This window comes from Heterodontus francisci, chromosome 1 (genome assembly GCF_036365525.1).
Source record: "Heterodontus francisci isolate sHetFra1 chromosome 1, sHetFra1.hap1, whole genome shotgun sequence".
Lineage (NCBI taxonomy): Eukaryota > Metazoa > Chordata > Chondrichthyes > Heterodontiformes > Heterodontidae > Heterodontus > Heterodontus francisci.
The window spans coordinates 234,278,085-234,414,767 of record NC_090371.1 but is presented as its reverse complement, the minus strand read 5'-3'; positions in this window follow the sequence as shown (position 1 = coordinate 234,414,767).

Here is a 136,683-nt window from a genome sequence, read left to right as displayed (position 1 = left end):
ATAATGCGGTGACCAGAACTGCACGCAATACTCAAGGTGCGGCCTCACCAGAGTTTTGGACAGCTGCATCATGACCTCGTGGCTCCGAAACTCGATCCCCCTACTTACTAATAAAAGCTAACACACCATATGCCTTCTTAACAGCCCTATTAACCTGGGTAGCAACTTTCAGGGATTTATGTACCTGGACACCAAGATCTCTCTGCTCATCTACACTACCAAGAATCTTCCCATTAGCCCAGTACTCTGCATTGCTGTTACTCCTTCCAAAGTGAATCACCTCACACAAATGGTGACCCATTTCCAATTTTACTGGATCCATGAACCAATGTAAAATAAACAGGTATACTTCTGCAGTGAAATAGCAGAGAGAGGGATGTCAGTGGGACACATTCAGTGTCTGTCCCTTAATATCACCCACAGTCATTTAGTTTAGAGATACAGCACTGAAACAGGCCCTTCGGCCCACCGAGTCTGTGCCGACCACCAACCACCCATGTATACTGATCCTACACTAATCCCACATCCCTACCACGTCCCCACCTGTCCCTATATTTCCCTACCACCAACCTATACTGAGGGCAATTGCTAATGGCCAATTTACCTATCAACCAGCAAGTCTTTGGCATGTGGGAGGAAACCGGAGCACCCGGAGGAAACCCATGCAGACACAGGGAGAACTTGCAAACTCCACACAGGCAGAACCCAGAATTGAACCCGGGTTGCTGGAGCTGTGAGTCTGCGGAGCTAACCACTGCACCACTGTGCCGCCCTGTCGTGGGATGTTGTACTGAGCGTGTTCTCAGTGATTGATAATGGGACAGATCACAGTCTGTGTTACCAGAAGGCAGTGCAATGTCCTCCCTTCCCAGTAACATGGTTCAGTTTAACTGGGATGTCACTGGAATCATTGGTTATCACTGTTATTGAATATGATTCCATTCATTGTGTGTCTGACGCTGCTTCAGAGGTCTGGCTGATGAACTGAGTTTACTGCTGACTCACATCTCCATCTCTGCTTCACTGTGGATGAATTCCCTGTCACTGGGTTACTTTGTAAACTGAAATGTGAAATTTTATAAGTTTACACTGTATCTCTTGGAATCATGAGTCCATCTTTGTATCTGTCGATTATAAGTCTTCTTCTTTGGCCTCCTTGTCTCGTGAGACAATGGGTAAGCGCCTGGAGGTGGTCAGTCGTTTGTGCAGCAGCGCATGGAGTGGCTATAAAGGCCAATTCTAGAGTGACAGGCTCTTCCACAGGTGCTGCAGATAAAATTGGTTGTTGGGGCTGTTACACAGTTGGTTCTGTCCTTGCGCTTCTTTCTTTATTCCTGCCAACTGCTAAGTCTCTTCGACTTGCCACGCTTTCGCCCCACCTTTATGGTTGCCCGCCAGCTCTGGCGATCGCTGGCTACTGACTCCCTGGACTTGTGATCAATGTCACAGGGCTTCATGTCGCGTTTGCAGACCTGTTTAAAGCGGAGACATGGACGGCTGGTGGGTCTGATACCAGAGACAAGGTCGATGTACAATTTCTCCTTGGGAATCCTTCCATATTCCATGCGGCTCACATGGCCAAGGCATCTCAAGCGCTGCTGGCTCAGTCGGGTGTATATGCTGGTGATGTTGGCCGCCTCGAGGACTTCTGTGTTGGAGATATGGTCCTGCCACCTGATGCCAAGGATTCTCCGGAGGCAGCGAAGATGAAATGAATTGAGATGTCGCTCTTGGTTGACGTATATTGCCCAGGCCTCGCTGCCATAGAGCAAGGTACTGAGGACACAGGCTTGATACACTTGGACGTTTGTGTTCCATGTCAGTGCATCATTTTCCCACACTCTCTTGGCCAGTCTGGACATAGCAGAGGAAGCCATTCCCATGCGCCTGTTTAATTCTGCATCGAGAGACAGGTTATTGGTGATTGTTGAGCCGAGGTTGGTGAACTCTCAAACCACTTCGAGAGTCCGATCGCCGATATTGATAGATGGGGCATTTCTGACGTCCTGTCCCATGATGTTCGTTTTCTTGAGGCTGATGGTTAGGCCAAATTTGTGTCTGTAGATTATAAGTAGTAACATTGATTCTAGTGTTTTATGAGATAATGAATCCCACCAACTAAGCATGTACTTTATAAATCAAGGAGAAGGAATTTCAATGATTGGGAGGTATGCCTGGAAGAGGCTTTCAATTTTGTTTATTTCTTGCATTGTAGATGTAGTGAACAGTGTAGGTGAACAGGTGGAGACTTGTGTGAAATGTAGAAACTTCAAACTATCCACAGAGGCTTCACCATTGAATAGACTGACTCTTTGAATAGAATCATTGAACACGGGGCTGGTAAACAGAATGCAGGCTCAGGGTATTAGGATTGAAAGGGATGGGAAAACGATCATTGGGATAGAGAGCATGAGAGTGCGGAGAGATAGACAGAGGAGTGATAGAGAAAGAGACTGAGGTGGAATATTAGAGGGAGGGGGAGGAAACATTCAAGAAGAGAGAGAGAGAGTGTGTGGTAACAGTGTGAATAATTCATCAAAAGGAAGTGATAATCTTACAGTACAATCCTGATGAGAAAATGTGAGTTGAAGGTGTTATTAGGATGTTGTCAGACCATAAGAGTTTCATTGTACTGACAGAGTGCGTTTATCACTATCCCCTCAGACTGTTTTGCTGAATCTTACTTTTTTGTTATATACTGACTAAATAAATGAACCCTGGTTAAATCAAGAGTGCAGGAGGGAATGCCAGGAGCAGCACATGGCATACTTCAAAATGAGGTGTCAACCTGGTGAAGCTACAACCCAGGACTGTCTGTGTGCCAAAATGCATAAGCATCATACGATAGACAGAGCTGAGCGATCCCATAACCAATGGATCAGATCGGAGCTCTGCAGTCCTGCAACATCCAGTCGTGAATGGTGGTGGACAATTAAATAACTAACTGGAGGAGGTGACTCCACAACTATCCCCGTCCTCAAGGATGGGAGAGCCCAGTACATCAGTGCGAAAGATAAGGCTGAAGCATTTGCAACAATCTTCAGCCAGAAGTGCTGAGTTGTTGATCCATTACGGCCTCCTCCTGAAGTTCCCAGCATTACAGATGCCAGACTTCAGCCAATTCGATTCACTCCTCATGATATCAAGAAACGACTGAAGGCACTGGATACTGCAAAGGCGACGGGCCTGACTATATTCCAGCAATAGTACTAAAGACCTGTTCTCCAGAACTAGCTGCGCCCCTAGCCAAGCTGATTCAGTGTGGCTTGGGCAATTTGTGGCCCACATGGGATTCCAGCGGCAAAGGTTTCCCCCGTGGCAACATCCAAACACCATCCGACCACTTTCCCCCGCCCACCACAACCCATCTACCACCACCCCCCCCCCCCACACCCCCCCCCCACGAGTGGACCCGGAGATCCCAGTCCCACGACCCTGCAGTCCTAGGTTCCAGTGTTGCTCCTGGTTCTAGGCCTCTTGCAATTGCAGCTGTGGGCACCGCTCCTGGTGGCACTGCTGGACTGCTCTTGGAGGCGATATTCATGTCCTTAAAGGGACAGAGAACCCGGCAGCAAGCAGTTAATTGCCTGTGCGATGTTAACTACAGCCAATGTTTACCAAAATGGCTGAGGCGGGTTCCCTTATCTTCCTGGTCCAGGAGTCAGCAAAGTGTCTGCACATGGACACCAGTGTCTGTAGTAATAAATGTTGAGGTCCGTCGTTTCCAACCGGCCGCCAATACTCTGTGACTAACAGTGGGCTTCCCAGTGCTCCGCTTTGATTGACGGGTCTCCTATTAAAGTTAAAGCAAAATACTGCAGATTCTGGAAATCAGAAATAAAAGCAGGAAATGCTGGACATAGTCAGCAGGTCTGGCAGCATCTGTGGAGAGAGAAGAAGAGTTAACATTTCAGGACAGTGACCTTTCCACAGAACTGACAAATGTGTTTGATGGGGCCTGCAACAGTGTCAGGCCCATTTACGGCATCGCTACCCTCACCCCTCCCCCTCCCTCCCAGAACCGTGACAGGGACCCCCTTGTCCTCACTTTCCACCTCACCAACTTCCACATCCAAAGGATCATCTTCCACGATTTCCACCACCTCCAGCGTGATGCCACGACTAAATGCATTTTCTCCTCCCTTCCCCTGACAGCATTCCAAAGAGATCATTCCCTTCCTGACACCCTGGTCCACTGCTCCATTACCCCCACCACCTCATCCCCTTCCCACGGCACATTCCCCTCAATCGCAGGAGGTGTAATACCTGCCCATTTACCTCCTCTCTCCTCACTATGCCAGGCCCCAAACACTCCTTTCAGGTGAAGCAGAGATTTACTTGTACTTCTTTCAATGTAGTATACTGTATTCGCTGCTCATAATGTGGTCTCCACTACATTGGGGAGACCAAACGCAGACTGGGTGACCACTTTGCAGAATACCTCCTCTCAGTCTGAAAGCAGGACCCCGAGCTTCCGGTTGCTGCCCATTTCAACACTCCCCCCTGCTCTCATGCTCACATCTCTGTCCTGGGATTGCTGCAGTATTCCAGTGAACATCAACTCAAGCTCGAGGAACAGAATCTCATTTACCGATTCGGCACACTACAGCCCGCCGGACTGAACATTGAGTTCAATCATTTCAGAGCATGAAGGGCCCCGCTTTTTATTTTTCGTTATTTTTTCATTGTTTATTTTACTTTAGTTTGTTTCTGCTGTTCTGAATCACTGTTTAGTTTTTCCATGCTTGTTCTTGGGGCCAGGGATGTTCATTTTTCTGTCCATTAACACCCTCTCTGAACTAACAGTGTCAGGGTGGCACAGTGGCGCAGTGGTTAGCACCGCAGCCTCACAGCTCCAGTGACCCGGGTTCGATTCCGGGTACTGCCTGTGTGGAGTTTGCAAGTTCTCCCTGTGTCTGCGTGGGTTTTCTCCGGGTGCTCCGGTTTCCTCCCACAAGCCAAAAGACTTGCAGGTTGATAGGTAAATTGGCCATTATAAATTGTCACTAGTATAGGTAGGTGGTAGGGAAATATAAGGACAGGTGGGGATGTTTGGTAGGAATATGGGATTAGTGTAGGATTAGTATAAATGGGTGGTTGATGTTCGGCACAGACTCGGTGGGCCGAAGGGCCTGTTTCAGTGCTGTATCTCTAATCTAACGCTTTGTCTTTCAGCAAACCATTAACATATCATTTGCCTTTGCTCCATGATCTTCTGGTCAGTTATTCTCTGTGACCTTGTCCTATCAACACCTTCTCTTTTGTTATCTCTTGCCCCAGCCCCACTTTACTTGCTTATAACCTTTTACATTTCTAATATTTGTAAGTTTTGATGAAAGGTCACTGACCTGAAATGTTAACTTTGCTTCTCTCTGCACAGATGCTGCCAGACCTGCTGAGCATTTACAGCATTTCCTGGCTTTTTAATCTCCTATTAAAGTGTAGCTCAGGCAGAGGCCGGACCTGTGTTTGATGGACGGTGGATGTCTGTCCGTGATTGGTCAGTGTCTGCGTCTGACAGTGGGTTGCCTGGGCAAAATGGGCGCTGACTGGTTGTTCACGGTGCAGGCGTGCCAGCATTGGCCATCTCTGCTGTTTTCACAGCTCAGGGATTGACTGGGAATGGCTGATGCGGTGATGAGGGGAGAGCGGAAGTGAGTCAGTACACAGTCAGAGGCAGAGGGGCAGAGTGGCACGGATGGGAAACGCTGAAAGTCATGCAACCCTTTAAACAAGCATTAGCTCAGAGAGCAGAGGTGGAGGGTAGAGTGAGATTTACATAGAAGGGGGATGGACACAGAGGGGAAGAGATGAGGATGGACATTGGAGGGGAGGGAAGGGATGGAGGGGGATGGACGCAGACTGCGGAGAGGGGGATAGGAGAGGGGGATGGACAGAGAGGTGGGAGCGAGTCATGGACACAGAGGGGGAGAGAGGTGGATGAACACAAAGGGGGAGAGCAGGGATCTGGACACAGAGGTGGAGAGAGGTAGATGGACACAGAAGGGGACAGAGGGGGATGAACAAAGAACAAAGAAAATTACAGCACAGGAACTGGCTAATCAAATTGGCTGCTTTGTCCTGGATAGTGTCGAGATTCTTTAGTGTTGTTGGAGCTGCACCCATCCAGGCAAGTCGAGCATATTACATCACACTCCTGACTTCTGCCTTGTTGATGGTGGACAGACTTTGAGGAGTCAGGAGGTGAGTTACTCGCTGCAGGATTCCTAGCCTCTGATCTGGAGGAAAATGTAGCTGGTCTGATTAGTAACTTTGTGGATGACAGAAAGGTTGGTGGAGTTGCAGATAATGATGAGGATTGTCAGAATATACAGAAGGATACAGATCGGCTGGAGATTTGGGCAGAGAAATGGCAGATGGAGTTTAATCTGGACAAATGTGATGTAATGCATTTAGCAAGGTCTAATACAAGTGGGAAGTATACAGTAAATGGCAGAACCCTTCGGAGTGTTGACAGATAGAGAGATCTGGGCATACAGGTCCACAGATCACTGAAAGTGGCAACGCAGGTGGATAAGGTTCTCAAGAAGGTACACAACATGCTTGTCTTCATAGGTCGGGGCACTGAGTATAAAAAAAATGGCAATGTATGCTGCAGCTGTACAGAACCTTAGTTAGGCCACACTTGGAATATTGCGTACAATTCTGGACTCCACGCTACCAGAAGGATGTGGAGGCTTTGGAGAGGATACAGAAGAGGTTTACCAGGCTGTTGCCTGGTCTGGAGGGCATTACCGATGAGGAGATGTTGGGGATAAACTCAGATTGTTTTCACTGGAACGACGGAGGTGGAGGAGCGACCTGATGGAGGTTTACAAAGTTATTAGTGGCATGGCCACGCTGTGGAAGAGGTTCAAGAGATCACCTCACTAGGTTCCACTATCACCAGTAACCTGTCTCTCGATGCAGAAATAAGCAAGCGCATGGAAAAGGCTTCCACTGCTATGTCCAGACTGGCTAAGAGAGTGTGCAACATCGAGGGCCGAAGGGCCTGTACTGCGCTGTAATGTTCTAATTCTAATTTACTATCTGCTCCAGTTCAGTTTCTGGTCAATGGTACCAAGTTGGATGTTGCTGGTCCATAGACAGATTGTAGTGCTTCTTAGAAACATCTTATGTCGCCAGTGTCAGCACACAGTTGAGTTTTATTTTTAACTGCAAGTGCAATCAACCAGTTATTTGAATGTTCCTCAGTTTAGAATGATGTGTGCTGCATGCTTGACGGTGGGCTGTCTTTTTCTCTTGGCTGGACGTCTATTCTTTCCATCAATTAATTTAATCAAGGACTCTTGTTATGGATCTCGCTTATCAGGAAATTACTTTCTTCCTGTCCGCTTAATCCAGGGAAATCATAGTGGCATCCTGCTCCAACACACCTCCTGTCATTATATTCTGTTCCAAAGAGAGCACATCTAGTCTATCTAAACTTTCGTATTGGTTAATATTCTCTAGACCTGGCCGTTTCTTCTGTAAATTACCTTTTCTACAGTCTCTAGTCTGATCACATTCTCCCTTTATTATGGTGACAAGAAAAGTGTACAGTTCTCTGGCTGTGTTTCAGAGTGTTCAGCATGGATTTGCTAGAAATGGAGAGCACCACAAAGTGTAAAAGTTGCGGATTCAGTGTGTGGAGATTCGTTGCAGCAGGGAAAGTTAGTCGCTTTGCCTACAACACTGTAGCAGTTCATGCTATAGACATATATTTCAGTTATTTTACGCACAACTTAAACTGCATCGAATAATTAGTTAAAACAACTTTTTCTGTTATTTTCTACTCACTATTGTATATATGCATTGAGGAAGTAATTATGAGATAACAATATAGAAAGGCTGCATTTCTATAGCGCCTTTCACAATACACCAAAGGCCATAACAGTCAATGGACTACTAATTTGAAGTTAAGTCACTATGGCAAGGTATGAAATGCAGAGCTGAATATGCACATTGCAAGTTCCAACTAACGGCAATGTGATAATGACTGATACAGCTGAAGAATGTTACAGTGACAGAAGGGTCGTAGGGTGGAGAAGGTTGCATTGATAGGTTTGGTAGTAGGGTTGGAGGTGCTTACCGGAATAAGGAGTGCTGTAGGGGCAGGAGGTAGTTACAGAGCCAGGAAGGGTTGTCAGGCTGGAGGAAGTTACAGAAAGAGGGAGGGGACGTAGTCTCTGAGCAGGTTGGAGTGATAGAAAGGGCTGCAGAGCACGGGCTGGTTGCAGAGATAGGGACCTTTGCTGTTTGCAGTATATATAAATGATTTGGAGGAAAATGTAGCTGGTCTGATTAGTAACTTTGTGGATGACAGAAAGGTTGGTGGAGTTGCAGATAATGATGAGGATTGTCAGCATATACAAAAGGATACAGATCGGTTGGAGATTTGGGCAGAGAAATGGCAGATGGAGTTTAATCTGGAGAAATGTGATGTAATGCATTTAGCAAGGTCTAATACAAGTGGGAAGTATACAGTAAATGGCAGAACCCTTCGGAGTGTTGACAGACAGAGACATCTGGGCATACAGGTCCACAGATCACTGGAAGTGGCAACGCAGGTGGATAAGGTTCTCAAGAAGGTACACAACATGCTTGCCTTCATAGGTCGGGGCACTGAGTATAAAAAAATGGCAATTCATGCTGCAGCTGTACAGAACCTTAGTTAGGCCACACTTGGAATATTGCGTACAATTCTGGACTCCACGCTACCAGAAGGATGTGGAGGCTTTGGAGAGGGTACAGAAGAGGTTTACCAGGCTGTTGCCTGGTCTGGAGGGCATTAGCTATGAGGAGATGTTGGGGATAAACTCAGATTGTTTTCACTGGAACGACGGAGGTGGAGGAGCGTCCTGATGGAGGTTTACAAAGTTATTAGTGGCATGACCACGCTGTGGAAGAGGTTCAAGAGATCACCTCACTAGGTTCCACTATCACCAGTAACCTGTCTCTCGATGCAGAAATAAGCAAGCGCATGGAAAAGGCTTCCACTGCTATGTCCAGACTGGCTAAGAGAGTGTGGGAAAATGTTGCACTGACGCGGAACACAAAAGTCCGAGTGTATCAATCCTGTGTCCTCAGTACCTTGCACTACGGCAGCGAGGCCTCGAAAACGTATGACAGCCAAGAACAACGTCTCAATTCATTCCATCTTCGCTGCCTCCAGAAAATCCTTGGCATCAGGTGGCAGGACCGTATCTCCAACACAGAAGTCCTCGAGGCGGCCAACATTCCCAGCATATACACCCTACTGAGCAAGCAGCGCTGGTGATGGCTTGGCCATGTGAGCCACATGGAAGATAGCAGGATCCCCAAGGCTCCATTGTACAGTGAACTTGTCACTGTTATCAGACCCACCGGTCGTCCATGTCTCTGCTTTAAAGACGTCTGCAAACGTGACATGAAGTCCTGTGACATCGATCACAAGTCGTGGGAGTCAGTTGCCAGCGTTCGCCAGAGCTGGTGTGCAGCCATAAAGGCGGGGTTAAAGTGTGATGAGCCAAAGATACTTTGCAGTTGGCAGGAAAAAAGACAGAAACGCAAGGGGAGAGCCAACTGTGTAACAGTCCCGACAACCAATTTTATCTGCAGCACCTGTGGAAGAGTCTGTCACTCTAGAAGTGGCCTTTATAGCCACTCCAGGCGCTGCTTCGCAAACCACTGACCACCTCTAGGCGCTTACCCATTGTCTCTCTGGTGGTCAAAGAAGAAGAGAAAGTGACATGGACTGTGTGGATAGTCAGAGGCTTTTTCCCAAGGTGGAAGAGTCAGTTCCTAGGGGACATAGGTTTAAGGTGCTAGGGGAAAGGTTTAGAGGGGATGTGCGAGGCAGACCTTTTACCCAGAGGGCGGTGAGTACCTGCAACATGCTACCGAAGGAGGTGTTGGAAGCAGGTATGATAGCGACGTTTAAGAGACATCTTGACAAATGCGTGAATAGGATGGGAATAGAGGGATAGAGACCCCGGAAATGCAGAAGGTTTTAGTTAGACAGACATCATGATCGGCGCAGGCTTGGGGGACCTAATTGCCTGTTCCTGTGCTGTACTGTTCTTTGTTCTTTGTTTTAACCCCATTTCTTCCATTCATTTTAAAATAGATTTATTTAATAAACAACAGATTCAATAAAGATAGGGACAGTAACAGAGGTGAGGGAACAGTTAACAATATCAGCTAACATGGTAACCATGAAGGGACTCATCCCTGTCATCCAAGCAGTCATCAAGATGAGGCACCTGGAGTGCCGGCTCCTGTGCTGATCACGGCCCTGTTCCCTTGACCCAGTTCTCCCTACTCAAGCCCCTTTGCTGGACATGTCCAGACTGGTGTCCAACCCTCCCATTCGTCACCCTCTGACTGTGGGAGGGAGAATGGTAGACAGGCAGCGACTAGACCTAGATGGTGAAGGCTGGAGGGACAGTCGAAGGAGATGAACAGCATAAAGTGGAAAAGTGGAACGAGAGAAAGACAGTCCATTTCTCCAACCTTGCTCGTAATACCTTATAATTTCCACATTATACTCCATCTGCCAGGCTTTTTCCCATTCAGGAAACTGATCTGTATCCATTTGTATCCTCCTGAAAACTTGCTGTCCCATATATTTTTATATCATCACCAAATTAGGTTGTGGTATTTCCGGTCCATTCATCTAAAGCATTAATAACAGTTGTGAACATTTCAGGTTCCAGCACTTATCCCTTGACTACGTACTCGTTACCTTTGCCTTCCTGAAAATGATGCATTTATCCTGACTCACTGTTTCTTGTTACTTAGCCAATTTTCTGTCCATGCTAATATATTACCCACAGCACGATAAGCTCTTACCTTGTGTATTAACCTATTATGTGGCTCGTTAACAAATGCCTTTTTGCAATCCAAATTCACGACATCTACTGGTCCCCATTTATTCACCATAATCAGTACATCCTCTAGTAACTCTAATGAATTTGTCAAACAGGGTTTTTTTTCATTAATCCAGGTTGACTCTGCCTGATCGTACTCTGATTTTCCAAAAGTCCTTCTCAAAACGACTTCCTCAATAATGAATTCCAGCATTTTCCCAATGACAGACATATCACTATCTGGCCTACAGTTTCTTGCTTTCTGACATCTCCTTTTGTTTCTTGAACAAGGATTTAATGACCCAAAACGTTTTGTTAGTGGTACTGTTCACCAAAAATACACCACTTTGGACTCTGGCAGAAGTTGTTTCACAAGTGTGTTTGCCATTATAAAAGATAACAGTTCTTGTTACGAGAGACTACATACTGAATGATACTTAAAGTTGTCAACAGGAATGTCTGGTCTCTTGAGATGTCCCCAGGAATGTGGTGATAACTGGTGATGTTTGCTGCAACATATTGGATTATAATCCTTTTTTTATATTATTCACCCAAAAACTTTGCACGATTCTAATTTAGTATTAAAATTAATAGTCTACAGTTTCATCAATTTATTTTTATTTCGCCTCTTTTAAAATTAGGCAAACTTTGTTTTCATTACAGTTCGAACTCTTGCTAGTTTCATGTTGTAAGAGTCACAGAACCAACTGTGAAATCAGAAAAAAGGTGGAGTGCGAAGTGGTCAAACAGTTAAGAAACGCCCAAGGCCTGTGCCTGTGCACAGAACTTACCATGCCGATGGTTGGATAGATATTTATATAGTTCCTGCTTTCGTGCTATTTTGTATGCATGTGTTGTGTCATTCTCAGAGTGGAGTGGTGAAAAGGACACCAAACAAAGGCGCTTTGGGGTTATTCAGCAATTAGCGATGCCTTCTTCAAAATGGACAGTAATGGGTAATATAAATATGAATTGCTCTTTGTAAACTGCTTCTCGAAAACTGTGATGTATTAATTAACTATTTTATACAGAGTCACAGCATCATTACAGTGCAGAAGGATTCTATTCAGTCCATCGTGTCTGCACTGGATCTCTGAAAGTGCAATTCCCTCAGTTGCATTGCCTTGCCTTCGCCCCATTCCCCAGCACATTCTTCCTTTTTCATATAACTGCATAATTTCATTTTGAATGCTTCAATTCAACCTGCCTCCATCACGTTCTCAGGCAGCGCATTCCAAAGCTTTACCACTTGCTTCTTGAAAACGATTTTCCTCATGTCATGTATGCTTCTCTTACCAAATAATTTAAATCTGTGAAACTCGATCTCAATCCTTTCAAGAGTGGGAACAATTTATCCCTATCTACTCTGTCCAGGCCCCTTCTGATTTTGAATACATCTATCAACCTTCTTTTCGCCAAGGAAAACAACCCTAACTTCTCCAATCTATCTTCATAACTGATATTCCACGTCCCTGGAATCATTCATGTGAATCTTGTCTTTACTCTCACCAATGCTCTCATGTGTTTCCTAAAGTGTGGCTTCCAGAACTGGATGCAATTCTCCATCTGAGGCCGAACAGGCATCTTATACACGTTCAGCATAACTGCATTTCTCTTGTACTCTATGCCTTTATTAACAAAGCCCAGGATACTGTATACTTAATTAACTGCCCTCTCAGCCTGTCCTGCCACCTTCAGTGACTTATGTACATATGCACCAGCATGCTCTTCACTATTGTACCCCTGCTTCCACATTGTCTCTCCATGTTCTTTCTAGCAAATTGAATCTCTTCACATTTATCTTCATTTACTTCATCCGTAACCTGTCTGCCCATTCGACCAACTTGTCTATTTCCTTTTGAAGTTCTACACTATCCATTGCTAATTGCTACACCGTTCACAATGCTTCCAAGTTTCGTATCATCTGCAACCTTTGAAATTGCGCCCTGTACACAAAGAGTTCCATCATCAATATATATCAGGACAGGCAAAGGTCCAACATTGATCCCTGGGGAACTCCACTACAAACCTTCCTCCAGGCCAAACAAATATCCAATAACCACTACTCTTTGTGTCCTGTCACTCAGCCAATACTGTATTCATGTTTCTTCCATCCATTTTATTCCACGAGCTACACGTCAGCTCAGAAGTCTATTTTGTGGCACTGTATTAAATGCCTAAGTACGAATGAAAGCTGTTACCAATATCGAGTCAATATGGACTAAGTTACAGATGGTTTTAAAAGCCCAGCGTTATTACAGGTGTTGAATGACACAGCATAAAACAATCAAAGGAACAAGGCATTCGGCCCAACCAGTCCATCATGGTGATCATGCTCCAGTTAATCCTCCTCGTCTCGTTCCTCATCTCACTCTATCATCAACGCTCTCTATTCCCTTCTCATTCATAGGCACATTGTGCCTCCCTTTAAATGCATCCATAATACTCCCATCAACCATTCCCTGTTGTCGCTCGTTCCACCTTCCTTCCATCTCCAGTGCAAAAAGATTCTGCAGAGCTCTCTATTTGATTTCTTGCAGACAATCTTATATGGATACCCTCGGGTTTTGCACTTACCCACAAGTAGCTACATTCTGGGTTAGAACTTGTTGTCCTGCCACTGCAGAAAAATGTGGCCATCCAGTGCGGGATCCATGCCAATTCCCCATTGCAATTATGTGGAGGGTGGCCAATTAGTATATTAATGGCAGCTGTCCCCAATTACATGGCGGGGGTGGCATTGACAACACAGCTCATCGTGTCACTTGATGCAGGAGCAGGTAATGGCGCTATTTGTAAAAAGCTGCCAGCCCAGCAAGTGGTTGAACAAAATGCAAAGTTGACCTCTTCCCCCTTCCCTTTTAAAGCACTGCAGTGTTCACACCTGATTCCCTTCCCTGAACGAATAATGCGGAGCTGAGCCCTTCCGCACCTCAGTGGTGTCAGCCTTCCCTGGACGTGAAAAGGAAGGCATGTGAGTGCCGCAAAGTGCACTGAGGTTCGGGTACTGAAGGTATGATCGGTATGGGTTTCCATCTAAATTAAAACAAAGTCCCATCGCAGAGCACTGGAGGGCCACCAGGGCAATCCCGGTGACGGATTCCTTGGTGGCCGCTTCTATTCCAATTCTTTTTTGCACCCCACCACGGAAGCCGACGGTCGACTGGGTGCAAAATAGAGCCATCTGTCCACATATATTCCAGACAAAAATTCCACAATTTGAAAGACCTCTATTAGATCAATACTCCCAACCTTTTCTTATTCTTTTCAAGGGAAACATCCGCATCCTGTTCATCCTCTTGGTATAGGGTACGCCCACACGTTTGTATTACAGCTCGTGACTGTTTTTTTCTACCCTCTCAATAACGTCTATTTCCTTCCATTAATATTCCAACTAGAATTCCACACAGTACTCCAGGTCTGGCATAGCCAGCATTTGATGAAACTTCAGCATAAATCATTATGCATACATATCATGTACCTCAAGCAATATATTTCAGACCATCGTTTGTTTTTTTTAAGGATTGTTATGCTGTGTTGATACATTTAGAGTTTCCTGTATGAGTTCTGCAAGGTCCCTTTAACCTCTACAACATCTATTTTCGTATTTTCCTACTTTGGTTTATTCGTTCTTGGCATGTGAGCGTGGCTGCAAGGCCAGAATTTATCCTCAAATACTAATTGCCCATGGGAAGGTTATGGCGAACTTCCGAGGAGAACCGCTGCCATCCCTGCGTTGTAGGATTACACATCGTGCTGTTTTGAGGTGGTTTCAAGGATTTTGACCCACCAACAGTGAAAAGAAACGGTGCTAGAGTTCCAGATCAGGATGGTGCGTGGCTTGGAGTGAAAAATGCAGGAGGTGGTGTTTACATGCACTTGAGGTGTTACATTATATTTAGCTGCTATATTAGTTTGGTACCGTGGATTTGCTTGACGGACTGTATTAGCTTAAGGGGCTGTATTGGTTTGACAGGCTGTATTTGTTTTAGAGGCTGCATTGGTTTGAGGGGCAGTATTCGTGTGAAGCACTTTATTTGTATCAGGGGCTGTTTGTGTTTGAGGTACCGTATTAATTTAAGAAACAGTCTTAGTTTGAGAGCTTGTAATTAGTTTGATGGACTGGATAATTTTGCAGAACGGTATTGGTATGAGGTGCTGAAATATTCTGAGCATCTGTATTAGTTTGACGATGCATGGACAGTTTTTTTCTAATTAATTGTCGACTTGAATTGGCACATCTGAACGATAAGGCCATATCCCAGAGTTCAGAGGACCAGCCCTGAGTGAGCAGAGTAACTTTCCGGATTCAATTAGTGAATGGACACAGCAGAATAAATGAAGCAAATAAAAAACGTTTTTGAGATGGGACTGATGTGTTTAAAGAAACGTCATTGCTGAATTAATGCAGCTTCCAATTATCATTAGTTATCTGATATGATAAGACTTGTCTGGACTTTGGGGTTTTCAAGTTCAGTCTCCACGCTAAATACATTCCCTCCTAACAGGAGGTGAACACAGCTGTCGTAATTTGGTTGCTCAAAATAAAACTTAAAAAAAGACAGAGAAAAGCGTTGCAACATCAATGCCCTGTGAAGATTCCTGCAGTTCATAAATTAAAGACTGGGAATGCAAGGTCTCAGAGCTTAATTAAGTGGGATTGCTTGCAACACGACAGAATAGGTTGCTTTACACAGAAAATGCATCTTTCAATTGATATTTATCCTAAAAATATACTACACAATCCTTGCCGACATTGGTGTTTCTGGTAAATGATTGTAACGATTGCAGTGGTGTAAATCTGTGCTAGGCTTCATCTCTGTTTAGTACTGTGAATGATAATGGTACATTTTGATCTAGGTTTAACCAGTATGCATATCATTGACATATCAGTGACATCATCTTGTTAAGGTGAATGTTTTGAATTACCTCTGTGGGGTCATGATAATGCCTCAATTTAGAACAAACCTGTTTGCAGTTCATGGGCTCTCTGAAATGTCAAGTCATTCTCTTTGCTGAAATGTTCTGGACTGTTGAATCAAACTTCAGTGCAGGCATCTGTCCGAACAAAGATATTTCTGGCACTGTCAGACATTGTACAATAGCACTGAGTGTGCTTAACCAACCGTAATTGAACAGCTGACAGCGGTGGCCATGTATGACTGTGAGTATAAGTCATTTCAGAATTTTACTGTGTGTGTGCCATTTACCAGAAATAATAACGTGATCCCAGTGACCATGGCTTACTGGGAGTATCTATCACTGCAGAATTCTACTGAGTGGGTGACACAAAATTGAATGCAACACTTCACCTCAGTGGCCATGCATTACTGGAACTATGTCACTGTAGAATTGCACAGTGTGTTTCAAATGAATAATATCTCTGTATGATGAAACCGCTTTCCTGTTTTATGATGGTACGTGGCAGAAAGAGAAAGTTTTTTGCTGTTGGTTGAAGTTATTGGGTAATAAGTTGTAAAGTGATTGATTTTGCTTTGGTTTCGATTGAACAGAAACGGATGTTAATTACTTACTAACAGGTAAACATCAGTGCAAAACAGTCGTCGGATTCTAGTCCTCTGTGGAATGACTTATCTGAACCAGAAATAGAGTTGCTGGTAACACTTTCTAATGTTGATTATTTCCTTCCTCCAGCACGGTCCTGAAAACATTTGTGGATCGTTGGTGCTCAATTTTATTATCTTGTTGCTACTCAGGATGAATATTGGACCGTGCTATTTGCAGTTCTGTTAAAAATGTGCAGAAGTTTGGTTCGATCTCAACGTGATTGCTGTGTCCCTTTCTATGTGGCACAGTGTAGGAAAATTGTGAAGACATTGGAAAGTGTGTAGGAAAGATTCACGAGAATGCTTCCAGTGATGAGGAACTTTAGATACGTAGACAGATTGGAACAGTTGCGACTATTTCCCTGCAGAAGAGAAGGGTGAGCAGAGATTTGATAGTGGTGTTCAAAATCATGAATCGACTGGACAAAGCATAAAGGGAAAGTACCATTCTCATCAGTGGAAGGATCGGGAACTAGAGGGGACATAATTAAGGTAATTGGAAAAAGGAACAATGGTGTCATAAGGAGAATGTTTTTCGTGCAGCAGGTGGTTCACATCTGGAAGGCACTACCTGAGAGTGCGTTGGAGGCATTTTAAATAGGGGCATTCTAGAGGAATTGGTTTGTTATCAGAAAAGGATGAATGAAGGCTATGGGGAGAAGCTGTGGAAATGGTACTAGGTAAAGTGTCTTTTTAACAACAATTCAAATGACCACCATCTGTCATTCTGCGACTACGTTCCTGATGTAACTGGCTGAAATTTGGCAGACCAGTTCTTACCAATGATGCAGAATCTCGACACATATAAACTGCAACATCTCTGCCTATAGCTCAGTGGGGAGGATCTCTGCGAGGAAAGCCATTTACAGCTCAGAAACATACATGGCAGACTTTTACAGTAAAAACATCAAAACGAGAGGCAGTCAATAAAAACATTTGTAAGCTGCGAATATAAATTCAATAGATCATTTCTTTCCGTTCTGGTGTTCTCATCGTTAAAATAATTGCACCTGTGCGCCAATATCCCTTTCCATTAAATGGAGACCTGACTAGAATACAGCACACTCAGTGTTGGAGAAACTAAGGGCAAATATTACTGTAATATCAGTGCTTTGCTTTTGCCATTGGATTCCTCTGTAAATTAAATGTAAATAATTGGTGAACCTGTGTCTGTGAATCCTGTTGCAAGTCTACCACATTAATGTTAATTTTGCAAGGAATTTTTGGGAGTCCTATTTTTCTGATTATAATGCAGCATCTCACACTTAGCTATATGGTAATTAATTTTTCATTGTGCACGTTTATTAGTTATTTGTATAATATATTCGGTTAGCTTACTGCACTCTTCCCCTGTATTGTGGATTTCCCTTCAATTTTTTCAAGTGTGTTTCGGCTGCCTCATGAATTTAAGGCACACATGCACTCACTTAATTTGGTTCTGGTCAAGACTTCACCCATTAAAGCAATAGTACACTTGGATAGTAATTGCAGGATGTTCATTGTAAGCGAAATAATGATGGAAAGACTAAGGAAGCTAAATTTACAGCTGTTGCAGGAGCACACCCTGGGCAAATAATTTTCATTGAAAGAAGCAAAGGTCCCCTCCCTTTTTGGTTTTCATCCCTCATTTTACGAGAAGAAAGTTTTATCCATCAGTCTGTGGCTTAACCTCTGAAGACTTCCATTGTTCTGCACATCAGCACCTTACAAGACTCCTGATTGTAACCCTTTCCCGACCATCACGCAACATGTCAGTCAGCCTGATTAGACTGGTTTTATTTACTACTTCAATTTGAGATAAGACACCTGGGAACCATGGATAAAGAAGTACTCATGTTGTTCAAGGTCCCAGACATTTGGTCTTAAGTACTGTCTCTTCTGCACAGAATTTCAGTCATTCTCAAGAGATCCAATCTGATACATTTTGCCTGGACAGGCTTCCCAGCAATAAAATAACAAAGGCTTATCTGAACCTCGTAATGCCTCATATAATGCAATAACCCAAATTGTCTGGCATGTTGGCCACAGCAGATAACAAACGAACTAAATGCTTTAATATATACATTAGTGTCTCCGATCGTGTTTTTGGGATCCTTAAGGGGGAGGGGGAGCACCCCCAAGTCGTGGTCCACATAGGCACCAACGACATAGGTAGGAAGAGAGATGGGGATTTAAGGCAGAAATTCAGGGAGCTAGGGTGGAAGCTTAGAGCGAGAACAACCAGAGTTGTTATCTCTGGGTTGTTGCCTGTGCCACGTGCTAGCGAAGAGAGGAATAGGGAGAGAGAGGAGTTGAACACGTGGCTGCAGGGATGGTGTAGGAGGGAGGGTTTTGGTTTCCTGGATAATTGGGGCTCTTTCTGGGGTAGGTGGGACCTCTACAAACAGGATGGTCTTCACCTGAACCAGAGGGGTACCAATATCCTGGGGGGGAGATTTGTTAGTGCTCTTCGGGGGGGGTTTAAACTAAATCAGCAGGGGAATGGGAACCTAAATTGCAGTGCCAGTGTACAGGCTGTTGAGAGTAGTGAGGTAGGGGATAAGGTTACAGGGACGCAAGAGGGCACTGGCAAGCAAGAACTTGGTTTAAAGTGTGTCTACTTCAACGCCAGGAGCATCCGGAATAAGGTGGGTGAGCTTGCAGCATGGGTTGGTACCTGGGATCCTGATGTTGTGGCCATTTCGGAGACATGGGTAGAGCAGGGGCAGGAATGGATGTTGCAGGTTCCGGGATTTAGATGTTTCAGAAAGAACAGAGAAGAGGGTAAAAGAGGGGGGGGTGTGGCATTGTTAATCAAGGAAAGTATTACAGCGGCAGAAAGGACGTTTGAGGACTCGTCTACTGAGGTAGTATGGGCCGAGGTTAGAAACAGGAGAGGAGAGGTCACCCTGTTGGGAGTTTTCTATAGACCTCCGAATAGTTCCAGAGATGTAGAGGAAAGGATAGCGAAGATGATTCTCGACAGGAGCGAGAGTAACAGGGTAGTGGTTATGGGGGGCTTTAACTTTCCAAATATTGACTGGAAATACTATAGTTCGAGTACTTTAGATGGGTCTGTTCTTGTCCAGTGTGTGCAGGAGGGTTTTCTGACACAGTATGTGGACAGGCCAACCAGGGGCGATGCCACATTGGATTTGGTACTGGGTAATGAACACGGCCAGGTGTTCGATTTAGATGTAGGTGAGCACTTTGGCGATAGTGATCACAATTCGGTTAGGTTTACCTTAGCGATGGGCAGGGACAGGTATATACCGCAGGGCAAGAATTATAGCTGGGGGAAAGGAAATTATGACGCGATTAGGCAAGATTTAGGATGTGTAGGATGGGGAAGGAAACTGCAGGGGATGGGCACAAACGAAATGTGGAGCTTATTCAAGGAGCAGTTAATGCGTGTCCTTGATAAGTATGTACCTGTCAGGCAGGGAGGAAGTTGTCGAGCAAGGGAGCCGTGGTTTACTCAAGAAGTTGAAGCGCTTGTCAAGAGGAAGAGGGCGGCTTATGTTAGGATGAGACGTGAAGGCTCAGTTAGGGCGCTTGAGAGTTACAAGCTAGCCAGGAAGGATCTAAAGGGAGGGCTAAGAAGAGCAAGGAGAGGACACGAGAAGTCATTGGCGGATAGGATCAAAGAAAACCCTAAGGCTTTCTATAGGTATATCAGGAATAAACGAATGATATGAGTTAGAACAGGGCCAATCAAGGATAGTAGTGGGAAGTTGTGTGTGGAATCAGAGGAGATAGGGGAAGCGTTAAATGAATATTTTTCGTCAGTATTTACAGTAGAGAAAGAAAATGTTGCCGAGGAGATTACTGAGATACAGCCTACTAGGCTAGATGGGATTGAGATTCACAAGGAGGAGGTGTTAGCAATTTTGGAAAGAGTGAAAATAGATAAGTCCCCTGGGCCAGATGGGATTTATCCTAGGATTCTCTGGGAAGCCAGGGAGGAGATTGCAGAGCCGTTGTTGTTGATCTTCAAGTCGTCATTGTCGACAGGAGTAGTGCCGGAGGACTGGAGGATAGCAAATGTTGTCCCCTTGTTCAAGAAGGGGAGTAGAGACAGCCCTGGTAATTATAGACCTGTGAGCCTTACTTCGGTTGTGGGTAAAATGTTGGAAAAGGTTATAAGAGACAGGATTTATAATCATCTTGAAAAGAATAAGTTCATTTGCGATAGTCAGCACGGTTTTGTGAAAGGTAGGTCGTGCCTCACAAACCTTATTGAGTTTTTCGAGAAGGTGACCAAACAGGTGGATGAGGGTAAAGCCGTGGATGTGGTGTATATGGATTTCAGTAAGGCGTTTGATAAGGTTCCCCACGGTAGGCTATTGCAGAAAATACGCAAGTATGGGGTTGAAGGTGATTTAGAGCTTTGGATCAGAAATTGGCTAGCTGAAAGAAGACAGAGGGTGGTGGTTGATGGCAAATGTTCATCCTGGAGTTTAGTTACTAGTGGTGTACCGCAAGGTTCTGTTTTGGGGCCACTGCTGTTTGTCATTTTTATAAACGACCTGGATGAGGGTGTAGAAGGGTGGGTTAGTAAATTTGCGGTTGACACGAAGGTCGGTGGAGTTGTGGATAGTGTCGAAGTGTGTTGTAGGGTACAGAGGGACATAGATAGGCTGCAGAGCTGGGCTGAGAGATGGCAAATGGAGTTTAATGCGGAGAAGTGTGAGGTGATTCACTTTGGAAGGAGTAACAGCAATGCAGAGTACTGGGCTAATGGGAAGATTCTTGGTAGTGTAGATGAACAGAGAGATCTTGGTATCCAGGTACATAAATCCCTGAAAGTTGTTACCCAGGTTAATAGGGCTGTTAAGAAGGCATATGGTGTGTTAGCCTTTATTAGTAGGGGGATCGAGTTTCAGAGCCACGGGGTCATGATGCAACTGTACAAAACTCTGGTGAGGCCGCACCTGGAGTATTGCGTGCAGTTCTGGTCACCGCATTATAGGAAGGATGTCGAAGCTTTGGAAAGGGTGCAGAGGAGATTTACTAGGATGCTGCCTGGTATGGAAGGAAGGTCTTACGAGGAAAGGCTGAGGGACTTGGGGTTGTTTTCGTTAGAGAGAAGGAGGAGGAGAGGTGACTTAATAGAGACATACAAGATAATCAGAGGGTTAGATAGGGTGGATAGTGAGAGTCTTTTTCCTCGGATGAGGATGGCAAACACGAGGGGACATAGCTTTAAGTTGAGGGGTGAAAGATATTGGACAGATGTCAGAGGTAGTTTCTTTACGCAGAGAGTAGTAGGGGCGTGGAACGCCCTGCCTGCAACAGTAGTAGACTCGCCAACTTTAAGGGCATTTAAGTGGTCATTGGATAGACAGATGGATGTAAATGGAATAGTGTCGGTCAGATGATCGGCGCAACATCGAGGGCCGAAGGGCCTGTACTGCGCTGTAATATTCTAAAAAAAAAAGTTGTTTAATCATACAGTTACGTAATCACTACATTAATAAATAACTTACTCGAGGTTATGGGATTGAGTGTGATTAATGCTGTACATCCAAACCAGATTATCTACCCTTTCGTTGATCACTTTATCATCTCCCCAAAACTAAATAAAATCCCTTGACGCTGGTTTATTCAATTTATTCAATAATTATATGACAGTTTTTTCCCTTGCCTCGCAGATCTCGCTCCCTTCTGCAGCTGCTGAAACAAGACCAACTGCTCATTATGCCCCGTCTATCCCGGTGACATGACTTCCTTCCTTTGGACCTCGGAACTGCGCTCCGGATACCCATTATCGTTCCAAAGCCCGGACAATCCTCGCTGTCATTAAAGTCACAACGAATGGAGTTGCCTTCCCCCACACACTATGATCTCCAGCACTCTTCCACAGATGCAGGTCTGTAATTTCCATGCGGGTACTTTATTGTATGTCAGATGCAACACCGAGATGAAACGCTTCCGATCATAACCACCATTTCATTCGCTCAGATGGCCTTTGCTGCTAATTCATGATGGCAAATGCCAAAGACCCTGTGAGTAGAGGGGCTGCGAGCTTGTGATTGGCATGGGGATCCCACGGCCTATTGGTTGCTCCTCACCCTTTGGGTCTATCCACATGTTTCCATCATATTCTCTAACCACTGGCGTCTTTTTCCCTTGGCCAGATTTTCCATGCTTTCTGCCTGCTGTGTTATTCTGTTGTAAACATTTGCAAGTCCGCTAGAGCTAACCTTTGTTTCTTTCATTATTCCATTATCCTTGCACAATGATCCCTTTTGGCATTGAATCACACCTGACCTCCATCCATTACAGAGCTTCGGTGCTGTTTTTTTCCCTCCACTATATCCCACTTTTCTCTTCTCCACAATCCCTTAATATTGTTAATCTCGAATATCTACCAGTTCAAATGAAGTGTTATTGAGAAACGCGGTTTATCCCTCTACGGATGCAGCCATACCTACTGGGTGTTTTCAGACTTTCTGTCATTATGGAACGATACTGGATGGACCACGTGGCATCGAACGAAGCACTGGAAATGATAACAGCAAACCCAGCCCTGTCGACCCTGCAAAGAACCCCTTACTAACATCTAGGGGCTTGTGCCAAAGTTGGGAGATCTGTTCCACAGACTAGTCAAGCTACAGCCTGACATAGTCAGACACACGGAATCATCCCTGACCGAAAATGCCCCAGGCACTGCCCTCACCATCCCTGGGTATGTCCTGTCTCACTGGCAGGACAAACGCAGCAGAATTGGCGGTACAGTGGTATACATTCGGGAGAGAATTGCCCTGGGAGTCCTCAACATCGACTCTGGACCCCAGGAAGTCACATAGCACCAGGTCAAACATGGGCAAGGAAATCTCCTGCTGATTACCACCTACCGCCCTCCCTCAGCTGATGAGTCAGTATTCCTCCATGTTGAACAGCACCTGGAGGAAGCATTGAGGGTGTCAAGGGCATAGAATGTAATCTGGGTGAGGGAATTCAATGTCCATCACCAAAAGTGGCTCGGTCGCACCACTACTGATCGAGCTGGCCGAGTCCTAAAAGACATATCTGCTAGAATGGGTATGCAGCAGGGGGTGAGGGAGCCAACAAGAGGGGAAAACATACTTGACCTCGTCCTCACCAATCTGCCTGCGGCAGATGCATCTCTCCATGGCAGTATTGGTAGGAGTGACCGCCTCACACTCGTTGTGAAGACGAAGTCCCGCCTTCATATTGAGGATACCCTCCTTCGTGCTGTGTGGCACAAACACCGTCCTAAATGGGATAGATTTCGAAAAGATCTAGCAATGGAAAACTGGGCAACCATGAGGTGCTGTGGGTCATCAGCAGCAGCAGAATTGTACTCAACCACAATCTCTAACCTCATGGCCCAGCATTTCCCCAACTCTATCATTACTATCAAGCCAGAAGACCAACCCTGTTTCAATGAAGAGTGCAGGAGGGCATACCAGGAGCAGCACCAGGCATATCTCAAAATGAGGAGTCAACCAGGTGAAGCTACAACAAAGGACTATCTGCATGCAAAACTGTGTAAGCAGCATGCGATAGACAGAACTAAGAGACCCCATAACCAAAGGATCAGATCTAAGCTTTGAAGTCCTGCCACATCGAGCCATGAATGGTGGTGGACAATTAAACAACTAACTGGAGGAGGTGGCTCCACAAATATCCCCATCCTTAATGAAGGGGAGCCCAGCACATCAGCCAGAAGTGCCCAGTTGATCATCCATATCGGCCTCCTCCTGAAGGCCCCAGCAACATAGATGCCAGACTTCAGCCAATTCGGTTCACTCCACGTGAGATCAAGAAACGACTGAAGACACTAGATACTGAAAAGGCTACGAGCACTGACAACATTCCAGCAATAGCACTGAAGATCTGTTCTCCAGAATTTTCCACGCCCCTAGCCAAATTTTTCCAGTATTGCTACAACACTTGCATCTACCCTGCAATGTGGAAAATTGCCCAGGTATGGCCTGTACACAAAAAGCAGGACAAGTCCAACACAGCCAATTACCGCCCCATCAACTGACTCTCAATCATGAGTAAAGTGATGGAAGGTGTCATCAACAGTGCCATCAAGTGGCACTTGCTTAGCAATAACCTGCTCAGTGACGCTCAGGTTGGGTTCTGCCAGTGCCACCCAGCTCCTGACCTCATTACAGACTTGATTCAAACATGGACAAAAGAGCTGAACTCAAGAGGTGAGGGGAGAGTGACTGCCCTTGACATAAAGGCAGAATTTGATCGATTATAGCAGCAAGGATCCCTAGCAAAACTGAGGTCAATGGGAATAGGGGGAAAACATTCCGCTAGCTGGAGTCATACCAAGTGCAAAGAAAGATGGTTGTGGTTGTTGGAGGTCAATCATCTCAGCTCCAGGACATCCCTGCAGGAGTGCCTCAGCGTAATGTCCTAGGCCCAACCATCTTCAGCTGCTTCATCCATGACCTTCCTTCAATCATAAGGTCAGAAGTAGGGATGTTCGCAAATGATTGCACAATGTTCAGCATTCGTGACTCGTCAGATATTGAAGCAGTCCGTGTAGAAATGCAGCAAGACCTGGACAATATCCAGGTTTGGACTGACAAGTGCCAAGTAGCATTCACGCCACAGAAATGCCAGGCAATTACCATCTCTAACAAGAGAGAATCTAACCATCTCCCCTTGACATTCAATGGCATTACTATCGCTGAATCCCCAAACTATCAACATCCTAGGGGCAACCATAGACCAGAAACTGAACTGGAGCAGTCATATAAATGCCATGGCTACAACAGCAGGTCAGAGGCTAGGAATCTTACGGTGAGTAACTCACCTCCTGACTCCCCAAAGCCTGTCCACCATCTACAAGGCACAAGTCAGGAGCATAATGAAATACTGTCCACTTGCCTGGATGGTGCAGCTCCAATAATGCTCAAGAAGCTCGACACCATCAGGAACAAAGCAGCCCGCTTGATTGGTACCCCATCGACAAACATTCACTCCCTCCACCACCGACACACAGTGCCAGCAGTATGTACCATCTACAAGATGCACTGTAGCAACGCACCAAGGCTCCTTACACAACACCTTCCAAACCCGCGACCCCCATCAACTAGTAGGACAAGGGCAGCAAATGCATGGGAACGCCACCACCTGCAAGTTCCCCTCCAAGTCTCACACCATCCTGACTTGGAACTATTTCGATTAGAGATACAGCACTGAAACAGGCCCTTCAGCCCACCGAGTCTGTGCCGACCATCAACCACCCATTTATACTAATCCTACACTAATCCCATATTCCTACCAAACATCCCCACCTGTCCCTATATTGCCCTACCACCTACCTATACTAGTGACAATTTATAATGGCCAATTTACCTATCAACCTGCAAGTCTTTTGGCTTGTGGGAGGAAACCGGAGCACCCGGAGAAAACCCACGCAGACACAGGGAGAACTTGCAAACTCCACACAGGCAGTACCCAGAAACCCACTATATTGTCGTTCCTTCACTGTCGCTGCGTCAAAATTCTGGAACTCCCTTCCTAACAGCACTGTGGGTGTACTTACCCCACATGGACATCAGTGGTTCAAAAAATAAGCTCACCACCACCTTCTAAAGGGCAATTAGGGATGGGCAATAAATGCTGGCCTGGCTTGCGACGCCCACATCGCATGAATGAATAAAAAACTGACCCGTTTTTGGTGCTAAACTTCAATCCTTATTGACTGAGCTCTGACATGGAGCATATTTGATCAGTAATTTCCAGTCTCTCACCCTTTTCTCTCAGAGTTAATTTAACGGCGATTGTGATCCTGTCCAGGGGAACGTGCGGCCTCTCCACTTGCACCACTTGCCATGGCAACGGCCGATCTACTGCTCATAATGACTGACGAAATACTGAGGAAAATTAGTCATTATTACTCCCCATTATCTTTCCTGGTCATTACCCCTGTCTGTCGTGTGATCATTACCCTGGTTCGTACAGCAAGAGACGTCTGTGTGGTTCATGGTCACTTTCTCCTCTGATCTATTTGTGGTCACTTGTTGCCAAAAGCTGAAAACTAAATATTGCACCAAGAGAACTGCAGCTGTGATTTTATCAATAACCTGCATTCTGCTCTGTTTAAAAAAAATATTCCGTTTGCTTTTCGTATGACCCTGTATTGATAGTCTCCAATGTACCGTTGTTCTGCTAACCAAAGTCAAAAAATTACACTGAACCTCGTTGGGTGGGATATCACTGGTTTAATAAAGTTTTAATCTCATTGCTTCCATTCACTTTAATTCTGTGCTCAACTCCCTGATAATCAGACACATTTCCGTGACCAGTCGAGTCCATAAAAGACTGAGAGGTCACAACAAGGGAGAGAATCGCAGTGACCCAGAGATGAAAAGCAGAAGGAAGTCAGTGATTTTACTCTTCGCCATATCAGGCAGGTTCATCCTTCTCTGGTTGACATATGTTATAGAAATCTTTAGCTATAGCAGTGCAGGAAGAACTCCCAAGTGTCTCAATGATTCTGTATTGATATTTCGAAATATCGGATTCATGCTGCAGCATTTAAATAGCTGCACAAATGCATTTATTTATATGGTGACTCAGTCTAAGTTCAGAAGCAGTTCATTCTTGCTGTGAAATATCCGGTTGTATCAATTATTCAATTAAAGTGTAAATAAAAATGCTGAGAACAGCCCAAAAAGCGCGGTGGGGGTTGGGGAAGCTCCAGTGTTTCCAGTGCATTAAGGTTATATTTATCTCTAGAATTTTCAAGGGCAGGAGGTGACCTTCGGAGGGTATAAAGTATTCAGGAGAATAGTCACAGCTCTGTCTGCACAGGAGAAGAAGGAAACACAACCACAGTCGTTCCTCCATTACCACTGGTTTTATGTTCAGCTCTTGACATCTGCTTATAAAGAAATAAACGTGTGTATATCAAAACAAAATGCTGTAGATGCTGGCAATAGTATTGTGTGTATTGATAATTGATGTTATGTAATTTTGAGGCACATTACTGAGACTGTCTCCATGCCATTCCACAGCTGCTGCTGCACTTTCTCTATTTCTCTCTGCAAGTCAGAGGATTAGTTTCCATTGGACAAGCCTAGCTGAAGGGCTTGGGTGGGCAGAAGAAGATGATGTGAGTAGTGGGGCCTGGTTCGCTTCAGCAGCTGACAGATCTGACTTCAGATTAGCAGTTGCTCAGAAGGCCTTCTGGCTGAACAAAGCTTTCCTCGAAATACGCATTGGGAAGAGCATAGCCATAGTCTTGACTCCTTGCTCCAAACTACGATCTGTAGCCATTGACTCCATCCTTCGCCGTGCTCTCTGTCTGGGATTAAATTAGTACACAAACGTGGTGTGAGGTTTGACCCCGAGATGTGCTTCCAACCACATCACAGAATCACAGGATCGCTTAAGAGCAGAAGGAGGCCATTCAGCCCATTGTGTCTGCCTCGGTTCTCGGAAAGAGCAATTTCCTCAGTTTCATTACCCCATAAGCATGGACATTCTTCCTTTTCATATAACTATCTAATTCCCTTTTGAATGCTTCTATTTAACATGCCTCCACCACATACTCAGGCAACACATTCCAGACTTTACCCACTCACTGCATGACAATGTTTTTCCTCATGTCACTTTTGCTTCTCTTACTAAATACTTTAAATCTGTGCATTTTCGTTATCGATCCTGTCATGAGTGGCAACAGGTTCTCTCCATCTAATCTGTCTAGACCCATCATGATGATGAATACATCTATGAAATCACCTCTCAGATTTATCTTCCAAAAGTAGAACAGACCTAACTTCTCCAATGTATCTCTGGAACTGAAGTTCCACAACACTGGCGCCAATTCTTTGAATCTTCTCAGTACTCGTTCCAATGCCCTCACTTCTCTCCTAAAGTGTGGCACCCAGAACTGGACGCAATAATATAGCTGAGACCAATCTAGCGTCTTATAGAAATTCAACATAAATTCCTATTTCTTGGACTCCATTCCCTTATTAATATAAGCCCAAAATACTTGGCACTCTGTGCCCATCTCCACAGATTCTGCTGCTGAAAAAGAAGCTAATCCATTCCTTTTGTACCGTAGACTGCCTGCGCTCCAACATCAAACCTCTATAAACCTGAGGTCATACCAATACTGCAGCTACTTCGTAACTCAGAGCGAGACTCTTTCACCTATCACCACAATGCTCGCTGCCCTACGTTGGTGTCCATTCAACCAACATCTTAATATTAAAATGTTCGTTCAATTTTTCAAATCGCTCCAATGCCTCGCCGCTCCCTATCTCTGTAATCTGCTCGGGTCCACAAACCGACTAGTTATCGCCACTCATATAATTTTGGCTACGTGAGAATTTCTGATTGTAATTGGTCTATAATTGATGGCCACACGTTTAGCAGCTTCGGCACGAAGACCTGGAATTCCGTCCTTTTACCTCTATAACTCTCTAAATGACTTACCACCATTAAGACATGTTTTAATACACATCTGAGCAAGCTTGTGGTCATCTGGCCTAATATTTCCTTATGTCGGTGTGCCATGGTTTGTCTTTTCAGTGTTCACGTGAAGTGTCTTGGAAATATTAATTACATAAACGGCTCCATCTAAACAGAAGTGAGGTTGTTTTTTAGATGGGCAGTTACAGTACAAGTGAGGCCAATGATATATGTAGCTGTCGAGATGCAGTAAAATTAAAGCCAGCTGGTTACCGTCCAACTAAGGTCAGTGGCATATCCGGATGGTTACGTACAGAAAGATTATGTCAGTACTATATCTGGATGGTTAGCTATAGCTGATGTCACTGAAAAGTCTGCATGGGTAGTTATAGAAGAATTGAGGTGAGTGATATGTCTGATAGGTAGATATGCTGCTAATAAGTTCAGTGATGTATCTGGATGAGTAAATATATAACAATTGCGTTCATTTATGCATCTGGATGTGGAGTCAAAGTAATGGTGAGGTCAGTGCTATGCCTGGATGTGTAGTTAGAGTACAATTGAAATCATTGACGCATCACATGGCACAGTGGCACAGTGGTTAGCACTGCAGCCTCACAGCTCCAGCGACCTGGGTTCAATTCTGAGTACTGCCTGTGTGGAGTCTGTAAGTTCTCCTTGTGTCAGCATGGGTTTTCTCCGGGTGCTCTGGTTTCCTCCCACAACCCATTATTGTATATTGTCTCTCCATGTTCTTCCTACAAAAATGAATCATGGCACATTTCTCTGCATTGAACTTCATTGTCCACCAACTTGTCCATGTACTTTACAACTTTTTATACACCTTTTTATACACCTCACCTATATATATATATATATATATATATATATCAGGAAAATCAAGCGTCCCAATACTGATCCACTGCAAACCTTCCTCCAGCCCGAAAAACATCCATTAACCACTACTCGTTGCTGTCACTCAGCCTCTTTCATTTTCATGTTGCTGCCATCCCTTTTATTCCCTGAGCTTCAAGTTTGCTCACAAGACTGCTGTCTGGCACTGTATCAAATGCCTTTTGAAAGTCCATGTACACCTCATCAATCTCATTGTCCTCATCAACCCGGTCTGTTACCTCCACGAAAAACTGCAGCAAGTACTTTAAACATGATTTTCCCTTAGGAAAGCCGTCCTGGCTTTCCTTAATTAACTCACATTTGTCCATGTGACTATTTATTTTCTCCCAAATTATTTTTTCTAGAAATTCTTCCACTATGGAAATCAACTTGTGGCCAGTAGTCTGGTCTTATCTTTACACCCATTTTTGAACAAGGGCGTAACGTTTGCAATTCTCCAGTCCTCAGGAACCACACCAGAATCTAAGGAAGACTGCAAATTATGGGTAATGCCGCTGAGATTTCCACCATCACTTCCCTCAGTACCCTTGGATGTCTCTCCTCCGATCCTGGTCCTTTATCCACTTTAAGTTCAGACAGCTATCTAATATTGTCTTTACCAATTTTAAACCCCTCTAGTGTCTGACCGACCTCCTTTTTCAACAGTGACTGGGTTCATATTCTTCCTTGGTAAAGATAGATACAAAGTATTTATTTCATATATCAGCTAAGATAAGACAGAGATTATCTATATGGTTAGATCCAGTGCAGTTGAGGGTAGTGATACGCCTGGTGCTACGACCAGGTGGGAACGAGGTCTCGGGTCCTTTTCAGCCTGCACCTGGTCTTACGTTTACACAGTTTAATTTTAAACACAGCATGTTTTTAGCTCCCCCTTGGTGAATCCTTCTTCACCGCTTTCCAATTATGAGGCACAGAAACCAGCACAGACAGACTTTCCTAGGTTTAACCAAGAAAAGTGATTTTTTAATTAAACTTAACTTAAACTCTAATTCAGATAATGCCTATCGATACACGACATGCCAAGGCTAGCACTTGCATGTGATACACACACGCAGATAGGGTCAGAAAAGATCAGAAGGCAAAAAATAAAGTGGTAAAATTTGAGGCAATATTTGAAGAGAGTTGTTGTTAGGTCTTTGAGCACACTATAGAGTCCTTGGTTGTAGGTAGATTTTGCTTTTCGTTGGGGCCCAGAATTCTTCTTAAACTTTGTTCACTATAGCTGACGTTTCTCTCTTGGGGTTCATTTGTCTACAGTAGATTTGGAGTTCCGTGAGAAAGAGATGGGAACAGGCAGACAGGAGAGGCTTTGGGGAGCCAGCCAGGAGAGATCTTCTCAGTCCAAGAGCAAACAGCTTTCTGCCGGCTTTCAGTTCAAAACCTCTTTCGACAATTTAAAACTCCCCAAGTTGTCCCAGGTTAGTCAAGTGACAAACTGGGTTGACCACCTTTGTTGGTGTATTGGGCCGTCTTAGCAGTCATGCTGGAATATGTGCTCCTCCACCCTGAACGTCCGGTAATCAAAAGTTCATAGTGGGTTGAATGTGTCAGGAACTGGTCTTTTGCCCCTTTTAAGCCTGTAAATATGCAAATATCTTTCAGGCCAAGGGTCTTTTTTTTTAATAATGAAAGTAAGTTCCTTCTTTAGTCCAATAAAAGTTTAATTTCAATGTTTATGTGGCGAAATTAATATGCCTCATTCTTGGCAGGTGGGGGCCTGCATGCTTGCATGATACTACATGAGTAGTTACTGTACATGTCAGTTTAATGGTACACCTGGATGGGTTGTTACAGTACTAGTGAGATCAGAGAGATATCTGGATGAGTAGTTACAGTAGAGGTAAATTTAGAGTCATGTCCTGATGCTTAGTTATACAATAACACTTGTTGGAATTTACCACAGAAATTATACGAACCAAACTGCTGGTCTCAGACTGTACACCGAATCCTTCGTGAAACGATACTCAGCTCCTTGGGGAGTCCGCCTCAGTGTTGTGTGTTCTATGACATTACTTTCTGTTATATATATAAAGTGCTGGCGTGAAAACAGTTAATTTCAATTGTTCAATGTGTGCAATTAATGTCAGTCTCCATGGGAACTAATTCATTTTGCTTGTTATTTGTCCTAATCTGATGAACAGCACAGGTTCACACAGTATTCTTTCCAATATTTAATATGAAGCAGTACATTTAACATATGTTACTGGTTTGGATTTGCTGACATAAATAATTCAATTCATGTAATTTAATTTTTAAAAACTCAGTACAAAATAACGTATGTTCCTCTCATACTGTGGGGTTTAACTACGTCAGTCAGCTTGATGATGCTGGATTGAGAATGCAGTCGTTTTTGGTGTGACAGCTCTAGCTTAATATCAGAGCTGACAAAATGTGATTACACATTTTCACCATTGTAAGCAATAATTGTCACGGAGTTTCTGTTCCTGTTTTCAAATAGCAGTTGTTATAAAATCATAATGGAAATGCACAGGCCTCCTATTAATGAAAAAGCCATGAACATGAACGGTCCGCAGTTGAGGTGGGGTGTGGTTGAAGGCGGAGGGAGAATTCCCTGAAAGTTTGGTCCGCACTTCTGAAAATGTGCTCATATTTGGCTTTACACTGCCCAATGCAAAGTATTTCCTCCCGTAACAAGAAACCTGAATCTTAGCGGTAAACAAGGTAGGTTACAATCAGAACCATGGTTACAACTGGCAGATGAAATTTAATGCAGCAAGGGTGAGGTGATATATTTCGACATACGTGCTAGGAAGAGACAGGAATGGCATAATTCTGAAAATGTGCAGCAACAGTGGGATGTGGATGTGCATGTGCGCCAATCTTTAAAGGTGGCAGGACATATTGCGGGAGTGGTAAGTGTAAGAAACGTGGATGTGGTTTGTATTTCTGTTATGTTGCAAGAATTTTTTATTATATTTTACATTTATGTTTATAACTAAAATGTATCCAGTTGTGGTGTGAACCAGCGTGAGTGGCTCGCCAGGTGGTAACAACATGGAGGTGAAGGACATCTGGACGAAGGATGAGGAATTCTGACCGACGACATCATCACTGGGGCTCATATGTAACAGAATGTGGATTTACGCACATACACAAAACCACACACACAGACACACAAATAGACAAGTCAGTACGTGTCACTAAGATGATATCCGCTGGTTATTCCAATATTCAGGCACTCTGTCCACTACAGCGCTCATGAATAATCGCCTCTTGGGATATTTGTGAATGATTTCCTTCTTTCCTATCAAGAAGCAGCTATCACATCCATTGCTGGTATACACCTAAGTAATACCCCCCGCTTCCCCACCCCCTCCGCCCCCCAGGACATGCGCACATGCAGGTGGTCTTGCCGGGGCATGATGGGACTGAACCACAATTGAATGGCCCAGTTGGACAGGCTGCCTGATATGTCAAAAGACCTGGGTCAGAAAGAGGTATAACTCAACAGCCTTCGTTGCTGCAGCCAGGAATTGTGCTTGGTCAGCCACAAGAAGTCATGCATGAGAATTTGTTCAGCCGATATATCCATCCAGGCATGAGTGCCTGTGCGTGGGTCTAACTAAACAACTGGTGTTGTAACGATATACTATTGTTTAGTGGGTTATGAAAGGTGTTCCACGTAAAGTTGACATTGTATCGAAACTTTGTTTCGTGTCACTCATATTCAGTACGAGGTCAGGACCTCAGACAGAAGTGAGACCCTCTGTTTAAGAGTCTTACACAGGAGATTTCAGCAAAGACCGAGCATCTCCAGAACATTTTGTGTCTCCCTTCAGCCTTCAGGGATGAATCCTTGGAGACTTCTGCTTCTCATCGAGCACAGGGTTACTGACTCCTCTAAGTAACCATACACGGATGCACATGATTGGTACAATGTTTGCGACGGGACAATGCAACTTACCATTGAGCAGGCCATTGTTGTGCTGAAATTGAGATGTAGGGGCCTGGATCAGTCCGTTGAAACCCTCCAATATGCCCGGTGATATTATCATGTCTGTTCGGGGTTTGCTGTGCACTGCACAATCTTGGCCTGCAGCGGAAGGAGCCAATGAGCAACGTGGATAATGTCTCCTCAGGCAATGATGATGTGGAGCAGAGTGATTGGCATGCTTTTCCAGATGAATCACCCCAGGGCAGCACGATGTTAGATATGAGAGACGCCCAAAACAGGCTTAAAAATCCCTTCAACGTTCAGATTAGATTAGAGATACAGCACTGAAACAGGCCCTTCGGCCCACCGAGTCTGTGCCGAACATCAACCACCCATTTATACTAATCCTACATTCCTACCAAACATCCCCACCTGTCCCTATATTTCCCTACCACCTACCTATACTAGTGACAATTTATAATGGCCAATTTACCTATCAACCTGCAAGTCTTTTGGCTTGTGGGAGGAAACCGGAGCACCCGGAGAAAACCCACGCAGACACAGGGAGAACTTGCAAACTCCACACAGGCAGTATCCGGAATCGAACCCGGGTCCCTGGAGCTGTGAAACTGTGGTGCTAACCACTGCGCCACTGCACCGCCCTATCAGTTTAGGTATCAGTTTATACTTTGTGGCCCTTGAATCTTTTCCAATAAAGCCCTTCCTTGAAGCAGCCGTTGTTCAACTTTCCTTCCTTAACGATGAAACTCCTTACTGACGATTCGTGCAAGGCAGATCTGGCGAGCCTCCAGAGTTGATTCCTCATAGCACCTTCATTCTACTCTAGCCTCTTTATCGAGTCTGTGATGCAGCCAAGAGCCAAGTCTATGATGCAGCAAAAATGAAGGAAGTCATGTTTATCATCACACATTTATTTACATGTGTTATATGGATTTGCAGTGTATTCGAAGCCAAGGAACCCCGTAAAGAGACAATGATTCTGTGTGAACTTCTTTATTATATTACTCTTACACTGTGCTGCCCTTGCACTGTCAGCTGAGTCGGAGGTAGTCTGTTGACCTTTTTCCCCTTGGCTGGGGATATCTTGGCTGTCACTCTGGGGCCTGGAGAGGCCCTTCATGCAGTGGTTCTTGCACAGAAGCAGTATCACGTTATTTAAGTCGGGTTGGTGACAATGACAATGGGCCGCCGAGCTGGTGCCCACACCAAGAGCACCTTGAAAGGAGCAGCCAGCTACTCATTCTCAAGGCAGACATGAGAGGCCAGGGGACTCGGAAATGATTGGTGGACACCTTTTCCCCTCCCATCATTCCACTGCCACTTTGCATCCATTGTGGAGAAGAGGTTCTCGCGGTCTGCAGGAATGTTTTGCAGGCAGTGAGTGTTTTGCCGGATGTCCATCATCGCTGTCAATCTGTCTTGAAGAAGGTCTCCCCTGCACCAGCCAGAGGGAATGTCGAGCTGAAGTTTCGTATAGACTCCTTTATCTTTCAAACTATGGCATGGATAACGTTTGGCATCTACACCAACTTTTACGATACCTCTCTCTGCAGCTACAGCATTTTCCTTGCCACTGCCAATACCTGAGGCACATCATGAGCCCAATGTCAGCAAAAAACTGCCCTCCATCTGGCCTCTGACTGCAAGAGCCAGAGGTCTGCCACAAGCTGCATCAACTGCTTGAACATGCATGTTCGGGATCCACCAATTTCTGCGCCCACAACTATGGTGGTGAGAAACACACCCACGTGTATGCATCAGCACTTGTGGAGAGTGCAGGGCTATGAGGTGACGCGGGGCTCACGAGGGATCTTTCCTCCCCCTCAGAAGTGGCAGTAAAAGATGTGGATTTCATAGTTCTCTCTGGTGCCCCAGCTTCCTGCATGATGGAACGAATGCATGTGCGGGTCAAAGGCATGACCTCCCTCTATCGGAAGCACCCCGACTATGCAGACCTATGTGCATTAGCACTGTATGCCTCATGAACAGCGTGGCTCAACGGGGTTGATGCTTCATTGCACACCATGGATAATTGACTTATTGTCTTGGGAAGGTACTCCTCCCTGCAGGTCTGCAATGTTCCCCCCTTCATTTGGGCCAGCAAGTTCTCTGGCCCCCTCCTCCTTTCTCTTGAGCTGCTGAAGTAAGGATACCCCATCTCTTGTGTTTGCAAGATTCCTATGACTATGTACCACCTTCAACTGTAGTCTGAGGAAAATGAGATTTTGGACACTTAGCAATATAAATCTAACAATATCGGCTTCTAGCAATCTAATTGGCACCATTGGGGGCAAATAGGTGCCTCCTGCATGTGGCCCCCAAGCAGCGAGCTCGTGATGTTGCTCTAAAGTAGGGTGCCTCATTTAATTGCCGCAATTACACTGCACAGAATGTCATGTTGCATCCCTTCGCCTTTTGCCAACAGCTGTGCTGGTGGTGGGGGTGCGTGGGGGAGTGGCGGGGTGGTACTGGGGTGCGGGTATCGGGACATCTGACAGCTTTCCTCCCAAAGCACCCTCTTTCTTCGCCAGGTGCAAGGGCCCGGAGGACAAAGGCATTAAATAATTCTCATCTCCACAGCCCAGATTAGGTAATTGAGTTGCTTGTCCGATGTTATGCATGAGTGCGGAGTAACACTAGCTTAGTTTAGTTTAGAGATACAGCACTGAAACAGGCCCTTCGGCCCACCGAGTCTGTGCCGACCATTAACAACCCATTTATACTAATCCTACACTAATCCCATATTCCTACCACATCCTCACCTGTCCCTATATTCCCCTCACACCTACACATAGTGGCAGTTTTTATAATGGCCAATTTACCTATCAGCCTGCAAGTCTTTTGGCTTGTGGGAGGAAACCGGAGCACCCAGAGGAAACCCACGCAGACACAGGGAGAACTTGCAAACTCCACACAGGCAGTACCCAGAATTGAACCCGGGTCGCTCGCTGGAGCTGTGAGGCTGCGGTGCTAACCACTGCGCCACTGTGCCGCCCTATGGTTGATGACGTCCTCAACTATCTGCAGCTATGCCTTATTGGTTTGAGTGGCAGGTTTCCTCCTTCGGTCACTCGGAAATACAATGTGCATCCAACCCCTAATATTCTGAGGAAGAACCTGAAGGTGGTCATCAGTAAAGTATCTGGCAGTACGGGTCCCCCGTTTGCCATTTAAGGAGAATTGCTTCTACCTCTTCCTCTTGAAGGCCTTGCGAGAGCAGAGTGCATTGCAGGCCTGGAAGCACTTTCGGAATGGCTGATTTTACTGCAGAGCTGTCTGCGGATGCCTTGATCCTCGCCTCCAGCCCTTATCCACATAACATGATTCCACACAGTGGCATTCTGATTCGGTCAAATTGGCAGTCTGCCGTTGAATTGTGCATGGTCAACCGCTAATGCCCGCTGCATTGTTTGCATTTAGCTCCGGCCGGGAAGGCAGGACTGGCGTCTCAAAAATTAGATCCAGCCTTGGGTGTTTTATTAGTCACTTTCCGGTCCTCTGGAACCTCCCTCGTATCTAGAGGAGATTGAAAGATTATGCCAAGCCGTTCTACTTTCTCCTCACCAACTTCCCTTATTAATCTAGGATATAATAGAACGATAGAGCCATAAAAAAATTACGGAACAGAAGGAGGACATTCAGCCTGTCGTGTCCGTGCTGGCCGAATAAAATTAGCCACCCAATCTAATCCCATCTTCCAGCAGCTGGTCCGTAGCCTTGCCGCTTGCAGCACTTCAGTTGCATGTCCAGGAACATTTTTTAAAAATTGAGGGCTTCTATCTCCAGCACCGTTGCAGTGAATGCCAGACAACCACCAACCTCTGGCTGAAAAAGTCATTCCTCATGTCCCCTTCAATCCTTCTAATAATCACATTAAATCGGTACCCCCGATAATTGACCGCATTGCTGGGGGAAACAGCTCCCTCCTGTGTGCTATATCTTGGCCGCTCATAATTTTCTACAGCTCAATTAAGTCACCCCACAGCCTCCTCTGTTCGAAGGAAAACGGCCTAGCCTATCCATTATGTCCTCATAGCTGCAACTTCCGAGCCCTGACAACATTCTTGTAAATCTCCTCTGCATCTCGCCATAGCAATTATGTCCTTTCTTTAACGTGGTGCCCAGAATTGTGCGCAATACTCCAACTGTGACCTAACAAGCGTTATGTACACTTCCAGCATCACATCCCTGCTTTAGAATTCTACACTTCGGCCAATATACTTCACGGGGTGGCACAGTGGCGCAGTGTTTACCATTGCAGCCTCACAGCTCCAGCGACCCGGGTTCAATTCTGGGTACTGTCTGTGTGGAGTTTGCAGATTTCTCCCTGTGTCTGCGTGGGTTTTCTCTGGGTGCTCCGGTTTCCTCCCACATGCCAAAGACTTGCAGGTGATAGGTAAATTGGCCATTATAAATTGCCCCTAGTATCAGTAGGTGGTAGGGAAGTATAGGGACAGGTGGGGATGTGATTGGAATGTGGGTTAGTGTAGGATTAGTATAAATGGGTGGTTGATGGTTGGCACAGACTCGGTGGGCCGAAGGGCCTGTTTCAGTGCTGTATCTCTAAACTAAACTAAAGGAAAATGTTCTAAGGTCTCTTGCTTTGTCTACCCCTCTCAGTATCCTCCAGTTTATTGTGTATTCCCTCTCTTTATTTGTCCTTCCCTATACATTTTGATCAGGCGACCTATCCACTCTAACCAAGCCTTTCCAATAAATCCTGCTTATCAATTTTCATCCCTGATTCTCCCGATATATTGGCAGCTTCCTCTTCCATTGTAAACACCGTTACAATTTCATCATGGAGAACTCCAGCCTTGTCCTGCACCTGTAAGTATATATCAGCCTCTCAGTCCCTGACAGGCCTCAACCCACCCACTCACCACTTACAAGCTAGTATAAATGTAGTTCGAGGCTGAATTAATTTGAGGAGCTGTATTAATTTGAGGTGATGTGTTAGTTTCAGGGACTGCATTGGTTTGAGAGGCAGTTATAGTTGAAGATGCTGTATTAGTTGGAGAGTATGTATTAGTTGGAGATACTGTTGCCTATTGAGGGACTGCCTTATTTTGTGGCGCTGTATTAGTTTGAGAGACACTATTAATTTCGGGTACTTCATTTGTTTGAGGGTCTGTATTAGATTTAAGGGCTGTATTAATTTGAGTGGCTGTGTTAAGTTAAGGTCCATATTAATTTGTAGTAACGTATTAATTTGAGGAGCTATATTGATATGGGGTTCTGTATTATTATGAGAGACTGTAATCGTTTGAGGTGATGTATGAGTATGAGGGGGTGTATTGCTTTGAGAAGCTGTATGAGTTTGTGGGTCTGTATTGGAGTGAGATCCTGTATTAGTTTGGGAGGGTTGTATTCGTTAGAGGAGCTGTCGTATTTTGAGGGTCTATGTTAATTTTGTGGCCTGTATTTGCTTGAAGTGCTGTATTATTTTGAGGGACTGCATTACTTAGAGCATCTGCATCAGTTTGAGGGTCTAAATTATTTGGAGGAAATTTATTAATTTGATGGTCTGCATTAGTTTCAGGGGCTGTGTTTGTTTGGGGTGATGTATTAGTCTGAGGGTTTGTAAGTCTTGAAGGACCGTGTTAGATTTATTTGCTACATTCGTTTGAGCGACTGCATTAGTTGCAGGGATAGTGTTAGTTTCAAGTGCGGTAGCAGTTGAGAAGCTGTATTAGTTTGAGATGTGGTATTAGGCTGAGGTGTTGCAATAATTTGTGGTGTGTATTCGTTTGAGGAACTTTATTATTTTGAGGTGCTGTATTAGTTTGAGGCAGGGTATTAGTTTGAGGGTTGGTATGAATTTGAGATGGTTTATGAGTTTGAGCTGCTGCATTAATTTGCGGGACTGTATTATTTTGTGAAATGTTTTTGTTTGATAGGGTGAATCAAGGTTGATATAGTGCATTTTGATTTTCAAAAGGCATTCGATAAGGTGCCATATATATAGATGCTGCACAAGGTAAGAGGGTATTACGTTAGTATAGATAGAGGGCTAGTTAATAAATGGGAAATAGAGAGTCAGTCTAAATGAGTAATTTACAGGATGGCAAACTGTAACTAGTGGCGTCCCACTGAGCTGGGGACTCAACTATTTACAGTCTGTATCAACGACTTGGATGAAGGGACGGACTACATTGTATGGATGCTACAAAGATAGTTAGGAAAGCAAGTTGTGAGGAGGATACAATGGTCCTGCAGCAGCTTTTTCGGGAGCAGAGAGTGCGAGTGGGTGAGCAGCTGGGAAGGTCAGTTTAAAGTAAATTTAATTTCCTTTTGTTTTCGGCGGAGACCAGGGTGCTGCTGGGTAAGTAAAACCCGATATATTTGGGCCATTTCTGAACCCGAGACACTACACCTGTAGTGTCTCCCACCCGCCCTCCTCCTCTAACCAAAAAAATTGACTCGGTGGTGTGCAGATAAGGGAAGGCTTTTTTCTATTTCTCTGTTTTTTTATCGTGTGATTGGTAAAAAAACTTTTCGTTCCTTTTTCATTTAACTAAGTTTAAGCTTAAGATTAAAAATGGCAGGAGATTTCAGACCCGTGACATGCTCCTCTTGCACAATGTGGGAGCTCAGGGACATGGCTGATGTCCCCGACTCCTTCACGTGCAGGAAGTGTGTCCAGCTGCAGCTCTTGTTAGACCGCATGATGGCTCTGGAGCTGCGGATGGACTCACTTTGGAGCATCCGCGATGCTGAGGAGGTCGTGGATAGCACGTTTAGTGAATTGGTCACACCGCAGATTAGGATTGCTGAGGGAAAAAGGAAATGGGTGACCAAAAGGCAGAGAAAGAGCAGGAAGGCAGCGCAGGTGTCCCCTGCGGTCATCTCCCTCCACAAAAGGTATACCGTTTTGGATACTGTTGAGGGAGATGGATCACCAGGGGAAGGCAGCAGTAGCCAGATTCATGGCACCGTGGCTGGTTCTGCTGTTCAGAAGGGCGGGATAAAGAGTGCAAGGGCGATAGTCATAGGGGATTCGATTGTAAGGGGAGTAGATAGGCGGTTCTGTGGTCGAAAACGAGGCTCCCGAATGGGATGTTGCCTCCCTGGTGCACGGGTCAGGGATGTCTCAGATCGGCTGCAGAACATTCTGAAGGGGCAGGGTGAACAGCCAGTTGTCGTTGTGCACATAGGCACCAATGATATAGGTAAAAAACGGGATGAGGTCCTACAAGCAGAATTTAGGGAGTTAGGAGCCAAGTTAAAAAGTAGGTCCTCAGAGGTAGTAATCTCAGGATTGCTACCAGTGCCACGTGATAGTCAGAGTAGAAATGAAAGAATAGTCAGGATGAATGCGTGGCTTGAGAGAAGGTGCAGGAGGGAGGGGTTCAGATTTTTGGGACATTGGGACGGGTTCTGGGGGAGGTGGGAGTGTCAGAGAGTGTCACAGAGCGTCAGAGAGTGTCTGCGAGTGTCTGCGAGTGCCAGAGACTGATAGAGTGCTGAGAGTGTCAGAGAGTGTCAGAGAGTGCCAGAGAGTGCCAGACAGTGTCAGAGAGTGTCAGAGAGTGCCAGAGAGTGTCAGAGAGTGTCTGAGAGTGTCTGAGAGTGTCTGAGAGTGTCTGAGAGTGTCACAGTGTCACAGAGTGTCACAGAGTGTCTGAGAGTGTCTGAGAGTGTCAGAGTGTCTGAGAGTGCCAGAGAGTTTCAGAGAGTGTCAGAGAGTGATCGAGAGTGCTGAGATTGTCAGAGAGTGTCAGAGAGTGATAGAGAGTGTCAGAGAGTGTCTGAGAGTGTCAGTGTGTGTCAGAGAGCGACAGAGAATGCTGAGAGTGTCAGAGAGTTTCAGAGAGTGTCAGAGAGTGTCAGAGTGTCTGAGAGTGCCAGAGAGTTTCAGAGAGTGTCAGAGAGTGATCGAGAGTGCTGAGATTGTCAGAGAGTGATCGAGAGTGCTGAGATTGTCAGAGAGTGTCAGAGAGTGTCAGAGAGTGTCAGAGAGTGTCAGAGAGGGTCAGGAAGTGTCTGAGAGTTTCAGAGAGTGCCAGTGAGTGTCAGAGAGTGTCAGAGAGTGCTGAGATTGTCTGAGAGTGTCTGAGAGTGTCTGAGAGTGTCAGAGAGTGATAGAGAGTGCTGAGATTGTCTGCGTTTGTCAGAGAGTGTCAGAGAGTGCCAGTGAGTGATAGAGAGTGAAAGAGAGCGTCAGAAAGTGTCCGAGAGTGTCCGAGAGTGTCCGAGAGTGTCCGAGAGTGTCTGAGAGTGTCTGAGAGTGCCAGAGAGTGTCAGAGAGTGTCAGAGAGCGATAGAGAGTGCTGAGAGTGTCAGAGAGTGTCAGAGAGTGTCTGAGAGTGTCAGTGTGTGTCTGAGAGTGTCAGTGTGTATCAGAGAGTGATCGAGAGTGCTGAGATTGTCAGAGAGTTTCAGAGAGTTTCAGAGAGTTTCAGAGAGTTTCAGAGAGTGTCAGAGAGTGTCAGAGAGTGTCAGAGAGTGATAGAGAGTGTCAGAGAGTGTCTGAGAGTGTCAGAGAGCGACAGAGAGCGACAGAGAATGCTGAGAGTGTCAGAGAGTTTCAGAGAGTGTCAGAGAGTGTCAGAGAGTGTCTGAGAGTTTCAGAGAGTGTCTGAGAGTGTCAGAGAGTGTCAGAGAGTGATAGAGATTGCTGAGAGTGTCAGAGAGTGTCAGAGAGTGTCAGAGAGTGATAGAGAGTGTCAGAGAGTGTCTGAGAGTGTCAGAGAGCGACAGAGAGCGACAGAGAATGCAGAGAGTGTCAGAGAGTTTCAGAGAGTGTCAGAGAGTGTCTGAGAGTTTCAGAGAGTGTCAGAGAGTGTCAGAGAGTGTCAGAGAGTGTCTGAGAGTGTCTGAGAGTATCAGAGAGTGTCAGAGAGTGTCAGAGAGTGATAGAGAGTGTCAGAGAGTGATAGAGAGTGTCAGAGAGTGTCTGAGAGTGTCAGAGAGCGACAGAGAGCGACAGAGAATGCTGAGAGTGTCAGAGAGTTTCAGAGAGTGCCAGAGAGTGTCAGAGAGTGTCAGAGAGTGTCAGTGAGTGTCAGAGAGTGATAGAGGGTGCTGAGAGTGTCAGAGAGTGTCAGACAGTGTCAGAGAGTGTCTGAGATTGTCTGAGTTTGTCAGAGAGTGTCAGAGAGTGCCAGTGAGTGATAGAGAGTGTCCGAGAGTGTCTGAGAGTGTCTGAGAGTGTCAGAGAGTTTCAGAGAGTTTCAGAGAGTGTCAGAGAGTGTCAGAGAGTGTCAGAGAGTGATAGAGATTGCTGAGAGTGTCAGAGAGTGTCAGAGAGTGTCAGAGAGTGATAGAGAGTGTCAGAGAGTGTCTGAGAGTGTCAGAGAGCGACAGAGAGCGACAGAGAATGCTGAGAGTGTCAGAGAGTTTCAGAGAGTGTCAGAGAGTGTCTGAGAGTTTCAGAGAGTTTCAGAGAGTTTCAGAGAGTGTCAGAGAGTGTCAGAGAGTGTCAGAGAGTGTCAGAGAGTGTCTGAGAGTGTCTGAGAGTATCAGAGAGTGATAGAGAGTGTCAGAGAGTGATAGAGAGTGTCAGAGAGTGTCTGAGAGTGTCAGAGAGTGTCTGAGAGTGTCAGAGAGCGACAGAGAGCGACAGAGAATGCTGAGAGTGTCAGAGAGTTTCAGAGAGTGTCAGAGAGTGTCTGAGAGTGTCAGAGAGTGTCAGACAGTGTCAGAGAGTGTCTGAGAGTGTCTGAGAGTGCCAGAGAGTGTCAGAGAGTGTCAGAGAGTGTCAGTGAGTGTCAGAGAGTGATAGAGGGTGCTGAGAGTGTCTGAGAGTGTCTGAGAGTGTCTGAGAGTGTCTGAGAGTTTTGAAGAGTGTCAGAGAGTGTCAGAGAGTGTCAGAGAGTGTCAGAGAGTGTCAGAGAGTGATAGTGAGCGCTGAGATTGTCAGAGAGTTTCAGAGAGTGTCAGAGTGCGATAGAGAGTGCTGAGAGTGTCAGAGAGTGATAGAGAGTGATAGAGAGTGTCAGAGAGTGTCAGAGAGTGTCTGAGAGCGTCAGAGAGCGACAGAGAGCGACAGAGAGCGACAGAGAATGCTGAGAGTGTCAGAGAGTGTCAGAGAGTTTCAGAGAGTGTCAGAGAGTGTCAGAGAGTGTCAGAGAGTGTCAGAGAGTGTCAGAGAGTGTCAGACAGTGTCAGACAGTGTCAGACAGTGTCAGAGAGTGTCAGAGAGTGTCAGACAGTGTCAGACAGTGTCAGAGAGTGTCTGAGAGTGTCTGAGAGTGTCAGAGAGTGTCAGAGAGTGTCAGAGAGTGACAGAGAGTGAAAGAGAGTGAAAGAGAGTGATAGAGGGTGCTGAGAGAGTCTGAGAGTGTCAGACTGTGATAGAGAGTGCTGAGATTGTCTGAGTTTGTCAGAGAGTGTCAGAGAGTGCCAGTGAGTGATAGAGAGTGATAGAGAGTGTCCGAGAGTGCTAGAGAGTGTCAGAGAGTGTCAGAGAGTGTCAGAGAGTGTCAGAGAGTGTCAGAGAGTGTCAGAGAGTGTCAGAGAGTATCTGAGAGTATCTGAGAGTATCTGAGAGTGCCAGAGAGTGTCTGAGATTTTCTAAGAATGTCAGTGAGTGTCAGAGAGTGTCAGAGAGTGATAGTGAGCGCTGAGATTGTCAGAGAGTTTCAGAGAGTGTCAGAGTGCGATAGAGAGTGCTGAGAGTGTCAGAGAGTGTCAGAGAGTGTCAGAGAGTGTCAGAGAGTGTCAGTGTGTGTCAGAGAGTGTCAGAGAGTGTCAGAGAGTGTCAGAGAGTGATAGTGAGCGCTGAGATTGTCAGAGAGTTTCAGAGAGTGTCAGAGTGCTGAGAGTGTCTGAGAGTTTCAGAGAGTGCTAGAGAGTTTCAGAGAGTTTCAGAGAGTGTCAGAGAGTGTCAGAGAGTTTCAGAGAGTGTCAGAGAGTGTCAGAGAGTGCCAGAGAGTGTCTGAGAATTTCGAAGAGTGTCTGAGAGTGTCTGAGAGTGTCAGTGTGTGTCTGAGAGTGTCAGTGTGTGTCAGAGAGCGACAGAGAATGCTGAGAGTGTCAGAGAGTTTCAGAGATTGTCAGAGAGTGTCTGAGAGTGTCTGAGAGTGATCGAGAGTGCTGAGATTGTCAGAGAGTGTCAGAGAGTGTCAGAGAGTGTCAGAGAGTGTCAGAGAGTGTCAGAGAGTGTCAGAGAGTGTCTGAGAGTGTCAGAGAGCGACAGAGAACGACAGAGAACGACAGAGAACGACAGAGAATGCTGAGAGTGATCGAGAGTGCTGAGATTGTCAGAGAGTGTCAGAGAGTGTCGGAGAGTGTCAGAGAGTGTCAGTGAGTGTCAGAGAGTGTCAGAGAGTGTCAGAGAGTGTCAGTGAGTGTCAGAGAGTGATAGAGGGTGCTGAGAGAGTCTGAGAGTGTCAGACTGTGATAGTGAGCGCTGAGATTGTCAGAGAGTTTCAGAGAGTGTCAGAGTGCGATAGAGAGCGCTGAGAGTGTCAGAGAGTGATAGAGAGTGCTGAGAGTGTCAGAGAGTGATAGAGAGTGCTGAGAGTGTCTGAGAGTGTCTGAGAGTGTCTGAGAGTGTCTGAGAGTGTCTGAGAGTGTCTGAGAGTGTCTGAGAGTGTCAGAGAGTGTCTGAGAGTGTCTGAGAGTGTCTGAGAGTGTCTGAGAGTGTCTGAGAGTGTCTGAGAGCGACAGAGAATGCTGAGAGTGTCAGAGAGAGTCTGACAGTGTCAGAGAGTGTCAGAGAGTGTCAGAGAGTGTCAGAGAGTGTCTGAGAGTGTCTGAGAGTGTCTGAGAGTGTCAGAGAGCGACAGAGAGCGACAGAGAATGCTGAGAGTGTCAGAGAGTTTCAGAGAGTGTCAGAGAGTGTCAGAGAGTGTCTGAGAGTATCAGAGAGTGTCAGAGAGTGTCAGAGAGTGTCAGAGAGTGTCTGAGAGTATCAGAGAGTGTCAGAGAGTGTCAGAGAGTGTCAGAGAGTGCCAGTGAGTGATAGAGAGTGATAGAGAGTGATAGAGAGTGATAGAGAGTGATAGAGAGTGTCCGAGAGTGCTAGAGAGTGTCAGAGAGTGTCAGAGAGTGTCAGAGAGTGTCAGAGAGTGTCTGAGAGTGCCAGAGAGTGCCAGAGAGTGTCTGAGATTTTCGAAGAATGTCAGAGAGTGTCAGAGAGTGTCAGAGAGTGTCAGAGAGTGATTGTGAGCGCTGAGATTGTCAGAGAGTTTCAGAGAGTGTCAGAGTGCGATAGAGAGTGTCAGAGAGTGCTGAGAGTGCTGAGAGTGTCAGAGAGTGTCAGAGAGTGTCAGAGAGTGTCAGAGAGTGTCTGAGAGTGTCTGAGAGTGTCTGAGAGTGTCTGAGAGTGTCTGAGAGTGTCAGAGAGTGTCAGAGAGTGTCTGAGAGTGTCTGAGAGTTTCAGAGAGTGTCAGAGAGTGCTGAGAGTGTCTGAGAGTGTCTGAGAGTGTCTGAGAGTGTCTGAGAGTGCCAGAGAGTGTCTGAGAGTTTCGAAGAGTGTCTGAGAGTGTCTGAGAGTGTCAGTGTGTGTCTGAGAGTGTCAGTGTGTGTCAGAGAGCGACAGAGAATGCTGAGAGTGTCAGAGAGTTTCAGAGAGTGCTGAGATTGTCAGAGAGTTTCAGAGAGTGTCAGAGAGTGTCAGAGAGTGTCAGAGAGTGTCTGAGAGTGTCTGAGAGTGTCTGAGAGTGTCAGAGAGTGTCAGAGAGCGACAGAGAATGACAGAGAACGACAGAGAACGACAGTGAATGCTGAGAGTGTCAGAGAGTTTCAGAGAGTGTCTGAGAGTGTCTGAGAGTGTCTGAGAGTGTCTGAGAGTGTCTGAGAGTGTCTGAGAGTGCCAGAGAGTGTCAGAGAGTGTCAGTGAGTGTCAGAGAGTGTCAGAGAGTGTCAGAGAGTGTCAGAGAGTGTCAGAGAGTGATAGAGGGTGATAGAGGGTGATAGAGGGTGCTGAGAGAGTCTGAGAGTGTCAGACTGTGATAGAGAGTGCTGAGATTGTCTGAGTTTGTCAGAGAGTGTCAGAGAGTGCCAGTGAGTGATAGAGAGTGTCCGAGAGTGTCCGAGAGTGTCCGAGAGTGTCCGAGAGTGTCAGAGAGTGTCAGAGAGTGTCAGAGAGTGTCAGAGAGTGTCAGAGAGTGTCAGAGAGTGTCTGAGAGTGATAGTGAGCGCTGAGATTGTCAGAGAGTTTCAGAGAGTGTCAGAGTGCGATAGAGAGCGCTGAGAGTGTCAGAGAGTGATAGAGAGCGCTGAGAGTGTCAGAGAGTGTCAGAGAGTAATAGAGAGTGCTAGAGAGTGTCAGAGAGTGCTAGAGAGTGCTAGAGAGTGTCAGAGAGTGTCAGAGAGTGTTAGAGAGTGTCAGAGAGTGTCAGAGAGTGTCAGAGAGTGTCAGAGAGTGTCTGAGAGTGTCTGAGAGTGTCTGAGAGTGTCTGAGAGTTTCGAAGAGTGTCAGAGAGTGTCAGAGAGTGTCAGAGAGTGATAGTGAGCGCTGAGATTGTCAGAGAGTTTCAGAGAGTGTCAGAGTGCGATAGAGAGTGCTGAGAGTGTCTGAGAGTGTCTGAGAGTGTCTGAGAGTGTCTGAGAGTGTCAGTGTGTGTCAGAGAGCGACAGAGAATGCTGAGAGTGTCAGAGAGTGTCAGAGAGTGTCAGAGAGTGTCAGAGAGTGTCAGAGAGTGTCAGAGAGTGTCAGAGAGTTTCAGAGAGTGTCAGAGAGTGTCTGAGAGTATCAGAGAGTATCAGAGAGTGTCAGAGTGCGATAGAGAGTGCTGAGAGTGTCTGAGAGTGTCTGAGAGTGTCTGAGAGTGTCTGAGAGTGTCAGTGTGTGTCAGAGAGCGACAGAGAATGCTGAGAGTGTCAGAGAGTGTCAGAGAGTGTCAGAGAGTGTCGAGAGTGTCAGAGAGTGTCAGAGAGTGTCAGAGAGTGTCAGTGTGTGTCTGAGAGTGTCAGAGAGTGTCTGAGAGTGTCTGAGAGTGTCTGAGAGTGTCTGAGAGTGTCAGAGAGTGTCAGAGAGTGCCAGAGAGTGTCAGAGAGTGTCAGAGAGTGTCAGAGAGTGTCAGAGAGTGTCAGAGAGTGTCAGAGAGTGATAGAGGGTGCTGAGAGAGTCTGAGAGTGTCAGACTGTGATAGAGAGTGTGAGATTGTCTGAGTTTGTCAGAGAGTGTCAGAGAGTGCCAGTGAGTGATAGAGAGTGATAGAGAGTGTCCGAGAGTGCTGAGAGTGTCAGAGAGTGTCAGAGAGCGTCAGAGAGCGTCTGAGAGTGTCTGAGAGTGTCTGAGAGTGTCTGAGAGTGTCTGAGAGTGTCTGAGAGTGCCAGAGAGTGTCTGAGATTTTCGAAGTATGTCAGAGAGTGTCAGAGAGTGTCAGAGAGTGTCAGAGAGTGATAGTGAGCGCTGAGATTGTCAGAGAGTTTCAGAGAGTGTCAGAGTGCGATAGAGAGTGTCAGAGAGTGTCAGAGAGTGTCTGAGAGTGTCAGTGTGTGTCAGAGAGCGACAGAGAATGCTGAGAGTGTCAGAGAGTGTCAGAGAGTTTCAGAGAGTGTCAGAGAGTGTCTGAGAGTGTCTGAGAGTGTCTGAGAGTGTCTGAGAGTGTCTGAGAGTGTCTGAGAGTGTCAGTGTGTGTCAGAGATCGACAGAGAATGCTGAGAGTGTCAGAGAGTGTCAGAGAGTGTCAGAGAGTGTCAGAGAGTGTCAGAGAGTGTCAGAGAGTGATAGTGAGCGCTGAGATTGTCAGAGAGTTTCAGAGAGTGTCAGAGTGCGATAGAGAGTGCTGAGAGTGTCAGAGAGTGATAGAGAGTGATAGAGAGTGCTGAGAGTGCTGAGAGTGCTAGAGAGTGTCAGAGAGTGTCTGAGAGTGTCTGAGAGTGTCTGAGAGTGTCTGAGAGTGTCTGAGAGTGTCTGAGAGTGTCAGAGAGTGTCAGAGAGTGATAGTGAGCGCTGAGATTGTCAGAGAGTTTCAGAGAGTGTCAGAGTGCGATAGAGAGTGCTGAGAGTGTCAGAGAGTGATAGTGAGCGCTGAGATTGTCAGAGAGTTTCAGAGAGTGTCAGAGTGCGATAGAGAGTGCTGAGAGTGTCAGTGTGTGTCAGAGAGCGACAGAGAATGCTGAGAGTGTCAGAGAGTGTCAGAGAGTGTCTGAGAGTGTCAGAGAGCGACAGAGAGCGACAGAGAGCGACAGAGAGCGACAGAGAGCGACAGAGAATGCTGAGAGTGTCAGAGAGTGTCTGAGAGTGCCAGAGAGTGCCAGAGAGTGTCAGAGAGTGTCAGAGAGTGTCAGAGAGTGTCAGAGAGTGATAGTGAGTGATAGAGAGTGATAGAGAGTGTCCGAGAGTGTCCGAGAGTGCTAGAGAGTGTCAGAGAGTGTCAGAGAGTGTCAGAGAGTGTCAGAGAGTGTCAGAGAGTGTCTGAGAGTGCTGAGAGTATCTGAGAGTGCCAGAGAGTGTCTGAGATTTTCTAAGAATGTCAGAGAGTGTCAGAGAGTGTCAGAGAGTGTCAGAGAGTGTCAGAGAGTGTCAGAGTGCGACAGAGAGTGCTGAGAGTGTCAGAGAGTGATAGAGAGTGTCAGAGAGTGTCAGAGAGTGATAGAGAGTGTCAGAGAGTGTCAGAGAGTGTCAGAGAGTGTCAGTGTGTGTCAGTGAGCGACAGAGAATGCTGAGAGTGTCAGAAAGTTTCAGAGAGTGTGAGACAGTGTCAGACAGTGTCAGACAGTGTCAGACAGTGTCAGACAGTGTCTGAGAGTGTCTGAGAGTGTCTGAGAGTGCTGAGAGTGTCTGAGAGTGTCTGAGAGTGTCAGAGAGTGTCTGAGAGTTTCAGAGAGTGTCAGAGAGTGTCAGAGAGTGTCAGAGAGTGCTGAGAGTGTCTGAGAGTGTATGAGAGTGTCTGAGAGTGTCTGAGAGTGTCTGAGAGTTTCGAGGAGTGTCTGAGAGTGTCTGAGAGTGTCAGTGTGTGTCTGAGAGTGTCAGTGTGTGTCAGAGAGCGACAGAGAATGCTGAGAGTGTCAGAGAGTTTCAGAGAGTGTCAGAGAGAGTCAGAGAGTGTCAGAGAGTGTCAGAGAGTGTCAGAGAGTGTCTGAGAGTGTCTGAGAGTGTCTGAGAGTGTCAGAGAGCGACAGAGAACGACAGAGAACGACAGAGAATTCTGAGAGTGTCAGAGAGTGTCAGAGAGTGTCAGAGAGTGTCTGAGAGTGTCAGAGAGTGTCAGAGAGTGTCAGAGAGTGTCTGAGAGTGTCTGAGAGTGTCTGAGAGTGTCAGAGAGTGTCAGAGAGTGTCAGAGAGTGTCTGAGAGTGTCAGAGAGTGATAGAGAGTGTCAGAGAGTGTCAGAGAGTGTCAGAGAGTGTCAGAGAGTGTCTGAGAGTGTCTGAGAGTGTCTGAGAGTGTCAGAGAGTGCCAGAGAGTGCCAGAGAGTGTCAGAGAGTGTCAGAGAGTGATAGAGGGTGCTGAGAGAGTCTGAGAGTGTCAGACTGTGATAGAGAGTGCTGAGATTGTCTGAGTTTGTCAGAGAGTGTCAGAGAGTGTCAGAGAGTGCCAGTGAGTGATAGAGAGTGATAGAGAGTGTCCGAGAGTGCTGAGAGTGTCAGAGAGTGTCAGAGAGTGTCAGAGAGTGTCAGAGAGTGTCAGAGAGTGTCAGAGAGTGTCAGAGAGTGTCTGAGAGTGTCTGAGAGTGCTGAGAGTGTCTGAGAGTGTCTGAGAGTGCCAGAGAGTGTCTGAGATTTTCGAAGAATGTCAGAGAGTGTCAGAGAGTGCTAGAGAGTGTCAGAGAGTGTCAGAGAGTGTCAGAGAGTGTCAGAGAGTGTCAGAGAGTGTCAGAGAGTGTCAGAGAGTGTCTGAGAGTGTCAGAGAGTGTCTGAGAGTGTCTGAGAGTTTCATAGAGTGTCAGAGAGTGTCAGAGAGTGTCAGTGTGTGTCTGAGAGTGTCAGTGTGTGTCAGAGAGCGACAGAGAATGCTGAGAATGTCAGAGAGTTTCAGAGAGTGCTGAGATTGTCAGAGAGTTTCAGAGAGTGTCAGAGAGTGATCGAGAGTGCTGAGATTGTCAGAGAGTGTCAGAGAGTGTCAGAGAGTGTCTGAGAGTGTCTGAGAGTGTCAGAGAGCGACAGAGAACGACTGAGAGTGTCAGAGAGTGTCAGAGAGTGTCTGAGAGTGTCAGAGAGTGTCAGAGAGTGTCTGAGAGTGTCTGAGAGTGTCTGAGAGTGTCTGAGAGTGTCTGAGAGTGTCTGAGAGTGTCTGAGAGTGCCAGAGAGTGTCAGTGAGTGTCAGAGAGTGTCAGTGAGTGTCAGTGAGTGTCAGAGAGTGATAGAGGGTGCTGAGAGAGTCTGAGAGTGTCAGACTGTGATAGAGAGTGCTGAGAGTGTCAGAGAGTTTCAGAGAGTGTCAGAGTGCGATAGAGAGCGCTGAGAGTGTCAGAGAGTGTCAGAGAGTGATAGAGAGTGATAGAGAGTGATAGAGAGTGATAGAGAGTGTCAGAGAGTGTCAGAGAGTGTCAGAGAGTGTCAGAGAGTGTCAGAGAGTGTCAGAGAGTGTCTGAGAGTGTCTGAGAGTGTCAGAGAGTGTCAGAGAGTGTCTGAGAGTGTCAGAGAGTGTCAGAGAGTGTCAGAGAGTGTCAGAGAGTGTCAGAGAGTGTCTGAGAGTGTCAGAGAGTGTCAGAGAGTGTCAGAGAGTGTCAGAGAGTGTCAGAGAGTGATAGAGAGTGATAGAGAGTGATAGAGAGTGTCAGAGAGTGTCTGAGAGTGTCTGAGAGTGTCAGTGTGTGTCTGAGAGTGTCAGAGAGTTTCAGAGAGTGTCAGAGAGAGTCTGACAGTGTCTGAGAGTGTCAGAGAGTGATCGAGAGTGCTGAGATTGTCAGAGAGTTTCAGAGAGTGTCAGAGAGTGTCAGAGAGTGTCAGAGAGTGTCTGAGAGTATCAGAGAGTATCAGAGAGTGTCAGAGAGTGATAGAGAGTGTCAGAGAGTGTCTGAGAGTGTCTGAGAGTGTCAGAGAGTGTCTGAGAGTGTCAGAGAGCGACAGAGAGCGACAGAGAGCGACAGAGAGCGACAGAGAATGCTGAGAGTGTCAGAGAGTGTCAGAGAGTGTCAGAGAGTGTCAGAGAGTGTCTGAGAGTGTCTGAGAGTGTCTGAGAGTGTCAGAGAGTGTCAGAGAGTGTCAGAGAGTGATAGAGGGTGCTGAGAGAGTCTGAGAGTGTCAGACTGTGATAGAGAGTGCTGAGATTGTCTGAGTTTGTCAGAGAGTGTCAGAGAGTGTCAGAGAGTGTCAGAGAGTGTCAGAGAGTGTCCGAGAGCGTCAGAGAGCGTCAGAGAGCGTCAGAGAGCGTCAGAGAGCGTCTGAGAGCGTCAGAGAGTGTCAGAGAGTGTCAGAGAGTGTCAGAGAGTGATAGTGAGCGCTGAGATTGTCAGAGAGTTTCAGAGAGTGTCAGAGTGCGATAGAGAGTGTCAGAGAGTGTCAGAGAGTGTCTGAGAGTGTCTGAGAGTGTCTGAGAGTGTCTGAGAGTGTCTGAGAGTGTCAGTGTGTGTCAGAGAGCGACAGAGAATGCTGAGAGTGTCAGAGAGTGTCAGAGAGTGTCAGAGAGTGTCAGAGAGTGTCTGAGAGTGTCTGAGAGTGTCTGAGAGTGTCTGAGAGTGTCTGAGAGTGCTGAGAGTGTCAGAGTGTGTCAGAGATTGACAGAGAATGCTGAGAGTGTCAGAGAGTGTCAGTGAGTGTCAGTGAGTGTCAGAGAGTGTCAGAGAGTGTCAGAGAGTGTCAGAGAGTGTCAGAGAGTGTCTGAGAGTGTCAGAGAGTGTCTGAGAGTGTCTGAGAGTGCCAGAGAGTGCCAGAGAGTGTCTGAGAGTGCCAGAGAGTGTCTGAGATTTTCGAAGAATGTCAGAGAGTGTCAGAGAGTGATAGTGAGCGCTGAGATTGTCAGAGAGTTTCAGAGAGTTTCAGAGAGTGTCAGAGAGTGTCAGAGAGTGTCAGAGAGTGTCTGAGAGTGTCTGAGAGTGCTGAGAGTGCTGAGAGTGCTGAGAGTGTCTGAGAGTGCCAGAGAGTGTCTGAGATTTTCGAAGAATGTCAGAGAGTGTCAGAGTGCGATAGAGAGTGCTGAGAGTGTCAGAGAGTGATAGAGAGTGCTGAGAGTGCTGAGAGTGTCAGAGAGCGACAGAGAACGACAGAGAACGACAGAGAATTCTGAGAGTGTCAGAGAGTGTCTGAGAGTGTCAGAGAGTGTCTGAGAGTGTCAGAGAGTGTCAGAGAGTGTCTGAGAGTGTCTGAGAGTGTCTGAGAGTGTCTGAGAGTGTCTGAGAGTGTCAGAGAGTGTCAGAGAGTGTCAGAGAGTGTCAGAGAGTGTCTGAGAGTGTCTGAGAGTGTCTGAGAGTGTCAGAGAGTGTCAGAGAGTGTCTGAGAGTGTCAGAGAGTGATAGAGAGTGTCAGAGAGTGTCAGAGAGTGTCAGAGAGTGTCTGAGAGTGTCTGAGAGTGTCTGAGAGTGTCAGAGAGTGCCAGAGAGTGCCAGAGAGTGTCAGAGAGTGTCAGAGAGTGATAGAGGGTGCTGAGAGAGTCTGAGAGTGTCAGACTGTGATAGAGAGTGCTGAGATTGTCTGAGTTTGTCAGAGAGTGTCAGAGAGTGTCAGAGAGTGTCAGAGAGTGCCAGTGAGTGATAGAGAGTGATAGAGAGTGTCCGAGAGTGCTGAGAGTGTCAGAGAGTGTCAGAGAGTGTCAGAGAGTGTCAGAGAGTGTCAGAGAGTGTCAGAGAGTGTCTGAGAGTGTCTGAGAGTGCTGAGAGTGTCTGAGAGTGTCTGAGAGTGCCAGAGAGTGTCTGAGATTTTCGAAGAATGTCAGAGAGTGTCAGAGAGTGCTAGAGAGTGTCAGAGAGTGTCAGAGAGTGTCAGAGAGTGTCAGAGAGTGTCAGAGAGTGTCAGAGAGTGTCTGAGAGTGTCAGAGAGTGTCTGAGAGTGTCTGAGAGTTTCATAGAGTGTCAGAGAGTGCTTGAGAGTGTCTGAGAGTGTCTGAGAGTGCCAGAGAGTGTCTGAGAGTTTCGAAGAGTGTCTGAGAGTGTCTGAGAGTGTCAGTGTGTGTCTGAGAGTGTCAGTGTGTGTCAGAGAGCGACAGAGAATGCTGAGAATGTCAGAGAGTTTCAGAGAGTGCTGAGATTGTCAGAGAGTTTCAGAGAGTGTCAGAGAGTGATCGAGAGTGCTGAGATTGTCAGAGAGTGTCAGAGAGTGTCAGAGAGTGTCTGAGAGTGTCTGAGAGTGTCAGAGAGCGACAGAGAACGACTGAGAGTGTCAGAGAGTGTCAGAGAGTGTCAGAGAGTGTCAGAGAGTGTCAGAGAGTGTCTGAGAGTGTCAGAGAGTGTCAGAGAGTGTCAGAGAGTGTCAGAGAGTGTCTGAGAGTGTCTGAGAGTGTCTGAGAGTGTCAGTGAGTGTCAGAGAGTGTCAGTGAGTGTCAGTGAGTGTCAGAGAGTGATAGAGGGTGCTGAGAGAGTCTGAGAGTGTCAGACTGTGATAGAGAGTGCTGAGAGTGTCAGAGAGTTTCAGAGAGTGTCAGAGTGCGATAGAGAGCGCTGAGAGTGTCAGAGAGTGTCAGAGAGTGATAGAGAGTGATAGAGAGTGATAGAGAGTGATAGAGAGTGTCAGAGAGTGTCAGAGAGTGTCAGAGAGTGTCAGAGAGTGTCTGAGAGTGTCTGAGAGTGTCAGAGAGTGTCAGAGAGTGCTAGAGAGTGTCTGAGAGTGTCTGAGAGTGTCAGAGAGTGTCAGAGAGTGTCAGAGAGTGTCAGAGAGTGTCTGAGAGTGTCAGAGAGTGTCAGAGAGTGTCAGAGAGTGATAGAGAGTGATAGAGAGTGATAGAGAGTGTCAGAGAGTGTCTGAGAGTGTCTGAGAGTGTCAGTGTGTGTCTGAGAGTGTCAGAGAGTTTCAGAGAGTGTCAGAGAGAGTCTGACAGTGTCTGAGAGTGTCAGAGCGTGATCGAGAGTGCTGAGATTGTCAGAGAGTTTCAGAGAGTGTCAGAGAGTGTCAGAGAGTGTCAGAGAGTGTCAGAGAGTGTCTGAGAGTATCAGAGAGTATCAGAGAGTGTCAGAGAGTGATAGAGAGTGTCAGAGAGTGTCTGAGAGTGTCTGAGAGTGTCAGAGAGTGTCTGAGAGTGTCAGAGAGCGACAGAGAGCGACAGAGAGCGACAGAGAGCGACAGAGAATGCTGAGAGTGTCAGAGAGTGTCAGAGAGTGTCAGAGAGTGTCTGAGAGTGTCTGAGAGTGTCAGAGAGTGTCAGAGAGTGTCAGAGAGTGTCAGAGAGTGATAGAGGGTGCTGAGAGAGTCTGAGAGTGTCAGACTGTGATAGAGAGTGCTGAGATTGTCTGAGTTTGTCAGAGAGTGTCAGAGAGTGTCTGAGAGTGTCAGAGAGTGTCAGAGAGTGTCAGAGAGTGTCAGAGAGTGATAGAGGGTGCTGAGAGAGTCTGAGAGTGTCAGACTGTGATAGAGAGTGCTGAGATTGTCTGAGTTTGTCAGAGAGTGTCAGAGAGTGTCAGAGAGTGTCAGAGAGTGTCAGAGAGTGTCAGAGAGTGTCAGAGAGTGTCAGAGAGTGTCCGAGAGCGTCAGAGAGCGTCAGAGAGCGTCAGAGAGCGTCAGAGAGCGTCTGAGAGCGTCAGAGAGTGTCAGAGAGTGTCAGAGAGTGTCAGAGAGTGATAGTGAGCGCTGAGATTGTCAGAGAGTTTCAGAGAGTGTCAGAGTGCGATAGAGAGTGTCAGAGAGTGTCAGAGAGTGTCTGAGAGTGTCTGAGAGTGTCTGAGAGTGTCTGAGAGTGTCTGAGAGTGTCTGAGAGTGTCAGTGTGTGTCAGAGAGCGACAGAGAATGCTGAGAGTGTCAGAGAGTGTCAGAGAGTGTCAGAGAGTGTCAGAGAGTGTCAGAGAGTGTCAGAGAGTGTCAGAGAGTGTCTGAGAGTGTCTGAGAGTGCTGAGAGTGTCAGAGTGTGTCAGAGATTGACAGAGAATGCTGAGAGTGTCAGAGAGTGTCAGAGAGTGTCAGAGAGTGTCAGAGAGTGTCAGAGAGTGTCAGAGAGTGTCTGAGAGTGTCAGAGAGTGTCTGAGAGTGTCTGAGAGTGCCAGAGAGTGTCTGAGAGTGCCAGAGAGTGTCTGAGATTTTCGAAGAATGTCAGAGAGTGTCAGAGAGTGATAGTGAGCGCTGAGATTGTCAGAGAGTTTCAGAGAGTTTCAGAGAGTGTCAGAGAGTGTCAGAGAGTGTCAGAGAGTGTCTGAGAGTGTCTGAGAGTGCTGAGAGTGCTGAGAGTGCTGAGAGTGTCTGAGAGTGCCAGAGAGTGTCTGAGATTTTCGAAGAATGTCAGAGAGTGTCAGAGTGCGATAGAGAGTGCTGAGAGTGTCAGAGTGCGATAGAGAGTGCTGAGAGTGTCAGAGAGTGATAGAGAGTGATAGAGAGTGCTGAGAGTGCTGAGAGTGTCAGAGAGTGTCAGAGAGTGTCAGAGAGTGTCAGAGAGTGTCAGAGAGTGTCAGAGAGTGTCAGAGAGTGTCTGAGAGTGTCTGAGAGTGTCTGAGAGTTTCAGAGAGTGTCTGAGATTGTCTGAGATTGTCTGAGAGTGTCTGAGAGTGTCTGAGAGTGTCTGAGAGTTTCGAAGAGTGTCTGAGACTGTCTGAGAGTGTCAGTGTGTGTCTGAGAGTGTCAGTGTGTGTCAGAGAGCGACAGAGAATGCTGAGAGTGTCAGAGAGTTTCAGAGAGTGTCAGAGAGAGTCTGACAGTGTCTGAGAGTGTCAGAGAGTGATCGAGCGTGCTGAGATTGTCAGAGAGTGTCAGAGAGTGTCAGAGAGTGTCTGAGAGTGTCTGAGAGTGTCTGAGAGTGTCTGAGAGTGTCTGAGAGTGATCGAGCGTGCAGAGATTGTCAGAGAGTTTCAGAGAGTGTCAGAGAGTGTCAGAGAGTGTCTGAGAGTGTCTGAGAGTGTCTGAGAGTGTCTGAGAGTGTCAGAGAGTGTCAGAGAGTGTCAGAGAGTTTCAGAGAGTGTCAGAGAGTGTCTGAGAGTGCCAGAGAGTGTCTGAGAGTGTCTGAGAATGTCAGAGAGTGTCAGAGAGTGTCAGAGAGTGTCAGAGAGTGTCAGAGAGTGTCAGAGAGTGTCAGAGAGTGATAGTGAGCGCTGAGATTGTCAGAGAGTTTCAGAGAGTGTCAGAGTGCGATAGAGAGTGCTGAGAGTGTCAGAGAGTGATAGAGAGTGTCAGAGAGTTTCAGACAGTGTCAGAGAGTTACAGAGAGTGTCAGAGAGTGTCAGAGTGCGATAGAGAGTGCTGAGAGTGTCAGAGAGTGTCAGAGAGTTTCAGACAGTGTCAGAGAGTTTCAGAGAGTGTCAGAGTGCGATAGAGAGTGCTGAGAGTGTCAGAGAGTGTCGGAGAGTGTCTGAGAGTGTCAGTGTGTGTCAGAGAGTGATAGAGAGTGTCAGAGAGTGATAGAGAGTGTCTGAGAGTGTCAGAGAGCGACAGAGAGCGACAGAGAGCGACAGAGAATGCTGAGAGTGTCAGAGAGTTTCAGAGAGTGTCAGAGAGTGTCTGAGAGTATCAGAGAGTATCAGAGAGTGTCAGAGAGTGTCAGAGAGTGATAGAGAGTGTCAGAGAGTGATAGAGAGTGTCTGAGAGTGTCAGAGAGCGACAGAGAGCGACAGAGAATGCTGAGAGTGTCAGAGAGTTTCAGAGAGTGTCAGAGAGTGTCTGAGCGTGTCAGAGAGTGTCAGAGAGCGTCAGAGAGCGTCAGAGAGCGTCAGAGAGCGTCAGAGAGCGTCAGAGAGCGTCAGAGAGTGCCAGAGAGTGCCAGAGAGTGTCAGAGAGTGTCAGTGTGTGTCTGAGAGCGACAGAGAATGCTGAGAGTGTCAGAGAGTTTCAGAGAGTGTCAGAGAGAGTCTGACAGTGTCTGAGAGTGTCAGAGAGTGATCGAGAGTGCTGAGATTGTCAGAGAGTGTCAGAGAGTGTCAGAGAGTGTCTGAGAGTGTCTGAGAGTGTCTGAGAGTGTCTGAGAGTGTCTGAGAGTGTCAGAGAGTGCCAGAGAGTGCCAGAGAGTGTCAGATAGTGTCAGAGAGTGTCAGAGAGTGTCAGAGAGTGATAGAGGGTGCTGAGAGAGTCTGAGAGTGTCAGACTGTGATAGAGAGTGCTGAGATTGTCTGAGTTTGTCAGAGAGTGTCAGAGAGTGCCAGTGAGTGATAGAGAGTGATAGAGAGTGTCCGAGAGTGCTAGAGAGTGTCAGAGAGTGTCAGAGAGTGTCAGAGAGTGTCAGAGAGTGTCTGAGAGTGTCTGAGAGTGTCTGAGAGTGCCAGAGAGTGCCAGAGAGTGTCTGAGATTTTCGAAGAATGTCAGAGAGTTTCAGAGAGTGTCAGAGAGTGTCAGAGAGTGATAGTGAGCGCTGAGATTGTCAGAGAGTTTCAGAGAGTGCTGAGAGTGCTGAGAGTGCTGAGAGTGCTGAGAGTGCTGAGAGTGCTAGAGAGTGCTAGAGAGTGTCAGAGAGTGTCAGAGAGTGTCAGAGAGTGTCAGAGAGTGTCTGAGAGTGTCTGAGAGTGTCTGAGAGTTTCAGAGAGTGTCAGAGAGTTTCAGAGAGTGCCAGAGAGTGCCAGAGAGTGTCTGAGAGTGTCTGAGAGTGCCAGAGAGTGTCTGAGAGTTTCGGAGAGTGTCAGAGAGTGTCAGTGTGTGTCTGAGAGTGTCAGTGTGTGTCAGAGAGCGACAGAGAATGCTGAGACTGTCAGAGAGTTTCAGAGAGTGTCAGAGAGAGTCTGACAGTGTCTGAGAGTGTCAGAGAGTGATCGAGAGTGCTGAGATTGTCAGAGAGTTTCAGAGAGTGTCAGAGAGTGATCGAGAGTGCTGAGATTGTCAGAGAGTGTCAGAGAGTGTCTGAGAGTGTCTGAGAGTGTCTGAGAGTGTCTGAGAGTGTCTGAGAGTGTCTGAGAGTGTCTGAGAGTGTCTGAGAGTGTCTGAGAGTGTCTGAGAGTGTCTGAGAGTGATAGTGAGCGCTGAGATTGTCAGAGAGTTTCAGAGAGTGTCAGAGTGCGATAGAGAGTGCTGAGAGTGTCAGAGAGTGTCAGAGAGTGTCAGAGAGTGTCTGAGAGTGTCTGAGAGTTTCGAAGAGTGTCAGAGAGTGTCAGAGAGTGTCAGAGAGTGATAGTGAGCGCTGAGATTGTCAGAGAGTTTCAGAGTGCGATAGAGAGTGCTGAGAGTGTCTGAGAGTGTCTGAGAGTGTCAGTGTGTGTCAGAGAGTGACAGAGAATGCTGAGAGTGTCAGAGAGTGTCAGAGAGTGTCAGAGAGTGTCAGAGAGTGTCAGAGAGTGTCAGAGAGTTTCTGAGAGTGTCTGAGAGTGTCTGAGAGTGTCTGAGAGTGTCTGAGAGTGTCTGAGAGTGTCAGAGAGAGTCTGACAGTGTCTGAGAGTGTCAGAGAGTGATCGAGAGTGCTGAGATTGTCAGAGAGTTTCAGAGAGTGTCAGAGAGTGTCAGAGAGTGATCGAGAGTGCTGAGATTGTCAGAGAGTTTCAGAGAGTGTCAGAGAGTGATAGAGAGTGTCAGAGAGCGACAGAGAATGCTGAGAGTGTCAGAGAGTTTCAGAGAGTTTCAGAGAGTGTCAGAGAGTGTCTGAGAGTGTCAGAGAGTGTCAGAGAGTGTCAGAGAGTGTCAGAGAGTGTCTGAGAGTGTCTGAGAGTGCCAGAGAGTGTCAGAGAGTGTCAGAGAGTGTCAGAGAGTGATAGAGGGTGCTGAGAGAGTCTGAGAGTGTCAGACTGTGATAGAGAGTGCTGAGATTGTCTGAGTTTGTCAGAGAGTGTCAGAGAGTGTCAGAGAGTGCCAGTGAGTGATAGAGAGTGATAGAGAGTGATAGAGAGTGTCAGAGAGCGTCAGAGAGCGTCAGAGAGCGTCAGAGAGCGCCAGAGAGTGTCTGAGAGTGTCTGAGATTTTCGAAGAATGTCTGAGAGTGTCAGAGAGTGTCAGAGAGTGTCAGAGAGTGTCAGAGAGTGTCTGAGAGTGTCTGAGAGTGTCAGAGAGTGTCAGAGAGTGATAGTGAGCGCTGAGATTGTCAGAGAGTTTCAGAGAGTGTCAGAGTGCGATAGAGAGTGTCAGAGAGTGTCAGAGAGTGTCAGAGAGTGTCAGAGAGTGTCTGAGAGTGTCAGTGTGTGTCAGAGAGCGACAGAGAATGCTGAGAGTGTCAGAGAGTGTCAGAGAGTGTCAGAGAGTGTCAGAGAGTTTCAGAGAGTTTCAGAGAGTGTCAGAGAGTGTCAGAGAGTGTCTGAGAGTGTCTGAGAGTGTCTGAGAGTGTCTGAGAGTGTCAGTGTGTGTCAGAGATCGACAGAGAATGCTGAGAGTGTCAGAGAGTGTCAGAGAGTGTCAGAGAGTGTCAGAGAGTGTCAGAGAGTGTCAGAGAGTGTCAGAGAGTGTCAGAGAGTGTCAGAGAGTGTCAGAGAGTGCTGAGAGTGTCAGAGAGTGTCAGAGAGTGTCCGAGAGTTTCAGAGAGTTTCAGAGAGTGTCTGAGAGTGTCTGAGAGTGTCTGAGAGGGCTGAGAGTGTCTGAGAGTGCCAGAGAGTGTCTGAGATTTTCGAAGAATGTCAGAGAGTGTCAGAGAGTGTCAGAGAGTGATAGAGAGTGCTGAGAGTGTCAGAGAGTGATAGAGAGTGCTGAGAGTGCTGAGAGTGCTGAGAGTGCTGAGAGTGCTGAGAGTGTCTGAGAGTGTCTGAGAGTGCCAGAGAGTGTCTGAGGGTTTCGAAGAGTGTCTGAGACTGTCTGAGAGTGTCAGTGTGTGTCAGAGAGTGTCAGAGAGTGTCGGAGAGTGTCGGAGAGTGTCGGAGAGTGTCGGAGAGTGTCTGAGAGTGTCAGAGAGTGTCAGAGAGTGTCAGAGAGTGTCAGAGAGTGATAGTGAGCGCTGAGATTGTCAGAGAGTTTCAGAGAGTGTCAGAGTGCGATAGAGAGTGCTGAGAGTGTCAGAGAGTGTCAGACAGTGTCTGAGATTGTCAGAGAGTTTCAGAGAGCGACAGAGAGCGACAGAGAGCGACAGAGAGCGACAGAGAGCGACAGAGAGCGACAGAGAATGCTGAGAGTGTCAGAGAGTTTCAGAGAGTGTCAGAGAGTGTCAGAGAGTGTCTGAGAGTGTCTGAGAGTGTCTGAGAGTGTCAGAGAGTGTCAGAGAGTGTCAGACAGTGTCTGAGAGTGTCTGAGAGTGTCTGAGAGTGTCTGAGAGTGTCTGAGAGTGTCTGAGAGTGTCTGAGAGTGCCAGAGAGTGCCAGAGAGTGTCAGAGAGTGTCAGAGAGTGTCAGAGAGTGATAGAGAGTGTCCGAGAGTGCTGAGAGTGTCAGAGAGTGTCAGAGAGTGTCAGAGAGTGTCAGAGAGTGTCAGAGAGTGTCAGAGAGTGTCAGAGAGTGTCAGAGAGTATCTGAGAGTGCCAGAGAGTGTCTGAGATTTTCTAAGAATGTCAGAGAGTGTCTGAGAGTGCTGAGAGTGCTGAGAGTGTCTGAGAGTGTCTGAGAGTGTCTGAGAGTGTCTGAGAGTGCCAGAGAGTGCCAGAGAGTGTCAGAGAGTGTCAGAGAGTGATAGAGAGTGTCCGAGAGTGCTGAGAGTGTCAGAGAGTGTCAGAGAGTGTCAGAGAGTGTCAGAGAGTATCTGAGAGTGCCAGAGAGTGTCTGAGATTTTCTAAGAATGTCAGAGAGTGTCTGAGAGTGCTGAGAGTGCTGAGAGTGTCTGAGAGTGTCTGAGAGTGTCTGAGAGTGTCTGAGAGCGTCTGAGAGCGTCTGAGAGTTTCAGAGAGTGTCAGAGAGTGTCTGAGAGTGTCTGAGAGTGTCTGAGAGTGTCTGAGAGTGTCTGAGAGTGTCTGAGAGTGCTGAGAGTGTCTGAGAGTGTCTGAGAGTGTCAGTGTGTGTCTGAGAGTGTCAGTGTGTGTCAGAGAGCGACAGAGAATGCTGAGAGTGTCAGAGAGTTTCAGAGAGTGTCAGAGAGAGTCTGACAGTGTCTGAGAGTGTCAGAGAGTGATCGAGAGTGCTGAGATTGTCAGAGAGTTTCAGGGAGTTTCAGAGAGTGTCTGAGAGTGTCAGAGAGCGATAGAGAGTGTCAGAGAGTGTCAGAGAGTGTCTGAGAGTGTCTGAGAGTGTCTGAGAGTGTCTGAGAGTGTCTGAGAGTGTCTGAGAGTGTCAGTGTGTGTCTGAGAGTGTCAGTGTGTGTCTGAGAGTGTCAGTGTGTGTCAGAGAGCGACAGAGAATGCTGAGAGTGTCAGAGAGTTTCAGAGAGTGTCAGAGAGAGTCTGACAGTGTCTGAGAGTGTCTGAGAGTGATCGAGAGTGTCAGAGAGTGTCAGAGAGTGTCTGAGAGTGTCTGAGAGTGTCTGAGAGTGTCTGAGAGTGTCTGAGAGTGTCTGAGAGTGTCAGAGAGTGTCAGAGAGTGTCAGAGAGTGCTGAGAGAGTCTGAGAGTGTCAGACTGTGATAGAGAGTGCTGAGATTGTCTGAGAGTGTCTGAGAGTGTCTGAGAGTGTCTGAGAGTGTCTGAGAGTGATCGAGAGTGTCTGAGAGTGTCTGAGAGTGTCAGAGAGTGTCAGAGAGTGTCAGAGAGTGATCGAGAGTGTCTGAGAGTGTCTGAGAGTGTCTGAGAGTGCTGAGAGTGTCAGAGAGTGCTGAGAGTGTCAGAGAGTGTCAGAGAGTGTCAGAGAGTGTCAGAGAGTGTCAGAGAGTGTCTGAGAGTGTCAGAGAGTGTCTGAGAGTGTCTGAGAGTGTCTGAGAGTGTCTGAGAGTGTCTGAGAGTGTCAGAGAGTGTCAGAGAGTGTCAGAGAGTGATCGAGAGTGTCTGAGAGTGTCTGAGAGTGTCTGAGAGTGCTGAGAGTGTCAGAGAGTGTCAGAGAGTGCTGAGAGTGTCAGAGAGTGTCAGAGAGTGTCAGAGAGTGTCAGAGAGTGTCTGAGAGTGTCTGAGAGTGCTGAGAGTGCTGAGAGTGTCAGAGAGTGTCAGAGAGTGTCAGAGAGTGTCTGAGAGTGTCAGAGAGTGTCTGAGAGTGTCTGAGAGTGCTGAGAGTGCTGAGAGTGTCAGAGAGTGTCAGAGAGTGCTGAGAGTGTCAGAGAGTGTCAGAGAGTGTCAGAGAGTGTCAGAGAGTGTCAGAGAGTGCTGAGAGTGTCAGAGAGTGTCAGAGAGTGTCAGAGAGTGTCAGAGAGTGTCAGAGAGTGTCAGAGAGTGTCAGAGAGTGTCAGAGAGTGTCTGAGAGTGTCTGAGAGTGTCAGAGAGTGTCTGAGAGTGTCTGAGAGTGCTGAGAGTGCTGAGAGTGTCAGAGAGTGTCAGAGAGTGCTGAGAGTGTCAGAGAGTGTCAGAGAGTGTCTGAGAGTGTCTGAGAGTGTCTGAGAGTGTCTGAGAGTGTCTGAGAGTGTCTGAGAGTGTCTGAGAGTGTCTGAGAGTGTCTGAGAGTGTCTGAGAGTTTCAGAGAGTGTCAGAGAGTTTCTGAGAGTGTGTGAGAGTGCTGAGAGTGTCTGAGAGTGTCTGAGAGTGCCAGAGAGTGTCTGAGAGTGTCAGAGAGTGTCTGAGAGTGTCAGTGTGTGTCTGAGAGTGTCAGTGTGTGTCTGAGAGTGTCAGTGTGTGTCTGAGAGTGTCAGTGTGTGTCTGAGAGTGTCAGTGTGTGTCAGAGAGCGACAGAGAATGCTGAGAGTGTCAGAGAGTTTCAGAGAGTGTCAGAGATTGTCAGAGAGTGTCAGAGAGTGTCTGAGAGTGTCTGAGAGTGTCTGAGAGTGTCTGAGAGTGTCAGCGTGTGTCTGAGAGTGTCAGCGTGTGTCTGAGAGTGTCAGAGAGCGACAGAGAGCGACAGAGAATGCTGAGTGTCAGAGAGTTTCAGAGAGTGTCAGAGAGCGATAGAGAGTGCTGAGAGTGTCTGAGAGTGTCAGAGAGTGTCAGAGAGTGTCTGAGAGTGTCTGAGAGTGTCAGAGAGCGACAGAGAGCGACAGAGAATGCTGAGTGTCAGAGAGTTTCAGAGAGTGTCAGAGAGCGATAGAGAGTGCTGAGAGTGTCTGAGAGTGTCAGAGAGTGTCAGAGAGTGTCAGAGAGTGTCTGAGAGTGTCTGAGAGTGTCTGAGAGTGTCTGAGAGTTTCAGAGAGCGACAGAGAACGACAGAGAATGCTGAGAGTTTCAGAGAGTTTCAGAGAGTGTCAGAGAGTGTCTGAGAGTGTCAGAGTGCGATAGAGAGCGCTGAGAGTGTCAGAGAGTGATAGAGAGTGCTGAGAGTGTCAGAGAGTGCTGAGAGTGTCAGAGAGTGTCAGAGAGTGTCAGAGAGTGTCAGAGAGTGTCAGAGAGTGTCAGAGAGTGTCAGAGAGTGTCAGAGAGCGACAGAGAACGACAGAGAACGACAGAGAACGACAGAGAATGCTGAGAGTGTCAGAGAGTTTCAGAGAGTGTCAGAGAGTGTCAGAGAGTGTCAGAGAGTGATAGAGAGTGTCAGAGAGTGATAGAGAGTGTCTGAGAGTGTCTGAGAGTGTCTGAGAGTGTCTGTAAGTGTCTGAGAGTGTCAGAGAGTGTCAGAGAGTGTCAGAGAGTGTCTGAGAGTGTCTGAGAGTGTCTGAGAGTGTCTGTAAGTGTCTGAGAGTGTCTGAGAGTGTCAGAGAGTGTCAGAGAGTGATAGTGAGCGCTGAGATTGTCAGAGAGTTTCAGAGAGTGTCAGAGTGCGATAGAGAGTGCTGAGAGTGTCAGAGAGTGATAGAGAGTGTCAGAGAGTTTCAGAGAGTGTCAGAGTGCGATAGAGAGTGCTGAGAGTGTCAGAGAGTGTCAGAGAGTGTCAGAGAGTGTCAGAGAGTGTCTGAGAGTGTCTGAGAGTGTCAGAGAGTGTCAGAGAGTGTCCGAGAGTGTCCGAGAGTGTCTGAGAGTGCCAGAGAGTGTCAGAGAGCGATAGAGAGTGATAGAGAGTGTCAGAGAGTGTCAGAGAGTGTCTGAGAGTGTCAGTGTGTGTCTGAGAGTGTCAGTGTGTGTCAGAGAGCGACAGAGAATGCTGAGAGTGTCAGAGAGTTTCAGAGAGTGTCAGAGAGTGATCGAGAGTGCTGAGATTGTCTGAGAGTGTCAGAGAGTGTCAGAGAGTGTCAGAGAGTGTCAGAGAGTGTCAGAGAGTTTCAGAGAGTGTCAGAGAGTGTCAGAGAGTGTCAGAGAGTGTCAGAGAGTGTCAGAGAGTGTCAGAGAGTGATCGAGAGTGCTGAGATTGTCAGAGAGTTTCAGAGTTTCAGAGAGTGTCAGAGAGTGTCAGAGAGTGTCTGAGAGTATCAGAGAGTGTCAGAGAGTGATCGAGAGTGCTGAGATTGTCTGAGAGTGTCAGAGAGTGTCAGAGAGTGTCAGAGAGTGTCAGAGAGTGTCAGAGAGTGTCAGAGAGTGTCAGAGAGTGTCAGAGAGTGATCGAGAGTGCTGAGATTGTCAGAGAGTTTCAGAGAGTGTCAGAGAGTGTCAGAGAGTGTCTGAGAGTATCAGAGAGTATCAGAGAGTGTCAGAGAGTGATAGAGAGTGATAGAGAGTGTCAGAGAGTGTCTGAGAGTATCAGAGAGTGTCAGAGAGTTTCAGAGAGTGTCAGAGAGTGTCAGAGAGTGTCTGAGAGTATCAGAGAGTGTCAGAGAGTGATAGAGAGTGTCAGAGAGTGTCTGAGAGTGTCAGAGAGCGACAGAGAGCGACAGAGAGCGACAGAGAGCGACAGAGAATGCTGAGAGTGTCAGAGAGTTTCAGAGAGTGTCAGAGAGTGTCTGAGAGTGTCAGAGAGTGCCAGTGAGTGATAGAGAGTGATAGAGAGTGTCCGAGAGTGTCAGAGAGTGTCCGAGAGTGTCCGAGAGTGTCTGAGAGCATCAGAGAGTGTCAGAGAGCGACAGAGAGCGACAGAGAGCGACAGAGAGCGACAGAGAATGCTGAGAGTGTCAGAGAGTTTCAGAGAGTGTCAGAGAGTGTCAGAGAGTGTCTGAGAGTGTCTGAGAGTGTCTGAGAGTGTCTGAGAGTGTCTGAGAGTGTCAGAGAGTGATAGAGAGTGTCAGAGAGTGTCAGAGAGTGTCAGAGAGTGTCTGAGAGTGTCTGAGAGTGTCTGAGAGTGCCAGAGAGTGTCAGAGAGTGTCAGAGAGTGTCAGTGAGTGTCAGAGAGTGTCAGAGAGTGATAGAGGGTGCTGAGAGAGTCTGAGAGTGTCAGACTGTGATAGAGAGTGCTGAGATTGTCTGAGTTTGTCAGAGAGTGTCAGAGAGTGCCAGTGAGTGATAGAGAGTGTCCGAGAGTGTCCGAGAGTGTCCGAGAGTGCTGAGAGTGTCTGAGAGTGTCTGAGAGTGTCTGAGAGTGTCAGAGAGTGTCTGAGAGTGTCTGAGAGTGTCAGAGAGTGTCTGAGAGTGTCTGAGAGTGATAGTGAGCGCTGAGATTGTCAGAGAGTTTCAGAGAGTGTCAGAGTGCGATAGAGAGCGCTGAGAGTGTCAGAGAGTGATAGAGAGCGCTGAGAGTGTCAGAGAGTGATAGAGAGTGCTGAGAGTGTCTGAGAGTGTCTGAGAGTGTCTGAGAGTGTCTGAGAGTGTCTGAGAGTGTCTGAGAGTGTCTGAGAGTTTCGAAGAGTGTCAGAGAGTGTCAGAGAGTGTCAGAGAGTGTCAGAGAGTGTCAGAGAGTGTCAGAGAGTGATAGTGAGCGCTGAGATTGTCAGAGAGTATCAGAGAGTGTCAGAGTGCGATAGAGAGTGCTGAGAGTGTCAGAGAGTGATAGAGAGTGTCAGAGAGTTTCAGAGAGTGTCAGAGTGCGATCGAGAGTGCTGAGATTGTCAGAGAGTTTCAGAGAGTTTCAGAGAGTGTCAGAGAGTGTCAGAGAGTGTCAGAGAGTGTCAGAGAGTGTCAGAGAGTGTCAGAGAGTGTCTGAGAGTTTCAGAGAGTGCCAGTGAGTGCCAGTGAGTGTCAGAGAGTGTCAGAGAGTTACAGAGAGTGACAGAGAGTGACAGAGAGTGACAGAGAGTGATAGAGAGTGCTGAGATTGTCTGAGTTTGTCAGAGAGTGTCAGAGAGTGCCAGTGAGTGATAGAGAGTGAAAGAGAGCGTCAGAAAGTGTCCGAGAGTGTCCGAGAGTGTCCGAGAGTGTCCGAGAGTGTCAGAGAGCGATAGAGAGTGCTGAGAGTGTCAGAGAGTGTCGAAGAGTGTCAGAGAGTGTCAGAGAGTGATAGTGAGCGCTGAGATTGTCAGAGAGTTTCAGAGAGTGTCAGAGTGCGATAGAGAATGCTGAGAGTGTCAGAGAGCGATAGAGAGTGCTAAGAGTGTCAAAGAGTGTCAGAGAGTGTCAGAGAGTGTCTGAGAGTGTCAGTGTGTGTCTGAGAGTGTCAGTGTGTGTCAGAGAGCGACAGAGAATGCTGAGAGTGTCAGAGAGTTTCAGAGAGTGTCAGAGAGAGTCTGACAGTGTCTGAGAGTGTCAGAGAGTGATCGAGAGTGCTGAGATTGTCAGAGAGTTTCAGAGAGTGTCAGAGAGTGTCAGAGAGTGTCAGAGAGTGTCTGAGAGTATCAGAGAGTGTCAGAGAGTGATAGTGAGCGCTGAGATTGTCAGAGAGTTTCAGAGAGTGTCAGAGTGCGATAGAGAGCGCTGAGACTGTCAGAGAGTGATAGAGAGTGCTGAGAGTGCCAGAGAGTGCCAGAGAGTGCCAGAGAGTGCCAGAGAGTGTCAGAGAGTGTCAGAGAGTGTCAGAGAGTGTCAGAGAGTTTCGAAGAGTGTCAGAGAGTGTCAGAGAGTGTCAGAGAGTGTCAGAGAGTGTCAGAGAGTGTCAGAGAGTGTCAGAGAGTGATAGTGAGCGCTCAGATTGTCAGAGAGTTTCAGAGAGTGTCAGAGTGCGATAGAGAGTGCTGAGAGTGTCAGAGAGTGATAGAGAGTGTCAGAGAGTTTCAGAGAGTGTCAGAGTGCGATAGAGAGTGCTGAGAGTGTCAGAGAGTGATAGAGAGTGTCAGAGAGTTTCAGAGAGTGTCAGAGTGCGATAGAGAGTGCAGAGAGTGTCAGAGAGTGTCAGAGAGTGTCAGAGAGTGTCTGAGAGTGTCAGAGAGTGTCAGAGAGTGTCAGAGAGTGTCAGAGAGTGTCTGATAGTGTCAGAGAGTGTCTGAGAGTGTCTGAGAGTGTCTGAGAGTTTCAGAGAGTGTCTGAGAGTGTCTGAGAGTGTCTGAGAGTGCTGAGAGTGTCTGAGAGTGTCTGAGAGTGCCAGAGAGTGTCTGCGAGTGTCTGCGAGTGTCAGAGAGTGTCAGAGAGTGTCAGAGAGTGTCAGAGAGTGTCAGACAGTGTCAGACAGTGTCTGAGAGTGTCTGAGAGTGTCTGAGAGTGTCTGAGAGTGTCTGAGAGTGCCAGAGAGTGTCTGAGAGTTTCGAAGAGTGTCAGAGAGTGTCAGAGAGTGTCTGAGAGTGTCTGAGAGTGTCTGAGAGTGTCAGTGTGTGTCTGAGAGTGTCAGTTTGTGTCAGAGAGCGACAGAGAAAGCTGAGAGTGTCAGAGAGTTTCAGAGAGTGTCAGAGAGAGTCTGACAGTGTCTGAGAGTGTCAGAGAGTGATCGAGAGTGCTGAGATTGTCAGAGAGTGTCAGAGAGTGTCAGAGAGTGTCAGAGAGTGTCAGAGAGTGTCAGAGAGTGTCAGAGAGTGTCAGAGAGCGACAGAGAACGACAGAGAACGACAGAGAACGACAGAGAACGACAGAGAACGACAGAGAACGACAGAGAACGACAGAGAATGCTGAGAGTGTCAGAGAGTTTCAGAGAGTTTCAGAGAGTGTCAGAGAGTGTCAGAGAGTGATCGAGAGTGCTGAGATTGTCAGAGAGTGTCAGAGAGTGTCAGAGAGTGTCAGAGAGTGTCAGAGAGTGTCAGAGAGCGACAGAGAACGACAGAGAACGACAGAGAACGACAGAGAACGACAGAGAATGCTGAGAGTGTCAGAGAGTTTCAGAGAGTTTCAGAGAGTGTCAGAGAGTGTCAGAGAGTGTCTGAGAGTGTCTGAGAGTGTCTGAGAGTGTCTGAGAGTGTCTGAGAGTGTCAGAGAGTGTCAGAGAGCGTCAGAGAGTGCCAGAGAGTGCCAGAGAGTGCCAGAGAGTGTGTGAGAGTGTCAGAGAGTGTCAGAGAGTGTCAGAGAGTGTCAGAGAGTGTCAGACAATGTCAGAGAGTGTCTGAGAGTGCCAGAGAGTGTCAGAGAGTGAGAGAGGGTGCTGAGAGAGTCTGAGAGTGTCAGACTGTGATAGAGAGTGCTGAGATTGTCTGAGTTTGTCAGAGAGTGCCAGTGAGTGATAGAGAGTGATAGAGAGTGTCTGAGAGTGCTAGAGAGTTTCAGAGAGTGTCAGAGAGAGTCTGACAGTGTCTGAGAGTGTCAGAGAGTTTCAGAGAGTGTCAGAGAGTGTCAGAGAGTGTCAGAGAGTGTCAGAGAGTGTCAGAGAGTGATCGAGAGTGCTGAGATTGTCAGAGAGTGTCAGAGAGTGTCAGAGAGTGTCAGAGAGTGTCAGAGAGTGTCAGAGAGTGTCAGAGAGTGTCAGAGAGTGTCAGAGAGTGTCAGAGAGTGTCTGAGAGTGTCAGAGAGTGTCAGACAATGTCAGAGAGTGCCAGAGAGTGCCAGAGAGTGCCAGAGAGTGCCAGAGAGTGTCAGAGAGTGTCAGAGAGAGTGAGAGAGGGTGCTGAGAGAGTCTGAGAGTGTCAGACTGTGATAGAGAGTGTCTGAGAGTTTCGAAGAGTGTCAGAGAGTGTCAGAGAGTGTCAGAGAGTGATAGAGAGTGATAGAGAGTGATAGAGAGTGCTGAGAGTGCTGAGAGTGTCAGAGAGTGTCAGAGAGTGTCAGAGAGTGTCAGAGAGTGCCAGAGAGTGCCAGAGAGTGCCAGAGAGTGCCAGAGAGTGCCAGAGAGTGTCAGAGAGTGCCAGAGAGTGTCAGAGAGTGCCAGAGAGTGCCAGAGAGTGTCTGAGAGTGTCTGAGAGTGTCTGAGAGTGTCTGAGAGTGTCTGAGAGTGTCTGAGAGTGCTGAGAGTGCTAGAGAGTGTCTGAGAGTGTCTGAGAGTGTCTGAGAGTGTCTGAGAGTGTCTGAGAGTGCTGAGAGTGCTAGAGAGTGTCTGAGAGTGCCAGAGAGTGTCTGAGAGTTTCGAAGAGTGTCAGAGAGTGTCTGAGAGTGTCTGAGAGTGTCTGAGAGTGTCAGAGAGTGTCAGAGAGTGTCAGAGAGTGTCAGAGAGTGTCTGAGAGAGTCTGAGAGAGTCTGAGAGAGTCTGAGAGTGTCTGAGAGTGTCAGTGTGTGTCTGAGAGTGTCACTGTGTGTCAGAGAGTGATCGAGAGTGCTGAGATTGTCAGAGAGTTTCAGAGAGTTTCAGAGAGTGTCAGAGAGTTTCAGAGAGTGTCAGAGAGTGTCTGAGAGTGTCTGAGAGTGTCTGAGAGTGTCTGAGAGTGTCTGAGAGTGTCTGAGAATTTCAGAGAGTGTCAGAGAGTGTCAGAGAGTGTCAGAGAGTGTCAGAGAGTGTCTGAGAGTGTCAGAGAGTGTCTGAGAGTGTCTGAGAGTGTCAGAGAGTGTCAGAGAGTGTCAGAGAGTGCCAGAGAGTGCCAGAGAGTGCCAGAAAGTGTCAGAGAGTGTCAGAGAGTGTCACAGTGTGATAGAGGGTGCTGAGAGAGTCTGAGAGTGTCAGACTGTGATAGAGAGTGCTGAGATTGTCTGAGTTTGTCAGAGAGTGTCAGAGAGTGCCAGTGAGTGATAGAGAGTGATAGAGAGTGTCCGAAAGTGCTGAGAGTGTCAGAGAGTGTCAGAGAGTGTCAGAGAGTGTCAGAGAGTGTCAGAGAGTGTCAGAGAGTGATAGTGAGCGCTGAGATTGTCAGAGAGTTTCAGAGAGTGTCAGAGTGCGATAGAGAGTGCTGAGAGTGTCAGAGAGTGATAGAGAGTGATAGAGAGTGCTAGAGAGTGTCAGAGAGTGTCAGAGAGTGTCAGAGAGTGTCAGAGAGTGTCAGAGAGTGTCAGAGAGTGTCAGAGAGTGTCTGAGAGTTTCAGAGAGTTTCAGAGAGTGCCAGTGAGTGTCAGAGAGTGATAGAGAGTGATGGAGGGTGCTGAGAGAGTCTGAGAGAGTCAGACTGTGATAGAGAGTGCTGAGAGTGTCTGAGAGTGTCAGAGAGTGTCAGAGAGTGACAGAGAGTGCCAGAGAGTGCCAGAGAGTGAGAGAGCGTGTCAGAGAGTGTAAGAGATTGCCAGAGAGTGATAGAGAGTGATAGAGAGTGATAGAGAGTGATAGAGAGTGTCAGAGAGTGTCAGAGAGTGTCTGAGAGTGTCAGAGTGTCAGAGAGTGATAGAGAGTGTCAGAGAGTGTCAGAGAGTGTCAGTGAGTTTCTGAGATTGTCAGAGAGTGTCAGAGAGTGATAGATAGCGCTGAGAGTGTCAGAGAGAGTCAGAGAGTGTCAGAGAGTGTCTGAGAGTGTCTGAGAGTGTCATATGGTATCAGAGAGTGTCAGAGAGTGTCAGAGAGCGATGGAGAGTGCTGAGAGTGTCAGAGATCGATAGAGAGTGTCAGAGATCGATAGAGAGTGTCAGAGAGTGATAGAGATTGCTGAGAGTGCCAGAGAGTGCCAGAGAGTGTCTGAGAGTGTCTGAGAGTGTCTGAGAGTGTCTGAGAGTGTCTGAGAGTGTCAGAGAGTGATGAGATTGTCAGAGAGTTTCAGAGCGTGACAGAGAGTGATAGAGAGTGCTGAGAGTGACAGAGAGTGACAGAGAGTGTCAGAGAGTGTCAGAGAGTGTCAGAGAGCGATAGAGAGTGTGAGAGTCTCAGAGAGAGTCAGAGAGTGACAGAGAGTGATAGAGAGTGCCAGAGAGTGCCAGAGAGTGCCAGAGAGTGTCAGAGAGTGTCAGAGAGTGTCAGAGAGTGTCAGAGTGTGTCAGAGTGTGTCTGAGAGCGTCAGAGAGTGCCAGAGAGTGTCAGAGAGAGTCAGAGAGTGATAGAGAGTGATAGAGAGTGCTGAGATTGTCAGAGAGTTTCAGAGCGTGACAGAGAGTGATAGAGAGTGCTGAGAGTGTCAGAGAGTGTCAGAGAGTGTCAGAGAGTGTCAGAGAGTGTCAGAGAGTGTCAGTGTGTGTAAGAGAGCGACAGAGACTGCTGAGAGTGTCAGAGAGTTTCAGAGAGTGTCAGAGAGTGTCAGTGAGCGACAGAGAGTGCTGAGAGTGTCAGAGAGTGTCAGAGAGTGATAGAGAGTGTCAGAGAGTGATAGAGAGTGTCAGAGAGTGTCAGAGAGTGTCAGAGAGTGTCAGAGAGTGATAGAGAGTGCTGAGAGTGTCTGACAGTGCCAGAGATTGCCAGAGAGTGTCAGAGAGTGTCAGAGAGTGTCAGAGATTGCCAGAGAGTGTCAGAGAGTGTCAGAGAGTGTCAGAGAGTGACAGAGAGTGATAGAGAGTGCTGAGAGTGCAGAGAGTGTCAGAGAGTGTCAGAGAGTGATAGAGAGTGCTGAGAGTGCTGAGAGTGCAGAGAGTGAAGAGAGTGTCAGAGAGTTTCAGAGAGTGTCAGAGAGTGTCAGAGAGTGTCAGAGGGTGTCAGAGAGTGTCAGAGAGTGTCAGAGAGTGTCAGAGAGTGTCTGAGAGTGTCTGAGAGTGTCTGACAGTTTCAGAGATTTTCAGAGATTTTCAGAGAGTGCCAGTGAGTGTCAGAGAGTGATAGAGAGTGTCAGAGAGTGATAGAGAGTGTCAGAGAGTGATAGAGAGTGTCAGAGAGTGATAGAGAGTGCCAGTGAGTGTCAGAGAGTGATAGAGAGTGTCAGAGAGTGATAGAGAGTGTCAGAGAGTGTCAGAGAGTGTCAGAGAGTGTCTGACAGTTTCAGAGATTTTCAGAGATTTTCAGAGAGTGCCAGTGAGTGTCAGAGAGTGATAGAGAGTGTCAGAGAGTGATAGAGAGTGTCAGAGAGTGATAGAGAGTGTCAGAGAGTGATAGAGAGTGTCAGAGAGTGATAGAGAGTGTCAGAGAGTGATAGAGAGTGTCAGAGAGTGTCACAGAGTGTCACAGAGTGTCACAGAGTGTCACAGAGTGTCAGAGAGTGTCTGAGAGTTTCAGAGATTTTCAGAGAGTGCCAGTGAGTGTCAGAGAGTGATAGAGAGTGATAGAGAGTGCTAGAGAGTGTCAGAGAGTGTCTGAGAGTGTCAGAGAGTGATAGAGAGTGCTGAGAGTGTCAGAGAGTGTCAGAGAGTGATAGAGAGTGTCAGAGAGTGTCTGAGAGTGTCTGAGAGTGTCAGAGAGTGTCAGAGAGTGATAGAGAGTGTCAGAGAGTGTCAGAGAGTGTCTGAGAGTGTCTGAGAGTGTCTGAGAGTGTCGGAGAGTGTCGGAGAGTGTCAGAGAGTGTCAGAGAGTGATAGAGAGTGTCAGAGAGTGTCAGAGAGTGTCTGAGAGTGTCTGAGAGTGTCGGAGAGTGTCGGAGAGTGTCGGAGAGTGTCGGAGAGTGATAGAGAGTGATAGAGAGTGTCAGAGAGTGTCAGAGAGTGTCAGTGTGTGTCAGAGAGAGACAGAGAGTGCTGAGAGTGTCAGAGAGTTTCAGAGAGTGTCAGAGAGTGTCTGAGAGTGTCAGACAGTGTCAGACAGTGTCAGACAGTGTCCGAGAGTGTCCGAGAGTGTCCGAGAGTGTCCGAGAGTGATAGAGAGTGCTGAGAGTGTCAGAGAGTGTCAGAGAGTGTCAGAGAGTGTCAGTGTGTGTAAGAGAGCGACATAGACTGCTGAGAGTGTCAGAGAGTTTCAGAGAGTGTCTGAGAGTGCCAGAGTGTCAGACAGTGTCAGAGAGTGTCCGAGAGTGTCAGAGAGTGTCTGACAGTTTCAGAGATTTTCAGAGAGTGTCAGAGAGTTTCTGAGAGTGTCAGTGTGTGTCAGAGAGTGTCAGAGAGTGTCAGAGTGTCAGAGTGTCAGAGTGTCAGAGAGTGTCAGAGAGTGTCAGAGAGTGTCAGAGAGTGTCTGAGAGTGTCTGAGAGTGTCAGAGAGTGTCTGAGAGTGTCTGAGAGTGTCAGAGAGTGTCAGAGAGTGTCAGAGAGTGTCAGAGAGTGTCAGAGAGTGATAGAGAGTGCTGAGAGTGTCAGTGTGTGTAAGAGAGCGACATCGACTGCTGAGAGTGTCAGAGAGTTTCAGAGAGTGTCTGAGAGTGTCTGAGAGTGTCTGAGAGTGTCAGAGAGTGTCAGAGAGTGTCAGAGAGTGTCAGAGTGTGTCAGAGAGTGTCAGAGAGTGTCAGAGAGTGTCAGAGAGTGTCAGAGTGTGTCAGAGAGTGTCAGAGAGTGTCAGAGAGTGTCAGAGAGTGTCAGAGATTTTCAGAGAGTGTCAGAGATTTTCAGAGAGTGTCAGAGAGTGTCAGAGAGTGTCAGAGAGTGTCAGAGAGTGTCAGAGAGTTTCTGAGAGTTTCTGAGAGTGTCAGAGAGTTTCTGAGAGTGTCAGAGAGTTTCTGAGAGTTTCAGTGTGTGTCAGAGAGCGACAGAGAGTGCTGAGAGTGTCAGAGAGTTTCAGAGAGTGTCAGAGAGTGGCTGAGAGGGTCAGAGTGTCAGACAGTGTCAGAGAGTGTCTGAGAGTGTCTGAGAGTGTCTGAGAGTGTCTGAGAGTGTCTGAGAGTGTCTGAGAGTGTCTGAGAGTGTCAGAGAGTTTCAGAGTTTCAGAGCGTGACAGAGAGTGATAGAGAGTGCTGAAAGTGTCTGAGAGTGTCAGAGTGTGTCAGAGAGTGTCAGAGAGTTTCAGAGAGTCTCAGAGAGTGTCAGAGAGTGTCAGAGAGTGTCAGAGAGTGATAGAGAGTGCTGAGAGTCTCAGAGAGTCTCAGAGAGTCTCAGAGAGTGTCAGAGAGTGTCAGAGAGGTTCAGAGAGTGTCAGAGAGTGTCAGAGAGTGTCAGAGAGTGTCAGAGAGTGTCTGAGAGTCTCAGAGAGTCTCAGAGAGTCTCAGAGAGTGTCAGAGAGTGTCAGAGAGTGTCTGAGAGTGTCTGAGAGTCTCAGAGAGTGTCAGAGAGTGTCAGAGAGTGATAGAGAGTGCTGAGAGTGTCAGAGAGTGTCAGAGAGTGTCAGAGAGTTTCAGAGAGTGTCAGAGAGTGTCTGAGAGTGTCTGAGAGCGTCTGAGAGCATCTGAGAGCGTCTGAGAGCGTCTGAGAGTGTCTGAGAGTGTCTGAGAGTGTCAGAGAGTGTCAGAGAGTGTCAGAGAGTGTCAGAGAGTGTCTGACAGTTTCAGAGATTTTCAGAGATTTTCAGAGAGTGCCAGTGAGTGTCAGAGAGTGAGAGAGAGTGTCAGAGAGTGATAGAGAGTGCCAGTGAGTGTCAGAGAGTGATAGAGAGTGATAGAGAGTGTCAGAGAGTGATAGAGAGTGTCAGAGAGTGATAGAGAGTGCCAGTGAGTGTCAGAGAGTGATAGAGAGTGTCTGAGAGTTTCAGAGAGTGTCAGAGAGTGCCAGTGAGTGTCAGAGTTTGATAGAGAGTGATGGAGAGTGTCAGAGAGTGTCAGAGAGTGTCAGAGAGTGTCTGAGAGTGTCTGAGAGTGTCAGAGAGTGTCAGAGTGTCAGAGTGTCAGAGAGTGTCAGAGAGTGTCTGACAGTTTCAGAGATTTTCAGAGATTTTCAGAGAGTGCCAGTGAGTGTCAGAGAGTGAGAGAGAGTGTCAGAGAGTGATAGAGAGTGCCAGTGAGTGTCAGAGAGTGATAGAGAGTGATAGAGAGTGTCAGAGAGTGATAGAGAGTGTCAGAGAGTGATAGAGAGTGCCAGTGAGTGTCAGAGAGTGATAGAGAGTGTCTGAGAGTTTCAGAGAGTGTCAGAGAGTGCCAGTGAGTGTCAGAGTTTGATAGAGAGTGATGGAGAGTGTCAGAGAGTGTCAGAGAATGTCTGAGAGTGTCTGAGAGTGTCAGAGAGTGTCAGAGAGTGTCAGAGAGTGATAGAGAGTGATAGAGAGTGTCAGAGAGTGTCAGAGAGTGTCAGAGAGTGTCGGAGAGTGTCGGAGAGTGTCGGAGAGTGTCGGAGAGTGTCGGAGAGTGTCGGAGAGTGTCAGAGAGTGATAGAGAGTGATAGAGAGTGATAGAGAGTGTCAGAGAGTGTCAGAGAGTGTCAGAGAGCGACAGAGAGTGTCTGAGAGTGTCTGAGAGTGTCTGAGAGTGTCGGAGAGTGTCAGAGAGTGATAGAGAGTGATAGAGAGTGTCAGAGAGTGTCAGAGAGCGACAGAGAGTGCTGAGAGTGTCAGAGAGTGTCAGAGAGTGTCTGAGAGTGTCAGAGAGTGATAGAGAGTGTCAGAGAGTGTCAGAGAGTGTCAGAGAGTGTCTGAGAGTGTCTGAGAGTGTCAGAGAGTGTCAGAGTGTGATAGAGAGTGCTAGAGAGTGCTAGAGAGTGTCAGAGAGTGTCAGAGAGTGTCTGAGAGTGTCTGAGAGTGTCAGAGAGTGTCAGAGAGTGTCAGAGAGTGTCAGAGAGTGTCAGAGAGTGATAGAGAGTGTCAGAGAGTGTCAGAGAGTGTCAGAGAGTGTCAGAGAGTGTCTGAGAGTGTCAGAGAGTGTCAGAGAGTGATAGAGAGTGCTAGAGAGTGTCAGAGAGTGTCAGAGAGTGTCTGAGAGTGTCTGAGAGTGTCTGAGAGTGTCAGAGAGTGTCAGAGAGTGTCAGAGAGTGATAGAGAGTGCTAGAGAGTGCTAGAGAGTGTCAGAGAGTGTCAGAGAGTGTCTGAGAGTGTCTGAGATTGTCGGAGAGTGTCGGAGAGTGTCGGAGAGTGTCAGAGAGTGATAGAGAGTGTCAGAGAGTGTCAGAGAGTGTCAGAGAGTGTCAGTGTGTGTCAGAGAGCGACAGAGAGTGCTGAGAGTGTCAGAGAGTGTCTGAGAGTGTCAGACAGTGTCAGACAGTGTCCGAGAGTGTCCGAGAGTGTCCGAGAGTGATAGAGAGTGCTGAGAGTGTCAGAGAGTGTCAGAGAGTGTCAGTGTGTGTAAGAGAGCGACATAGACTGCTGAGAGTGTCAGAGAGTTTCAGAGAGTGTCTGAGAGTGTCAGAGAGTGTCTGACAGTTTCAGAGATTTTCAGAGAGTGTCAGAGAGTGTCAGAGAGTGTCAGAGAGTGTCAGAGAGTGTCAGAGAGTGATAGAGAGTGATAGAGAGTGATAGAGAGTGATAGAGAGTGATAGAGAGTGATAGAGGGTGCTGAGAGTGTCAGAGAGTGTCAGAGAGTTTCTGAGAGTGTCAGAGTGTCAGAGAGTGTCAGAGAGTGTCACAGAGTGTCTGAGAGTGTCTGAGAGTGTCAGAGAGTGTCTGAGAGTGTCAGAGTGTCAGAGTGTCAGAGTGTCAGAGAGTGTCAGAGAGTGTCACAGAGTGTCTGAGAGTGTCTGAGAGTGTCTGAGAGTGTCTGAGAGTGTCAGAGAGTGTCAGAGAGTGTCTGAGAGTGTCTGAGAGTGTCTGAGAGTGTCTGAGAGTGTCAGAGAGTGTCAGAGAGTGTCAGAGAGTGATAGAGAGTGCTGAGAGTGTCAGTGTGTGTAAGAGAGCGACATAGACTGCTGAGAGTGTCAGAGAGTTTCAGAGAGTGTCTGAGAGTGTCTGAGAGTGTCTGAGAGTGTCTGAGAGTGTCAGAGTGTCAGAGAGTGTCAGAGAGTGTCAGAGAGTGTCAGAGAGTGTCTGAGAGTGTCTGAGAGTGTCTGAGAGTGTGAGAGTGTCTGAGAGTGTCTGAGAGTGTCAGAGAGTGTCAGAGAGTGTCAGAGTGTGTCAGAGAGTGTCAGAGAGTGTCAGAGAGTGTCTGACAGTTTCAGAGATTTTCAGAGAGTGTCAGAGAGTGTCAGAGAGTGTCAGAGAGTGTCAGAGAGTGTCAGAGAGTGATAGAGTGTGATAGAGGGTGCTGAGAGTGTCAGAGAGTGTCAGAGAGTGTCAGAGAGTGTCAGAGAGTTTCTGAGAGTGTCAGAGAGTTTCAGAGAGTGTCAGAGAGTTTCTGAGAGTGTCAGAGAGTTTCTGAGAGTTTCAGTGTGTGTCAGAGAGCGACAGAGAGTGCTGAGAGTGTCAGAGAGTTTCAGAGAGTGTCAGAGAGTGGCTGAGAGGGTCAGAGTGTCAGACAGTGTCAGAGAGTGTCTGAGAGTGAGAGTGTCTGAGAGTGTCTGAGAGTGTCTGAGAGTGTCTGAGAGTGTCAGAGAGTGTCTGAGAGTGTCTGAGAGTGTCTGAGAGTGTCAGAGAGTTTCAGAGAGTGTCAGAGAGTGTCAGAGAGTGTCAGAGAGTGTCAGAGAGTGTCAGAGAGTGATAGAGAGTGTCTGAGAGTCTCAGAGAGTCTCAGAGAGTCTCAGAGAGTGTCAGAGAGTGTCAGAGAGTGTCTGAGAGTGTCTGAGAGTGTCTGAGAGTGTCTGAGAGTCTCAGAGAGTGTCAGAGAGTGTCAGAGAGTGATAGAGAGTGCTGAGAGTGTCAGAGAGTGTCAGAGAGTGTCAGAGAGTTTCAGAGAGTGTCTGAGAGTGTCTGAGAGCGTCTGAGAGCGTCTGAGAGCGTCTGAGAGCGTCTGAGAGCGTCAGAGAGTGTCAGAGAGTGTCAGAGAGTGTCTGACAGTTTCAGAGATTTTCAGAGATTTTCAGAGAGTGCCAGTGAGTGTCAGAGAGTGAGAGAGAGTGTCAGAGAGTGATAGAGAGTGCCAGTGAGTGTCAGAGAGTGATAGAGAGTGTCAGAGAGTGATAGAGAGTGTCAGAGAGTGATAGAGAGTGTCAGAGAGTGTCAGAGAGTGTCAGAGAGTGTCACAGAGTGTCAGAGAGTGATAGAGAGTGTCAGAGAGTGATAGAGAGTGTCAGAGAGTGATAGAGAGTGTCAGAGAGTGTCAGAGAGTGTCAGAGAGTGTCAGAGAGTGTCAGAGAGTGTCAGAGAGTGTCTGAGAGTGTCTGAGAGTGTCTGAGAGTGTCTGAGAGTGCCTGAGAGTGTCAGAGTGTGATAGAGAGTGTCAGAGAGTGTCAGAGAGTGTCAGAGAGTGTCAGAGAGTGTCACAGAGTGATAGAGAGTGTCAGAGAGTGTCAGAGAGTGTCAGAGAGTGTCTGAGAGTGTCTGAGAGTGTCAGAGAGTGTCAGAGAGTGTCAGAGAGTGTCAGAGAGTGTCTGAGAGTGTCTGAGAGTGTCAGAGAGTTTCTGAGAGTGTCTGAGAGTGTCTGAGAGTGTCTGAGAGTGTCTGAGAGTGTCAGAGAGTGATAGAGAGTGTCAGAGAGTGTCAGAGAGTGTCAGAGAGTGTCTGAGAGTGTCTGAGAGTGTCAGAGAGTGTCAGAGAGTGTCAGAGAGTGTCTGAGAGTGTCTGAGAGTGTCTGAGAGTGTCAGAGAGTTTCTGAGAGTGTCTGAGAGTGTCTGAGAGTGTCTGAGAGTGTCTGAGAGTGTCTGAGAGTGTTAGAGAGTGCTGAGAGTGTCAGAGAGTGATAGAGAGTGTCAGAGAGTGTCAGAGAGTGTCAGAGAGTGTCAGAGAGTGATGGAGAGTGTCTGAGAGTGTCTGAGAGTGTCTGAGAGTGTCAGAGAGTGTCAGAGAGTGTCAGAGAGTGTCGGAGAGTGTCGGAGAGTGTCGGAGAGTGTCGGAGAGTGATAGAGAGTGATAGAGAGTGATAGAGAGTGATAGAGAGTGTCAGAGAGTGTCAGAGAGTGTCAGAGAGCGACAGAGAGTGTCTGAGAGTGTCTGAGAGTGTCTGAGAGTGTCTGAGAGTGTCTGAGAGTGTCTGAGAGTGTCGGAGAGTGTCGGAGAGTGTCAGAGAGTGATAGAGAGTGATAGAGAGTGATAGAGAGTGATAGAGAGTGTCAGAGAGTGTCAGAGAGTGTCCGAGAGTGTCAGAGAGTGTCTGAGAGTGCAGAGAGTGTCAGAGAGTGTCAGAGAGTGTCAGAGAGTGTCTGACAGTTTCAGAGATTTTCAGTGAGTGCCAGTGAGAGTCAGAGAGTGATGGAGAGCGACAGAGAGTGCTGAGAGTGTCAGAGAGTTTCAGAGAGTGTCAGAGAGTGTCTGAGAGTGCAGAGAGTGTCAGAGAGTGTCAGAGAGTGTCAGAGAGTGTCAGAGAGTGATAGAGAGTGCTGAGAGTGTCAGTGTGTGTAAGAGAGCGACATAGACTGCTGAGAGTGTCAGAGAGTTTCAGAGAGTGTCTGAGAGTGTCTGAGAGTGTCTGAGAGTGTCTGAGAGTGTCAGAGTGTCAGAGAGTGTCAGAGAGTGTCAGAGAGTGTCAGAGAGTGTCTGAGAGTGTCTGAGAGTGTCTGAGAGTGTGAGAGTGTCTGAGAGTGTCTGAGAGTGTCAGAGAGTGTCAGAGAGTGTCAGAGTGTGTCAGAGAGTGTCAGAGAGTGTCAGAGAGTGTCTGACAGTTTCAGAGATTTTCAGAGAGTGTCAGAGAGTGTCAGAGAGTGTCAGAGAGTGTCAGAGAGTGTCAGAGAGTGTCAGAGAGTGATAGAGTGTGATAGAGGGTGCTGAGAGTGTCAGAGAGTGTCAGAGAGTGTCAGAGAGTGTCAGAGAGTTTCTGAGAGTGTCAGAGAGTTTCAGAGAGTGTCAGAGAGTTTCTGAGAGTGTCAGAGAGTTTCTGAGAGTTTCAGTGTGTGTCAGAGAGCGACAGAGAGTGCTGAGAGTGTCAGAGAGTTTCAGAGAGTGTCAGAGAGTGGCTGAGAGGGTCAGAGTGTCAGACAGTGTCAGAGAGTGTCTGAGAGTGAGAGTGTCTGAGAGTGTCTGAGAGTGTCTGAGAGTGTCTGAGAGTGTCAGAGAGTGTCTGAGAGTGTCTGAGAGTGTCTGAGAGTGTCAGAGAGTTTCAGAGAGTGTCAGAGAGTGTCAGAGAGTGTCAGAGAGTGTCAGAGAGTGTCAGAGAGTGATAGAGAGTGTCTGAGAGTCTCAGAGAGTCTCAGAGAGTCTCAGAGAGTGTCAGAGAGTGTCAGAGAGTGTCTGAGAGTGTCTGAGAGTGTCTGAGAGTGTCTGAGAGTGTCTGAGAGTCTCAGAGAGTGTCAGAGAGTGTCAGAGAGTGATAGAGAGTGCTGAGAGTGTCAGAGAGTGTCAGAGAGTGTCAGAGAGTTTCAGAGAGTGTCTGAGAGTGTCTGAGAGCGTCTGAGAGCGTCTGAGAGCGTCTGAGAGCGTCTGAGAGCGTCAGAGAGTGTCAGAGAGTGTCAGAGAGTGTCTGACAGTTTCAGAGATTTTCAGAGATTTTCAGAGAGTGCCAGTGAGTGTCAGAGAGTGAGAGAGAGTGTCAGAGAGTGATAGAGAGTGCCAGTGAGTGTCAGAGAGTGATAGAGAGTGTCAGAGAGTGATAGAGAGTGTCAGAGAGTGATAGAGAGTGTCAGAGAGTGTCAGAGAGTGTCAGAGAGTGTCACAGAGTGTCAGAGAGTGATAGAGAGTGTCAGAGAGTGATAGAGAGTGTCAGAGAGTGATAGAGAGTGTCAGAGAGTGTCAGAGAGTGTCAGAGAGTGTCAGAGAGTGTCAGAGAGTGTCAGAGAGTGTCTGAGAGTGTCTGAGAGTGTCTGAGAGTGTCTGAGAGTGCCTGAGAGTGTCAGAGTGTGATAGAGAGTGTCAGAGAGTGTCAGAGAGTGTCAGAGAGTGTCAGAGAGTGTCACAGAGTGATAGAGAGTGTCAGAGAGTGTCAGAGAGTGTCAGAGAGTGTCAGAGAGTGTCTGAGAGTGTCTGAGAGTGTCAGAGAGTGTCAGAGAGTGTCAGAGAGTGTCAGAGAGTGTCTGAGAGTGTCTGAGAGTGTCAGAGAGTTTCTGAGAGTGTCTGAGAGTGTCTGAGAGTGTCTGAGAGTGTCTGAGAGTGTCAGAGAGTGATAGAGAGTGTCAGAGAGTGTCAGAGAGTGTCAGAGAGTGTCTGAGAGTGTCAGAGAGTGTCAGAGAGTGTCTGAGAGTGTCTGAGAGTGTCTGAGAGTGTCTGAGAGTGTCTGAGAGTGTCTGAGAGTGTTAGAGAGTGCTGAGAGTGTCAGAGAGTGATAGAGAGTGTCAGAGAGTGTCAGAGAGTGTCAGAGAGTGTCAGAGAGTGTCAGAGAGTGATGGAGAGTGTCTGAGAGTGTCTGAGAGTGTCTGAGAGTGTCTGAGAGTGTCAGAGAGTGTCAGAGAGTGTCGGAGAGTGTCGGAGAGTGTCGGAGAGTGTCGGAGAGTGATAGAGAGTGATAGAGAGTGATAGAGAGTGATAGAGAGTGTCAGAGAGTGTCAGAGAGTGTCAGAGAGCGACAGAGAGTGTCTGAGAGTGTCTGAGAGTGTCTGAGAGTGTCTGAGAGTGTCTGAGAGTGTCTGAGAGTGTCGGAGAGTGTCGGAGAGTGTCAGAGAGTGATAGAGAGTGATAGAGAGTGATAGAGAGTGATAGAGAGTGTCAGAGAGTGTCAGAGAGTGTCCGAGAGTGTCAGAGAGTGTCTGAGAGTGCAGAGAGTGTCAGAGAGTGTCAGAGAGTGTCAGAGAGTGTCTGACAGTTTCAGAGATTTTCAGTGAGTGCCAGTGAGAGTCAGAGAGTGATGGAGAGCGACAGAGAGTGCTGAGAGTGTCAGAGAGTTTCAGAGAGTGTCAGAGAGTGTCTGAGAGTGCAGAGAGTGTCAGAGAGTGTCAGAGAGTGTCAGAGAGTGTCTGACAGTTTCAGAGATTTTCAGTGAGTGCCAGTGAGTGTCAGAGAGTGATAGAGAGTGTCAGAGAGTGTCTGAGAGTGTCTGAGAGTGTCAGAGAGTGTCTGACAGTTTCAGAGATTTTCAGTGAGTGCCAGTGAGTGTCAGACAGTGATAGAGAGTGTCAGTGTGTCGGAGAGTGTCGGAGAGTGTCAGAGAGTGTCAGAGAGTGTCAGAGAGTGATAGAGAGTGCTGAGAGTGTCAGAGAGTGTCAGAGAGTGATGAGAGTGTCAGAGAGTGTCAGAGAGTGTCAGAGAGTGTCAGAGAGTCTCAGAGAGTGTCAGAGAGTGTCAGAGAGTGTCAGAGAGTGTCAGAGAGTGATAGAGTGTGATAGAGGGTGCTGAGAGTGTCAGAGAGTGTCAGAGAGTTTCTGAGAGTGTCAGTGTGTGTCAGAGAGCGACAGAGAGTGCTGAGAGTGTCTGAGAGTGTCTGAGAGTGTCTGAGAGTGTCTGAGAGTGTCTGAGAGTGTCTGAGAGTGTCAGAGAGTGTCAGAGAGTGTCAGAGAGTGTCAGAGTGTCAGAGAGTGTCAGAGTGTGTCTGAGAGTGTCTGAGAGTGTCAGAGAGTGTCAGAGAGTGTCAGAGACTGCTAGAGAGTGCTGAAAGTGTCTGAGAGTGTCAGAGTGTGTCAGAGAGTGCTGAAAGTGTCTGAGAGTGTGAGAGTGTGTCAGAGAGTGTCAGAGAGTGTCAGAGAGTGATAGAGAGTGCTGAGAGTGTCAGTGTGTGTAAGAGAGCGACATAGACTGCTGAGAGTGTTAGAGAGTTTCAGAGAGTGTCAGAGAGTGTCAGAGAGTGTCAGAGAGTGTCAGAGAGTGTCAGAGAGTGTCAGAGAGTGTCAGAGAGTGTCTGACAGTTTCAGAGATTTTCAGAGTGTCAGAGAGTGTCAGAGAGTGTCAGAGAGTGTCAGAGAGTGATAGAGAGTGATAGAGGGTGCTGAGAGTGTCAGAGAGTGTCAGAGAGTGTCAGAGAGTGTCAGAGAGTGTCAGAGAGTGTCAGAGAGTGTCAGAGAGTGTCAGAGAGTGATAGAGAGTGATAGAGGGTGCTGAGAGTGTCAGAGAGTGTCAGAGAGTGTCAGAGAGTGTCAGAGAGTGTCAGAGAGTGTCAGAGAGTGATAGAGAGTGATAGAGAGTGATAGAGAGTGATAGAGAGTGATAGAGTGTGATAGAGGGTGCTGAGAGTGTCAGAGAGTGTCAGAGAGTGTCAGAGAGTGTCAGAGAGTGTCAGAGAGTTTCTGAGAGTGTCAGTGTGTGTCAGAGAGCGACAGAGAGTGCTGAGAGTGTCAGAGAGTTTCTGAGTGTGTCAGTGTGTGTCAGAGAGCGACAGAGAGTGCTGAGAGTGTCAGAGAGTTTCAGAGAGTGTCAGAGAGTGTCTGAGAGGGTCAGAGTGTCAGACAGTGTCAGAGAGTGTCAGAGAGTGTCAGAGAGTGTCTGAGAGTGTCTGAGAGTGTCTGAGAGTGTCTGAGAGTGTCAGAGAGTGTCAGAGAGTGTCAGAGAGTGTCAGAGAGTGCTGAGAGTGTCAGAGAGCGTCAGAGAGTGCTGAGAGTATCTGAGAGTATCTGAGAGTGTCCGAGAGTGCTGAGAGTGTCTGAGAGTGTCTGAGAATGTCAGAGAGTGTCAGTGAGTTTCTGAGATTGTCAGAGAGTGTCAGAGAGTGACAGATAGCGCTGAGAGTGTCAGAGAGGGACAGAGAGTTTCAGAGGGTGATAGAGAGTGCTGAGAGTGTCAGAGAGTGTCTGAGAGTTTCAGAGAGTTTCAGCGAGTGCCAGAGAATGCCAGAGAGAGTCAGAGAGTATCAGAGAGTGATAGAGTGTGATAGAGGGTGCTGAGAGTGTCTGAGTGTGTCAGAGAGTGTCTGAGAGTGTCAGCTGGTGTCAGAGAGTGTCACAGAGTGTCACAGAGTGTCAGAGAGTGTCAGAGAGTGTCAGAGAGTGTCTGAGAGTATCAGAGAGTGTCAGAGAGTGATGGAGAGTGTCAGAGAGTTTCAGAGCGTGACAGAGAGTGACAGAGAGTGACAGAGAGTGCTGAGAGTGTCTGAGAGTGTCTGAGAGTGTCTGAGAGTGTCTGAGAGTGTCAGAGAGTGTCAGAGAGCGATGGAGAGTGCTGAGTTTCTCAGAGAGAGTCAGAGAGTGGTAGAGAGAGCTGAAAGTGTCTGAGACTGTCAGAGAGTGTCAGAGAGTGTCAGAGAGTGTCTGAGACTGTCAGAGAGTGTCAGAGAGTGTCAGAGAGCGACAGAGAGCGACAGAGAGCGACAGAGAGCGACAGAGAGCGACAGAGAGCGACAGAGAGTGTCAGAGAGTGTCAGAGAGTTTCAGAGAGTGCCAGTGAGTGTCAGAGTGTGATAGAGAGTGTCAGAGAGTGTCAGAGAGTGATAGAGGGTGCTGAGAGTGTCTGAGTGTGTCAGAGTGTGTCAGAGAGTGTCAGTGAGTTTCTGAGATTGTCAGAGAGTGTCAGAGAGTGTTAGAGAGTGATAGAGAGTGCTAGAGAGTGTCAGAGAGTGTCAGAGAGTGTCTGAGAGTGTCTGAGAGTGTCTGAGAGTGTCTGAGAGTGTCTGAGAGTTTCAGTGTGTGTCAGAGAGCGACAGAGAATGCTGAGAGTGTCTGAGAGTGCCAGTGAGTGTCAGAGAGTGATAGAGAGTGTCAGAGGGTGTCAGAGAGTGTCAGAGAGTGATAGAGGGTGATAGAGGGTGCTAAGAGAGTCTGAGAGTGCCAGACTGTGATAGAGAGTGATGAGAGTGTCTGAGAGTGTCTAAGAGTGTCAGAGAATGACAGAGAGTGCCAGAGAGTAATAGAGAGTGTCAGAGAGTGATAGAGAGTGCTAAGAGTGTCAGAGACTGTCTGAGAGTGTCAGAGATTGTCTGAGACTGTCAGAGACTGTCAGAGACTGTCAGAGACTGTCAGAGACTGTCAGAGAGTGTCAGAGAGTGTCAGAGAGTGTCAGAGAGCGACAGAGAGCGACAGAGAGCGACAGAGAGCGTCAGAGACTGTCAGAGACTGTCAGAGAGTGTCAGAGAGTGTCAGAGAGCGACAGAGAGCGTCAGAGAGTGTCAGAGAGTGTCAGAGAGTGTCAGAGAGTTTCAGAGAGTTTCAGAGAGTGCCAGTGAGTGTCAGAGTGTGATAGAGAGTGTCAGAGAGTGTCAGAGAGTGATAGAGGGTGCTGAGAGTGTCTGAGTGTGTCAGAGTGTGTCAGAGTGTGTCAGAGAGTGTCAGAGAGTGTCAGAGAGTGTCAGAGAGTGTCAGTGAGTTTCTGAGAGTGTCAGAGAGTGTCAGAGAGTGATAGAGATGGTCAGAGAGTGTCAGAGAGTGTCAGAGAGTGTCTGAGAGTGTCTGAGAGTGTCTGAGAGTGATAGAGAGTGTCAGAGAGTGTCAGAGAGTGTCAGAGAGTGATAGAGGGTGATAGAGGGTGATAGAGGGTGCTAAGAGAGTCTGAGAGTGCCAGACTGTGATAGAGAGTGATGAGAGTGTCTGAGAGTGTCTGAGAGTGTCTGAGAGTTTCAGTGTGTGTCAGAGAGCGACAGAGAATGCTGAGAGTGTCTGAGAGTGCCAGTGAGTGCCAGTGAGTGTCAGAGAGTGATAGAGAGTGTCAGAGAGTGTCAGAGAGTGTCAGAGAGTGTCAGAGAGTGTCAGAGAGTGTCAGAGAGTGATAGAGGGTGATAGAGGGTGATAGAGGGTGCTAAGAGAGTCTGAGAGTGCCAGACTGTGATAGAGAGTGATGAGAGTGTCTGAGAGTGTCTAAGAGTGTCAGAGAATGACAGAGAGTGCCAGAGAGTAATAGAGAGTGCCAGAGAGTGATAGAGAGTGCCAGAGAGTGATAGAGAGTGCCAGAGAGTGAGAGAGAGTGTCTGAGAGTGATAGAGAGTTGCAGAGAGTGACCGAGAGTGATACAGAGTGTCAGAGAGTGTCTGAGAGTGTCAGAGAGCGATGGAGAGTGCTGAGAGTCTCAGAGAGAGTCAGAGACTGATAGAGAGTACTGAAAGTGTCTGAGAGCGTCAGAGTGTGTCAGAGAGTGTCTGAGAGTGTCAGAGAGTGTCAGAGAGTGATAGAGAGTGCTGAGAATGTCAGAGAGTGTCAGAGAGTTTCAGTGTGTGTAAGAGAGCGACAGAGACTGCTGAGAGTGTCAGAGAGTGTCAGAGAGTTTCAGAGAGTGTCAGAGAGTGTCTGAGAGTGTCAGAGTGTCAGACAGTGTCAGAGAGTGTCTGAGAGTATCAGAGAGTATCAGAGAGTGTCAGAGAGTGTCAGAGAGTGTCAGAGAGTGTCAGAGAGTGATAGAGAGTGATAGAGAGTGATAGAGAGTGATAGAGGGTGCTGAGAGTATCTGAGAGTGTCAGAGAGTGTCAGAGAGCGTCACAGAGTGTCAGAGAGTGTCAGAGAGTGTCAGAGAGCGTCACAGAGTGTCAGAGAGTGTCACAGAGTGTCACAGAGTGTCACAGAGTGTCACAGAGTGTCACAGAGTGTCTGAGAGTGTCAGAGAGTGTCAGAGAGTGTCAGTGTGTGTCAGAGAGCGAAAGAGAGTGCTGAGAATGTCAGAGAGTTTCAGAGAGTGTCAGAGAGTGTCTGAGAGTGTCTGAGAGTGTCTGAGAGTGTCTGAGAGTGTCTGAGAGTGTCTGAGAGTGTCAGACAGTGTCAGAGAGTGTCAGAGAGTGTCAGAGAGTGTCTGAGAGTGTCTGAGAGTGTCATAGAGTGTCAGAGAGTGATAGAGGGTGCTGAGAGTTGCTGAGAGTATCTGAGAGTATCCGAGAGTGTCCGAGAGTGCTGTGAGTGCTGAGAGTGTCTGAGCGTGTCTGAGCGTGTCTGAGCGTGTCTGAGCGTGTCTGAGAGTGTCTGAGAATGTCTGAGAATGTCAGAGAGTGTCAGAGAGTTTCAGAGAGTGTCTGAGAGTGTCTGAGAGTTTCAGAGATTTTCAGAGAGTGCCAGTGAGTGTCAGAGTGTGATAGAGAGTGTCAGAGAGTGATCGAGGGTGCTGAGTGTGTCTGAGTGTGTCAGAGAGTGTCAGTGAGTTTCTGAGATTGTCAGAGAGTGTCTGAGAGTGTCTGAGAGTGTCTGAGAGTGTCTGAGAGTGTCTGAGAGTGCCAGAGAGTGTCAGAGAGTGTCAGAGAGTGCCAGAGAGTGTCAGAGATCGATAGAGAGTGCTGAGAGTGTCAGAGAGTGTCAGAGAGTGTCAGAGAGTGTCAGAGAGTGTCAGAGAGTGTCAGAGAGTGTCAGAGAGTGTCAGTGTGTGTCTGAGAGCGACAGAGAATGCTGAGAGTGATAGAGAGTGTCAGAGAGTGTCAGAGAGTGTCTGAGAGTGTCAGAGAGCGACAGAGAGCGACAGAGAGTGATCGAGAGTGCTGAGATTGTCAGAGAGTGTCAGAGAGTTTCAGAGAGTGTCAGAGAGTGTCAGAGAGTGTCAGAGAGTGTCAGAGAGTGATAGAGAGTGATAGAGAGTGATAGAGAGTGATAGAGAGTGTCAGAGAGTGTCAGAGAGTGTCTCAGAGTGTCAGAGAGCGACAGAGAGCGACAGAGAATGCTGAGAGTGTCAGAGAGTGTCAGAGAGTGTCAGAGAGTGTCAGAGAGTGTCAGAGAGTGTCTGAGAGTGTCAGAGAGTGCCAGAGAGTGCCAGAGAGTGTCAGAGAGTCTCAGAGAGTGTCAGAGAGTGATAGAGGGTGCTGAGATTGTCTGAGTTTGTCAGAGAGTGTCAGAGAGTGTCAGAGAGTGTCAGAGAGTATCTGAGAGTATCTGAGAGTGTCAGAGAGTGTCAGAGAGTGTCAGAGAGTGTCAGAGAGTGTCAGAGAGTTTCAGAGAGTGTCAGAGAGTGTCAGACTGTGATAGAGAGTGCTGAGATTGTCTGAGTTTGTCAGAGAGTGTCAGAGAGTGTCAGAGAGTGTCAGAGAGTGTCAGAGAGTGTCAGAGAGTGTCAGAGAGTGATAGAGGGTGCTGAGAGTATCTGAGAGTGTCCGAGAGTGCTGAGAGTGTCAGAGAGCGTCAGAGAGTGATAGAGGGTGCTGAGAGTATCTGAGAGTATCTGAGAGTGTCCGAGAGTGCTGAGAGTGTCTGAGAGTGTCTGAGAATGTCAGAGAGTGTCAGTGAGTTTCTGAGATTGTCAGAGAGTGTCAGAGAGTGACAGATAGCGCTGAGAGTGTCAGAGAGGGACAGAGAGTTTCAGAGAGTGATAGAGAGTGTCTGAGAGTGTCTGAGAGTGTCTGAGAGTGTCAGAGAGTGTCAGAGAGTGTCAGAGAGTGCCAGAGAGTGCCAGAGAGTGCCAGAGAGTGTCAGAGAGTGTCAGAGAGTGTCAGAGATCGATAGAGAGTGCTGAGAGTGTCAGAGAGTGTCAGAGAGTGTCAGAGAGTGTCAGAGAGTGTCAGTGTGTGTCTGAGAGCGACAGAGAATGCTGAGAGTGTCAGAGAGTTTCAGAGAGTGTCAGAGAGTGTCTGACAGTGTCTGAGAGTGTCAGAGAGTGATCGAGAGTGCTGAGATTGTCAGAGAGTTTCAGAGAGTGTCAGAGAGTTTCAGAGAGTGTCAGAGAGTGTCAGAGAGTGTCAGAGAGTGTCAGAGAGTGTCAGAGAGTGTCAGAGAGTGATAGAGAGTGATAGAGAGTGATAGAGAGTGATAGAGAGTGATAGAGAGTGTCAGAGAGTGTCAGAGAGTGTCAGAGAGTGTCTGAGAGTGTCAGAGAGCGTCAGAGAGCGACAGAGAGCGACAGAGAGTGATCGAGAGTGCTGAGATTGTCAGAGAGTGTCAGAGAGTTTCAGAGAGTGTCAGAGAGTGTCAGAGAGTGTCAGAGAGTGTCAGAGAGTGATAGAGAGTGATAGAGAGTGATAGAGAGTGTCAGAGAGTGTCAGAGAGTGTCTCAGAGTGTCAGAGAGCGACAGAGAGCGACAGAGAATGCTGAGAGTGTCAGAGAGTGTCAGAGAGTGTCAGAGAGTGTCAGAGAGTGTCAGAGAGTGTCAGAGAGTGTCTGAGAGTGTCTGAGAGTGTCAGAGAGTGCCAGAGAGTGCCAGAGAGTGTCAGAGAGTCTCAGAGAGTGTCAGAGAGTGTCCGAGAGTGCTGAGAGTGTCAGAGAGTGTCAGAGAGTGTCAGAGAGTGTCAGAGAGTGTCAGAGAGTATCTGAGAGTATCTGAGAGTGTCAGAGAGTGTCAGAGAGTTTCAGAGAGTTTCAGAGAGTGTCAGAGAGTGTCAGACTGTGATAGAGAGTGCTGAGATTGTCTGAGTTTGTCAGAGAGTGTCAGAGAGTGTCAGAGAGTGTCAGAGAGTGTCAGAGAGTGATAGAGGGTGCTGAGAGTATCTGAGAGTGTCCGAGAGTGCTGAGAGTGTCAGAGAGCGTCAGAGAGTGATAGAGGGTGCTGAGAGTATCTGAGAGTATCTGAGAGTGTCCGAGAGTGCTGAGAGTGTCTGAGAGTGTCTGAGAATGTCAGAGAGTGTCAGTGAGTTTCTGAGATTGTCAGAGAGTGTCAGAGAGTGACAGATAGCGCTGAGAGTGTCAGAGAGGGACAGAGAGTTTCAGAGAGTGATAGAGAGTGCTGTGAGTGTCAGAGAGTGTCTGAGAGTTTCAGAGAGTTTCAGCGAGTGCCAGAGAATGCCAGAGAGAGTCAGAGAGTGTCAGAGAGTGTCAGAGAGTGATAGAGTGTGATAGAGGGTGCTGAGAGTGTCTGAGTGTGTCAGAGAGTGTCTGAGAGTGTCAGCTGGTGTCAGAGAGTGTCACAGAGTGTCACAGAGTGTCACAGAGTGTCTGAGAGTGTCAGCTGGTGTCAGAGTGTCACAGAGTGTCACAGAGTGTCTGAGAGTGTCTGAGAGTGTCTGAGAGTGTCTGAGAGTGTCTGAGAGTGTCTGAGAGTGTCTGAGAGTGTCAGAGAGTGTCAGAGAGTGTCAGAGAGTGTCAGAGAGCGATGGAGAGTGCTGAGTTTCTCAGAGAGTGTCAGAGAGTGTCAGAGAGTGTCAGAGAGTGTCTGAGACTGTCAGAGACTGTCAGAGAGTGTCAGAGAGTGTCAGAGAGTGTCAGAGAGTGTCAGAGAGTGTCAGAGAGCGACAGAGAGCGACAGAGAGCGACAGAGAGCGTCAGAGAGTGTCAGAGAGTGTCAGAGAGTTTCAGAGAGTGCCAGTGAGTGTCAGAGTGTGATAGAGAGTGTCAGAGAGTGTCAGAGAGTGATAGAGGGTGCTGAGAGTGTCTGAGTGTGTCAGAGTGTGTCAGAGAGTGTCAGTGAGTTTCTGAGATTGTCAGAGAGTGTCAGAGAGTGTTAGAGAGTGATAGAGAGTGCTGAGAGTGTCAGAGAGTGATAGAGAGTGCTGAAAGTTTCTGAGAGTGTCAGAGAGTGTCAGAGAGTGTCTGAGAGTGTCTGAGAGTGTCTGAGAGTGTCTGAGAGTGCCAGAGAGTAATAGAGAGTGTCAGAGAGTGATAGAGAGTGCTAAGAGTGTCAGAGACTGTCTGAGACTGTCAGAGAGTGTCAGAGAGCGACAGAGAGTGTCAGAGAGTGTCAGAGAGTTTCAGAGTGTGATAGAGAGTGTCAGAGAGTGTCAGAGAGTGATAGAGGGTGCTGAGAGTGTCTGAGTGTGTCAGAGTGTGTCAGAGTGTGTCAGAGTGTGTCAGAGAGTGTCAGTGAGTTTCTGAGATTGTCAGAGAGTGTCAGAGAGTGTCAGAGAGTGTTAGAGAGTGATAGAGAGTGCTGAGAGTGTCAGAGAGTGTCAGAGAGCGACAGAGAGTGTCAGAGAGTGTCAGAGAGTGTCAGAGAGTGTCAGAGAGTTTCAGAGTGTGATAGAGAGTGTCAGAGAGTGTCTGAGACTGTCAGAGAGTGTCAGAGAGCGTCAGAGAGTGTCAGAGAGTGTCAGAGAGTGTCAGAGAGTTTCAGAGTGTGATAGAGAGTGTCAGAGAGTTTCAGAGAGTGATAGAGGGTGCTGAGAGTGTCTGAGTGTGTCAGAGTGTGTCAGAGTGTGTCAGAGAGTGTCAGTGAGTTTCTGAGATTGTCAGAGAGTGTCAGAGAGTGTTAGAGAGTGATAGAGAGTGCTGAGAGTGTCAGAGAGTGATAGAGAGTGCTGAAAGTTTCTGAGAGTGTCAGAGAGTGTCAGAGAGTGTCAGAGAGTGTCAGAGAGTGTCAGAGAGTGTCAGAGAGTGTCAGAGAGTGTCTGAGAGTGTCTGAGAGTGTCTGAGAGTGTCTGAGAGTTTCAGTGTGTGTCAGAGAGCGACAGAGAATGCTGAGAGTGTCTGAGAGTGCCAGTGAGTGTCAGAGAGTGTCAGAGAGTGTCAGAGAGTGATAGAGGGTGATAGAGGGTGATAGAGGGTGATAGAGGGTGCTAAGAGAGTCTGAGAGTGCCAGACTGTGATAGAGAGTGATGAGAGTGTCTGAGAGTGTCTAAGAGTGTCAGAGAATGACAGAGAGTGCCAGAGAGTAATAGAGAGTGCCAGAGAGTGCCAGAGAGTGCCAGAGAGTGTCTGAGAGTGTCTGAGAGTGTCTGAGAGTGTCTGAGAGTGTCTGAGAGTTTCAGTGTGTGTCAGACAGCGTCAGAGAGTGTCTGAGAGTGTCAGAGAGTGTCAGAGCGTATCAGAGCGTATCAGAGCGTGTCAGAGAGTGATAGAGGGTGCTGAGAGTATCTGAGAGTGTCCGAGAGTGCTGAGAGTGTCAGAGAGTGTCAGAGAGTGATAGAGGGTGCTGAGAGTATCTGAGAGTGTCCGAGAGTGCTGAGAGTGTCTGAGACTGTCTGAGAGTGTCAGTGAGTTTCTGAGATTGTCAGAGAGTTTCAGAGAGTGATAGAGAGTGCTAGAGAGTGTCAGAGAGTGTCAGAGAGTGTCAGAGAGTGTCAGAGAGTTTTAGCGAGTGCCAGAGAATGCCAGAGAGAGTCAGAGAGAGTCAGAGAGTGTCAGAGAGTGTCAGAGAGTGTCAGAGAGTGTCTGAGAGTGTCTGAGAGTGTCAGAGAGTGTCAGAGAGTGTCTGAGAGTGTCTGAGAGTGTCTGAGAGTGTCTGAGAGTGTCAGAGTGTCAGAGAGCGATGGAGAGTGCTGAGAGTCTCAGAGAGAGTCAGAGAGTGATAGAGAGTGCTGAAAGTGTCTGAGACTGTCAGAGACTGTCAGAGAGTGTCAGAGAGTGTCAGAGAGTGTCAGAGAGTGATAGAGAGTGCTGAGAGTGTCAGAGAGTGTCAGAGAGTGTCAGAGAGTGTCAGAGAGTGTCAGAGAGTGTCAGAGAGTGTCAGAGAGTGTCATATGGTATCAGAGAGTGTCAGAGAGTGTCAGAGAGTGTCAGAGAGTTTCTGAGAGTGTCAGAGAGTGATCGAGAGTGCTGAGAGCTCCAGAGAGTGTCTGAGAGTGATAGAGAGTGATAGAGAGTGCTGAGAGTGTCAGAGAGTGTCAGAGAGTGCTGAGAGAGTCTGAGAGTGTCTGAGAGTGTCTGAGAGTGTCATATGGTATCAGAGAGTGTCATATGGTATCAGAGAGTGTCAGAGAGTGTCAGAGAGTGTCAGAGAGTGTCAGAGAGTGTCAGAGAGTGATGGAGAGTGTCAGAGAGTGTCAGAGAGTGTCTGAGAGTGTCTGAGAGTGTCAGAGACTGTCAGAGAGTGTCAGAGAGTGTCAGAGAGCGACAGAGAGTGTCAGAGAGTGTCAGAGAGTGTCAGAGAGTTTCAGAGTGTGATAGAGAGTGTCAGAGAGTGTCAGAGAGTGATAGAGGGTGCTGAGTGTGTCAGAGTGTGTCAGAGTGTGTCAGAGAGTGTCAGTGAGTTTCTGAGATTGTCAGAGAGTGTCAGAGAGTGTCAGAGAGTGTTGAGAGTGTCAGAGAGTGTCAGAGAGCGACAGAGAGTGTCAGAGAGTGTCAGAGAGTGTCAGAGAGTGTCAGAGAGTTTCAGAGTGTGATAGAGAGTGTCAGAGAGTGTCAGAGAGTGTCAGAGACTGTCTGAGAGTGTCAGAGAGTGTCTGAGACTGTCAGAGAGTGTCAGAGAGTGTCAGAGAGCGACAGAGAGTGTCAGAGAGTGTCAGAGAGTGTCAGAGAGTTTCAGAGTGTGATAGAGAGTGTCAGAGAGTTTCAGAGAGTGATAGAGGGTGCTGAGAGTGTCTGAGTGTGTCAGAGAGTGTCAGTGAGTTTCTGAGATTGTCAGAGAGTGTCAGAGAGTGTTAGAGAGTGATAGAGAGTGCTGAGAGTGTCAGAGAGTGATAGAGAGTGCTGAAAGTTTCTGAGAGTGTCAGAGAGTGTCAGAGAGTGTCAGAGAGTGTCTGAGAGTGTCTGAGAGTGTCTGAGAGTGTCTGAGAGTGTCTGAGAGTGTCTGAGAGTGTCAGAGAGTGTCAGAGAGTGTCAGAGCGTATCAGAGCGTATCAGAGCGTGTCAGAGAGTGATAGAGGGTGCTGAGAGTATCTGAGAGTGTCCGAGAGTGCTGAGAGTGTCAGAGAGTGTCAGAGAGTGATAGAGGGTGCTGAGAGTTTCTGAGATTGTCAGAGAGTTTCAGAGAGTTTCAGAGAGTGATAGAGAGTGCTAGAGAGTGTCAGAGAGTGTCAGAGAGTGTCAGAGAGTGTCAGAGAGTGTCAGAGAGTGTCAGAGAGTGTCAGAGAGTGTCAGAGAGTTTTAGCGAGTGCCAGAGAATGCCAGAGAGAGTCAGAGAGAGTCAGAGAGTGTCAGAGAGTGTCAGAGAGTGTCAGAGAGTGTCTGAGAGTGTCTGAGAGTGTCTGAGAGTGTCAGAGAGTGTCTGAGAGTGTCAGAGTGTCAGAGAGCGATGGAGAGTGCTGAGAGTCTCAGAGAGAGTCAGAGAGTGATAGAGAGTGCTGAAAGTGTCTGAGACTGTCAGAGACTGTCAGAGACTGTCAGAGAGTGTCAGAGAGTGTCAGAGAGTGTCAGAGAGTGTCAGAGAGTGATAGAGAGTGCTGAGAGTGTCAGAGAGTGTCAGAGAGTGTCAGAGAGTGTCAGAGAGTGTCAGAGAGTGTCTGAGAGTGTCATATGGTATCAGAGAGTGTCAGAGAGTGTCAGAGAGTGTCAGAGAGTGTCAGAGAGTTTCTGAGAGTGTCAGAGAGTGATCGAGAGTGCTGAGAGCTCCAGAGAGTGTCTGAGAGTGATAGAGAGTGATAGAGAGTGCTGAGAGTGTCAGAGAGTGTCAGAGAGTGCTGAGAGAGTCTGAGAGTGTCTGAGAGTGTCTGAGAGTGTCATATGGTATCAGAGAGTGTCATATGGCATCAGAGAGTGTCAGAGAGTGTCAGAGAGTGTCAGAGAGTGTCGGAGAGTGATGGAGAGTGATGGAGAGTGATGGAGAGTGATGGAGAGTGATGGAGAGTGATGGAGAGTGATAGAGAGTGTCAGAGAGTGTCAGAGAGTGTCAGAGAGCGTCAGAGAGCGTCAGAGAGTGTCAGAGAGTGTCAGAGAGCGATGGAGAGTGCTGAGAGTGTCAGAGAGTGTAAGAGATCGATAGAGAGAGCTGAGAGTGTCTGAGAGTGCTGAGAGTGTCAGAGAGTGTCAGAGAGTGTCAGAGAGTGTGAGAGAGTGTCAGAGAGTGTCAGAGAGTGTCAGAGAGTGTCAGAGAGTGTCAGAGAGTGTCAGAGAGTGATAGAGAGTGATAGAGAGTGATGAGAGTGTCAGAGAGTGTCAGAGAGTGTCAGAGAGTGTCAGAGAGTGTCAGAGAGTGTCAGAGAGTGTCAGAGAGTGTCAGAGAGTGTCAGTGTGTGTAAGAGATCGACAGAGACTGATGAGAGTGTCAGAGAGTTTCAGAGAGTGTCAGAGAGTGTCTGAGAGTGTCAGAGAGTGTCAGAGAGTGTCAGAGAGTGTCTGAGAGTGTCAGAGAGTGTCAGAGAGTGTCTGAGAGTGTCTGAGAGTGTCTGAGAGTGTCTGAGAGTGTCTGAGAGTGTCTGAGAGTGTCAGAGAGTGCCAGAGAGTGCCAGAGGGTTTCAGAGCGTGACAGAGAGTGATAGAGAGTGCTGAGAGTGTCTGAGAGTGTCAGAGAGCGATGGAGAGTGCTGAGAGTCTCAGAGAGAGTCAGAGACTGATTCAGAGTGCTGAAAGTGTCTGAGAGTGTCAGAGTGTGTCAGAGAGTGTCTGAGTGTGTCTGAGAGTGTCTGAGAGTGTCAGAGAGTGTCAGAGAGTGTCAGAGAGCGATGGAGAGTGCTGAGAGTCTCAGAGAGAGTCAGAGACTGATTCAGAGTGCTGAAAGTGTCTGAGAGTGTCAGAGTGTGTCAGAGAGTGTCTGAGTGTGTCTGAGAGTGTCAGAGAGTGTCAGAGAGTGTCAGAGAGTGCCAGTGAGTGCCAGTGAGTGCCAGTGAGTGTCAGAGAGTGTCAGAGAGTGTCAGAGATTTTCAGAGAGTGTCAGAGAGTGTCAGAGAGTGTCTGAGAGTGTCTGAGAGTGTCAGAGAGTGTCAGAGAGTGTCCGAGAGTGTCCGAGAGTGTCCGAGAGTGTCCGAGAGTGATAGAGAGTGATAGAGAGTGATAGAGAGTGATAGAGAGTGATAGAGAGTGTCAGAGAGTGTCAGTGTGTGTCAGAGAGCGACAGAGAGTGCTGAGAGTGTTAGATAGTGTCTGAGAGTGTCAGAGTGTCAGACAGTGTCAGAGAGTGTCAGAGAGTGTCTGAGAGTGTCAGAGAGTGTCAGAGAGTGTCTGACAGTTTCAGAGATTTTCAGTGAGTGTCAGAGAGTGTCAGAGAGTGTCAGAGAGTGACAGAGAGTGTCAGAGAGTGTCAGAGAGTGATAGAGAGTGTCAGAGAGTGATAGAGAGTGATAGAGAGTGATAGAGAGTGTCTGAGAGTGTCAGAGAGTGATGGAGAGCGACAGAGAGTGTCTGAGAGTGTCTGAGAGTGTCAGAGAGTGTCAGAGAGTGTCTGACAGTTTCAGAGATTTTCAGTGAGTGTCAGAGAGTGACAGAGAGTCTCAGAGAGAGTCAGAGACTGCTAGAGAGTGCTGAAAGTGTCTGAGAGTGTCAGAGTGTGTCAGAGAGTGACAGAGAGTGTCAGAGAGTGTCAGAGAGTGTCAGTGTGTGTAAGAGAGCGACAGAGACTGCTGAGAGTGTCAGAGTTTCAGAGAGTGTCTGAGAGTGTCTGAGAGTGTCTGAGAGTGTCAGAGTGTCAGACAGTGTCAGAGAGTGTCTGAGAGTGTCAGAGAGTGTCTGACAGTTTCAGAGAGTGTCAGAGAGTGTCAGAGAGTGTCAGAGAGTGATAGAGAGTGATAGAGAGTGATAGAGAGTGATAGAGGGTGCTGAGAGTGTCAGAGAGTGTCAGAGAGTGTCAGAGAGTGTCAGAGAGTGTCAGAGAGTGTCAGAGAGTGTCAGAGAGTGTCAGACAGTGTCAGAGAGTTTCTGAGAGTTTCTGAGAGTGTCAGAGCGTGTCAGAGAGTGATAGAGGGTGCTGAGAGTATCTGAGAGTGTCCGAGAGTGCTGAGTGTGTCAGAGAGTGTCAGAGAGTGATAGAGGGTGCTGAGAGTATCTGAGAGTGTCCGAGAGTGTCCGAGAGTGTCTGAGAGTGTCTGAGAGTGTCTGAGAGTGTCTGAGAATGTCAGAGAGTGTCAGAGAGTTTCTGAGATTGTCAGAGAGTTTCAGAGAGTGATAGAGAGTGCTGAGAGTGTCAGAGAGTGTCAGAGAGTGTCAGAGAGTTTCAGCGAGTGCCAGAGAATGCCAGAGAGAGTCAGAGAGAGTCAGAGAGTGATATAGAGTGCTGAGAGTGTCTGAGAGTGTCAGCTGGTGTCAGAGAGTGTCAGAGAGTGTCAGAGAGTGTCAGAGAGTGTCAGAGAGTGTCAGAGAGTGTCAGAGAGTGTCAGAGAGTGTCAGAGAGTGTCTGAGAGTATCAGAGAGTGTCAGAGAGTGTCAGAGAGTATCAGAGAGTGTCAGAGAGTGTCAGAGAGTGTCAGAGAGTGTCAGAGAGTGATGGAGAGTGTCAGAGAGTATCAGAGCGTGACAGAGAGCGATAGAGAGTGATAGAGAGTGCTGAGAGTGTCTGAGAGTGTCTGAGAGTGTCTGAGAGTGTCTGAGAGTGTCTGAGAGTGTCAGAGAGTGTCAGAGAGCGATGGAGAGTGTCAGAGAGCGATGGAGAGTGTCAGAGAGCGATGGAGAGTGCTGAGAGTCTCAGAGAGAGTCAGAGAGTGATAGAGAGAGCTGAGAGTGTCAGAGAGTGTCAGAGAGTGTCAGAGAGTGTCAGAGAGTGTCAGAGAGTGTCAGAGAGTGTCAGACAGTGTCAGACAGTGTCAGACAGTGTCAGAGAGTGTCAGAGAGTGTCAGTGTGTGTCAGAGAGCGACAGAGAGTGCTGAGAGTGTCAGAGAGTGTCAGAGAGTGTCAGAGAGTGTCAGAGAGTGTCAGAGAGTGATAGAGAGTGATAGAGAGTGATAGAGAGTGTCAGTGTGTGTCAGAGAGCGACAGAGAGTTTCAGAGAGTGTCGGAGAGTTTCAGATGGTGTCAGAGAGTGTCAGAGAGTGTCAGAGAGTGTCAGAGAGTGTCAGAGAGTGTCAGTGAGTTTCTGAGATTTTCAGAGAGTGTCAGAGAGTGTCAGAGAGTGTCAGAGAGTGTCAGAGAGTGTCAGAGAGTGTCAGAGAGTGTCAGAGAGTGATAGAGAGTTTCAGAGAGTGTCTGAGAGTTTCAGAGAGTTTCAGAGAGTGTCAGAGAGTGTCTGAGTGTCAGAGTGTCAGAGTGTCAGAGAGTGATAGAGGGTGCTGAGAGTATCTGAGAGTGTCCGAGAGTGCTGAGAGTGTCTGAGAGTGTCTGAGAGTGTCTGAGAGTGTCTGAGAATGTCAGAGAGTGTCAGTGAGCTTCTGAGATTGTCAGAGAGTGTCAGAGAGTGATAGATAGCGCTGAGAGTGTCAGAGAGGGACAGAGAGTGTCAGAGAGTGTCAGAGAGTGTCTGAGTGTGTCAGAGAGTGTCAGTGACTTTCTGAGATTTTCAGAGAGTGTCAGAGAGTGTCAGAGAGTGTCAGAGAGTGTCAGAGAGTGATAGAGAGTTTCAGAGAGTGTCAGAGAGTGTCAGAGAGTTTCAGAGAGTTTCAGAGAGTGTCTGAGAGTTTCAGAGATTTTCAGAGAGTGTCGGAGAGTGTCGGAGAGTGTCGGAGAGTGTCAGAGAGTGTCTGAGAGTGTCTGAGAGTGTCAGTGTGTGTCAGAGAGCGACAGAGAGTGCTGAGAATGTCTGAGAGTGTCAGAGAGTGTCAGAGAGTGTCTGAGAATGTCTGAGAGTGTCAGAGAGTGTCAGAGAGTGTCAGAGAGTGTCAGAGAGTGTCAGAGAGTGATAGAGGGTGCTGAGAGTATCTGAGAGTGTCCGAGAGTGCTGAGAGTGCTGAGAGTGTCTGAGAGTGTCTGAGAGTGTCTGAGAGTGTCAGAGAGTGTCAGAGAGTGTCAGAGAGTGTCAGAGAGTGTCAGAGAGTGTCAGAGAGTGTCAGAGAGTGTCAGAGAGTGCTGAGAGTGTCAGAGAGTGTCAGAGAGTGTCAGAGAGTGTCAGAGAGTGTCTGAGAGTGTCTGAGAGTATCAGAGAGTGTCAGAGAGTGTCAGAGAGTGTCAGAGAGTGTCAGAGAGTGTCAGAGAGTTTCAGAGCGTGACAGAGCGTGACAGAGAGTGATAGAGAGTGATAGAGAGTGCTGAGAGTGTCAGAGAGTGTCAGAGAGTGTCAGAGAGTGTCAGAGAGTGTCAGAGAGTGATAGAGAGTGATAGAGAGTGTCAGAGAGTGTCAGAGAGTGTCAGAGAGTGATAGAGGGTGATAGAGGGTGCTGAGAGTGTCTGAGTGTGTCAGAGAGTGTCAGTGAGTTTCTGAGAGTGTCTGAGTGTGTCAGAGAGTGTCAGTGAGTTTCTGAGATTGTCAGAGAGTGTCAGAGAGTGTCAGAGAGTGTCAGAGAGCGATGGAGAGTGTCAGAGAGCGATGGAGAGTGCCAGAGAGTGCCAGAGAGTGCCAGAGAGTGCCAGAGAGTGCCAGAGAGTGCCAGAGAGTGCCTGAGAGTGCCTGAGAGTGCCTGAGAGTGTCTGAGAGTGTCTGAGAGTGCTGAGAGTGCCAGAGAGTGCCAGAGAGTGCCAGAGAGTGCCTGAGAGTGCCTGAGAGTGTCTGAAAGTGTCTGAGAGTGCTGAGAGTGTCAGAGAGTGCTGAGAGTGTCAGAGAGTGCTGAGAGTGTCAGAGAGTGCCAGAGAGTGCCAGAGAGTGTCAGAGAGTGTCAGAGAGTGTCAGAGAGTGTCAGAGAGTGTCAGAGAGTGTCAGAGAGTGTCAGAGAGTGTCAGAGAGTGTCAGAGAGTGTCAGAGAGTGTCAGAGAGTGTCTGAGAGTGTCTGAGAGTGTCTGAGAGTGTCTGAGAGGGTCAGAGAGGGTCAGAGAGGGTCAGAGAGGGTCAGAGAGGGTCAGAGAGTGTCAGAGAGCGATGGAGAGTGCTGAGAGTCTCAGAGAGAGTCAGAGACTGATTCAGAGTGCTGAAAGTGTCTGAGAGTGTCAGAGTGTGTCAGAGAGTGTCTGAGTGTGTCTGAGAGTGTCAGAGAGTGTCAGAGAGTGTCAGAGAGTGCCAGTGAGTGCCAGTGAGTGCCAGTGAGTGCCAGTGAGTGTCAGAGAGTGTCAGAGAGTGTCAGAGATTTTCAGAGAGTGCCAGTGAGTGTCAGAGAGTGTCAGAGAGTGTCAGAGAGTGTCTGAGAGTGTCTGAGAGTGTCAGAGAGTGTCAGAGAGTGTCCGAGAGTGTCCGAGAGTGTCCGAGAGTGATAGAGAGTGATAGAGAGTGATAGAGAGTGATAGAGAGTGATAGAGAGTGTCAGAGAGTGTCAGTGTGTGTCAGAGAGCGACAGAGAGTGCTGAGAGTGTTAGATAGTGTCTGAGAGTGTCAGAGTGTCAGACAGTGTCAGAGAGTGTCAGAGAGTGTCTGAGAGTGTCAGAGAGTGTCTGACAGTTTCAGAGATTTTCAGTGAGTGTCAGAGAGTGTCAGAGAGTGTCAGAGAGTGTCAGAGAGTGACAGAGAGTGTCAGAGAGTGTCAGAGAGTGATAGAGAGTGATAGAGAGTGATAGAGAGTGTCTGAGAGTGTCAGAGAGTGATGGAGAGCGACAGAGAGTGTCTGAGAGTGTCTGAGAGTGTCAGAGAGTGTCAGAGAGTGTCTGACAGTTTCAGAGATTTTCAGTGAGTGTCAGAGAGTGACAGAGAGTCTCAGAGAGAGTCAGAGACTGCTAGAGAGTGCTGAAAGTGTCTGAGAGTGTCAGAGTGTGTCAGAGAGTGACAGAGAGTGTCAGAGAGTGTCAGAGAGTGTCAGTGTGTGTAAGAGAGCGACAGAGACTGCTGAGAGTGTCAGAGTTTCAGAGAGAGTCTGAGAGTGTCTGAGAGTGTCTGAGAGTGTCAGAGTGTCAGACAGTGTCAGAGAGTGTCTGAGAGTGTCAGAGAGTGTCTGACAGTTTCAGAGAGTGTCAGAGAGTGTCAGAGAGTGTCAGAGAGTGATAGAGAGTGATAGAGAGTGATAGAGGGTGCTGAGAGTGTCAGAGAGTGTCAGAGAGTGTCAGAGAGTGTCAGAGAGTGTCAGAGAGTGTCAGAGAGTGTCAGAGAGTGTCAGAGAGTGTCAGAGAGTTTCTGAGAGTTTCTGAGAGTGTCAGAGCGTGTCAGAGAGTGATAGAGGGTGCTGAGAGTATCTGAGAGTGTCCGAGAGTGCTGAGTGTGTCAGAGAGTGTCAGAGAGTGATAGAGGGTGCTGAGAGTATCTGAGAGTGTCCGAGAGTGTCCGAGAGTGTCTGAGAGTGTCTGAGAGTGTCTGAGAGTGTCTGAGAATGTCAGAGAGTGTCAGAGAGTTTCTGAGATTGTCAGAGAGTTTCAGAGAGTGATAGAGAGTGCTGAGAGTGTCAGAGAGTGTCAGAGAGTGTCAGAGAGTTTCAGCGAGTGCCAGAGAATGCCAGAGAGAGTCAGAGAGAGTCAGAGAGTGATATAGAGTGCTGAGAGTGTCTGAGAGTGTCAGCTGGTGTCAGAGAGTGTCAGAGAGTGTCAGAGAGTGTCTGAGAGTGTCAGAGAGTGTCAGAGAGTGTCAGAGAGTGTCAGAGAGTGTCAGAGAGTGTCTGAGAGTATCAGAGAGTGTCAGAGAGTGTCAGAGAGTGTCAGAGAGTATCAGAGAGTGTCAGAGAGTGTCAGAGAGTGTCAGAGAGTGTCAGAGAGTGATGGAGAGTGTCAGAGAGTATCAGAGCGTGACAGAGAGCGATAGAGAGTGATAGAGAGTGCTGAGAGTGTCTGAGAGTGTCTGAGAGTGTCTGAGAGTGTCTGAGAGTGTCTGAGAGTGTCAGAGAGTGTCAGAGAGCGATGGAGAGTGTCAGAGAGCGATGGAGAGTGCTGAGAGTCTCAGAGAGAGTCAGAGAGTGATAGAGAGAGCTGAGAGTGTCAGAGAGTGTCAGAGAGTGTCAGAGAGTGTCAGAGAGTGTCAGACAGTGTCAGACAGTGTCAGACAGTGTCAGAGAGTGTCAGTGTGTGTCAGAGAGCGACAGAGAGTGCTGAGAGTGTCAGAGAGTGTCAGAGAGTGTCAGAGAGTGTCAGAGAGTGTCAGAGAGTGATAGAGAGTGATAGAGAGTGTCAGTGTGTGTCAGAGAGCGACAGAGAGTTTCAGAGAGTGTCGGAGAGTTTCAGATGGTGTCAGAGAGTGTCAGAGAGTGTCAGAGAGTGTCAGAGAGTGTCAGAGAGTGTCAGTGAGTTTCTGAGATTTTCAGAGAGTGTCAGAGAGTGTCAGAGAGTGTCAGAGAGTGTCAGAGAGTGTCAGAGAGTGTCAGAGAGTGTCAGAGAGTGATAGAGAGTTTCAGAGAGTGTCTGAGAGTTTCAGAGAGTTTCAGAGAGTTTCAGAGAGTGTCAGAGAGTGTCTGAGTGTCAGAGTGTCAGAGTGTCAGACAGTGTCAGAGAGTGTCTGAGAATGTCTGAGAGTGTCAGAGAGTGTCAGAGAGTGTCAGAGAGTGATAGAGGGTGCTGAGAGTATCTGAGAGTGTCCGAGAGTGCTGAGAGTGTCTGAGAGTGTCTGAGAGTGTCTGAGAGTGTCTGAGAGTGTCTGAGAGTGTCTTAGAGTGTCTGAGAATGTCAGAGAGTGTCAGTGAGCTTCTGAGATTGTCAGAGAGTGTCAGAGAGTGATAGATAGCGCTGAGAGTGTCAGAGAGGGACAGAGAGTGTCAGAGAGTGTCAGAGAGTGTCTGAGTGTGTCAGAGAGTGTCAGTGACTTTCTGAGATTTTCAGAGAGTGTCAGAGAGTGTCAGAGAGTGTCAGAGAGTGTCAGAGAGTGTCAGAGAGTGATAGAGAGTTTCAGAGAGTGTCAGAGAGTGTCAGAGAGTTTCAGAGAGTTTCAGAGAGTGTCTGAGAGTTTCAGAGATTTTCAGAGAGTGTCGGAGAGTGTCGGAGAGTGTCGGAGAGTGTCAGAGAGTGTCAGAGAGTGTCTGAGAGTGTCTGAGAGTGTCAGTGTGTGTCAGAGAGCGACAGAGAGTGCTGAGAATGTCAGAGAGTGTCAGACAGTGTCAGAGAGTGTCTGAGAATGTCTGAGAGTGTCAGAGAGTGTCAGAGAGTGTCAGAGAGTGTCAGAGAGTGTCAGAGAGTGATAGAGGGTGCTGAGAGTATCTGAGAGTGTCCGAGAGTGCTGAGAGTGCTGAGAGTGTCTGAGAGTGTCTGAGAGTGTCTGAGAGTGTCTGAGAGTGTCTGAGAGTGTCTGAGAATGTCAGAGAGTGTCAGTGAGTTTCTGAGATTGTCAGAGAGTGTCAGAGAGTGATAGATAGCGCTGAGAGTGTCAGAGAGGGACAGAGAGTGTCAGAGAGTGATAGAGAATGCTGAGAGTGTCAGAGTGTCTGAGAGTTTCAGAGAGTTTCAGCGAGTGCCAGAGAATGTCAGAGAGAGTCAGAGAGTGATAGAGAGTGCTGAGAGTGTCTGAGAGTGTCTGAGAGTGTCAGAGAGTGTCAGAGAGTGTCAGAGAGTGTCAGAGAGTGTCAGAGAGTGCCAGAGAGTGCCAGAGAGTGCCAGAGAGTGCCTGAGAGTGCCTGAGAGTGTCTGAGAGTGCCTGAGAGTGCTGAGAGTGCCAGAGAGTGCCAGAGAGTGCCAGAGAGTGCCAGAGAGTGCCTGAGAGTGCCTGAGAGTGTCTGAGAGTGTCTGAGAGTGCTGAGAGTGCCAGAGAGTGCCAGAGAGTGCCAGAGAGTGCCTGAGAGTGTCTGAGAGTGTCAGAGAGGGTCAGAGAGGGTCAGAGAGGGTCAGAGAGGGTCAGAGAGGGTCAGAGAGGGTCAGAGAGTGTCAGAGAGTGTCAGAGAGTGTCAGAGAGTGTCTGAGAGTGTCTGAGAGTGTCTGAGAGTGTCAGAGAGTGTCAGAGAGTGCTGAGAGTGTCAGAGAGTGCTGAGAGTGTCAGAGAGTGTCAGAGAGTGATACAGAGTGATAGAGAGTGATAGAGAGCGCTGAGTGTGTCTGAGAGTGTCAGAGAGTGTCAGAGAGCGATAGAGAGTGCTGAGAGTCTCAGAGAGTGTCAGAGAGTGATAGAGAGTGCTGAGAGTGTCAGAGAGTGATAGAGAGTGATAGAGAGTGATAGAGAGTGCTGAGAGTGTCTGAGAGTGTCTGAGAGTGTCTGAGAGTGTCTGAGAGTGTCTGAGAGTGTCAGAGAGTCTCAGAGATTGTCAGAGAGTGTCTGAGAGTGTCTGAGAGTGTGTGTGTCAGGGAGTGATAGGGAGTGCTGAGAGTGTCAGAGAGTGTCAGAGAGTTTCAGAGAGTGTCAGAGAGTGTCAGAGAGTGTCAGACAGTGTTAGACAGTGTCAGAGAGTGTCTGAGAGTGTCTGAGAGTGTCTGCGAGTGTCTGCGAGTGTCTGCGAGTGTCTGCGAGTGTCAGAGAGTGTCAGAGAGTGTCAGAGAGTGTCAGTGAGTGTCAGAGAGTGATAGAGAGTGATAGAGAGTGATAGAGAGTGTCAGAGAGTGTCAGAGAGTGTCAGAGAGTGATAGAGGGTGCTGAGAGAGTCTGAGAGTGTCAGACTGTGATAGAGAGTGATAGAGAGTGTCAGAGAGTGATAGAGAGTGTCAGAGAGTGATAGAGAGTGTCAGAGAGTGATAGAGAGTGTCAGAGAGTGATAGAGAGTGTCAGAGACTGTCTGATCATGTCAGAGAGCGTCAGAGAGTGCCAGAGAGTGATAGAGAGTTGCAGAGAGTGACAGAGAGTGATACAGAGTGTCAGAGAGTGTCTGGGAGTGTCTGGGAGTGTCACAGAGTGTCTGAGAGTGTCTGAGAGTGTCTGAGAGTGTCTGAGAGTGTCTGAGCGTGTCAGAGACTGTCAGAGTGTCAGAGTGTCAGAGTGTCAGAGAGTGCCAGAGAGTGCCAGAGAGTCATAGAGAGTGTCAGAGAGTGTCAGAGAGTGTCAGAGAGTGTCAGAGAGTGTCAGAGAGTGATGGAGAGTGCTGAGATTGTCTGGCAGTGTTTGAGATTGTCAGAGAGTGTCAGAGAGTGCCAGAGAGTGATGGAGAGTGCTGAAAGTTTCTGAGAGTGTCAGAGAGTGTCAGAGAGTGTCAGAGAGTGTCAGAGAGTGTCAGAGAGTGTCAGAGAGTGTCACAGAGTGTCTGAGAGTGTCAGTGTGTGTCAGAGAGCGACAGAGAATGCTGAGAGTGTCTGAGAGTTTCAGAGAGTGCCAGTGAGTGTCAGAGAGTGATAGAGAGTGTCAGAGAATGACAGAGAGTGTCTGAGAGTGTCAGAGAATGACAGAGAGTGTCAGAGAGTGTCAGAGAGTGTCAGAGAGTGTCAGACAGTGTCAGACAGTGTCAGACAGTGTCAGACAGTGTCAGACAGTGTCTGAGAGTGTCTGAGAGTGTCTGAGAGTGTCAGACAGTGTCTGAGAGTGTCTGCGAGTGTCTGAGAGTGTCTGCGAGTGTCTGCGAGTGTCAGAGAGTGTCAGTGAGTGTCAGAGAGTGATAGAGAGTGTCAGAGAGTGATAGAGAGTGTCAGAGAGTGTCAGAGAGTGATAGAGGGTGCTGAGAGAGTCTGAGAGTGTCAGACTGTGATAGAGAGTGATGAGAGTGTCTGAGAGTGTCTGAGAGTGTCAGAGAATGACAGAGAGTGCTGAGAGTGATAGAGAGTGATAGAGAGTGATAGAGAGTGATAGAGAGTGATAGAGAGTGATAGAGAGTGATAGAGAGTGATAGAGAGTGATAGAGAGTGATAGAGAGTGTCAGAGAGTGATAGAGAGTGTCAGAGACTGTCTGATCATGTCAGAGAGCGTCAGAGAGTGCCAGAGAGTGAGAGAGAGTGCCAGAGAGTGAGAGAGAGTGTCTGAGAGTGATAGAGAGTTGCAGAGAGTGACAGAGAGTGATACAGAGTGTCAGAGAGTGTCTGGGAGTGTCACAGAGTGTCTGAGAGTGTCTGAGAGTTTCAGAGAGTGATAGAGATTGCTGAGATTGTCTGAGAGTGCCAGAGTGTGCCAGAGTGTGCCAGAGAGTGCCAGAGAGTGCCAGAGAGTGCCAGAGAGTGTCTGAAAGTGTCAGAGAGTTTCAGACAGTGTCAAAGAGTGTCAGAGAGTGTCTGAAATTGTCAGAGAGTGTCAGAGAGTGATGGAGAGTGCTAAGAGTGTCTGAGCGTGTCAGAGACTGTCAGAGTGCCAGAGAGTGCCAGAGAGTGCCAGAGAGTGCCAGAGAGTGCCAGAGAGTGTCAGAGAGTGTCAGAGAGTGTCAGAGAGTGTCAGAGAGCGACAGAGAATGCTGAGAGTGTCTGAGAGTTTCAGAGAGTGCCAGAGAGTGCCAGAGAGTGTCAGAGAGTGTCAGAGAGTGTCAGAGAGTGTCAGAGAGCGACAGAGAATGCTGAGAGTGTCTGAGAGTTTCAGAGAGTGCCAGTGAGTGTCAGAGAGTGATAGAGAGTGTCAGAGAGTGTCAGAGAGTGATAGAGGGTGCTGAGAGTGTCTGAGAGTGTCAGAGAATGACAGAGAGTGCTGAGAGTGTCAGAGAGTGTCAAGAGTGAGAGAGAGGGAGAGAGAGTGATAGATAGTGATAGAGAGTGTCAGAGAGTGATAGAGAGTGTCACAGAGTGTCAGAGAGTGTCAGAGAGTGTCTGAGAGTTTCAGAGAGTGATAGAGAGTGATAGAGAGTGCTGAGATTGTCTGAGAGTGTCTGAGATTGTCAGAGATTGTCAGAGAGTGCCAGAGAGTGCCAGAGAGTGCCAGAGAGTGCCAGAGAGTGCCAGAGAGTGCCAGAGAGTGATAGAGAGTGATAGAGAGTGAAAGAGAGTTTCACACAGTGTGAGAGAGTGTCAGAGAGTGTCTGAAAGTGTCAGAGTGTGTCAGAGAGTGATGGAGAGTATTAAGAGTGTCTGAGAGTGTCTGAGCGTGTCAGAGACTGTCAGAGTGTCAGAGAGTGCCAGAGAGTGTCAGAGAGTGTCAGAGAGTGTCTGAGAGTGTCAGAGAGTGATAGAGAGTGATAGAGAGTGCTGAGATTGTCAGAGAGTTTCAGAGCGTGACAGAGTGATGGAGAGTGCTGAGAGTGTCTGAGAGTGTCAGAGAGTGTCAGAGAGCGATGGAGAGTGCTGAGAGTCTCAGAGAGGGTCAGAGACTGATAGAGAGTGCTGAAAGTGTCTGAGAGTGTCTGAGAGTGTCAGAGTGTGTCAGAGAGTGTCAGAGAGTGTCAGAGAGTGCTAAGAGTGTCTGAGAGTGTCAGAGAGTGTCAGAGAGTGTCTGAGAGTGTCTGAGAGTGTCTGAGAGTGTCAGAGAGTGTCAGAGAGTGTCAGAGAGTGTCAGAGAGCGATGGAGAGTGCTGAGAGTCTCAGAGAGAGTCAGAGACTGATAGAGAGTGCTGAGAGTGTCAGAGTGTGTCAGAGTGTGTCAGAGAGTGTCAGAGAGTGTCAGAGAGTGTCAGAGAGTGTCTGAGAGTGTCGGAGTGTCAGACAGTGTCAGAGAGTGTCAGAGAGTGTCTGACAGTTTCAGAGAGTGCCAGTGAGTGTCAGAGAGTGTCTGACAGTTTCAGAGAGTGCCAGTGAGTGTCAGAGAGTGATAGAGAGTGCTGAGATTGTCAGAGAGTGTCAGAGAGTGTCAGAGAGTGTCAGAGAGTGTCAGAGAGTGTCACAGAGTGTCACAGAGTGTCACAGAGTGTCACAGAGTGTCACAGAGTGTCTGAGAGTGTCAGTGTGTGTCAGAGAGCGACAGAGAGTGCTGAGAATGTCAGAGAGTTTCAGAGAGTGTCAGAGAGTGTCAGAGAGTGTCTGAGAGTGTCTGAGAGTGTCTGAGAGTGTCTGAGAGTGTCTGAGAGTGTCAGAGAGTGTCAGAGAGTGTCAGAGAGTGTCAGAGAGTGTCTGAGAGTGTAAGAGAGTGATAGAGGGTGCTGAGAGTATCTGAGAGTGTCCGAGAGTGCTGAGAGTGTCTGAGAGTGTCTGAGAGAGTCTGAGAGAGTCTGAGAGAGTCTGAGAGAGTCTGAGAGTGTCTGAGAGTGTCTGAGAGTGTCTGAGAGTGTCTGAGAATGTCAGAGAGTGTCAGTGAGTTTCTGAGATTTTCAGAGAGTGTCAGAGAGTGATAGATAGCGCTGAGAGTGTCAGAGACGGACAGAGAGTGTCACAGATTGATAGAGAGTGCTGAGAGTGTCAGAGAGTGTCAGAGAGTGTCTGAGAGTTTCAGAGAGTTTCAGCGAGTGCCAGAGAATGTCAAAGAGAGTGATAGAGAGTGTCTGAGAGTGTCAGAGAGTGTCAGAGAGTGTCTGAGAGTGTCTGAGAGTGTCTGAGAGTGTCTGAGAGTGTCAGAGATTGTCAGAGATTGTCGGAGAGTGTCGGAGAGTGTCGGAGAGTGTCTGAGAGTGTCAGAGAGTGTCAGAGAGTGTCAGAGAGTGTCAGAGAGTGTCAGAGAGCGATGGAGAGTGCTGAGAGTCTCAGAGAGAGTCAGAGAGTGATAGAGAGTGCTGAAAGTGTCTGAGAATGTCAGAGAGTGTCAGAGAGTGTCAGAGAGTGTCAGAGAGTGTCAGAAAGTGACAGAGAGCGACAGAGAGCGACAGAGAGCGACAGAGAGCGACAGAGAGCGACAGAGAGTGATGAGAGTGCTGAGAGTGTCAGAGAGTGTCAGAGAGTGTCAGAGAGTGTCAGAGAGTGTCAGAAAGTGACAGAGAGCGACAGAGAGCGACAGAGAGCGACAGAGAGCGACAGAGAGTGATGAGAGTGTCAGAGAGTGTCAGAGAGTGTCAGAGACTGTCTGAGACTGTCTGAGACTGTCTGAGACTGTCTGAGAGTGTCTGAGAGTGTCAGAGAGTGTCAGAGAGTGTCAGAGACTGTCAGAGAGTGTCAGAGAGTGATAGAGAGTGATAGAGAGTGATAGAGAGTGTCTGAGAGTGTCAGTGTGTGTCAGAGAGTGACAGAGAGTGTCAGAGAGTGTCTGAGAGTTTCAGAGATTTTCAGAGAGTGCCAGTGAGTGTCAGAGTGTGATAGAGAGTGTCAGAGAGTGTCAGAGAGTGATAGAGGGTGCTGAGAGTGCCAGAGAGTGTCTGAGAGTGTCTGAGAGTGTCTGAGAGTGTCAGAGAGTGTCAGAGAGTGTCAGAGAGTGTCAGAGAGCGATGGAGAGTGCTGAGAGTCTCAGAGAGAGTCAGAGACTGATAGAGAGTGCTGAAAGTGTCAGAGAGTTTCAGAGAGTGTCAGAGAGTGTCAGAGAGTGTCAGAGAGTGTCAGAGAGTGTCAGAGAGTGTCAGAGAGTGTCAGAGAGTCAGACAGTGTCAGAGAGTGTCTGAGATTTTCAGAGAGTGTCAGAGAGTGATAGAGAGCGCTGAGAGAGTCAGAGACGGACAGAGAGTGTCAGAGAGTGATAGAGAGTGCTGAGAGTGTCAGAGAGTGTCAAGAGAGTGTCAGAGAGTGTCTGAGAGTTTCAGAGAGTTTCAGCGAGTGCCAGAGAATGTCAAAGAGAGTCAGAGAGTGATAGAGAGTGTCTGAGAGTGTCTGAGAGTGTCTGAGAGTGTCTGAGAGTGTCTGAGAGTGTCTGAGAGTGTCTGAGAGTGTCTGAGAGTGTCAGAGAGTGTCAGAGAGTGTCAGAGAGTATAAGAGAGTGTCAGAGAGTGTCAGAGAGTGTCAGAGAGTGTCAGAGAGTGATAGAGAGTGTCAGAGAGTGTCTGAGAGTGTCAGAGAGTGTCAGAGAGTGTCAGAGAGTGATAGAGAGTGATAGAGAGTGATAGAGAGTGTCAGAGAGCGACAGAGAGTGCTGAGAATGTCAAAGAGAGTCAGAGAGTGATAGAGAGTGTCAGAGAGTGTCAGAGAGTGTCTGAGAGTATAAGAGAGTGTCAGAGAGTGTCAGAGAGTGTCAGAGAGTGTCAGAGAGTGTCAGAGAGTGATAGAGAGTGATAGAGAGTGATAGAGAGTGTCAGAGAGCGACAGAGAGTGCTGAGAATGTCAAAGAGAGTCAGAGAGTGATAGAGAGTGTCAGAGAGTGTCAGAGAGTGTCTGAGAGTATAAGAGAGTGTCAGAGAGTGTCAGAGAGTGTCAGAGAGTGTCAGAGAGTGTCAGAGAGTGTCAGAGAGTGATAGAGAGTGTCAGAGAGTGTCTGAGAGTGTCAGAGAGTGTCAGAGAGTGTCAGAGAGTGATAGAGAGTGATAGAGAGTGATAGAGAGTGATAGAGAGTGATAGAGAGTGATAGAGAGTGTCAGAGAGCGACAGAGAGTGCTGAGAATGTCAAAGAGAGTCAGAGAGTGATAGAGAGTGATAGAGAGTGATAGAGAGTGATAGAGAGTGTCTGAGAGTGTCTGAGAGTGTCGGAGAGTGTCGGAGAGTGTCGGAGAGTGTCGGAGAGTGTCAGATAGTGTCAGATAGTGTCTGAGAGTATAAGAGCGTGTCAGAGAGTGATAGAGAGTGCTGAGAGTGTCTGAGAGTGTCAGAGAGTGTCAGAGAGTGTCAGAGAGTGTCAGAGAGCGATGGAGAGTGCTGAGAGTCTCAGAGAGAGTCAGAGAGTGATAGAGAGTGCTGAAAGTGTCTGAGAATGTCAGAGAGTGCTGAGAGTGTCAGAGAGTGTGAGAGAGTTTCAGAGAGTGACAGAGACTGTCTGAGAGTTTCAGAGAGTGTCTGAGAGTTTCAGAGATTTTCAGAGAGTGCCAGTGAGTGTCAGAGTGTGATAGAGAGTGTCAGAGAGTGTCAAAGAGTGATAGATGGTGCTGAGAGTGTCTGAGAGTGTCAGAGAATGACAGAGAGTGCTGAGAGTGTCAGAGAGTGTCAAGAGTGAGAGAGAGGGAGAGAGAGTGATAGATAGTGATAGAGAGTGTCAGAGAGTGATAGAGAGTGTCACAGAGTGTCAGAGAGTGTCAGAGAGTGTCTGAGAGTTTCAGAGAGTGATAGAGAGTGATAGAGAGTGCTGAGATTGTCTGAGAGTGTCTGAGATTGTCAGAGATTGTCAGAGAGTGCCAGAGAGTGCCAGAGAGTGCCAGAGAGTGCCAGAGAGTGCCAGAGAGTGCCAGAGAGTGATAGAGAGTGATAGAGAGTGAAAGAGAGTTTCACACAGTGTGAGAGAGTGTCAGAGAGTGTCTGAAAGTGTCAGAGTGTGTCAGAGAGTGATGGAGAGTATTAAGAGTGTCTGAGAGTGTCTGAGCGTGTCAGAGACTGTCAGAGTGTCAGAGAGTGCCAGAGAGTGTCAGAGAGTGTCAGAGAGTGTCTGAGAGTGTCAGAGAGTGATAGAGAGTGATAGAGAGTGCTGAGATTGTCAGAGAGTTTCAGAGCGTGACAGAGTGATGGAGAGTGCTGAGAGTGTCTGAGAGTGTCAGAGAGTGTCAGAGAGCGATGGAGAGTGCTGAGAGTCTCAGAGAGGGTCAGAGACTGATAGAGAGTGCTGAAAGTGTCTGAGAGTGTCTGAGAGTGTCAGAGTGTGTCAGAGAGTGTCAGAGAGTGTCAGAGAGTGCTAAGAGTGTCTGAGAGTGTCAGAGAGTGTCAGAGAGTGTCTGAGAGTGTCTGAGAGTGTCTGAGAGTGTCAGAGAGTGTCAGAGAGTGTCAGAGAGTGTCAGAGAGCGATGGAGAGTGCTGAGAGTCTCAGAGAGAGTCAGAGACTGATAGAGAGTGCTGAGAGTGTCAGAGTGTGTCAGAGTGTGTCAGAGAGTGTCAGAGAGTGTCAGAGAGTGTCAGAGAGTGTCTGAGAGTGTCGGAGTGTCAGACAGTGTCAGAGAGTGTCAGAGAGTGTCTGACAGTTTCAGAGAGTGCCAGTGAGTGTCAGAGAGTGTCTGACAGTTTCAGAGAGTGCCAGTGAGTGTCAGAGAGTGATAGAGAGTGCTGAGATTGTCAGAGAGTGTCAGAGAGTGTCAGAGAGTGTCAGAGAGTGTCAGAGAGTGTCACAGAGTGTCACAGAGTGTCACAGAGTGTCACAGAGTGTCACAGAGTGTCTGAGAGTGTCAGTGTGTGTCAGAGAGCGACAGAGAGTGCTGAGAATGTCAGAGAGTTTCAGAGAGTGTCAGAGAGTGTCAGAGAGTGTCTGAGAGTGTCTGAGAGTGTCTGAGAGTGTCTGAGAGTGTCTGAGAGTGTCAGAGAGTGTCAGAGAGTGTCAGAGAGTGTCAGAGAGTGTCTGAGAGTGTAAGAGAGTGATAGAGGGTGCTGAGAGTATCTGAGAGTGTCCGAGAGTGCTGAGAGTGTCTGAGAGTGTCTGAGAGAGTCTGAGAGAGTCTGAGAGAGTCTGAGAGAGTCTGAGAGTGTCTGAGAGTGTCTGAGAGTGTCTGAGAGTGTCTGAGAATGTCAGAGAGTGTCAGTGAGTTTCTGAGATTTTCAGAGAGTGTCAGAGAGTGATAGATAGCGCTGAGAGTGTCAGAGACGGACAGAGAGTGTCACAGATTGATAGAGAGTGCTGAGAGTGTCAGAGAGTGTCAGAGAGTGTCTGAGAGTTTCAGAGAGTTTCAGCGAGTGCCAGAGAATGTCAAAGAGAGTGATAGAGAGTGTCTGAGAGTGTCAGAGAGTGTCAGAGAGTGTCTGAGAGTGTCTGAGAGTGTCTGAGAGTGTCTGAGAGTGTCAGAGATTGTCAGAGATTGTCGGAGAGTGTCGGAGAGTGTCGGAGAGTGTCTGAGAGTGTCAGAGAGTGTCAGAGAGTGTCAGAGAGTGTCAGAGAGTGTCAGAGAGCGATGGAGAGTGCTGAGAGTCTCAGAGAGAGTCAGAGAGTGATAGAGAGTGCTGAAAGTGTCTGAGAATGTCAGAGAGTGTCAGAGAGTGTCAGAGAGTGTCAGAGAGTGTCAGAAAGTGACAGAGAGCGACAGAGAGCGACAGAGAGCGACAGAGAGCGACAGAGAGCGACAGAGAGTGATGAGAGTGCTGAGAGTGTCAGAGAGTGTCAGAGAGTGTCAGAGAGTGTCAGAGAGTGTCAGAAAGTGACAGAGAGCGACAGAGAGCGACAGAGAGCGACAGAGAGCGACAGAGAGTGATGAGAGTGTCAGAGAGTGTCAGAGAGTGTCAGAGACTGTCTGAGACTGTCTGAGACTGTCTGAGACTGTCTGAGAGTGTCTGAGAGTGTCAGAGAGTGTCAGAGAGTGTCAGAGACTGTCAGAGAGTGTCAGAGAGTGATAGAGAGTGATAGAGAGTGATAGAGAGTGTCTGAGAGTGTCAGTGTGTGTCAGAGAGTGACAGAGAGTGTCAGAGAGTGTCTGAGAGTTTCAGAGATTTTCAGAGAGTGCCAGTGAGTGTCAGAGTGTGATAGAGAGTGTCAGAGAGTGTCAGAGAGTGATAGAGGGTGCTGAGAGTGCCAGAGAGTGTCTGAGAGTGTCTGAGAGTGTCTGAGAGTGTCAGAGAGTGTCAGAGAGTGTCAGAGAGTGTCAGAGAGCGATGGAGAGTGCTGAGAGTCTCAGAGAGAGTCAGAGACTGATAGAGAGTGCTGAAAGTGTCAGAGAGTTTCAGAGAGTGTCAGAGAGTGTCAGAGAGTGTCAGAGAGTGTCAGAGAGTGTCAGAGAGTGTCAGAGAGTGTCAGAGAGTCAGACAGTGTCAGAGAGTGTCTGAGATTTTCAGAGAGTGTCAGAGAGTGATAGAGAGCGCTGAGAGAGTCAGAGACGGACAGAGAGTGTCAGAGAGTGATAGAGAGTGCTGAGAGTGTCAGAGAGTGTCAAGAGAGTGTCAGAGAGTGTCTGAGAGTTTCAGAGAGTTTCAGCGAGTGCCAGAGAATGTCAAAGAGAGTCAGAGAGTGATAGAGAGTGTCTGAGAGTGTCTGAGAGTGTCTGAGAGTGTCTGAGAGTGTCTGAGAGTGTCTGAGAGTGTCTGAGAGTGTCTGAGAGTGTCAGAGAGTGTCAGAGAGTGTCAGAGAGTATAAGAGAGTGTCAGAGAGTGTCAGAGAGTGTCAGAGAGTGTCAGAGAGTGATAGAGAGTGTCAGAGAGTGTCTGAGAGTGTCAGAGAGTGTCAGAGAGTGTCAGAGAGTGATAGAGAGTGATAGAGAGTGATAGAGAGTGTCAGAGAGCGACAGAGAGTGCTGAGAATGTCAAAGAGAGTCAGAGAGTGATAGAGAGTGTCAGAGAGTGTCAGAGAGTGTCTGAGAGTATAAGAGAGTGTCAGAGAGTGTCAGAGAGTGTCAGAGAGTGTCAGAGAGTGTCAGAGAGTGATAGAGAGTGATAGAGAGTGATAGAGAGTGTCAGAGAGCGACAGAGAGTGCTGAGAATGTCAAAGAGAGTCAGAGAGTGATAGAGAGTGTCAGAGAGTGTCAGAGAGTGTCTGAGAGTATAAGAGAGTGTCAGAGAGTGTCAGAGAGTGTCAGAGAGTGTCAGAGAGTGTCAGAGAGTGTCAGAGAGTGATAGAGAGTGTCAGAGAGTGTCTGAGAGTGTCAGAGAGTGTCAGAGAGTGTCAGAGAGTGATAGAGAGTGATAGAGAGTGATAGAGAGTGATAGAGAGTGATAGAGAGTGATAGAGAGTGTCAGAGAGCGACAGAGAGTGCTGAGAATGTCAAAGAGAGTCAGAGAGTGATAGAGAGTGATAGAGAGTGATAGAGAGTGATAGAGAGTGTCTGAGAGTGTCTGAGAGTGTCGGAGAGTGTCGGAGAGTGTCGGAGAGTGTCGGAGAGTGTCAGATAGTGTCAGATAGTGTCTGAGAGTATAAGAGCGTGTCAGAGAGTGATAGAGAGTGCTGAGAGTGTCTGAGAGTGTCAGAGAGTGTCAGAGAGTGTCAGAGAGTGTCAGAGAGCGATGGAGAGTGCTGAGAGTCTCAGAGAGAGTCAGAGAGTGATAGAGAGTGCTGAAAGTGTCTGAGAATGTCAGAGAGTGCTGAGAGTGTCAGAGAGTGTGAGAGAGTTTCAGAGAGTGACAGAGACTGTCTGAGAGTTTCAGAGAGTGTCTGAGAGTTTCAGAGATTTTCAGAGAGTGCCAGTGAGTGTCAGAGTGTGATAGAGAGTGTCAGAGAGTGTCAAAGAGTGATAGATGGTGCTGAGAGTGTCTGAGAGTGTCTGAGAGTGTCTGAGAGTTTCAGATGGTGTCAGAGAGTGTCAGAGAGTGCCAGAGAGTGTCTGAGAGTGTCTGAGAGTGTCAGAGAGTGTCAGAGAGTGTCAGAGAGTGTCAGAGAGTGTCAGAGAGTGTCTGACAGTTTCAGAGAGTGCCAGTGAGTGTCAGAGAGTGATAGAGAGTGTCAGAGAGTGTCAGAGAGTGTCAGAGAGTGTCAGAGAGTGATCGAGAGTGATAGAGGGTGCTGAGAGTATCTGAGAGTATAAGAGAGTGTCAGAGAGTGTCTGAGAGTATAAGAGAGTGTCAGAGAGTGATAGAGAGTGTCAGAGAGTGTCAGAGAGTGTCAGAGAGTGCAGTGTGTGTCAGAGAGCGACAGAGAGTGCTGAGAATGTCAGAGAGTGTCTGAGAGTGTCTGAGAGTGTCAGAGAGTGATAGAGGTGCTGAGAGTGTCAGAGAGTGTCAGAGAGTGTCAGAGAGTGTCAGAGAGTGTCAGAGAGTGTCAGAGAGTGATAGAGAGTGATAGAGAGTGATAGAGAGTGATAGAGAGTGTCAGAGAGCGACAGAGAGTGTCTGAGAGTGTCTGAGAGTGTCAGAGAGTGTCAGAGAGTGTCAGAGAGTGTCAGAGAGTGCTGAGAGTGTCAGAGAGTGCTGAGAGTGTCAGAGAGTGCTGAGAGTGTCAGAGAGTGTCAGAGAGTGTCAGAGAGTGTCAGAGAGTGTCAGAGAGTGTCAGAGAGTGTCAGAGAGCGATGGAGAGTGCTGAGAGTGTCAGAGATCGATAGAGAGTGTCAGAGAGTGATAGAGAGTGCCAGAGAGTGCCAGAGAGTGCCAGAGAGTGCCAGAGAGTGTCAGAGAGTGTCTGAGAGTGTCTGAGAGTGCAGAGAGTGTCAGAGAGTGTCAGAGAGTGTCAGAGAGTGTCAGAGAGTGATAGAGAGTGCCAGAGAGTGCCAGAGAGTGCCAGAGAGTGCCAGAGAGTGTCAGAGAGTGTCAGAGAGTGTCAGAGAGTGTCAGAGAGTGTCAGAGAGTGCTGAGAGTGTCAGAGAGTGCCAGAGAGTGCCAGAGAGGGTCAGAGAGGGTCAGAGAGTGCCAGAGAGTGCCAGAGAGTGTCAGAGAGTGTCAGAGAGTGTCAGAGAGTGTCAGAGAGTGTCAGAGAGTGTCAGAGAGTGCTGAGAGTGCTGAGAGTGTCAGAGAGTGCCAGAGAGGGTCAGAGAGGGTCAGAGAGGGTCAGAGAGGGTCAGAGAGTGTCTGAGAGGGTCAGAGAGGGTCAGAGAGTGTCTGAGAGTGTCTGAGAGTGTCAGAGAGTGATAGAGAGTGATAGAGAGTGATAGAGAGTGATAGAGAGTGATAGAGAGTGATAGAGAGCGCTGAGTGTGTCTGAGAGTGTCAATGAGTGTCAGAGAGTGATAGAGAGTGCTGAGAGTGTCAGAGAGTGATAGAGAGTACTGAGAGTGTCTGAGAGTGTCAGAGAGTGCTGAGAGTGTCAGAGAGTGTCAGAGAGTGTCAGAGAGTGTCAGAGAGTGTCAGAGAGCGATGGAGAGTGCTGAGAGTGTCAGAGATCGATAGAGAGTGTCAGAGAGTGATAGAGAGTGCCAGAGAGTGCCAGAGAGTGCCAGAGAGTGCCAGAGAGTGCCAGAGAGCGACAGAGAATGCTGAGAGTGTCAGAGAGTTTCAGAGAGTTTCAGAGAGTGTCAGAGAGTGTCAGAGAGTGTCTGAGAGTGTCTGAGAGTGTCTGCGAGTGTCTGCGAGTGTCTGCGAGTGTCAGAGAGTGTCAGAGAGTGTCAGAGAGTGTCAGAGAGTGATAGAGAGTGTCAGAGAGTGATAGAGGGTGCTGAGAGAGTCTGAGAGTGTCAGACTGTGATAGAGAGTGATGAGAGTGTCTGCGAGTGTCTGCGAGTGTCAGAGAGTGTCTGCGAGTGTCTGCGAGTGTCTGCGAGTGTCTGCGAGTGTCTGAGAGTGTCAGAGAGTGATAGAGAGTGATAGAGAGTGATAGAGAGTGATAGAGGGTGATAGAGAGTGATAGAGAGTGTCAGAGAGTGTCAGAGAGTGTCAGAGAGTGATGGAGAGTGTCAGAGAGTGATAGAGAGTGTCAGAGACTGTCTGATCATGTCAGAGAGCGTCAGAGAGTGCCAGAGAGTTGCAGAGAGTGACAGAGAGTGATACAGAGTGTCAGAGAGTGTCTGGGAGTGTCACAGAGTGTCTGAGAGTGTCTGAGATTGTCTGAGAGTGTCAGAGAGTGTCAGAGAGTGCCAGAGTGTGCCAGAGAGTGCCAGAGTGTGCCAGAGAGTGTCTGAAAGTGTCAGAGAGTTTCAGACAGTGTCAGAGAGTGTCAGAGAGTGTCTGAGCGTGTCAGAGACTGTCAGAGTGTCAGAGAGTGCCAGAGAGTGCCAGAGAGTGCCAGAGAGTCATAGAGAGTGTCAGAGAGTGTCAGAGAGTGTCAGAGAGTGATAGAGAGTGCTTGAGATTGTCTGACAGTGTTTGAGATTGTCAGAGAGTGTCAGAGAGTGCCAGAGAGTGATAGAGAGTGCTGAAAGTTTCTGAGAGTGTCAGAGAGTGTCTGAAAGTGTCAGAGAGTTTCAGACAGTGTCAGAGAGTGTCAGAGAGTGTCTGAGCGTGTCAGAGACTGTCAGAGTGTCAGAGAGTGTCAGAGAGTGTCAGAGAGTGTCAGAGAGTGATAGAGAGTGCTTGAGATTGTCTGACAGTGTTTGAGATTGTCAGAGAGTGTCAGAGAGTGCCAGAGAGTGATAGAGAGTGCTGAAAGTTTCTGAGAGTGTCAGAGAGTGTCAGAGAGTGTCAGAGAGTGTCAGAGAGTGTCAGAGAGTGTCAGAGAGTGTCAGAGAGTGTCTGAGAGTTTCTGAGAGTTTCTGAGAGTTTCTGAGAGTGCCAGTGAGTGTCAGAGAGTGTCAGAGAGTGATAGATAGCGCTGAGAGTGTCAGAGAGGGACAGAGAGTGTCAGAGAGTGATAGAGAGTGCTGAGAGTGTCTGAGAGTGTCTGAGAGTGTCAGAGAGTGTCGGAGAGTGTCAGCTGGTGTCAGAGAGTGTCAGAGAGTGTCAGAGAGTGTCAGAGAGTGTCTGAGAGTGTCTGAGAGTGTCTGAGAGTGTCTGAGAGTGTCAGAGAGTGTCAGAGAGTGCTGAGAGTGTCAGAGAGTGTCAGAGAGTGTCAGAGAGTGTCAGAGAGTGTCAGAGAGTGTCAGTGTGTGTCAGAGAGCGACAGAGAGTGTCTGAGAGTGGCTGAGAGTGGCTGAGAGTGTCAGAGAGTGTCAGAGAGTGTCAGAGAGCGATGGAGAGTGCTGAGAGTGTCAGAGATCGATAGAGAGTGCCAGAGAGTGTCTGAGAGTGTCTGAGAGTGTCTGAGAGTGCCAGAGAGTGTCAGAGTGTGCAAGAGAGTGTCAGAGAGTGTCAGAGAGTGTCAGAGAGTGTCAGAGAGTGTCAGAGAGCGACAGAGAGTGTCTGAGAGTGGCTGAGAGTGGCTGAGAGTGACAGAGAGTGTCAGAGAGTGTCAGAGAGTGTCAGAGAGTGTCGGAGTGTGCAAGAGAGTGTCAGAGAGTGTCAGAGAGTGTCAGAGAGTGTCAGAGAGTGTCTGAGAGTGCTGAGAGTGTCAGAGAGTGCTGAGAGTGTCAGAGAGTGCTGAGAGTGTCAGAGAGTGCTGAGAGTGTCAGAGAGTGCCAGAGAGTGCCAGAGAGTGTCAGAGAGTGTCAGAGAGTGTCAGAGAGTGTCAGAGAGTGTCAGAGAGCGATGGAGAGTGCTGAGAGTGTCAGAGATCGATAGAGAGTGTCAGAGAGTGATAGAGAGTGCTGAGAGTGCCAGAGAGTGCCAGAGAGTGCCAGAGAGTGCCAGAGAGTGCCAGAGAGTGCCAGAGAGTGCCAGAGTGCCAGAGAGTGTCAGAGAGTGTCAGAGAGTGTCAGAGAGTGTCTGAGAGTGTCTGAGAGTGTCTGAGAGTGTCTGAGAGTGTCTGAGAGTGTCTGAGAGTGTCAGAGAGTGTCAGAGAGTGTCAGAGAGTGCTGAGAGTGTCAGAGAGTGCTGAGAGTGTCAGAGAGTGCCAGAGAGGGTCAGAGAGTGCTGAGAGTGCTGAGAGTGCCAGAGAGTGCCAGAGAGTGCCAGAGAGTGCCAGAGAGTGCCAGAGTGCCAGAGAGTGCCAGAGTGCCAGAGAGTGTCAGAGAGTGTCAGAGAGTGTCAGAGAGTGTCAGAGAGTGTCAGAGAGTGTCTGAGAGTGTCTGAGAGTGTCTGAGAGTGTCTGAGAGTGTCAGAGAGTGTCAGAGAGTGCTGAGAGTGTCAGAGAGTGCTGAGAGTGTCAGAGAGTGCCAGAGAGGGTCAGAGAGTGCTGAGAGTGCCAGAGAGTGTCAGAGAGTGTCAGAGAGTGTCTGAGAGTGTCTGAGAGTGTCTGAGAGTGTCTGAGAGTGTCAGAGAGTGTCAGAGAGTGTCTGAGAGTGTCAGAGAGTGTCAGAGAGTGCCAGAGAGTGCCAGAGAGTGCCAGAGTGTCAGAGAGTGCCAGAGAGTGTCAGAGAGTGTCAGAGAGTGTCAGAGAGTGTCAGAGAGTGTCAGAGAGTGTCAGAGTGTGCCAGAGAGTGTCAGAGAGTGTCAGAGAGTGTCAGAGAGTGTCAGAGAGTGTCTGAGAGTGCTGAGAGTGTCAGAGAGTGCTGAGAGTGTCAGAGAGTGCTGAGAGTGTCAGAGAGTGCCAGAGAGTGTCAGAGAGTGTCAGAGAGTGTCAGAGAGTGTCAGAGAGCGATGGAGAGTGCTGAGAGTGTCAGAGATCGATAGAGAGTGTCAGAGAGTGATAGAGAGTGCCAGAGAGTGCCAGAGAGTGCCAGAGAGTGCCAGAGAGTGTCAGAGAGTGTCTGAGAGTGTCTGAGAGTGTCAGAGAGTGTCAGAGAGTGTCAGAGAGTGTCAGAGAGTGTCTGAGAGTGCTGAGAGTGTCAGAGAGTGCTGAGAGTGTCAGAGAGTGCTGAGAGTGTCAGAGAGTGCCAGAGAGTGTCAGAGAGTGTCAGAGAGTGTCAGAGAGTGTCAGAGAGCGATGGAGAGTGCTGAGAGTGTCAGAGATCGATAGAGAGTGTCAGAGAGTGATAGAGAGTGCCAGAGAGTGCCAGAGAGTGCCAGAGAGTGCCAGAGAGTGTCTGAGAGTGTCTGAGAGTGTCTGAGAGTGTCTGAGAGTGTCTGAGAGTGTCAGAGAGTGTCAGAGAGTGTCAGAGAGTGTCAGAGAGTGCTGAGAGTGTCAGAGAGTGCCAGAGAGTGCCAGAGAGTGCCAGAGAGTGCCAGAGAGTGCCAGAGAGTGTCAGAGAGTGCCAGAGAGTGTCAGAGAGTGTCAGAGAGTGTCAGAGTGTGCCAGAGAGTGTCAGAGAGTGTCAGAGAGTGTCAGAGAGTGTCTGAGAGTGTCTGAGAGTGTCAGAGAGTGTCAGAGAGTGTCAGAGAGTGTCAGAGAGTGTCAGAGAGTGTCAGAGAGTGTCAGAGAGTGCTGAGAGTGTCAGAGAGTGCCAGAGAGTGCCAGAGAGTGCCAGAGAGTGCCAGAGAGTGTCAGAGAGTGCCAGAGAGTGTCAGAGAGTGTCAGAGAGTGTCAGAGAGTGTCAGAGTGTGCCAGAGAGTGTCAGAGAGTGTCAGAGAGTGCTGAGAGTGTCTGAGAGTGCTGAGAGTGTCAGAGAGTGCTGAGAGTGTCAGAGAGTGCTGAGAGTGTCAGAGAGTGCCAGAGAGTGCCAGAGAGTGTCAGAGAGTGTCAGAGAGTGTCAGAGAGTGTCAGAGAGTGTCAGAGAGCGATGGAGAGTGCTGAGAGTGTCAGAGATCGATAGAGAGTGTCAGAGAGTGATAGAGAGTGCTGAGAGTGCTGAGAGTGCTGAGAGTGCTGAGAGTGCCAGAGAGTGTCAGAGAGTGTCAGAGAGTGTCAGAGAGTGTCAGAGAGTGTCAGAGAGTGTCAGAGAGTGTCAGAGAGTGTCAGAGAGTGTCAGAGAGTGTCAGAGAGTGTCAGAGAGTGTCAGAGAGTGTCAGAGAGTGCTGAGAGTGCTGAGAGTGCTGAGAGTGTCAGAGAGTGTCAGAGAGTGCAGAGAGTGCTGAGAGTGTCAGAGAGTGCCAGAGAGGGTCAGAGAGGGTCAGAGAGGGTCAGAGAGTGCTGAGAGTGCCAGAGAGTGCCAGAGAGTGTCAGAGAGTGTCAGAGAGTGCTGAGAGTGCTAGAGAGTGCCAGAGAGTGCCAGAGAGTGCCAGAGAGTGCCAGAGAGTGCCAGAGAGTGCCAGAGAGTGTCAGAGAGTGTCTGAGAGTGTCTGAGAGTGTCAGAGAGTGTCAGAGAGTGTCAGAGAGTGTCAGAGAGTGTCAGAGAGTGCAGAGAGTGCTGAGAGTGTCAGAGAGTGCCAGAGAGGGTCAGAGAGGGTCAGAGAGGGTCAGAGAGTGCTGAGAGTGCCAGAGAGTGCCAGAGAGTGTCAGAGAGTGTCAGAGAGTGTCAGAGAGTGTCTGAGAGTGTCTGAGAGTGTCTGAGAGTGCCAGAGAGTGCCAGAGAGTGCCAGAGAGTGTCAGAGAGTGTCAGAGAGTGTCTGAGAGTGTCTGAGAGTGTCTGAGAGTGTCAGAGAGTGTCAGAGAGTGTCAGAGAGTGCTGAGAGTGTCAGAGAGTGCAGAGAGTGCTGAGAGTGTCAGAGAGTGCCAGAGAGGGTCAGAGAGGGTCAGAGAGGGTCAGAGAGTGCTAGAGAGTGCCAGAGAGTGCCAGAGAGTGTCAGAGAGTGTCAGAGAGTGTCAGAGAGTGTCTGAGAGTGTCTGAGAGTGTCTGAGAGTGTCAGAGAGTGTCAGAGAGTGATAGAGAGTGATAGAGAGTGTCTGAGAGTGATAGAGAGTGATAGAGAGTGTCAGAGAGTGTCAGAGAGTGTCAGAGAGTGTCAGAGAGTGTCTGAGAGTGTCTGAGAGTGTCTGAGAGTGTCTGAGAGTGTCTGAGAGTGTGTGTGTCAGAGAGCGACAGAGAATGCTGAGAGTGTCAGAGAGTTTCAGAGAGTTTCAGAGAGTTTCAGAGAGTGTCAGAGAGTGTCAGAGAGTGTCAGACAGTGTCAGACAGTGTCAGACAGTGTCAGAGAGTGTCTGCGAGTGTCTGAGAGTGTCAGAGAGTGTCAGAGAGTGTCAGAGAGTGTCAGAGAGTGTCAGAGAGTGTCAGAGAGTGTCAGTGAGTGTCAGAGAGTGATAGAGAGTGTCAGAGAGTGATAGAGGGTGCTGAGAGAGTCTGAGAGTGTCAGACTGTGATAGAGAGTGATAGAGAGTGATAGAGAGTGATAGAGAGTGTCAGAGAGTGATAGAGAGTGTCAGAGAGTGATAGAGAGCGTCAGAGAGTGATAGAGAGTGCCAGAGAGTGAGAGAGAGTGTCTGAGAGTGATAGAGAGTTGCAGAGAGTGACAGAGAGTGATACAGAGTGTCAGAGAGTGTCTGGGAGTGTCACAGAGTGTCTGAGAGTGTCTGAGAGTGTCTGAGAGTTTCAGAGAGTGATAGAGATTGCTGAGATTGTCTGAGAGTGTCAGAGAGTGTCAGAGAGTGTCTGAGCGTGTCAGAGACTGTCAGAGTGTCAGAGAGTGCCAGAGAGTGCCAGAGAGTCATAGAGAGTGTCAGAGAGTGTCAGAGAGTGTCAGAGAGTGTCAGAGAGTGTCAGAGAGTGTCAGAGAATGTCAGAGAGTGATAGAGAGTGCTTGAGATTGTCTGACAGTGTTTGAGATTGTCAGAGAGTGTCAGAGAGTGCCAGAGAGTGATAGAGAGTGCTGAAAGTTTCTGAGAGTGTCAGAGAGTGTCAGAGAGTGTCAGAGAGTGTCAGAGAGTGTCAGAGAGTGTCAGAGAGTGTCAGAGAGTGTCAGAGAGTGTCAGAGCGTGTCTGAGAGTGTCTGAGAGTGTCAGAGAGCGATGGAGAGTGCTGAGAGTCTCAGAGAGAGTCAGAGACTGATAGAGAGTGCTGAAAGTGTCTGAGAGTGTCAGAGTGTGTCAGAGTGTGTCAGAGAGTGTCTGAGAGTGTCAGAGAGTGTCAGAGAGTGTCAGAGAGTGTCAGAGAGTGTCAGAGAGTGTCAGTGTGTGTAAGAGAGCGACAGAGACTGCTGAGAGTGTCAGACAGTGTCAGAGAGTGTCTGAGAGTGTCAGAGAGTGTCAGAGAGTGTCAGAGAGTGTCAGAGAGTGTCTGACAGTTTCAGAGAGTGCCAGTGAGTGCCAGTGAGTGCCAGAGAGTGCCAGTGAGTGTCAGAGAGTGTCAGAGAGTGTCAGAGAGTGTCAGAGAGTGTCAGACAGTGTCAGACAGTGTCTGAGAGTGTCAGAGAGTGTCTGAGAGTGTCAGAGAGTGATAGAGAGTGCTGAGAGTGCTGAGAATGCTGAGAGTGTCTGAGAGTGTCTGAGAGAGTCTGAGAGAGTCTGAGAGTGTCTGACAGTTTCAGAGAGTGCCAGTGAGTGTCAGAGAGTGATAGAGAGTGTCAGAGAGTGTCAGAGAGTGATCGAGAGTGATCGAGAGTGATCGAGGGTGCTGAGAGTATCTGAGAGTGTCAGAGAGTGTCAGAGAGTGTCAGAGAGTGTCTGAGAGTGTCTGAGAGTGTCTGAGAGTGTCTGAGAGTGTCTGAGAGTGTCAGAGAGTCAGACAGTGTCAGAGAGTGTCTGAGAGTGTCTGAGAGTGTCTGAGAGTGATAGAGAGTGCTGAGAGTGCTGAGAGTGCTGAGAGTGCTGAGAGTGCTGAGAGTGCTGAGAGTGTCTGAGAGAGTCTGAGAGAGTCTGAGAGTGTCTGAGAATGTCAGAGAGTGTCAGTGAGTTTCTGAGATTTTCAGAGAGTGTCAGAGAGTGATAGATAGCGCTGAGAGTGTCAGAGACGGACAGAGAGTGTCAGAGAGTGATAGAGAGTGCTGAGAGTGTCAGAGAGTGTCAGAGAGTGTCAGAGAGTTTCAGCGAGTGCCAGAGAATGCCAAAGAGAGTCAGAGAGTGATAGAGAGTGTCAGAGAGTGTCAGAGAGTGTCAGAGAGTGTCAGAGAGTGTCAGAGAGCGATGGAGAGTGCTGAGAGTCTCAGAGAGAGTCAGAGAGTGCTGAAAGTGTCTGAGAATGTCAGAGAGTGCTGAGAGTGTCAGAGAGTGTCAGAGAGTGTCAGAGAGTGTCAGAGAGTGTCAGAGAGTGTCAGAGAGTGTCAGAGAGTGTCTGAGAGTGTCTGAGACTGTCAGAGAGTGTCAGAGAGTGATAGAGAGTGCTGAGAATGTCAGAGAGTGTCAGAGAGTGTCAGAGAGTGTCAGAGAGTGTCAGAGAGTGTCAGAGAGTGTCAGAGAGTGTCTGAGACTGTCAGAGAGTGTCAGAGAGTGATAGAGAGTGCTGAGAGTGTCAGAGAGTGTCAGAGAGTGTCAGAGAGTGTCAGAGAGTGTCAGAGAGTGATAGAGAGTGTCTGAGAGTGTCAGTGTGTGTCAGAGAGTGACAGAGACTGTCTGAGAGTGTCAGAGAGTGTCAGAGAGTGATAGAGAGTGCTGAGAGTGATAGAGGGTGCTGAGAGTGTCTGAGAGTGTCAGAGAGTGTCTGAGAGTGTCTGAGAGTGTCTGAGAGTTTCAGATGGTGTCAGATGGTGTCACAGAGTGTCAGAGAGTGCCAGAGAGTGTCTGAGAGTGTCTGAGAGTGTCTGAGAGTGATAGAGAGTGATAGAGAGTGATAGAGAGTGATAGAGAGTGATAGAGAGTGCCAGAGAGTGCCAGAGTGCCAGAGAGTGCCAGAGAGTGTCTGAGAGTGTCAGAGAGTGTCTGAGAGTGTCAGAGAGTGTCAGAGAGTGTCAGAGAGTGTCTGAGAGTGTCAGAGAGTGTCAGAGAGTGTCAGAGAGTGTCAGAGAGTGATAGAGAGTGTCAGAGAGTGTCAGAGAGTGTCAGAGAGTGTCAGAGAATGTCAGTGTGTGTAAGAGAGCGACAGAGACTGCTGAGAGTGTCAGAGAGTTTCAGAGAGTGTCAGAGAGTGTCTGAGAGTGTCAGAGTGTCAGACAGTGTCAGAGAGTGTCTGAGAGTGTCTGAGAGTGTCAGAGAGTGTCTGACAGTTTCAGAGAGTGCCAGTGAGTGTCAGAGAGTGATAGAGAGTGTCAGAGAGTGTCAGAGAGTGTCAGTGTCAGAGAGTGATCGAGAGTGATAGAGGGTGCTGAGAGTGTCAGAGAGTGTCAGAGAGTGTCAGAGAGTGTCACAGAGTGTCAGAGAGTGTCACAGAGTGTCACAGAGTGTCAGAGAGTGTCATAGAGTGTCAGAGAGTGTCAGAGAGTGTCTGAGAGTGCAGTGTGTGTCAGAGAGCGACAGAGAGTGCTGAGAATGTCAGAGAGTTTCAGAGAGTGTCAGAGAGTGTCTGAGAGTGTCTGAGAGTGTCAGAGAGTCAGACAGTGTCAGAGAGTGTCAGAGAGTGTCAGAGAGTGTCAGAGAGTGTCAGAGAGTCAGACAGTGTCAGAGAGTGTCCGAGAGTGCTGAGAGTGTCTGAGAGTGTCTGAGAGTGTCTGAGAGAGTCTGAGAGAGTCTGAGAGTGTCTGAGAATGTCAGAGAGTGTCAGTGAGTTTCTGAGATTTTCAGAGAGTGTCAGAGAGTGATAGAGAGCGCTGAGAGTGTCAGAGACGGACAGAGAGTGTCAGAGAGTTTCAGAGAGTTTCAGCGAGTGCCAGAGAATGTCAAAGAGAGTCAGAGAGTGATAGAGAGTGTCTGAGAGTGTCTGAGAGTGTCTGAGAGTGTCTGAGAGTGTCTGAGAGTGTCTGAGAGTGTCAGTGAGTTTCTGAGATTTTCAGAGAGTGTCAGAGAGTGATAGATAGCGCTGAGAGTGTCAGAGACGGACAGAGAGTGTCAGAGAGTGTCAGAGAGTGTCAGAGAGTGTCAGTGTGTGTAAGAGAGCGACAGAGACTGCTGAGAGTGTCAGACAGTGTCAGAGAGTGTCTGAGAGTGTCAGAGAGTGTCAGAGAGTGTCAGAGAGTGTCTGAGAGTGTCTGAGAGTGTCTGAGAGTGTCTGAGAGTGTCTGAGAGAGTCTGAGAGTGTCTGAGAATGTCAGAGAGTGTCAGTGAGTTTCTGAGATTTTCAGAGAGTGTCAGAGAGTGTCAGAGAGTGTCAGAGAGTGTCAGAGAGTGTCAGAGAGTGCTGAGATTGTCAGAGAGTTTCAGAGCGTGACAGAGTGATGGAGAGTGCTGAGAGTGCCTGAGAGTGTCTGAGAGTGTCTGAGAGTGTCTGAGAGTGTCTGAGAGTGTCAGAGAGTGTCAGAGAGTGATGGAGAGTGCTAAGAGTGTCTGAGAGTGTCTGAGCGTGTCAGAGACTGTCAGAGACTGTCAGAGTGTCAGAGAGTGTCAGAGAGTGTCAGAGAGTGTCAGAGAGTGTCAGAGAGCGATGGAGAGTGCTGAGAGTCTCAGAGAGAGTCAGAGACTGATAGAGAGTGCTGAAAGTGTCTGAGAGTGTCAGAGTGTGTCAGAGAGTGTCTGAGAGTGTCAGAGAGTGATAGAGAGTGTCAGAGAGTGTCAGAGAGTGTCAGAGAGTGTCAGAGAGTGTCTGACAGTTTCAGAGAGTGCCAGTGAGTGTCAGAGAGTGTCAGAGAGTGTCAGAGAGTGTCTGAGAGTGTCTGAGAGTGTCTGAGAGTGTCAGAGAGTGTCAGAGAGTGTCAGAGAGTGTCAGAGTGTCAGAGAGTGTCAGAGAGTGTCAGAGAGTGCCAGAGAGTGCCAGTGAGTGTCAGAGAGTGTCAGAGAGTGTCAGAGAGTGCCAGTGAGTGTCAGAGAGTGTCAGAGAGTGTCAGAGAGTGATCGAGAGTGATAGAGGGTGCTGAGAGTGTCAGAGAGTGTCAGAGAGTGTCAGAGAGTGTCAGAGAGTGTCAGAGAGTGTCAGAGAGTGCCAGTGAGTGTCAGAGAGTGTCAGAGAGTGCCAGAGAGTGCCAGTGAGTGTCAGAGAGTGTCAGAGAGTGTCAGAGAGTGTCTGAGAGTGTCTGAGAGTGTCTGAGAGTGTCTGAGAGTGTCAGAGAGTGTCAGAGAGTGTCAGAGAGTGTCTGAGAGTGTCTGAGAGTGTCTGAGAGTGTCAGAGAGTGATAGAGAGTGCTGAGAGTGCTGAGAGTGCTGAGAGTGTCTGAGAGTGTCTGAGAGAGTCTGAGAGAGTCTGAGAGTGTCTGACAGTTACAGAGAGTGCCAGTGAGTGTCAGAGAGTGATAGAGAGTGTCAGAGAGTGTCAGAGAGTGTCAGACAGTGTCAGAGAGTCAGACAGTGTCAGAGAGTGCTGAGAGTGCTGAGAGTGCTGCGAGTGCTGCGAGTGCTGAGAGTGCTGAGAGTGTCTGAGAGTGTCTGAGAGTGTCTGAGAGTGTCTGAGAGTGTCAGAGAGTGTCGGAGAGTGTCAGAGAGCGATGGAGAGTGCTGAGAGTCTCAGAGAGAGTCAGAGAGTGATAGAGAGTGCTGAAAGTGTCTGAGAATGTCAGAGAGTGCTGAGAGTGCTGAGAGTGCTGAGAGTGTCAGAGAGTGTCAGAGAGTGTCAGAGAGTGTCAGAGAGTGTCAGAGAGTGTCAGAGAGTGTCAGAGAGTGTCTGAGAGTGTCTGAGAGTGTCAGTGTGTGTCAGAGAGTGACAGAGAGTGACAGAGACTGTCTGAGAGTGTCAGAGAGTGATAGAGGGTGCTGAGAGTGATAGAGGGTGCTGAGAGTGATAGAGGGTGCTGAGAGTGATAGAGGGTGCTGAGAGTGTCTGAGAGTGTCTGAGAGTGTCTGAGAGTGTCTGAGAGTTTCAGATGGTGTCAGATGGTGTCACAGAGTGTCTGAGAGTGTCAGAGAGTGTCTGAGAGTGTCAGAGAGTGATAGAGAGTGATAGAGAGTGATAGAGAGTGATAGAGAGTGCCAGAGAGTGTCAGAGAGTGTCAGAGAGTGTCAGAGAGTGTCAGTGTGTGTAAGAGAGCGACAGAGACTGCTGAGAGTGTCAGAGAGTTTCAGAGAGTGTCAGAGAGTGATAGAGAGTGATAGAGAGTGATAGAGAGTGCCAGAGAGTGTCAGAGAGTGTCAGAGAGTGTCAGTGTGTGTAAGAGAGCGACAGAGACTGCTGAGAGTGTCAGAGAGTTTCAGAGAGTGTCAGAGAGTGTCTGAGAGTGTCAGAGTGTCAGACAGTGTCAGAGAGTGTCTGAGAGTGTCAGAGAGTGTCTGAGAGTGTCAGAGAGTGCCAGTGAGTGTCAGAGAGTGATAGAGAATGTCAGAGAGTGTCAGAGAGTGTCAGAGTGTCAGACAGTGTCAGAGAGTGTCTGAGAGTGTCAGAGAGTGCCAGTGAGTGTCAGAGAGTGATAGAGAGTGTCAGAGAGTGTCAGAGAGTGTCAGTGTCAGAGAGTGTCTGAGAGTGTCAGAGAGTGTCTGAGAGTGTCAGAGAGTGCCAGTGAGTGTCAGAGAGTGATAGAGAGTGTCAGAGAGTGTCAGAGAGTGTCAGAGTGTCAGACAGTGTCAGAGAGTGTCTGAGAGTGTCAGAGAGTGCCAGTGAGTGTCAGAGAGTGATAGAGAGTGTCAGAGAGTGTCAGAGAGTGTCAGTGTCAGAGAGTGTCAGAGAGTGTCTGAGAGTGCAGTGTGTGTCAGAGAGCGCTGAGAATGTCAGAGAGTTTCAGAGAGTGTCAGAGAGTGTCAGAGAGTGTCAGAGAGTGTCAGAGAGTGTCAGAGAGTGTCTGAGAGTGTCTGAGAGTGTCTGAGAGTGTCTGAGAGTGTCAGAGAGTCAGACAGTGTCAGAGAGTCAGACAGTGTCAGAGAGTGTCTGAGAGTGTCTGAGAGTGTCTGAGAGTGTCTGAGAGTGTCTGAGAGTGTCTGAGAGTGTCAGAGAGTGTCAGAGAGTGATAGAGGGTGCTGAGAGTATCTGAGAGTGTCCGAGAGTGTCCGAGAGTGCTGAGAGTGTCTGAGAGTGTCTGAGAGAGTCTGAGAGAGTCTGAGAGTGTCTGAGAATGTCTGAGAATGTCAGAGAGTGTCAGTGAGTTTCTGAGATTTTCAGAGAGTGTCAGAGAGTGATAGAGAGCGCTGAGAGTGTCAGAGACGGACAGAGAGTGTCAGAGAGTGTCTGAGAGTTTCAGAGAGTGCCAGAGAATGTCAAAGAGAGTCAGAGAGTGATAGAGAGTGTCTGAGAGTGTCTGAGAGTGTCAGAGAGTGTCAGAGAGTGTCTGAGAGTGTCTGAGAGTATAAGAGAGTGTCAGAGAGTGTCAGAGAGTGTCAGAGAGTGCCAGAGAGTGTTAGAGAGTGTTAGAGAGTGTCTGAGAGTGTCTGAGAGTGTCAGAGAGTGTCAGAGAGTGTCTGAGAGTGTCTGAGAGTATAAGAGAGTGTCAGAGAGTGTCAGAGAGTGTCAGAGAGTGTCTGAGAGTTTCAGAGAGTGCCAGAGAATGTCAAAGAGAGTCAGAGAGTGATAGAGAGTGATAGAGAGTGTCTGAGAGTGTCTGAGAGTGTCAGAGAGTGTCAGAGAGTGTCTGAGAGTGTCTGAGAGTATAAGAGAGTGTCAGAGAGTGTCAGAGAGTGTCAGAGAGTGCCAGAGAGTGTTAGAGAGTGTTAGAGAGTGTCTGAGAGTGTCTGAGAGTGTCAGAGAGTGTCAGAGAGTGTCTGAGAGTGTCTGAGAGTATAAGAGAGTGTCAGAGAGTGTCAGAGAGTGCCAGAGAGTGTTAGAGAGTGTTAGAGAGTGCTGAGAGTGTCTGAGAGTGTCTGAGAGTGTCAGAGAGTGTCAGAGAGTGTCAGAGAGTTTCTGATATTGTCAGAGAGTGTCAGAGAGTGATAGAGAGTGTCTGAGAGTGTCTGAGAGTGTCTGAGAGTGTCTGAGAGTGTCTGAGAGTGTCTGAGAGTGTCAGAGAGTGTCTGAGAGTGTCTGAGAGTGTCAGAGAGTGTCAGAGAGTGATAGAGAGTGCTGAGAGTGCTGAGAGTGCTGAGAGTGCTGAGAGTGTCTGAGAGTGTCTGAGAGAGTCTGAGAGAGTCTGAGAGTGTCTGACAGTTTCAGAGAGTGCCAGTGAGTGTCAGAGAGTGATAGAGAGTGTCAGAGAGTGTCAGAGAGTGTCAGACAGTGTCAGAGAGTCAGACAGTGTCAGAGAGTGCTGAGAGTGCTGAGAGTGCTGAGAGTGCTGCGAGTGCTGAGAGTGCTGAGAGTGTCTGAGAGTGTCTGAGAATGTCAGAGAGTGTCAGTGAGTTTCTGAGATTTTCAGAGAGTGTCAGAGAGTGATAGATAGCGCTGAGAGTGTCAGAGACGGACAGAGAGTGTCAGAGAGTGATAGAGAGTGCTGAGAGTGTCAGAGAGTGTCAGAGAGTGTCAGAGAGTGTCAGAGAGTGTCAGAGAGTGTCAGAGAGTGTCAGAGAGTGTCTGAGAGTTTCAGCGAGTGCCAGAGAATGCCAAAGAGAGTCAGAGAGTGATAGAGAGTGTCTGAGAGTGTCTGAGAGTGTCAGAGAGTGTCAGAGAGTGTCTGAGAGTGTCTGAGAGTGTCTGAGAGTGTCTGAGAGTGTCTGAGAGTGTCAGAGAGTGTCAGAGAGTGTCGGAGAGTGTCAGAGAGCGATGGAGAGTGCTGAGAGTCTCAGAGAGAGTCAGAGAGTGATAGAGAGTGCTGAAAGTGTCTGAGAATGTCAGAGAGTGCTGAGAGTGTCAGAGAGTGTCAGAGAGTGTCAGAGAGTGTCAGAGAGTGTCAGAGAGTGTCAGAGAGTGTCTGAGAGTGTCTGAGAGTGTCTGAGAGTGTCTGAGAGTGTCAGTGTGTGTCAGAGAGTGACAGAGAGTGACAGAGAGTGACAGAGAGTGACGGAGAGTGACAGACACTGTCTGAGAGTGTCAGAGAGTGATAGAGGGTGCTGAGAGTGATAGAGGGTGCTGAGAGTGATAGAGGGTGCTGAGAGTGTCTGAGAGTGTCTGAGAGTGTCTGAGAGTGTCTGAGAGTGTCTGAGAGTTTCAGATGGTGTCAGATGGTGTCACAGAGTGTCTGAGAGTGTCAGAGAGTGTCTGAGAGTGTCAGAGAGTGATAGAGAGTGATAGAGAGTGATAGAGAGTGATAGAGAGTGCCAGAGAGTGTCAGAGAGTGTCAGAGAGTGTCAGAGAGTGTCAGTGTGTGTAAGAGAGCGACAGAGACTGCTGAGAGTGTCAGAGAGTTTCAGAGAGTGTCAGAGAGTGTCTGAGAGTGTCAGAGTGTCAGACAGTGTCAGAGAGTGTCTGAGAGTGTCAGAGAGTGCCAGTGAGTGTCAGAGAGTGATAGAGAGTGTCAGAGAGTGTCAGAGAGTGTCAGTGTCAGAGAGTGTCAGAGAGTGTCTGAGAGTGCAGTGTGTGTCAGAGAGCGCTGAGAATGTCAGAGAGTTTCAGAGAGTGTCAGAGAGTGTCAGAGAGTGTCAGAGAGTGTCAGAGAGTGTCAGAGAGTGTCTGAGAGTGTCTGAGAGTGTCTGAGAGTGTCTGAGAGTGTCAGAGAGTGTCAGAGAGTCAGACAGTGTCAGAGAGTCAGACAGTGTCTGAGAGTGTCAGAGAGTGTCAGAGAGTGATAGAGAGTGTCAGAGAGTGTCAGAGAGTGTCAGAGAGTGTCAGAGAGTGTCAGAGAGTGTCTGACAGTTTCAGAGAGTGCCAGTGAGTGTCAGAGAGTGTCAGAGAGTGTCAGAGAGTGTCTGAGAGTGTCTGAGAGTGTCTGAGAGTGTCAGAGAGTGTCAGAGAGTGTCAGAGTGTCAGAGAGTGTCAGAGAGTGTCAGAGAGTGCCAGAGAGTGCCAGTGAGTGTCAGAGAGTGTCAGAGAGTGTCAGAGAGTGCCAGTGAGTGTCAGAGAGTGTCAGAGAGTGTCAGAGAGTGATCGAGAGTGATAGAGGGTGCTGAGAGTGTCAGAGAGTGTCAGAGAGTGTCAGAGAGTGTCAGAGAGTGTCAGAGTGTCAGAGAGTGTCAGAGAGTGTCAGAGAGTGCCAGAGAGTGCCAGTGAGTGTCAGAGAGTGTCAGAGAGTGCCAGAGAGTGCCAGTGAGTGTCAGAGAGTGTCAGAGAGTGTCAGAGAGTGTCAGAGAGTGTCTGAGAGTGTCTGAGAGTGTCTGAGAGTGTCAGAGAGTGTCAGAGAGTGTCAGAGAGTGTCTGAGAGTGTCTGAGAGTGTCTGAGAGTGATAGAGAGTGCTGAGAGTGCTGAGAGTGTCTGAGAGTGTCTGAGAGAGTCTGAGAGAGTCTGAGAGTGTCTGACAGTTACAGAGAGTGCCAGTGAGTGTCAGAGAGTGATAGAGAGTGTCAGAGAGTGTCAGAGAGTGTCAGACAGTGTCAGAGAGTCAGACAGTGTCAGAGAGTGCTGAGAGTGCTGAGAGTGCTGCGAGTGCTGAGAGTGCTGAGAGTGTCTGAGAGTGTCTGAGAGTGTCTGAGAGTGTCTGAGAGTGTCTGAGAGTGTCAGAGAGTGTCGGAGAGTGTCAGAGAGTGATAGAGAGTGCTGAAAGTGTCTGAGAATGTCAGAGAGTGCTGAGAGTGCTGAGAGTGCTGAGAGTGTCAGAGGGTGTCAGAGAGTGTCAGAGAGTGTCAGAGAGTGTCAGAGAGTGTCAGAGAGTGTCAGAGAGTGTCAGAGAGTGTCTGAGAGTGTCTGAGAGTGTCAGTGTGTGTCAGTGTGTGTCAGAGAGTGACAGAGAGTGACAGAGACTGTCTGAGAGTGTCAGAGAGTGATAGAGGGTGCTGAGAGTGATAGAGGGTGCTGAGAGTGATAGAGGGTGCTGAGAGTGTCTGAGAGTGTCTGAGAGTGTCTGAGAGTGTCTGAGAGTTTCAGATGGTGTCAGATGGTGTCACAGAGTGTCTGAGAGTGTCAGAGAGTGTCTGAGAGTGTCAGAGAGTGATAGAGAGTGATAGAGAGTGATAGAGAGTGATAGAGAGTGCCAGAGAGTGTCAGAGAGTGTCAGAGAGTGTCAGAGAGTGTCAGAGAGTGTCAGTGTGTGTAAGAGAGCGACAGAGACTGCTGAGAGTGTCAGAGAGTTTCAGAGAGTGTCAGAGAGTGATAGAGAGTGATAGAGAGTGATAGAGAGTGCCAGAGAGTGTCAGAGAGTGTCAGAGAGTGTCAGAGAGTGTCAGTGTGTGTAAGAGAGCGACAGAGACTGCTGAGAGTGATAGAGAGTGTCAGAGAGTGTCAGAGAGTGTCAGAGTGTCAGACAGTGTCAGAGAGTGTCTGAGAGTGTCAGAGAGTGCCAGTGAGTGTCAGAGAGTGATAGAGAGTGTCAGAGAGTGTCAGAGAGTGTCAGTGTCAGAGAGTGTCTGAGAGTGTCAGAGAGTGTCTGAGAGTGTCAGAGAGTGCCAGTGAGTGTCAGAGAGTGATAGAGAGTGTCAGAGAGTGTCAGAGAGTGTCAGAGTGTCAGACAGTGTCAGAGAGTGTCTGAGAGTGTCTGAGAGTGTCAGAGAGTGCCAGTGAGTGTCAGAGAGTGATAGAGAGTGTCAGAGAGTGTCAGAGAGTGTCAGTGTCAGAGAGTGTCAGAGAGTGTCTGAGAGTGCAGTGTGTGTCAGAGAGCGCTGAGAATGTCAGAGAGTTTCAGAGAGTGTCAGAGAGTGTCAGAGAGTGTCAGAGAGTGTCAGAGAGTGTCTGAGAGTGTCTGAGAGTGTCTGAGAGTGTCTGAGAGTGTCTGAGAGTGTCAGAGAGTGTCAGAGAGTCAGACAGTGTCAGAGAGTCAGACAGTGTCAGAGAGTGTCTGAGAGTGTCTGAGAGTGTCTGAGAGTGTCAGAGAGTGTCAGAGAGTGATAGAGGGTGCTGAGAGTATCTGAGAGTGTCCGAGAGTGTCCGAGAGTGCTGAGAGTGTCTGAGAGTGTCTGAGAGAGTCTGAGAGAGTCTGAGAGTGTCTGAGAATGTCTGAGAATGTCAGAGAGTGTCAGTGAGTTTCTGAGATTTTCAGAGAGTGTCAGAGAGTGATAGAGAGCGCTGAGAGTGTCAGAGACGGACAGAGAGTGTCAGAGAGTGTCTGAGAGTTTCAGAGAGTGCCAGAGAATGTCAAAGAGAGTCAGAGAGTGATAGAGAGTGTCTGAGAGTGTCTGAGAGTGTCAGAGAGTGTCAGAGAGTGTCTGAGAGTGTCTGAGAGTATAAGAGAGTGTCAGAGAGTGTCAGAGAGTGCCAGAGAGTGTTAGAGAGTGTTAGAGAGTGTCTGAGAGTGTCTGAGAGTGTCAGAGAGTGTCAGAGAGTGTCTGAGAGTGTCTGAGAGTATAAGAGAGTGTCAGAGAGTGTCAGAGAGTGCCAGAGAGTGTTAGAGAGTGTTAGAGAGTGCTGAGAGTGTCTGAGAGTGTCAGAGAGTGTCAGAGAGTGTCAGAGAGTGTCAGAGAGTTTCTGATATTGTCAGAGAGTGTCAGAGAGTTTCTGATATTGTCAGAGAGTGTCAGAGAGTGATAGAGAGTGTCTGAGAGTGTCTGAGAGTGTCTGAGAGTGTCTGAGAGTGTCAGAGAGTGTCAGAGAGTGTCAGAGAGTGTCAGAGAGTGTCAGAGAGTTTCTGATATTGTCAGAGAGTGTCAGAGAGTTTCTGATATTGTCAGAGAGTGTCAGAGAGTGATAGAGAGTGTCTGAGAGTGTCTGAGAGTGTCTGAGAGTGTCTGAGAGTGTCAGAGAGTGTCTGAGAGTGTCTGAGAGTGTCTGAGAGTGTCTGAGAGTGTCTGAGAGTGTCTGAGAGTGTCAGAGAGTGATAGAGAGTGCTGAGAGTGCTGAGAGTGCTGAGAGTGCTGAGAGTGTCTGAGAGTGTCTGAGAGAGTCTGAGAGAGTCTGAGAGTGTCTGACAGTTTCAGAGAGTGCCAGTGAGTGTCAGAGAGTGATAGAGAGTGTCAGAGAGTGTCAGAGAGTGTCAGACAGTGTCAGAGAGTCAGACAGTGTCAGAGAGTGCTGAGAGTGCTGAGAGTGCTGAGAGTGCTGCGAGTGCTGAGAGTGCTGAGAGTGTCTGAGAGTGTCTGAGAATGTCAGAGAGTGTCAGTGAGTTTCTGAGATTTTCAGAGAGTGTCAGAGAGTGATAGATAGCGCTGAGAGTGTCAGAGACGGACAGAGAGTGTCAGAGAGTGATAGAGAGTGCTGAGAGTGTCAGAGAGTGTCAGAGAGTGTCAGAGAGTGTCTGAGAGTTTCAGCGAGTGCCAGAGAATGCCAAAGAGAGTCAGAGAGTGATAGAGAGTGTCTGAGAGTGTCTGAGAGTGTCAGAGAGTGTCAGAGAGTGTCTGAGAGTGTCTGAGAGTGTCTGAGAGTGTCTGAGAGTGTCTGAGAGTGTCTGAGAGTGTCAGAGAGTGTCAGAGAGTGTCAGAGAGTGTCGGAGAGTGTCAGAGAGCGATGGAGAGTGCTGAGAGTCTCAGAGAGAGTCAGAGAGTGATAGAGAGTGCTGAAAGTGTCTGAGAATGTCAGAGAGTGCTGAGAGTGTCAGAGAGTGTCAGAGAGTGTCAGAGAGTGTCAGAGAGTGTCAGAGAGTGTCAGAGAGTGTCAGAGAGTGTCAGAGAGTGTCTGAGAGTGTCTGAGAGTGTCTGAGAGTGTCAGTGTGTGTCAGAGAGTGACAGAGAGTGACAGAGAGTGACAGAGACTGTCTGAGAGTGTCAGAGAGTGATAGAGGGTGCTGAGAGTGATAGAGGGTGCTGAGAGTGATAGAGGGTGCTGAGAGTGTCTGAGAGTGTCTGAGAGTGTCTGAGAGTGTCTGAGAGTGTCTGAGAGTTTCAGATGGTGTCAGATGGTGTCACAGAGTGTCTGAGAGTGTCAGAGAGTGTCTGAGAGTGTCAGAGAGTGTCAGAGAGTGATAGAGAGTGATAGAGAGTGATAGAGAGTGCCAGAGAGTGTCAGAGAGTGTCAGAGAGTGTCAGAGAGTGTCAGTGTGTGTAAGAGAGCGACAGAGACTGCTGAGAGTGTCAGAGAGTTTCAGAGAGTGTCAGAGAGTGTCTGAGAGTGTCAGAGTGTCAGAGTGTCAGACAGTGTCAGAGAGTGTCTGAGAGTGTCAGAGAGTGCCAGTGAGTGTCAGAGAGTGATAGAGAGTGTCAGAGAGTGTCAGAGAGTGTCAGTGTCAGAGAGTGTCAGAGAGTGTCTGAGAGTGCAGTGTGTGTCAGAGAGCGCTGAGAATGTCAGAGAGTTTCAGAGAGTGTCAGAGAGTGTCAGAGAGTGTCAGAGAGTGTCAGAGAGTGTCTGAGAGTGTCTGAGAGTGTCTGAGAGTGTCTGAGAGTGTCTGAGAGTGTCTGAGAGTGTCAGAGAGTCAGACAGTGTCAGAGAGTCAGACAGTGTCTGAGAGTGTCAGAGAGTGTCAGAGAGTGATAGAGGGTGCTGAGAGTATCTGAGAGTGTCCGAGAGTGTCCGAGAGTGCTGAGAGTGTCTGAGAGTGTCTGAGAGAGTCTGAGAGAGTCTGAGAGAGTCTGAGAGTGTCTGAGAATGTCTGAGAATGTCAGAGAGTGTCAGTGAGTTTCTGAGATTTTCAGAGAGTGTCAGAGAGTGATAGAGAGCGCTGAGAGTGTCAGAGACGGACAGAGAGTGTCAGAGAGTGTCTGAGAGTTTCAGAGAGTTTCAGCGAGTGCCAGAGAATGTCAAAGAGAGTCAGAGAGTGATAGAGAGTGTCTGAGAGTGTCAGAGAGTGTCTGAGAGTGTCAGAGAGTGTCTGAGAGTATAAGAGAGTGTCAGAGAGTGTCAGAGAGTGTCAGAGAGTGTCAGAGAGTGTCTGAGAGTATAAGAGAGTGTCAGAGAGCGACAGAGAGTGCTGAGAGTGTCTGAGAGTGTCTGAGAGTGTCTGAGAGTGTCTGAGAGTGTCTGAGAGTGTCAGTGTGTGTCAGAGAGTGACAGAGAGTGTCAGAGAGTGTGAGAGAGTTTCAGAGAGTGACAGAGACTGTCTGAGAGTTTCAGAGAGTGTCTGAGAGTATAAGAGAGTGTCAGAGAGCGACAGAGAGCGACAGAGAGTGCTGAGAGTGTCTGAGAGTGTCAGAGAGTGTCAGAGAGTGTCAGAGAGCGTCAGAGAGTGTCAGAGAGCGTCAGAGAGTGTCAGAGAGTGTCAGTGACTTTCTGATATTGTCAGAGAGTGTCAGAGAGTGTCAGAGAGTGATAGAGAGTGATAGAGAGTGCTGAGAGTGCTGAGAGTGTCTGAGAGTGTCTGAGAGTGTCTGAGAGTGTCTGAGAGTGTCTGAGAGTTTCAGATGGTGTCAGATGGTGTCAGAGAGTGTCAGAGAGTGTCAGAGAGTGTCAGAGAGTGTCAGAGAGTGTCAGAGAGTCAGACAGTGTCAGAGAGTGTCAGAGAGTGTCTGAGAGTGTCTGAGAGTGTCAGAGATTGTCAGAGAGTGTCAGAGAGTGTCAGAGAGTGTCAGAGAGTGTCAGAGAGTGTCAGAGAGTCAGACAGTGTCAGAGAGTGTCAGAGAGTGTCTGAGAGTGTCAGAGAGTGTCAGAGAGTGTCAGAGAGTGTCAGAGAGTGTCAGAGAGTGTCAGAGAGTGTCAGAGAGTATCTGAGAGTGCTGAGAGTTTCTGAGAGTGTCTGAGAGTGTCTGAGAATGTCAGAGAGTGTCAGTGAGTTTCTGAGATTGTCAGAGATTGTCAGAGAGTGATAAATAGCGCTGAGAGTGTCAGAGAGGGACAGAGAGTGTCTGAGAGTGTCAGCTGGTGTCAGAGAGTGTCGGAGAGTGTCGGAGAGTGTCAGAGAGTGTCAGAGAGTGTCAGAGAGTGTCAGAGAGTGATAGAGAGTGATAGAGAGTGATAGAGAGTGCTAGAGAGTGCCAGAGAGTGCTAGAGAGTGCCAGAGAGTGCCAGAGAGTGCCAGAGAGTGCCAGAGAGTGTCAGAGAGTGTGAGAGAGTGTGAGAGAGTGCCAGAGAGTGCCAGAGAGTGCCAGAGAGTGCCAGAGAGTGTCAGAGAGTGTCAGAGAGTGTT